Source organism: Mchenga conophoros, linkage group LG22 (assembly GCF_057382185.1).
Source record: "Mchenga conophoros isolate Kocher_MC1m ecotype Shallow Benthic linkage group LG22, M_conophoros_male_GT1.1, whole genome shotgun sequence".
NCBI lineage: Eukaryota > Metazoa > Chordata > Actinopteri > Cichliformes > Cichlidae > Mchenga > Mchenga conophoros.
Genome location: NC_140546.1, coordinates 33,289,641 through 33,433,819, shown reverse-complemented (window position 1 = coordinate 33,433,819; position 144,179 = coordinate 33,289,641). Strand labels below are relative to the sequence as shown.

The window sequence follows — 144,179 nt, the reverse complement described above, 5'->3', positions numbered from 1 at the left end:
GGCAGTTCGAGGGGGAAAGAGAGGAGGGATAGAATAGAATAGAATAGAATAGCCTTTATTGTCATTGTACAGAGTACAACGAAATTGGAGTGCCACTCCCTTGGTGCAAGTTTCAATAATAAATATAAATGTAAAATATAAAAAGTACAAAAAAAAACAAAAAACAATCGTAAGTACTCAAACAATAGTATGTACAATATATACAGGATAGCAGCATTAATATGATGACAGTATGAATAGCAGCATAATATAATGACAGTGACGGTATGGAATAGGTTCAATTGTTTTTGTGCTTATTTACTACAGTGATAGCTCTGGGAAAGAAGCTATCCCTGAATCTGTTTGTCCTGGTTTTATGTGACCTGTACCGTCGGCCTGACGGTAATAGTTCAAACAGTTGGTTGCTGGGGTGAGAGTGGTCCTTGATGATATTGCCAGCTCTGCTGAGGTACCGAGAGTTTGCAGTGACCTCCAGGCTGGGCAGAGAGCAGCCAGTGATCTTCTGGGCTGTGTTGATGACCCTCTGCAGTACTTTCCTGTCTGCAGCTGAGCACCCTGCATACCATGTTGTTATGCCGTACGTTAGGATGCTCTCTATGGTGGCTCTGTAAAATGTCACCAGCAGCCTCTCCTCCAGGTTGTTCCTCCTGAGCACTCTCAGAAAGTGGAGACGCTGCTGGGCCTTTTTAACCACCGCTGTAGTATTTGCAGTCCAGGAGAGGTCATCAGATATCTGCACGCCCAGAAACCTCATGGAGTGTACCCTCTCCACACAGCTCCCGTGAATGTAAAGTGGGGCCGGGTCTGCTCTGCCCTTCCTGAAGTCCAAGATAAGTTCTTTAGTTTTCGTGGTGTTCAGTTGGAGGTTGTTAACTGAACACCACTCAGTCAGTCTGTTGACCTCATCTCTGTAGTCCGACTCATCCCCCCTTGAGATGAGTCCAACCACTGTGGTGTCATCCGCGAACTTTATGATGGTGTTTGAGAGATGGGTAGGGGAGCAGTCGGATGTGTAGAGCGTAAACAGGAGGGGACTCAAAACACATCCTTGTGGAGACCCGGTGCTGAGTGTGATGGTGCTGGACCGGTGGGGGCCGAGTCTGACAGACTGTGGTCTATTTGTCAGGAAGTCCTTGATCCAGAGGCAGATGGGGGTGGAGAGTCCCAGGTGAGACAGTTTCTGGACCAGGATCTCCGGGATGATATGATTGAATGCTGAGCTGAAGTCCAGAAAGAGCATTCTCACATAGCTTCCTCGGTGCTCCAGGTGACTCAGCGCAGTGTGGAGCGCTATGGTGATAGCGTCCTCGGTGGAACGATTTGTCCTGTAGGCAAATTGGTGGGGGTCCAGAGTGGGAGGCAGACCGGCCCTGATGTGCTGACAGACCAGTCTCTCAAAGCACTTCATCACTACAGGCGTAAGTGCAACAGGCCTGTAGTCATTTGGGCTGGCCACAGCTGTCTTCTTGGCGATGGGGATGATGGTGGAGGTTTTGAGGCAGGGCGGGACGGTGTTTGATGACAAGGAAAGGTTGAAGATTTTAGTGAAGACTCCGGTCAGTTCGTCAGCACATGCTCTGAGAACCTTTCCATGTATTCCATCAGGACCTGCCGCCTTCCTGGGATTCACTGACCTTAGAACACACCTCACTTGGTGCTCCCTAAGTGTTAGTGTGCCAGTGCTGGGGGCGGGTGGAAGTGGTGTGGCAGCTGAAGGGCTTGGTCGTCTCAAAGCGGGCGAAGAAACGGTTTAGATCCTCAGCCAGTGAGGCATCAGTCCTAGATGTTGCCTGGTTGGATGAGGTGGGGAGTGGAGGCAAAAGCATAAGCCAATCCAGGAAAAACAGTGGATATACTTGTGATTATAAAAAAAACATATAATTTTTAATTTGTTTGACCCACAGTTTTTGTTCACATCAATCTAAAGCTGAACACAAGAAAATGGTGACACTTTCAAATATACACAAGTTATATGTATATGTTCTGAAACTATTTAAACTTGGCCAGTCTTCCCAGTCTTTAGCGTCCTCTTCTCTCGACCAGTTATATACACCAATACATGTGAGACAAGGACTCCACTAGACCCCTGAATCTCACATATCCTGCTGAAATCCTGAGGCCGAAGCCATAGATGAAAGGGTGGACATGGTCTACAATAATGCTTATGCAGGCATTACATGTCATTGTAACATCCACATGGATGGCAGGACCCAAGGTTTCCCAGCATACATTACTCAAAGCATCACCCTGCCTCTGTCGGATAACCTTCACATGTGTTCCCACAGAACACATATGAACAAGTATGGGTTGTTTAGAAGGACTGCCCTCCTCTGTATAAAAAAAGAACATGGCAGCAGAACTTAGATTTGCAAAGTTGCATCTGAACAAACCACAAGACTTTAGGAATAGTATACTTTAGACAGACAAGACCAAAGTGAAGACATTTGGCGCTTGGTGCATCACCACAAACACCTTATAGCAGTTGTCAAGCATGGTGGTGGAGGGGTGATGATTTAGGCTACGTCCACACTAGCCCGGATAGATTTGAAAACGGCAAAAAAAAAAGAAAAAAGAAAGAAAAAAAAAGATTTGAAAATGGCGTTTTCAGTCGTTTTTGTGCATTGTGCATCCACATTGAAATAGCCCAAAACGCTTACATTCCAGTCCTGCGCATGAGCAAAAGCGAGAGAGAATTAAAGAAATTGAAGAAAAGCTATCTGCAGCATGTACAAACTGATATTAATCTTTTTTAGGGCTGTCAAAATTAAGACCAATCAAAACAACTGCTGTATAATGCACTCTGCTATCTTTGTTTAATTGGTCACATGACTGCATCATTGTTTTAGAAAGTCTGCGTTTTCGAGTGTCCACACTGCGACAGGACAGCTCCATTTTGAAATGTATTCGTTTTCAAAACGCATTAGTGTGGACGTAGCCTTAGGCTTGTTTTGCAGTCACAGGACCTGAGCATCTTGCAGTCACTGAGTCAACCATAAACTAAGTTTGGTCCAAATTGGATGATGCAACAGGACGATCATCCCAAGAAAAGCAGCAAATCTATAACAGAATGTCTCAAATTGAAAAGAATCAACTTTGCAAGGTTGGAGTCATTCAGGCCTCAACCTGAAAGAAAAGCTGCCGTGGGACCTTAAGAGAACTGCAGGCATAAATAAGCCTGCAAACCTCAACAAACTGAAGCAACACTGTAAAAAAGAGTGAACCAAAATTCAACAGTGTGTGAGACTCATAGTCATACAGAAAAGTAATTTCACCAGGAGGTGGTTCAACAAGCATCTGAATCACAGTCTCTGCTGAGTTTTTTGAGAACTTTTTTTCACAAAACTGCAGGTTAGAAGTTGAGTCTAGAGGCTTCCCACCCTACTTGAACCTGAGGACAGGTCCCATGAGCAAGGATATTTAAAAAACACATGTGCGGGGGTGTAATGGGTGTGCAGAGACTTTAACATTATATCTTTTTACTTACAAGTAAATGAGACGATGTCTGTAAATATGATGTAATGTTTTAGGGACAACTCAGTCACTTTAAAACTATATAAAATTTGATTTTTTTCTTGGCTACTGCGTAGTTTACACATTAACTGTTAATGTAAGCATTTTAACACTGACTATGTAGTGTCTGAATCCTAACAGAGACAAAGAGGTATAAGGGAGGATGAAGAGGGAATTTTAAAATAATGAGAAGTCACACCGATGACGGGAGGGGGGACGTGAAGTTCAGGGAGTTTGCTACCGGCCGTGGTGATGTTATAACACCGTCCTGACCTTTATTGTTAAACAAATGCAGGACAAATCAGAATGAATCAAGTTAGCTAACATCCTCCATCTAGCCTCATCTTATTAAGACCAGCTAATAACCTCTGCTTTAGGACAGGAAGGTTCACTTTATAAGCGTGCCAGTGAGAGTTTAATTGTGGGTGACTGGCTGTTTTCAACACGGCCGCGTATTGTTTTTCTTCCCATACGTGCTGAGGAGGCCAGATTTGAACTCTCTCTTCAGTTCTCACGCATGCATCAGTTTACTTCTGCAGATTAAATCCACATTGTGTCAACAGGGTTAGGCCGCATGCTTATACATCCATTTAACCATTAACCACTGGCTGAATAGCAGTGACTCATCCCTGCAGACTCCCTCCATTTACCCCCCTTACCTCTCACCCCAAAGTCACACTAATCATGCTAAACCAAGTCTCGTCAGTTGGATGCCCTGGATTCATGCGCCTCAGATAAATGCATACATTGTGTTTAACGGCTTAACAGGCCCGCTTGCACGCGCACGCACGCCGATGGCTGTGTGTACATTTGATGGAGGCAGAGAGAGAGATGGCAAACAAGAGCAGAGTGAACAAACTGACCTCTATCTCTCTTTGTGCCACTCATGCCTGGTTAGTAATGTGAAAGAATATAAATCAGGTAAAACCAAAGCAGCTCTGTACTGAAAAATACTTTGTTCTGTGTGTAACATACTCGTAATAACAACACCGGCAGCTTTTGCCAAGATCATTAAAAATGCAGCACAAAGTCTGGGGTTGGGATATATCTACTTTTCTGACTCCTATACTCACATTTCTGTTAGTTCTGCTTTTTATATTAGTGTTAATGCAGAGGGAGAGACCCCCTGCTGCATTACTTTACATCAGTGTTAAGATCCCCTATGGGCTTGTAAAAGTGCAAAAGAAAGAGTCTCACCATCTGCACATTAAAGGACAGAGATACAAGATACATTGTAGCCCTTTAGCGATTACAGGGAGAAAATGTACATTTCCATGTTCAGCAGCAGCAGCTCACCGTCTCAAGGCCATCACATATTTAGGCAACGGTTTGTCTGTGACTAAACCCAAAAGGACCACTCGAAGTAAAAGAAAGGAGTCTAATCACCAGCTTTGACTCTTTTCTTGGTCCGGGGCCACATCTGTGGTGGATTTTCTCGCTCACCTCGGTGTCAAAAGAGTGCACGTGTGTGGGAGAGAAAAAATACAGAGGAAGCATTATGCCACGATGACTTAAAATGCCAAAAGCAAACTGAATAAGAAAATAACTCAAATGTAATATCAGAGGCAGATGATGTCTAATAGTGTTAGACAAAGGTCGATTTAATCATTAACAGAAGCATTCACTGGAAAGGGAAAACTTAACAGAGACAGCACTGATATAATTCAAACTAAATCCCCTGAAGGCTTTGCAGGGCTTTCACAGTACGACCCTCCCTGGATGAGATTTTCTAAGAACTGAGTTGCAGGATACGACTGACAGAGAAACTCTGTTCTCTTAATCCGTTTTCAAAAACACGTCACAGTGCTGAAGTTTTCTAAACATTACGAGGAAGCGCAAGAAACACAAATGAATCAACCGGACACAGCAGCATAATGTTCAGCATAATTTGCTATGGTGTCCCTGTCACGCCATTGTTTGTAGGTGCACCGGTTCGACTGTTCTTGAAGATAAATATCTAATCCACCAGTAACATGGCAGCAACCCAGTATATTTAGACATCTAGATGTTGTCAACATGACCTGCTGAACTCCAAAATAAGAGTTTTGGCAAAAACGCTGCCTGCTCTGATGAACCTCAGTTTCTGCTGCGACATTCTGATGGTAGGGTTCGAGTTTGGTGCAAACAGCATGAAGGCATGGATCCATCCTGCCTTGTATCAACGGTTCATGCTGCTGTCGGTATAATGGAGGACCCCTTACCACCAACTGAGCATTGTTTAAACGCCACAGCCTAAATGGTATTGCTGACCATGTCCATCCCAATATGTACCCAACATCAGTGTATCCATCATCTGATGCTGCTTCCAGCAGGATAACGCACCATATCACACAGCTCGAATCATCTCAAGCTGGTTTCTTTAATATGACAATGTGTACTCAAATAGCTTCGTCAGTCTAACGGAGCTGCTTTGGCTGCGGTGAAACAGGAGATGGATCCATGGTGAATCTATGCCATGAAGAATTACGGCAGTTCTGAATGTAAAAGGGGGTTTAACCTGGCACTAGGAAGGTATACCTAAAAAAGTAACATGCGAGTGTATAGTAAAGGAAGTAGGCTTTGGTTGCTTGCTGGTAAAAGGTCCATGTGCTGAGCAAAAGAGGGACTACAGCTGCATTTTTAAAGAATGACGATGCGTGGAACAGGAAGTCTAGGTTTTGATATCTGCTGGCTACATCAGTGTCCCTGGAGACAAATGAGACGACAATCTACTGTAGTTTAGTTACTGGCAGGAGTTAGAATGACCTATTCTTAGCAATTTCTTATCTATCTGAAAATAAAACGACATATATAGTTCACTAGCACAGTCTAAAATAGTTTAGTTTGGCTGAGATGACACTAACTACAGTGCTAGGCGATCCATGTCCACTAGCTTCTATAACACACTGCAAATCCTCATAGAAAATTCATGCTTTTCTATTTTTTCTACAAAAACAAAAAACAAGCGTGTTCCTACACACATGCTTTGAGACACTGACATCCGAGTTTTAGAACATAGACAGTGTATAAAGGATGGACATGTGAAATCAAATCTTGAAGTCATGTGATGAGCATCTCAACCGTCTTAGATTTTTTTAGGCTCCTTGACAGCAAGGAGTGGAAAGGGGTGGATCTAAATGTGGCACCACAATGGTCAATGCACCATTGTGCATTGACACAACATTGCTCTGCCCGTAAGCATGCTCTCTCTGATCTATCATCCCTTTTAACTCTTAATAGGACCAGACAGAGGTGCCACCCCCTACTGGCCATTAGAAGGAACAGAGTTCTAATGCAGATCACCTTCAGATCCAGACGATACCTCCACCTCGTACACTGCCCCCCCCAAACAGTATATAATCAAAGTGGCATCAGGTCATTATATTGATGTGGTCAGTTAGGTAGCAGAGGGGGATGTTAATCAGTTTCAGCTTCTTTGGTGTTGTAGAACTAACAACAGGTTAGCTAGAGGGGCAACAATGAGACATTCCAGAATCAGGAATGGTTTCACAGGTGGAGGCCACTGACATTTTTCCCTGCTCATCTTTTCTGGCTGTTTTTTTTTTAACTAGGTTTGCTTTTGTCTAGGTTCAGTGTCACTACTGGTAGCATAAGGCGATACCTGGAACCTAAAGAGTTTGGACAGGTAGTACAAAACAATCAGGATGGAACATCAGTTTGTGCCATTGCCAGAAGGTTTGCTGAGTCTCCCAGCACAGTCTCAAGAGCATGGAGGAGATTCCAGGAGACAGGCAGTTACTCTGGGAGAGCTGGTCCAGATCTGGGAGGAGATGCCCCAGGACACCATCCTTTGCTGCATTACAATCATGCACTGATCATGTCAGGCATACATGTAAACATGTGGGGCACATACAAAATACTGAGCATCATTCTGTGTTGCTGCAATGAAATTTCAGCAAACTGGACTAATTTTTCACTTTGAGTTACAGGGTAACTTTCAGTTCAGCTCTCTGTAGGTTTTTAATTTCCAGTCCACATCACTACAGATATCCAGAATGATTCTTTTTTCACATTTGATGTATTTCCAAAGTGTTCATTCGTGTACATGATGTGTTACTTTGGGAGCATGTTCCCACCAATGAAATCTACAAAAACTACCTCACAAAGTCAATTTATTAACTTTTCAACTGTAGACTGACGGTTGAGAGCACTGACTCTTTATTCCCTCTTACATCAGTTTTTATTCAGAGTATTCTGGTATAAATGACGCATAATTTGGAGTAAACTATGCAGCACCAAATGTATCCGTAACAGAGACACAACAACACAGGGCAAGTTATTCTTTTGTAGAGCTGCAAAGCAGTAAAGTGGTTTATTATGATGCAGTAATGTGTGTTTGGACAGCTGAATATTAGACATAACATAAAAGGGTAATCTAATCAACACCCTTCATGGCCGCAAACTTCGCTTCATCCCTCAATAACTACCCTGCTCTGAATCAGATGCCGAGTCGATACATCCCATCAGGAAACCGCAGCAATTTGGACCCTACAAAAAAGACTGGGCCTATTCTCCAAAGGCATTAACAGCAGCCGGCCTGTTTTGGAGTGAGACAGCGGCTATTGTCGTGGAACCGCAGTAGAATAGACGGCCGATAATGACAGGGGAAATGGAACCCAGCGCACTAAATGTCACACTCGGTCTCTGGGGGCGTTGCATAGTGCTTAGCCTGTTGGTGGACCTGTTTAGAGCTGAGACAGACTGATAGAGATGGAAAGAGAAAGGGGGGAATAGAGGAGTTGGATGGAAGGATGGGTGGGGGATAAGTGAGCGAGAGACTATGTGCACACATGTGCTCGTCTGTATTGTCTGCCTGTGTTCGAGTGTGCTGTAGCTCCTTCCATCTCCCGAATCTCTACGTGTCTCTAATTCATAGTGACCTCTCCATTGTTAGGGAGCAGATGAGCTGGGTCCAGAGCTACACTGATTGAATGGAGTCCACTGAAGCTGTCTCTCTGTTTTCTACACTATTCCCCTGGCTGTCTCCCTTCATTCTCATCCCAGTTCATTGTTACAGCAGAGGTGCCCGGGTAAAGCGCGCACACACACACACACACACACACTCTCATACAGACATACAGAGCCTAGGGCAAAGAAAGGGGGCCAGAGAGAGGGGTCTTTCTTTATTTCTCTGATCAAAACATTCATCTATCCTATCTGTCCCTCTCCCTCCCTCTATTACACTCCCCTTATTAAATCATTCCCCTCCTATTTCAGCTGAATTTATCCATGAGTATTACCTTACCCCCAGACCAGCACACACAGGCTTGCACACTCAGATCTCAATTTCAAGCAAATTTATGTATATAGGAGCTTTTTTTTCCTCTCTTTGAGATCAATTAGATAGAAGCAGGAATGAGAAGATGTGTTATGAAACAAGGGCTGACCTTGACACATACGCCACAGTCAAATGAGTCACACACACACACACACACACACACACACACACACACACACACACATCTATACAGTAGGTCAGCCCGTGCCGATGTAATGAGACTGAGCAGAAAGTTGGAAGCAGGAGACGATGGGAGGAGACTTTTCAGGAAATGGGTCAGAGAATTAGAATCACACCTCCTCCGTGCCGCTGCAGCTACTTGCCAGCGCTTCTGAAAGTGTTTCTTGCAAATCGAGAAAGTCTCTATTGTCAATGTCTTGGGGAAAGTGGAAATGAGAAGGAAGGATGAAGCAGGAAGCGGTGAGGTTGCTGAGGAAGCACAAACTAGTACTCAGGGGTCTGAGCTGTTGCATTTGAGGAATTCAGTAATCCAATTACCCAGAAGAGCATATACTTCTTTTAGCAGACTGCCTGTAACCCAGGACAGATGTTTGTGGCCAGCCATATGCCCAAAAACACACACACACTGGGACACAGACACACATACCTAACAGAAGACTTCAAAGACGTTTGTTTCCAGTGCCAGATAATAGTACATCCTCCCTACTCTGTTTCGAATGAATAAATTATCTAAGCTGAAACACACAAACACGAGAAATTCGGTTTCAAGACTGTTTTGCTTGGTGTCAGACGAGCCTATTAGTAGCTTTTTTAAGGGGTTAATTGCGCTACTGCTCTACAGGGCATAGAGCAACACTGTGAAAACTGTAAATCTGCTGAGAAAAGAGTGTGGACAGATTAAAGCTACAACGTATATCTGGGTTATTATTTGTTAAATTATAGGAATAAAAAGTAAAGCTTGTGAAAAAAAAATCAAGAGCTACATATTTGTGTGCTTAAAGCACTGTGTGAAAGGCTCAAGGATGAACCACTGTTGTGTCTAGATACAACAGACAACTTTGCAAAGAAATTTAAATTGTTTCTTTAGGCACTTTGTTACTAGTAGCCTGTCTCAAAAGACATAATTACTTCTCATTTCATTAGTTGAGGCTGTGAAAAATGCCAAAGATAACACAGTTTGACAGGCATTAAAAAAAAATCATTTTTGCACCAACAAGGTGATTCCCAAAGAGCCATTAGCTGAAAACTTGGCATATCTCTGTACAGACAGACACATTTATTTGTGTGGAAATTGGCTTGCACAGAATCACCTGACATTTGTGCACATCACATAGAAACAATCACATCAGCATCAGCATAAAAAACACAAGCACAATATGCACTTTTGCTGTCCTTAGGGATGCCACTGTAGATGCAATGTTTAGTTTGTCCATAAACACACAGTGAAACACTATCAGTCATAGACGAGCCTTCCCAGACCACAACATCATTAAAGCAGGATCATCTTGACAGAGAACAGAATAAATGGCATCCTTCAAGAAGCCTAGAGAACTATTCCTGAAGAATACTTAAAGAAATTATAAGAAATACAGCGAGCCCGAAAGTGAGTTCGGGCTGTGTTGAAGAATAAACCTCAATTTTACAAACTGTTTCCATTTATGTTTGCACCTATTTCTAATTTTCCAAGCAAAATGTAAAGAAGTGAGAATTGAACTGAGATTCATCTCTGTCAGAGAGCTGACTGTTAGTAGCTTTCAGTTTTAACTTTAAATGCTGTGCTACTATTAGCTAGCGTTACGGTTAGTTAGCATTATGGTTAGCTAAGCTACAGTTAAATTATTTTAAAAAGTGGCCCAAATTTGGTGGCAGCAGCTACACCTGTTATGCTATTCTTAGTAAGGTGTTAAGTCTCATGTGGCAGTCCTTTTCTAGCAGCCATTTTGATGTGTCGTAGCACGGTAAACATAGGTGTAATTAATCAAATTAATTACTGTCCTGTTACATTTAATGTGCCACAGCCATTCTGGTGAGCCAGCACGCTTGGCCTGGTCTTTCCAAATGGAACAAGGACATAATTAATGTTATTAATTACACTAGTGTTTACCCTGTTATGACATGTCAAAATGGCTGCTGTGACAGTGGTGTGTAGGGATGGGTATCGTTTAGGTTTTATCCGATACCGGTGCCAAACCGGTACTTTTGAAACGGTGCTCAAACCGGTGCTTAAAGAATGGAGAACACAAAATTGGTCCAAAAACCTCTCATGTTCAGCTGTTTTTTTGTAAAAAGATAACAATGTTAGCCTTTTCTGCAGCTAGAGGGCATATATGGTATCACTCTTGGCTGGAAGCAGTGCTTAAACAATGGAAAAAAACACCAACTTTGTCTAAAAACCTCTCATGTTTAACTGTTTTCCACTTTTTCTTTGGTCGTTTTAGCCTTTTTGGCCAGGGTGAAGGGAGTATCTGCCATCAAACCAGAAGACAGCCGCATGTAACTACAACCGTGTTTGCTAGTTCACCTTACATGCATTAATGTAATAACGTGGTTAGCCTACTCAATGTAAATTATACACGAACATTAAGCTACTCACGCAGAGAAGAACGGCTGCTGCTGCCATCATCATCCGTCATTATTTCTGCTACACTGGCAGGGCTAGGGGCCAGGACTCTCCTCTTCGGGTTTTTGGGGGATGTTGCTAACTCCGGGTCCGATAACAGGCAACCCACCCGCAGTAGATGCGCTCGGTGTGAGGTCTTGCAGCAAGCTATCAAATACGGCGCATTTTTCGGCTTTTAAAAAAAACGCTATGCGTCTCCAGGTGTTTCATCGGATTCGAGGTGTTACCTCCTTTGACAGTATCACAGTATCAGCTTAAAGCACTTGTTGCAGGCTGCTGAGTTTGCATATTTTGCTGTGAAGTACAGCCAGACTTTTGACCGCTTCGCCTTGGGCATTTTTAATCTGTAGCTCTGCTCTAAAAGAACGTACGTACCTGGGCCCGCCTACTACTACTCGCAAACGTAAAATGATTGGCTAGAATTCAAAGTGTATGACATCTCAGGGAAAAAAGCACCGAAATAAAGCACCGAAATGTGCGCTGCTTTTCGGTCTGGTTACTACCGTTTATGTCAGAACCGGTGCCGGTACCCATCCCTAGTGGTGTGTTACTGCTACAGATATCTGACAGTCCTGACATGATACTGCTGACAAGTCTCAGTCTTGCCATGTTTACCGTTGGCTAACATTGTTAACAAACTGACAAGACAGATTATGTTTAGCCCTCGGTGCTTCTGAGGCTTTAGTTCACTTATAAATGCAGAGTGCAGTCTAGCTAGCAAAACTCAATACCTAGCCTAGCTTAAATGTAGCTGAAATTTAGCCTGACTTTGGACATAAAATGGTGGCAGAGTGGTAAAACAAACATCTAGAAAACTGTTTGGAATGACAAAAAAAATTCTGTCTACTCACTTCGTCCAAAATATTAAAACTATTAATGGCCTGTAATTTATATTTGCTAGACAACATATTGACTTCTCTTGACAAAAGGATGTGTAACAACTTTTTTTAACGAGTGGGTGCAGGAAGGTCCCTGTGACAGGTCATTTTGCCTTCCTAAAGAGACCATTGTCACAACTGATGCAGCTTAGAGATAACCCTTAGAAAATGATACAACAGCCATTACAATAGCACATAAAGCACTCGTTCCATCCTGTAATCATCATTATATCAGACCTAATCGCCATTATTGACTGTCAGAAATATGAGGTGAACAGGCTGTCATATAAGCATACTGCCAACCTGACCAGATGCTCTATAGGCTGAACCACAGCTGCTCGCTGGGATTATCTCATTTCCCACAAGCACACTAACACACTTCTTGGCCGACACATGCTGCCCTCCACTCAAATCACACACATGCAGAATTAAGAGAGGTGTCCAGTGTGAGTAATCTTGTCACGCGAGACAGATCAGTATATTGCAGACACATCTATCACACCTAAATGAATCACTCCCACAGCATTTCCCTGAGTCATACACACAGTGATAGAGAGCGAGCGAGTGCGAGTTCCCAATGTGCAGGAAAGAAGGGCGTCAATAAAAAAATGTCACTGATTGATCGCTTAAACATATGCTACTGAATTACTAAGGAGAAACATCCAGAGACAAACACACATAATAAAAAACACAGATTCAGAGTCTGTTTATTTTTTAATCCTGGCCCACTCATTACATACAGCCTTATAGCTGCAAGACTTCATTCAGTATGCATCTATCTGCACGCCAGAATTAGCCACCTTATATAAGTGTTACCCTAATTGCAGTTAAACAGTACTGCATTAGAAGCTGGCCTGAGCACACAAGGATAGGATGGGAGTGAAGATCAGGAGGACACTGCACTATTGCTTTTCAATAAGGAAGAGAAATGTAACAGTATAATTCACTTTGAAGAGGTTTTCTCTTGTAATACAGTCCTTGAGAGTCAACAAAAACAACCAATTTATTAACTTGAAATGCCCATCCCAGGCATTTCCTGGTGACTTATCATGTTTTGAAGTGGGACACGACCCAGTGACTCGGGAACGCAGGCTTTCTCATTGGAGGGTAGACGGTGAATGGGGTCACGGGATCCGTCGCAGATGGTGCAACCCCTCCTACGACCAAGCCCCGCACACCCCCGTGACCGACCCCGTCCCCCTCCTCCAATGCTGAAATCACGCTGCGTGCTAAAATGAAACCTTAATGGGAAGCTTCATGGGTTATTGATCGCGAGGGTTGACCATTTTATCATGTAGTTCAGCGGTTCTATTTTTTTCATAAAGGCCTGATTGCTTTTTTCCAGTCAGAGGAAGAAAGGTTTATTCGGCTGTTCACCGTGAAAAAAACGAATTTAAAAGCCGGGACACGTGCACGCAAACACGCACTGTCTACTTTTTCAACATCCTGTTTGTCTTTGACTAAACTCTTTTCTTTATGACTGTGGCTCTTTAGCTTCTAGCTCAAAAATCCCCCCCTCAAAAAAAATAAATCAACGCCTACTTGTGCTCCAAACGTTGCACTGTTGCAGGTGTTTATATACAAAACGGTAGACTTTGATACCAAATGACAAGTTTTATTTTCCCTTGACAGGCAATTTTACTTTTTCTAATTACAAGCCGGAGCCTGGAGGCAGCAAATATTCATTACTTGACAGCTAAAACTCTTATTACCGTGATTAAAAACAGAAGAGTTTTGCACATTGGGAATATATATTTCCATGTTCAATAAATCATCCTGTGGATGCTGAAAATCACGCTGTGACCCCCCTCCAGTAATTTTTGAAATGAGTAACAAATCCAGACGTGTTGGCAACACTATGTAGATAACAACTTTTAGCAGAGACTTTCACCTGAATTAACTCATTCTGGGGACTGAATCTAGGACCTGTAGAGTGTGCCAAAGATGCTCCTATGAGTTTTAATGCTGATTGCTGACAGCCCAATCATCATCCCTTCTTTTCCCCTTGTCGTATTACTCAATCACCCTCCCCCATCCACTCTGCCATCTGCCAGGGTCCGACCAGAATGGGCGTTTGAAGGCTGATATCCACACTGAAGGTCTCAATGATTCGTGTGACGTTGACCACACTCCTCAGCTTACTGTGAACTCTGCAAAACAAGCATAAAATATTCACAGCAAATAGTTAGTATGAAATCTGTTCAACACGAAGAAGTGAAAAACTTAACATGTGGTTTCTCACAAAGAGTACATAAAACACTGTAGTTTCTTAGGTTGTAAAATGTGTTTTCACAGGAATCGTCACAAGCAGTAATATCTCAAGAAATGTGGACAAAGAAAGTGATATATTATTTTCATATGAACACATCATTCACACTCCTGAAGTCTGCATGGAAGCCGCAGAACCCTCTTTGTGATTGATTTTAAATGGCAACAAGCCAGCAACCACTTGCCAACTAGTTGGGGACTTCACATTTGTGGGGTTGCAGACCAGTCTCGCGGCCTGTGTTACTGAGGCATATTTACAGCCCGTTCTCACTCCTGACGCGTAATATACCAATGATTTTTCCGATCTCATAATATAGGAACGTGTTGGATTCCCGGAAGCATAATATACCGACAGTTTGTCACCTAGCATAAAATGTTATGCTTTGGGAGTGAGAACGTGTTGATATTTAATGTTTTATGTAGACCAAGGGATCACCTGTAGGGCTGAAAAATCCATCAAACTGGCAAAAACTGCAGTTCCTCTTATGGCCACTTGAGGCTGGCAACAAAAGAATAATTTGACCCCTGTCATGGCCTGGGTCTGTTGACCCAGAGCTCATGTATTTTTGGTATGTTTTTCAGTATGTTATGTTTTTGGTGGTTTTCTCTCCCTTTGTCCTTTCTCCCTGTGTTCTCCCGGAAGTTTTGGGGTCGCTGAGGGGACAGCGACCCGGAAGTGTTTCCGCATTGGAGGCTGCCCCACCTGCCGCTCATTAGCCTTCACCAGCTGCAGCTGATGGCCTCATGAGCAGCGTCTTATTTAAGAAGGTGGCGGAGCTCCAGTCGGCGCGGGATTATACTCCCGACTCAAGTCGAAACTGAGTCGGGAGTCAGGAACATCGTCATGAGGGGAAATCACGGAGTGGAATCGGGTTTTTGGAGTTGTCACCTTTTTCACTGTTATGGACACGTGCACTGTGTGGGATTCATAGGGGAATCGCCACAGGAGTCACAGTGCCAGAATTGTATATAGTTGTTGTTTCTGTCCGCTCACTACAAATAAATCCACTATCCTTCACTAGAGTCTCGCGTTTGGGCCCTACTTTCTCTACAACTCCACGGTCTGCCATCGCAGCCCGTGACAACCCCGACATATTCCCAGTTTAAAGTGCTTTGTTGCATCACAGCCTGGGATGACACACGGTTCTGGCCTGTAAGGGTAGTTTACAGTCTATGGGTGAACATTTTTCTAACCTATCCATACTGATACAATAGTTAGAGGCAGAGTCGTTATGATTGACAGGTGTCCCAATGTAGGCATCTGTAGCTGCTATCTGTCTGTTAGGTCTTATCTCTATTAAGTGAGACACTGAACTGGATCTCTCATCCGTGTCTGTGGTGTCAGTGCCTTCTGGAGCATGTCTAATGAAAATATCTGGCAAAAAAACACTGCTTGCTAGTTGGTACAGCCTGCCCAAGAAGTTTGGTGGGTAAAAATCAAATATTTTGCTAGATACTACTTAGCACTAATGGCAGATATGCATGTCTGTGTATGCACTCGTATAATTTATGACTGTACCTTGCTAACCTAGTCTTCTACCGTTAGCTGAAAACTTAGCACTCCAAATCTGGTTCCAACAACCAATGCGTCTATCAATGAAAACATTAACTTTGAGGTTTCAAAACAAAAAAGTCCCAAACCAATGAGTAACACCACACTGGCTATTTCCATCTTTTATATAGAGTCTATGATTTTAGCCTACCAGTCAGTGATAATATACAAGTTTTTGCTGTACCAGCTGCATTCACAATAATTCTGATAATGAAACTGAACAATTAGAGAATGACCAGTTACATCACCACACCGTCATCGAGCAGAGACAAACTGTTAGCAAGCTAATGCTTCCTCTGATGCCGTGACAAAAAGCAGAGGTGGGACCAAGTCATTGTTTTGCAAGTCTCAAGTAAGTCTCAAGTCTTTATCCTCAAGTCTCAAGTCAAGTCTCAAGTAATGTCAGGCAAGTCAGAGTCGAGTCTCAAGTCACTGGTGTAAAAGTCCGAGTCAAGTCACAAGTCTGAAACTTTGAATTTCAAGTCCTTTCGAGTCTTTTAAAAAAAAAAAAAAAAAAAAAGCATGTTGCAGTTATGCTAAATGTAAATATTAGACCATGTAATTTTTAAATCTGTGTTTTTCTCAACACATGACAAAATAGTGAACTTAGAAAATATACACAAATTGTGAAATTGCACCTCTTTAAAATGCAGCTCAATTAAACCTAGCTCCAAGAATAATTTTCACCGACAGTTCTGAGATAAGCTGCATGTTATTCTTGGATGCGGTTGTAGGACCGACTTTAAAATCGCATGACAAAAATATCATACACATTAAAAAAAACTGCATCACCAACGTAGCCTGGACAACATTTGCTAGTTAGATAAAGTCAGCTATCTCATCGTAGCATATTTATATGCATATTTATAATCATACGGTTCTTGGAGTGAGTGCACACACTCATGAAGTTTAGTAACTTCAGGTCACTGCAACAAGCCCAGGTACAGTTTACCGACGGATGGGTGCAGGACCTTGAAATGCACCGTGTAAAACGAAAGACCATCGTACGTATCATAAGTTTACCAGTCTCACAAATTGTCGTCATAAATACACATTCATTAACCGTTTATTAATATAACCTTTGAGCTCAACGGTAATTAATTAGTAGTGGAAATAATTTCTGGTAGCATCACAGAAATGTAGCAGTGACAACAATACTGTATGCTGTAATCGTACTGGGCAATTAGTGATACAAAACAACTGTTTTATCCTGTGAATAAAAGTATATGTTTTTGTCAGTGTACCATAATAACAGAGGAGAAACGCAATATTGTGTCAGGACAATTCACTATTTATGCACAATAAACAAAGGAGCATAGCGCGACAATTTCTGTTCAGCGCCAGACTTGCTTGTAACCTATATCACCAATTATGTTATGAAAATGACGTATTAACTACTAAAAAACACTGACCTTCGTGTAAATGCTTGGAGCAGACTAACCTGTGAGCTGGAGTGTTCTGGAACGTTATATTTGATCTTTGAATGGCTGCAATCCAGTCGCCTCTTTGTTACTTCGGAAACATGGCTCGAACAATTTCTCTTCAACGACGTAATCCGATAACAACCGATCTCTTTACCCGTCGGCTTCCCGTGGCTGTCATGCGACCGGCTATTGCAGTTAATAATACAACGGCTTCTTGACATTTTTGTGTTTCTTTTTATCGCTGTATAACTGATTTTAATTGAAAGCCTGCGTGCGCTAGTACCGCTTGACCGCTTGCCACGAGTTCCCAGAATCCTTTGCGGTTCTACCCGTGAATGACGTCACATTTTCAATCTCTATATAATATGCATGTTAAATTTTATATTTGGGGTAAAATATCAAGTCTTTTCAAGTAAACCGGTTCAAGTCCAATTCAAGTCCCAAGTCATTGGTGTAAAAGTCCAAGTCAAGTCACAAGTCTTAGAACATTTTTTCAAGTCAAGTCTAAAGTCATAAAATTAATGACTCGAGTCTGACTCGAGTCCAAGTCATGTGACTCGAGTCCACACCTCTGACAAAAAGCTAGCTATATTGTTTCTGACATGCAGGTTGTAGCAAAAAACCCTTAGCAACTGCTGAGTAGATTATTTTTGCCCTCAAGACACATGAGGATTGTGAACATGAGTGATGACCCAGCATTCCAACTTGTGTAATGAATAAAGGCAAGCCTATACACTCACTTATAGCCAGGCAAGTTAGAAATACCACTTTGTTAGTTTTTGCAAGGAGCCGTTGAGGCATTAATCTTCACGATTATCGACTGTTTTGTATAGAAATTCCAACAAAAGCCTCAGTGGATACTATAATTCTCTGCCTTGATGATTACTTCAACAAAAAAAATGCAAATTACGCCAGAAGTGCTAAAAGTCTTAAACATGCTTGTGAAACCTTTAACAATGCTGGTCTGTGCTCATCGGCAGCTCTTCTACAACAGTGAATTTAGGTGGCTACAGGATTAGTGTTTAATCACAATTATGAACTTTGAGTGGCGTGAAATACCAGGCTAAGTACTACACTGATGCTAACACTGGTCAAAACGGGAGTCGTTTTCAGATATATTTGATTAGTTTAACAACTGCATCACTGAAAAACAGAAAATGGGAATTTCTAGAGAGAAAAAAAAAGAGTCTTTAGTTAAACTCTGGAAGCCTCTCCTCTATGTCAAGAGATCCGTTTCAACCCAGCATTTGACTCGGTTGTCACATGTTTGCAGAAGACTTTCGCAGAGAGCCCACAACATGCGAACCTTTGGATTGTGGACTCTTTCTCTGCGGATCCAGTTTTACAAGACAAAGATCTATGAGAAAACGACAGCCTGCAGCTTATACAAGCTGACCCTGCTTTACTCTGGATACTGGCTGCCAGTCAATATCCCTCTCTGTCAGAACAGGCAATCACTTCTCTTCTTTTTGTTTCCTCACCACCTATTTATGTGAGTCATACTTTTCCATTGTGACTGTCAAAAAAAGGAGCAAATTGACAGCAACTTTGAAAGCTACTCTGTGTATCAGCACATTACACCACAACATGATCCCATTACATGACAGAAGCAAACTCAAGTGTTTTACTGTGGGAAATATTTTTTTGTTATGTTTTTCTTACTTTTGGGAAGGTGGTCTTTAGAAATCTTTGATGTTTTTAACAGACCCTCATTTGATTCACAGGACTATTGTGGTGAACTGGTGTAAATATAAAAACTAAATTGCTGTAAACCAGGGTTTGCATCTAAAACGTAATATGTTTGTCCACAGCAAGCTTTTCCACTGTTTTTATTTCCATCTCACGTCGGCAGATGGGGTTGTCATGGGGTCGGCCAAGTTTTTAATCACAACACCCAAGTGTGGAGCTTTGGGATCTCTGTACTATAAGAACAATATGCAGCGTATGTTTAAAGAGGTGCAATATGATGGCCTCTGATGCTTTTAAGCTTAAGCATGGGCTGCTGAGCTACTTTCATGTAATGGCATGTTTAATATCTATCCTCACCTGGGTGTGTGTTGAGTCTGCTTTCTGTTATGTAGTGGACAAGCACAATGCTTTCTGGGATTACAAAAGGATTACACAAGAAAGTGAGTTTCTTTATTAAATGCTCCCTGCTCTCTCTAAGGGCAGTTCAAACAGAAAGAAACAGCATATAAGGTGTATTAACATTACAAAGACCAATAAAAATGTCATAAAGTCAATAGATTAATAAATAAATAATGTAAAAGTGTCCCTCAAAGGTCTCAGTGAAATCTACAAACAACCTTTGGGTCTTTATCTTCGGCTGTTCATAACTGTATAAATGTATGTTGAACATCCTACTGAAATTTTCTGAAAACCTGGCCTCTGATTTTTAAATAGATTTTTAAATGAGCAGTAGATAGATAGACATATGGATAGTTAGATAGATTACAATGTTAAATAGTGCAGGAATTTATATATTTACAACAGCTATAAAAAATAAAGAAAGTTAAGTTAGCTACAGGGAGGAGGCCCCGGGGCAGACCCAGGACACGCTGGAGAGATTATATCTCTCGGCTGGCCTGGGAACGCCTTGGTATTCCCCCGGATAAGCTGGAGGAGGTGGCTGGGGAGAGGGAGGTCTGGGCCTCTTTGCTTAGGCTGCTGCCCCCGCGACCCGGCCCCGGACAAAGCGGATGAAAATGGATGGATGGATGGATGGATGGATGGAAGTTAGCTACAAACAATGTAGCTAATGTAGCTACGTTAAACAGCTGACTTTTAGGCTGACTTTAAGGCTTGTACCAGTCAGGTTAACATTTGAGAACAGTTTAATACTTAAGTGCTGTTAAAATGAGAGCTTCATTGAACTCTGAAATACCTCTTAAAGTGTTGCTCAGCATTATGAACATTGTTAGCGTTAGCATTAGCAAAGCTGTGCACCTCTCCGTTTGCAGTCGTGCTGTGTGAAATTATGTGTCACCTCAAGCGGGTAAAGACGCCACAATGTTGTTGCAAAGGACTATCTTTTTACGAAATTAATCTTATTATCGATTAATATCAGAGTATCGATTTTTTTGACAACCCTCTTTTGCATGCCTAAATGCTTTGAGTTGTTGCCATGTGATTGGCTGAATAGATGTGCTGGAGAGTAGCGGAGCTGACCGAAGAGCGTGGCTAATAATTATGCTGCAAAAACATAACCTGTATGTATCATGACAGCACAGAACTGCAGTACCAGAGTCCAGTTGCTAAAGGGATAGGTCTGAAGTCCAGACCCATCACCAAATGAAAACCTACTGGCACATTAAGAAAAATACATTAAGCAACTAAGTAGCTAAAATTTGTCTTTTAGCCACAGGATCCACACTTTTTTGTATAATTGGTTATACTTTTCTGCATTAAACCCTCCCTCCTTTCCTTGTGCTAAATTGCAACACTCTGTTTTCCACTTTATTTCGAGAGCACCGTCATGGACGACCCGGGTGAAGGATGCTACTAAACTGTGTCATCAGTATTCAGTCTAAGCGTTTCCCAAAGACAAAACTGACTGTGGTACTGATCAATTTCCCAATAAATATGTGCTCAATCAAAGCGCCGCATATCCATCATACGAGAGACAGTGACACGCTGATGAATGATTTTTAATAAAAAGACCAACACCAGCAGACTTATTCGTCACTCCAAGACTCTCCCCCACCACTCAAAAATCATTTGCACCCAAGTGTAAAGCTCTGCTGCCCCCTTCCATCATCTCCACCCGCCGCTCCACTCCTTCTCTTCTCATATCCTTTCCTCTTGCTTTACTGGTCTCTCCCGAAGCTAAACCCTTATCATAGTAACCATCATCATCCCCTTCACAGACCCCGCCCTCGTTCCCATTTCTATCTTCAGTGGAGAATGTCGATCTGATTATGGCATTTGATCTGCCCCGAACAAACAAGTACAGCAGGAGGTTGTATGCACTTTTGTTTTGTTTTTTTCATCAAGTAAAGTGCTCTTTAAAGAGCAGAATGAATAACATTGGGACATGGTCTGCTTATAGTAAAACATAAGAACCTTACCAGGAAGCATAACCTCGCTAACATCCAAACTCCAGGGACTTGATGATAAGTCTCTAATCCTCTGTTTATGTATGTGGCTTCAATCAGGTCGCAGTGGTGAGAGTGTTTGTTTGTGTGTGATACAATGTGTCTGAATCTGATAGAATTTGAGTCACCCTGCCTGGACATGGGGGAATATTTACGGGGGAGGGGGGGGAATGCACGTGCTCAGAGACAGAAACACAAACAGGTGTTCTGTTCAAAACTTTCTTTGCGTGCAAAATCTGAAGCAGGAAAGGAAAATGTTAAAAAAAAGAAAAAAGTCAAAGACAAACAACAAACAGCTGAAGCTGATTCTGTTATAGTTTGGATTGGGGACAGATTACTGGAATATTAGGATGGGATTAACCGGCCAGGTTAAGCTTTTTGATCGTCAAATAAATATGGCTTAGGAGCCGCAGACGAGCTGATGTCACATGGAATTAATCCATCCATGATTTTGCTATGATTTGGAAACTCTTGGGTAATCCACTCATGAATTTAATATGCTGTCAGCGTGGTGGGGCTGTGTGTTTGTGTGTGGAAGTGACTGGTGTCTGAACATGTGTGCATATGAATCACTTTTAACACAAGTGGCTCTGTGTGGAAAACAAACCCATTTTACAGACTGCATCAGGGGTGGCTGGTTAATGCGGGGGCCGCTGACCTCTTTCATTTATACAGACAAAAACAGGCTACTTAAACATGATCAACATATATTACTTATAGCATGTATAATTATGAAATAAGCCTTGGTTTTCAAATACATTTGTTAAAATAGTTTTTTAATCATATTTACTCTTCCAGCCACGATAACTAGTGATCAGACTGCAAGGACCTCTGGCCTTGAACAACACGCACTGTACCCGGCCCCCATGGTGCCTCCTGCAGGTGTTTGTGCCCAGCCAGCCCGTTCTCACTCCCAACGCATAATATACCGACAGTTTGTCACGTCTCGAGTTGTCCATGGGAAAGCGAAAGGTGACCTTCCGCGTTCTTATGCTACGCGCCAGACTGTGGATGAAACCGAACAGAATGATGCTCCCACGGTAACACACGTTCCAGCCGTGTATTCCAGCCCTAACGCTAGCATTAACGCTAACCTTAACCACCATATTAATCATGTTAGATAGTGTTTTCCAAAGCGATTTAAGTAAAATGAACGTACGTGTGTAGATTCATTAAAAACGGTTCTCATGTTTCCTCATTTTTCCGAACTCGTAATATAGGGACATCTTGGGTGGCCAGAAGCATAATATACCAATGATTTGTCACCTAGGGTAAAACTTTATGCTTTGGGAGTGATAACGTGTTGGCTAAGCAAGGCCCCATGGGCTCTCCCTTAAGCACCCTACCCAGGCCTGGCTCCAGGGTGGAGCCCTAGGCTACGTCCACACTAATGCGTTTTTGTTTGAAAAGGCATCGTTTTTGGCCTCCTGTCCACACTGAGACGGCATTTTCCCCAAAGAAAAACGAGCGTTTTGAAAACGCTCTCGAAAACACATACATTTGAAGACGGTACTTTCGCGTCGCAGTGTGGACAGCGAAAACGGAGACTTTCGGAAACGATGATGCATTTTAGTCATGTGATGCAGTCATGTGACCATGAGAGCATACCGGAGAGCATTATACAGCAGTTGTTTTGTTTGCTCTCAATTCTGACAGCGCATTAAAGATTAATATCAGTCTGTACATGCTCCAGATAGCTTTTTTTTTCCAATTCTTTAATTCTCACTCACTTTTGCAACTTTGTACTTTTGTGTTACTCGCAGCAACAACTCCACCTCATTGTTGGTCCATTTAAAAAACTCGGTGCTTTTCCTCAACATTTTGCCGCGAGGTTTCATCTTCTTGCGTTTCACGCATGCGCAGTACTGGAACGTAAGCATTTTCGGCCGTTTCAATGTGGACGCACAACTCTGTAAAAACGACTGAAAACACTAGTTTTCAAATCTATTTGAGCTAGTGTGGACGTAGCCCTAGTAACCCTATCCCAGGCAGGCTAGACTGTCCCCCTTAGTTTACCTCTCGCAGGGGTCACCTGAATCACTTTTCATCTAATACCTCGCCCAGGACCAATTTGGCAAAAACCTCCAGACAGCATAGCCTAAGTAATATACAACCAATTTAGTCACATTTATACAGCACGTTTCTAGTCTTACTGGCTACCAAAGTACTTTAGAGTACAATAAAGGTAGGCAGATTGATACTATTGCGATAGAATCAATACTTTCTTTCTATGCTTTAAGTATTTGGAAATCAAACATGCACAGGAAAAGCTGAAAGTTGTGTTTTAACTAATCAGTGATGGAAAGTAAAACTCACTGGTCATTAAAATGTGTTCAGAATATTCAGACTGATGCATCATCCCATACATCATGACTGACTGCTCATAAGTATCAACAACTCACCCATTTTATCTACCTCACATCCATGACCAGTTTAGAACCTGAACTAAGCTAATAGCATATCTTTGGGAGGAAGCAGGAGTTTCCAAGAACACCACACAGTCACAGGGAGAACATGAAAACCCCACACAGCGAGGTCCCAGTCGGGGTTCAAACCAGTAACCTTCTTGCTGGGCAGTGACAGCACCACCACCACCCTGCCCAGCTTGCAAGTTTAACCAGTTTGATAGCTAACAGTGAAATGTCACATGGTTGCAAAATCTGGCCCTTCACTTACACAATATATCTATGTTAGAGAAGCAGACGGTTCAAATGAGGGATAAATTCATTTTAAATGTGAAAGGACAGAGCCGTGAGGTTACTGAACAACTCAAAGTACACATGAGCAAGTAAGTGTGTCTGTAGCTCTGTATAATGTAATGTTTATTTTCTGGGCAATTGAAAGGCTAATCCAGCTGTAATTTCAACATTCTGTAAGTGTGACTCAGTTCAGTCTATTTGTTTTTCTGTCTGTTCGTGGATGACAGAGGATATCTGTGAGCGATAGAGAGGTGTGTGTGTGTGTAATAAATAGGAGGGATGCTGATGTGCGTGCCCGCTGGCTGTAAATGATTACGTGTATCTCATTTTTTAATGTTTTCTGTGTATGCGTGAGTGTACATGGGAGGGGTGTGTTTTTGTTTTTCTATATTCACATCTGTGTCAAAGCTCCCCCCCACCAACATACACAGATACCAGCTCCGAGCTCCAAAATCCCCTGAAAGCTTTTGATCCTGCACAAATGTGGAACTCCTCATTCTCTCTCCTTTTTCCTCCCCTCTCTCCCTCTGTTTCTCTCACACACACACTGTCTGCCTCTTTCTCCAAAGCAGCATTAAAACTCACTCGTGTCCACGTCTCTCCTGACTGAGGAAGTGCTCACTGCTTACTGCACCTATATCGCAAAAAAATCATGGACAGATCGCGGCTGGCTAGGGTAAGGTTCTGCAAGATGCCCAAGTGTATTTGTGACAACTGCCTCGTCTAACGCCAGCGTTCCCCCATCTTCAAAAAGAGACCTAAAAGAAACACATGGGAGTGCAGGGGGTGGGAGGAGACCGGCACTTGGCCTATAGTCCCCTCGGAGACTCATCCTTCATCCCGCTACCGCATCCCAACAGTTTCAGTGTGCACCGTGCATGCATTCCTAATAATGATGAAAGTGACTGAGGGCTGACCTAAAAATGTCACTACAGGAAATTGGGGGGGAGGGGGGGGGCAGACAGTTAGTCGAAGCAAAACAGAAACAAAGCAGGTGAATATTAAAGTGTAGTGGGATTGGGGGAGTAGAAGGAAAAATGTAATGGCATTAAAGTTTTTTTCTTTTCCTCCAGCAAATTATCTTCCTTGTGTGCACTTGGGACACAGTCAGGGAGCAAAAAAGCCCCCCCCTCCCACACACACACACACACACACACACGCACCCCTCCTCACGCGCTCATACATATATTACACATTTGCTAGAGCGAATTTTTCTTTTGCTGACTTTACATTTAAATGAGAGAGGGGGATTATCCTAATGTCTGACGCTTAGGGCACAAGTGTGGCATGCACACCCCCTCCGCATGTGCAGAACGGGACGCCGGTTGTTCCTTTTGTTGCCATGGCGACAGACGGCCAATGAAAGCACAGCGGGGTAAATCTTGAGTCAAAACATTTGGCGCGTTTTGAGCAAGGTAAGGAGGGTAAAAGGTTTTAATCTTTTTTGGGGGGTGGGAGGAGGGGGGGTTGTTTCAAGTTTTATTGGCAGTGTGAGCAAGATTGGGGCGGGGAGGGGGTGTACATGCACATCCAGATACTCACAGCCCGGCCCTATCTCCACCTCAGCCCCCCGCCCCCAACCCCCGCCTCTCTCTCACTCCTCACTTCTTTCTCTTCCTTTCTCAGGCAGAGAGATGGAGCAGAAAGTGGCGTGTAATTACATCCTAATCTTTGGCTGGTATCTGCTCTGCTACAGGGGCTGTTAGTACAGAGAGCTGTCAGGGACACACTAACACACAGAAACACACACCTCCAGAGATTGTGTCCAGAAGTCTACACATTAAATCTGTGCTTAAATGGCTGTGTGTGTGAAGTCACCGCTCGACTGATAGAGGAGCGTGTTCTAAGAGACAGATGGGCGGCTGATTTGACTCCAGCATGTATGTATGGATGCATTTGGTTATATAATTGTACTTTTGACATACAGCAACTCTGCCTCAGTTTTATAAAGGAAAAAAACCTGATGTCCTCTACATTTGCGATGTGCACACGCTCATTTTCTAAGTCATCGAATCATCTAAGTCGAGCGAGTGATCTCATAGTCCAAAGTGGTCATTCAGTGAGGCTGTTCGTACGTCTTCCACGCAGACGAGGAAATGCAACCAGTCTCCACACACATCCAGGCCAGCCGGCGCATCATATCGCGCTTCCCCCAAGCCCTGACGATATATATACACGGTTCTACAGCTGAGGGGTCTTGCATTATACATGCAAAGCTAATTTGTTGTGCGCACACATGCAGCACGGAGTCAGTCACAAAAACACACGCATGAAAACATGCACTTAACTCCATTTAAAGTGCACGGAAGTTGTTAAAAGTAGGCCAGGGCTTGCCGAGGCCGGAGAGTGTAAACAAGTCCTGATCAGTTTGGTTCCATTCCAGTGGAAGGACTCTGAATTAAACATAACATACACTAGATCTGTTTATCCAGGGGCCAGGCACAGACCTCGGGCTATGTTCAATCAATCTGGCTGCAGATTAAATCAAAGGGTCGCTCTGCATATACAGTACTGCTGCTTATACTGCCAGGTAAACTACCATGGGGGGGAGTGTATTTTATCTGGGAAGTGCATCAAGATGTCAACATGTGTACATTTGTTAATTGGCATTCTGAAGCGGCATTGACTTTATAATGAATGCAGTGCAAGGCTGAAAGCAGGCTCGAGCACGAAAGCTGGAGCTTTTTTGTTTCCTTTTGCTCGACACATTATTTTATGTTTGAGTAATGCACGCACATTTCTCAGTTGTTTTGTAACTCCTGCTCAGTAAGCAGCTTAACGTGCACTAAAGTGATTCATTAACACGTTCCCCCTCAGGAGTTATCGCGGCGTAATTAAGGCAGGTCGCAGCTTATCTGTTGACCAACAGGTCCATTGTCGCTATCCGGCTTTGTTAAATAAGGATCAGGACCAAAACATATTAAATACAGCTTGCAATCAACTAGTGGTAAGAAAATTGGTTGAAGTACTTGGTATTAAGTAAAGTTAATAGTTTAGTGCTTTGACCGTCAAATCATTTTAAAGATGATTTAAAATGCAGAAACACACAAGTGTGAGCAGCAAAAGAAATCATGCATGGATTGCATATGGCTGCTTCAGTTACAGTGCCCAGGTGCCGTTTGTAATGCGTGAGTGTCATTTGGAATGGAGCCACCGTTAATGACATTAGCATTTGTGCTTTTCTAACTGTGACAGCTCTAAATGGCTTTGCCATGGAAAGACATCTCATGTCAGGAGGCTCAAATGAACTGAATAATTACCGCTACTGAATCAAAAATCACAATTTCAGAGTGCTATTTTAAAGTCGCAGGATTCTAATTAAGCTGCGGCCTGCTCGTTAACGACAGATGCTCTGTGGCCGCACATTTACTCAGCTGTAGGTAATTAACATGAACTGCAGTAGGTGATCAACCAGGCTCGTGGCTAGCAAAGAGCTGTCTCTAATCACCAAAAAACAAAGGAGAGATTACAGTTAACCATTACTTTAGAAGACAGATTCAGTGAACTTAAAATTGATACAAGTAGCTGAGCTGAAGCAGGAAAATATTCGTTGGATACAGGGTTGGGTGATATGGGTGCTTTTCCATTGGCAAATACCCCCCAAAACCGTTATTTTTTTCTTGGTCGCAATGTAACGGCTGTTCAATTTTCATAAAATAATAAACATTTCTAGTAATTACTGCTATAACACAGAGTTTGGAGCACAAACTTCTAGACATTTCAAATTTTTAAGACAAATAAAAGAAATTCTGAAAAAGATACTACCCAGAGTAACAGAAACTAGCATAGGCTAGCCCTTATGTGACAGTAAGTAACTTCAGTTCTGTATCTTTTTAGCTAAACATGTTTACATTAGAAATTTAACATCATTTTATTCCAGCTCTTACAGACTAGCAGCACTGCTGACAGTGTGGTTACTCTCTCAAAACAACAGCAGCTAACACCTAACTTGTCAGCAATCAATAACAAACATCAGTCACAAACTTTCCATTAAATGTTCAGCAAATTCATTTTTTTTAATCAGCCATTTAGTATACCACTCCTCCATTATCTAGTGCTCTGAAGCAGTTTATCTTGCCAGGCTGAAAAGCTAACATTAGCTTAGTAGTAAAGCTTTGAAAAATACCATCAGAAGTTAATAGCAAGTTAGCAAAACATCCAGTTACAAGCTAGCTTGTATAGGCATGTTCTGTAGTTCTGTGAAAGAAAAGTTTTCACAAGATTTTATGAAGCCCTGTGACAACCCATGTTTTACTAGCTGGTAAAAACATCTTCAGGAGCAACAACAAAATAATCTTTTATCAGTTTTTCACACCATTCTGGAGGAATTTTGGCCCAATGTACAACGTAGCTTTAGCGGTCTGTACTTTGACGGGACAGCTTGATGCTTTTCTTCATCAGCCATTTTTACCATAGATTTCCTCATGTGTTTGGAATCACTGCTCTGTTGCATGAAAAAACTTTGACCAAGGTTTAGTTAATGGACAGATGGGCTCATGGACTTAAGAATATTTTGGTGTACAGAGCAGTTCACAGTCAACTTAACGACCCCAAGGTGCTCAGCTCCTGTGGTTGCAAAACAAGCCCAAATCATCACCTCTCTGCTAACGTGCTTGACAGTTAGTATGAGGTAATTGTATGTATTTGATATGCTGTGTTTGGCTTCCTCCTAACATGGTACTGTGCATTATAGCCAAACATCTCCACTGGTCTCATCTCTCCAAAGGACAATGTTCCATAAGTCTTGAGGTAAGTTGTGTTGTAACTTTGAAAACCTTAGCTATGCAACTTTTCTAAGCAAGTTCAGCCTTTTCTTATTTGTAGTGAACTTTAACATTTAGAACTTTAACTGAAGGCTGTAGAGTCTGAGATGTAGGTCTTCCTCTATTTGTAGTTTGCCTAAACATTGCATGGCCTGACCTTGTGTATGAAAACTTTCTCTTTTTTTCAGTATACTTTATTATATATATATATATCAGCTTTCACACTTGGCAGACATGAGCCTCATTAAATCATGCTCATCCTTCACGGCCTTCATGACGTACAAAGTGTAAGTTACCCTTCCCTGGTTTTATCCAATTTGTTCTTCACCACATCTGTGGGTACAATTCAGTGTTATTGCAGTGAAACATATCAGTGACACTGTGACCTCAAGAATGAGTATTAAAACTCATAATAACAGATTAGTTTGCATCCAGCTGTAACCGAGGCCAAATGTATTCTCCATGAGAAAACAGAAGGGAAAAAAATCTCGCAGACACAGACACTTGGAGCAATTTATGCTCACACACACACACACACATTTCCCCTCCAGGCTAAAAAACTCTTGAGGTCAACATGAGGTCACCTGGGCTAGATCATCGACCTCTTGATGAGTGTGCATCCTGAGCCGACCTTGGCTCTGTCCCCACACTGGTTCTGTTTCTCTCTGCTCTACGCTGCCCTGGGCCTAGTCCTATCTGTCTGGAATGGCAATGAGCCCAGCTATTTTCAGCTTTGTTTTGCACTTACAGGCAGACCTATAGACCCTTGCAATTTTTTGTGTGCGTTTGGTTTTTTCCGCAGCGGTGCGGACATTATTCTGCACTAAAAGAGTCAGATACTTCAGATGGCACGAAAGCACCTTTATCTGCTGTAAAGCGGGGTGAGGAAGTCTGAGCTTTAAAAACGGCATCAGTGAGAGAGGAAGAAGAGAGAACGGCAAAGTGCGTTTTTCGCCGTAGGTGCTCCAGCACAAGCGGGGCCAAGTGTTGATTAAACAGACCAGAAATACAGTGGGAATAAGAGGCAGAGCAGATAAGAGCCTTCCAAATACAGCACATACACACACATACATATTGCTTCACACAAGGACAGGAGCGCAGCAGACAATATCTACCTCTAACTGCACTCACAGTGTTTTCATGCCAAGGAATTACAAATTATATCTATTTAACTCTCAGGGCCACAGAGAGTCTTTGTGAAGCCTGGAAAGTTGAAGCTGAATTTAGCGAGGAGTATTCACCACCACCAACTTTATCTCTTCAAGGATTCGCTGTTTCCTTCTCCTACATCCATAAATTCTTTTGACAATTAAGTCAAGAATATACAACTTAAATCAAATCAAATCACTTTTATTGTCACATCACATGTGCAGGCACACTGGCACAGCACATGCGAGTGAAATTCTTGTGTGCGAGCCCCACAAGCAACAGAGATGTGCAAACACAACAACACAAACGAGCAAAATACAAGAATGGCCAACCTGAAACTAATAAATATATGTACAATATATAATAGTGTATGCATTTCTGGATGTGTATACTAAATATTTTCCTACGTGTGTGTGTGTGTATACACATTTTTACAAATTAAATAGTAAAAAAAATAAAAATAAAATAATAATAATAATAATAATAATAATAATAATAATAATAATAAAATATATAAAATATACAGAGTTGAATATGTGCAAAACAAGTGGCATTTATATACAGTATGGAGTGCATAATGTTAAAAAAACTTATAAAGCCAGAGAGAAGAAAAAAGACAATACTGGCTGAATTGTGACTTAAGGTTTTGGCTTTTGTAGCTTTAAAGAGAATTACTTTACATTTGTCTGCTTTTCTGTCGTCACCCGGCTCATATCCATGTCTTCCACTAGGACATGCCAACAAAGACGGCCTGTGTTGTGTTGACAAACTGTCTTTGCCTCTCGTCCATACGCTTTTAACCTATACGATGCGAATGCGTCAGCTCTGATGCCTCGAGCCACATTCCTAGAAATGGCAGCGCATTCCACACAAGCCACCCATGCTCTGTGCGTACCCCGTGCTGCTCTGCGGCCCGCAGAGCAGCACGGGGTACGCATGGGGAACAGCAGAATTTGGCAAGTTTATTTGTTTATTGTTCGAGCCGCTTTAGCCTGTTGCTTGTGAATTGAAGTGACAGCAAAAGCTGCAAAGAAGCGGTTGGGGTGAAACGGGGTGGCGATTTTTCTTTTTTCACATGGCTGACGACGCCTGTGCATGATGTGCAGCGTAACATCGAATCATCTCATGTTGAAGGTAACAAGGTTGGACAATTGCATAAGCAAACCATGCATGGTGGGGTCAGAGAAGTGTTTTCAATGCAGGAGGCGCTCGGGCACTTTACTTTGTGGTCTAGGTCACCCACGTTTCCACAGCCATCACAGCCCGATACTCAGACACAGTCATACTGTGATAGTTGTTATAGGTTCATGTGGAAAACACAGCAAATTAGATTTCAAGTGTAAAAACTTTGGGTATTTGTGGGTGTAGAGTGTGAGAAAATGTGAGCCATTATGTGGCTACTGTAGACAGCTGGATAGTCTGGATTGCTTTTGAGAGGTGAGAAAATGCATTTTCTCTTAAATATCACTTTAAAAGCAGAGAGTTTCAGTATTTAGCCTGTGGACTAAAAATCATATGAAAAGGGGGATTAACAAGACATTCAGTTTTAATCCATTACATTAACTTGCAATTTATTATTAGATTATAGACTGTATATAAAGGATGGTCATTGCCTACTGGTCTGTAAAGTTCTGTTTTGAAGACTCTTTTTTTTTTTTTTTGAAGCTCTGTCTTATTAGCAAACAAGCAAACTTTTTAAACAAGCTTGCCTTTGTAGAATTTACTGGTGTATCAAACAAACACAGATACATTGTAATTAGTGCTAAGTACTCTACTTATAACAAAACAGAAATTCACCCTCTAAAACTGGAGCACTGACTTTTCAAATTAATGGTACAACAATTGCTTCTATTCCAACTACGATGAATATGGGATCAGACATCTAGTTCTGTGACTCATATTAGCTTAGCTAATATCAAACAAGAAAGTTAGTAACCTTGTAGGCAACTAAATGCCATTCATAGTAATTATGCACCTGCTAATGAATAGCTTCAGTCCATAATAAGAGTAAAATGGTTGCATTTTTAACCCTTTAAAACCAGTTGGAGCAGGCACGCTCCGTTTTGCGTAACTATTTTTAAATCCCTGTAGAACTGGAACCACGTAAGCTAGCGCAATAATTATTTTTGCATATGAAACCGGACGAGTTGTACTTACATTTTATGCCATCAGCTTGTCCTAGGTCACGATTTCCTTCCACATATAGCTTTGCAAAAATTGCATAAAAAGCAATTGCAGCAAACACAAAACATAATATTCCAGAAACACGCTTTGCCGATAAGATCAGCTTTTCATAACACTTCAAACGTCAGCGTGAACTATCGCATGTCCGCCATTACCTGCCCAAAACCGGAAGTGGTGTCATTTTCACGAAAAATGTGATTTTTCTTTTACCTTCAGGCCTTATAAGCCTATACTGGTGCTTTTAAAAGTCATGTTTGACTTTATGCTTTTCTGTATAGTTTCTGGGATGCTTAGAACTCAAATTGCACTGCTGGAAATAGTTTATTTTGATGCATAGGCTGGTTTTTTACAAATTTGCATTATAGTATTTGTTTTTCCTGCAGTATATAAAAATTGGTGTATCTCAAAAATAAAACTATGACGACACTCAAAATAAATTTCCTGTTATTGGAAACTATTTTCAGGAACTTCTTTGTATTTGCAGTTTTGAGGGATAAACCTCTTAAATTTCTCTAACTAGAAATATATGTAAAAAACAAAAAACAAAACAAAAATGATTTTACATTTTTTTGTAGTTTATTGCACTTTTTTGCAATTTATGTAGTTACTATGGACTTAATACATACATATCATTAAATTTGGGCTATAATGGTTGTATTGATATATAGCAACTTAAAATGCTCCCACAAATGGCACTACAGCATGTAAAAATATAAAGATATGCTCTGGCGCATCTAGCTCATAGTTTTCTCTCATGGTTCAGTGTCTGTTCACACAGAAAAAACTAAGCAAACACTAAGTGAACCAAAATAGACCACTACAAACCAAGTGAGAACATTTAGTCCACTTCTTAGTGTGCCTGAGGCAGAAAAACAGTTGTCTTCTGACCTGGTACATAATGTGAATACTTTATATTAGTTTTATAGCTAGCTGCAAGTCTGTGCTTACCGTTTATGTACCCTGCACATCAGTCTTACTGTGTTTACACCAAGAAGGAATATGAACCAGTTTCAATGGAATAAACACTGCAGATGTGAAAAAAGTATTATTCAAGACTACATGTTCAGTTCATGGTGCCCTAAGTAGGATTATCATCATGCATCAACAATCTCTGCACAATCTCAAGAGCACGGAGGAGATTCCAGGAAGCAGTTAGTTACTCTAGGAGATTTGGACAGGGCTGTAGAAGGTCCTTAACCCATCAGCAGGACCAGTATCTGCTCCTTTGTGCAAGGAGGAACAGGATGAGCAATGCCAGAGCTAAAAATTTACCTCCATCAGGCCACTGATGTGAATGTCTCTGACCAAACAATGAGACTGACTTAATGAGGGACCCACATCTTCTTCTGGGCCCTGTGCTCACTGTCTGGCACACTGTAAACCCCAACAGTCCACCTGACTTATAAAGTTTGTGGATACAACAATTGAAATGCGTCACAAAGTTGAAACAACTTAAAACTTTTCTGTTCTCTTAACGATTCAAACAGTTATAATTGTACATGGCTTAGAAGTTAAGAGTAAATACTGCTTTTTTAATTATGATTTTTGAGTAAATGTTTTTTTTTCGAGCTCCGCATTTGTACGTCATGACGTCATGACGTTTTCTCTCTAACCTGAACGACGTTGACAGAAAATTCTGTTCAATATGGCTGCCCTTCTCGAGCGACCGGAGAGCACATTTGGAGAAACTTGTAAGTAAAACGGAACCTTCGTTATGTTTATTTTTTCCGTAAAAAAGCAAGTATATTAATATGTTGCAGCCATTAACTTGTTTTTGAATGCGCCGTTGTGTTAAACAGCACAGACCCAGGTAGTGAATTGTTGTTCGCTGTTGTTCGCGCTCTTTTTCAAACCGATGATATCGTCAGTTTTACAGTTTTAACCGATTAAAACACAGTTTTAATAAGAATTGCACATAAAGAAAGTGTCTTAGTGATATTTTAACGACCCATTGCCAACGCAAGAAAGTTGGCGTTTTTACAACAGCAGCCTCATTGTTCGGCCGGGTTTTTTTCTTCTTCTCATTAGCATCATTCAAAAGTGACTTAGCTAGCAGTGGCAACTTCTATCTTAAGCAGCAGCCTGTAAAAGAAGTAGTTTGTAAGTAGAAGTTCTGTGTAATATTACATGTATCTCACTGATGTATTATGTACTATTGCATAACAATGTGTCTTTGCAAAGATTTATCCCGCAGTTTGGCTTGGTTTTTTAAAATAACTGCAGTGTAAATTCATATGTATTCTGTGCTTTTTTTTTTTTGCTTTTTTTTTTCCAACTTAACAGAATTTATACATGGTGAGACAATGTTGATTATATGGTAAAAACTTAAAACTAAAAGAGGGTTACTGTTTACCATGACTAAATGGAATGATGGCCTGTGACTTTGTAACATCTGAAATTCTTACCTATGTTTTGGATTGTTGGATGATCGGCCATAGAATTCAAGACTGCACTCAAAGTAAACAGCAGTAATTGTAAGTTTTTTTTTTACCATGCTAAGTGTTTATTTTGTCATGAAATGTACAGTGTACTTTTGAAATTTTTGAAAGCTGTAATGATGGCTGAGTATATAATTATCACTGACCATAATAAGGTTAATGGTATGATGTACAGTGTTTTTATATATGAGACGATTCATTTTTTAAAAATCATCTCCATTCCTTGTTTTATTCATAGGATGATGGCAGTATCCCAAAAGTTCCTGCTGAGAGTTCACCTCACCACAGATGTTGTTGTGAAGGTTTCTCTAACTAAGCGGCCTGAGTCGGTGGAAGAACTAATCACCATACTCCGTGAGAAGCTCAACCCAAGGCTGGACTTTGAGTTTACCTTACAATACGAAGACTCCGACTTTGATGGGCAACTTACCTGCCTACTGGATATTCAAGAGTTGCCGGAGAAGGGCACACTAAAAGTAGTGAGATCTGAAAGTGATGTCAGTTCTTGTGCAAGTTCTGATACAGACATCCTTCCTCATGTGCCTTTAGCTCAGCGTCTGAAGTGTTGGCCTGACACTTTCCCAGTACCTACCTTTTCTTACGAAGTTGAACATCTCCTTGAGGAGGGAAATAGAGCCTTTGAGATGTCTGGAAAACATCTGAAGTTGACTCGAGCCCAAAAGCACAACATCTTGGAGACCATGGCTTCAGTGATGCACACCTTCAAAGCCTATCCGAGTGATGGAGATGTCGGTTTGGCAGCAGAAGCTCTTGTTACCACTCATCCATGTCTTAAAGAGCCTGGAAGTAGGAATGGAAGTTATGGTTGGAAGACCAGTTTAAAATTCAAGATGGGAAATTATCGCACCAAGCTAGCCAGATCTGGATGTGTGGAGGTGTCTGTCAATGCTGGTAGGAGGAGTGTTAACAACCCTGAAGGAGAGCATCCCCACTCAAACATAAAAAGAGCCAGAAGAGCTGAGGTGAACTACCTCCCAAACTTTCCAAGAGGAGAAGATCAGGTCAGTTTGGAGGATATGAGAGTCCAGATAAAAAATGAGGTTGAGAAGACTGAGCCCAACAAAGTAATGATTGAAAAACTGATGCAGACTACCTTCGCACTTCGTCGCCATGAAATTGTTCAAGACAACCCAATGGTAAAGAACTTCTTAGAGAAATGGCCTGCTCTGCGATTTGACTCTCAGGTATCTGTGCTTTGATTTTTTTTTTCTTCTTCAGTTTAACATGAAACAATGCAAGTTCAGCAGATCTCTTCAGATCCAGATAATAAATAAATAACACATAAATAAATAATGGATAACAAACAAAAATATATTTCAGCTTTGTGATACACTTGTGCTTGTGGTTCGGGTCCAATTTAAAGAAAAAAAAATTCATAGGACATCTATAAAGCAAGGTTAGACAGAAGTTGGGCAATTCCTCTTTAATGATAAGATGTAAATTTGGTCAGTAATTTGGCTTCATGTTGGATGTTTTTGTCCTGTTTTATTTTAGATTTGTGCGGAGTTCCACCGAGTCACAAACATTAACCTGCGGAACCAGTTCTACGCTGAACTTGACAGACACACACCACGACTTATGGCTCTATACAGACAGAAGGCTGCACGGACTGGCAAGATATCAGAGGCTCTGCGAACCATCCTGAATCATTATGATCTTCAGGTGAATATTGATAATGATAAAATTAACACAAATTAAAAGTTTCACTGATAAAAACTCAATTTTTCCTTGCTTTGAACATTTGTGTTTTATACAGATTACAGCTCTGATCTGGTATGTTACTTTAAAATACTGTGTAGGATTTTTGTCAAATGAGTAAGATACAGACTCTTTGTCATAAGAGACAGAAAGGTTGTGTCTTAAAAGAAATGTCTCCAAAATTATGTAGAGTCACATGTCATGCAGTTTCATAAACATGTATTCTCCCCAAAGAATGACACCTGAAAACTTTGTGTTCAATGAACTTTTCTTTTCCCTTTTTAGGAGGCGCCTGATATCAACGTGAAACGCACTGCAGTGCTTCGTGCCCTTCCTGTATACCTGCGGGAGGAGGACCCAGAATTCTTTTAGACATGTAATGTAAGTGTATTTTTGCATCACTTAAATTCTGCCAGTGAGATAAAACACCATGGATTTTTTTAAATACAATTTAATACCCTAGCAGCTACCAAATTGTACAAGCAAAATACCCTCTCTTTAGAAAACCCTCACACACACACACAGGGTCAGGAGCAGGGCACAGGCGTATCACAGCACTTCGGCTACGCTGCAGGTGGCCCCAAAAACAAGGCTGAAGTCAAGATTTAGTTTCTTTTTGAGATAAAGTCATAAAATAAAAAATGACTTCTTTTTTTTCTTTTTTTTTTTTAGAAAAATAACAAACATACTAATTATGTAATGCAAGAAGCTAACGCGTTAATGTACATTTTTCAAAAAAGTAGAGTACCCTAACCCGTTACAAAGTAACCCACTACACTGCTGAATTTTTTGCTAGATTACAGGTCTTGCTTGTCACATTCTCTCAAACCAACCTTACTTATTGATACTGTGTCTATTCCAGGCGGACACATTGGATGAGTCGACCCTCATTGACACTCCAGTTGCCCTTCTCACAGTGGTTACCGACGGCGCTTCCCAGACCAGTCCATTTTACTTCCTCAAGCATGGCCATTGTGGTGGAAGGCGACTTGGTGATGCGTGATATTCCCAGATTTGCAGATGCATTTGCCTTATTGTTTGGTTTGATCTATGCTCTGCATTTAGACTACCCCAGGAAGCTCGTTCACACATTTACCTTTGTCCAAAAAATCTTCATGGGGCTTGTTGACGGCAAACCTCTGAAACCCTGCCTACATGCTCTTAAAAATGATTTGTTGCTGAAAGAGTAGTTCTGGAAGGAATATAAGGCAATGTTTGTTAGGACATGCACTCTGTTACTGAGCACTTTGTTTTAAGCACTTTATTTAAAGCACTTTAAGTTTACTACAGACTTTGGGTGGATTTAACTCCATCAGTTTACCTAACTTTGCTCTGGTTATTTGGAAGATGATCATCTTTATTTGTACCCATTTTATAAAATTGTTTTTCATTTCTTTTTCAAACAAAAGTGATTAGTATTTGACTTTTTATTTTGAATTTATGTATTTTGAGAAAGATGCAATTAGGACTGATGTTGTCCTTTGTGATTTTATAAAAAGACATGTTCTACATTGAATTTATAATGCTCACTTTATGGTGCCAATGTCCATGTTAGTGGTTTTATAAAAACACTAAGTGATGTTTTTACATTTCCATAAAAAATGTTAAATAAACAAAATGTAAAGTAAATGAATTTCTCTAATTTTTTTTACTAGTCTACACTCAAACATTTAAAAATAAATATCTTTTAATTAATAATCATATAATTTGCGTTTAGTTTGTAATATAATTGCATTGTGTTGGATCAAAATAGTAAACTACAAAAAACACAAAAATATTAAAATTAAAGTATATAGTTTTTAAGTAAAGCTCAATTAATAAAATAAAAATATAATTTAAAATTTTTAAGTTAACAATAAATACAAATTTTGAGTACCCCATACTTAGAAAAGATGAGTTTGTGTACTTAAAACTTTTGAGGTAATCAGTTTCCACAAATGTTTTAAGTTCAGTCAACTGATTCGGGTTTACAGTGCACCGTAAAGCCTGACTGGCATTTGTCATAGAATACCAGAATTGGCAGGTCCACCACTGGTGCAGTGTGCTTTTCACAGATGAGAGCAGGTTCATCCTGAGCACGTGTGACAGACATGAAAGGGTCGGGAGAAGCTATGAACAATGCTATGGGTCAATGATGCCTGCACAGACCTCCACAGGCTATGCAATGGCCCCCTGCCATCAGTGTTGGGGAGTAACGGAATACATGTACCGCCGTTACGTATTTAAAATACAAAATATGAGTAACTGTATTCCGTTACAGTTACAGTTTAAAAAGGTGGTATTCAGAATACAGTTACTTTGTTGAAATAAATGGATTACACTGCGGTACTTTCCTGTTTCATTTTGTCGCGGGTCAGGACTGTTTGGTTTTGTTTGACAGCTACGTTCTGTTGTTCCAGGCGGCAGCGTTACAGTTGCCATGGTTACAGGGCGACGCTCTCTCTCTCTGTGTTTCCTGGGTGAGAGAGCGCCTTTTCGTTGTTGTTGTTGTTGTTGTGCTAAGCTAACAGGCAGAATGCTACAAGCATAGCTCTAAAGAATGTAGCATCATGGGCAGTGTAGTCCGTGCTGCAGGGAGAATGGACTGCCATACACGTTATGGGTCTGTGAGCGCGAGGAGGGAGAAAAAGGGGAGTGGAAAGGTACGAGTTGTCATCGAGCAAAAACGGGAGCTGGAAGCATGTAAATATAATAATAACCACTGCAGCCAAGAAGAGTGCCTGACGAGCCCAGTTGTAAGTAAGCTATTAAGACTCGACTGTACACCGTGTTCGTGTTTTCCTCCGAAAACAATAAGTTCCGTTGGAGCAGCCTTTCAACGCCTCTCTCTGTATCTCGCAAGAAAAGTTGACCCACACAACAAAGTAAAGCTATTTTTCGGCTACAAGCCGACAGGGACCCCGCCGTATTAGTCAGAGGTCCCTTTACTACAGTTCGGAGTCGCGGACCTTCAGTAATAGTAATAAATCACAGCAATAGTACATTCACGTTGTTGTAAAAAGCATGATAATTAAGTAATCCAAAGTATTCAGAATACGTTACTGTCATTGAGTAACGTAACGGAATACGTTACAGAATACATTTTGGGGCATGTATTCTGTATTCTGTAATGGAATACATTTTAAAAGTAACCTTCCCAACACTGCCTGCCATTAGGTATCCTTGGACCATTGTCAAACCTACGCTGGTGTAGTGGGTCCTGGGTTCCTCCAGTTGCACACTGTCTTACCTCATGTATTGAGGCGATGTTGAACTTGCCACATGAGGCTGACATTGCCGGGCCTCATGCAGGCAGTTCCTGGAGGATAAAGGAACTGATATCATTGACTGGCCCCCATGCTTGCCTGATACAAATCCAACAGGTCACCTCTGGGATATTGTTTTATCATTTAGTCCATGCAGGTTCCACCTTACACGGTCCAGGATCTCAGTAATGCATTGGTCCAGATCCGGGAGGAAACCCTTCAGGGGCATGCACTGATGTTGCCAGGTGTGTATACAAGCAAACCACTGAGTACCAGTTTAAGTTGCTGCAGTGAAAATTTGGCAAAACAGACTAGCCGGTCACATCATTAATTCACTTTGATTTTCAGGATGTCTTTGAATTCAGCCCTCTGTAGATCAATCATTTTTATTTCCATCAAATCGCATCCATTTGTTCCTAACACATCACTCAGTCCACATCGGGGGGGGGGGGGGGGGGGGGGGTCCCATTTCACTGCAGGGCAACCTGCTTGTGACAAATAAAGCTTTGATTGATTGATTGATTGATTGATTGATTGATTGATTGATTGATTGATTGATCAGCACAGATATCCAGCAGGACTTTTTCCCATTAAGATTTGATGTGTTTTCAAAGTGTTCCTTTAATTTTTCTGAGCGGTGTACAACGCCATATTCAAGTTATAAGCGAGCTGAAATTAAACATCCCTTGTTAAGAAACAGTGTAATTTCACAATACTCTGGTTGTGTCAGTTTTGGTGTTAGTGAGGCTGCTTGGCGCATTTGAACCAACCTCCAGCGCTGAATAATACAGATAGAGAAGCAGATTACAAACTATCCAAACATGGAAAACGCAAACCAGAGACTGTCTCTTAATCCCAGCAACACATTGAGATGGAAAACAGTGGATAACGGCGCAGAGACAAATAAAAGCTTAATCTAATAAGTCTGACTCGCTTAGGCCACCACACACAGTACACTGCTGCTATACAAACAGGCTGAGGTAATCATGTCTGTGCGTGTGTGTGTGTGTGTCATGGCCTGAGAGGCCGTGCAGCACCAAAGCTGCCCTCACCATCTGGCCTTGGCAAAATGAACACAGTGTTCCTCCACAGTCTCTCTCGCTCTTTCTCTCTCTACCTCGATCGTTCGCTGGGGGATTTGATACTCATCCACCCAGAGAGATTAAGCGTTTCCATATTCCAGTCATATTCCCCAGGTTGTTTTGCTTTCTAAAAACAGTGTTTGTGTGCCAACATGCTTGGTGGATGGATGGGTGGGTGGGTTAGTAGCCAGGCAGAGAGAGAAAGGGAGGCCGGGAAATGACATGAAAAAAACATGTCAAATCTGGGTTTAGCGCCAAAACCACACGAAGGTGAAAAAGTAGGCAGACTGAAGGTCATGCTGGTATAATGAGTGTAAAGGTGCATAAATATAGCAAGTGTACACATCCTGAACTCCGTGGGATACCCGCAGGGACCCTTAGAGGTGTTGAGAGGGTGTCTTTTCATGTGTGTGTCTTGTGCCTCAGTGTCTAAGGTTAGATTCACAGTTCACAAGTTCAGGGACTTCCAACACTGCGGAATAAATGTGACGCCACACATCTTTGTGTCCCCAAAGCGGCGAGGACCTTCCATCAACCTACACCCGTTCTCCATTCTGCGACCCTTAATCCAAGTCAACACTTCTAAAAGAAAAAAAAACATCATTTCAGGATAACAATTTCCACATTAGGGGATTTTCTCATCTCTGTATCCTTGTGAGGACATTTGAAACACACACACGAAACCACAAATCATTTGACAGGAGTGTAAATCCACAGCTCCCTAAGAGGCTTTACCAGGAAAGATCACACTTTCATATACTCCTCTGTTCCCCTCCCTTCTTTTTCCTAAATACTTGTTTGTTGTTGAATTCAGAGAAGACAAACGAGACATTGATCACTCTTACTGAACTGAGGATGTGTGAAGATTTCTGCACAGTGAACCAGTTTTTTTAAACAGCACTTAAAAACAGAAAAGGACACAGACTGATAATAAACAGCGCACTCTGCTCTGCGGTCTCCCGTGACAACCGGGGTTAGCGTTCGCTCACATACTCCCTCATGCGCTAAATAATTCAGGGAGGACAACAAGACTCACCCCATCTCAGGTCTGAACCTCCTGCTGTGGTTCAGCCCTCACACACACACACACACACACACGCACACACACTAAAGTGTATTCACGCTTTCCAGCAAAGGAGAGCAAACCCATCCAAGGACACGTAATGCTACTAAATATTCTATTGTCTGGAATGGGATGTTTTCCTTTATTCAAAAGAAAAAGAGTGCTCATTACTGAAAAGTGTAATGGTGATGAAAACCAGATTGGGAGGCATAAGGGAGAAGACATAATTACATCAAAGGGCTCCAAAGCAGAAATCCAACGTTCGACACAAACACAGCGAACAACAGCAGAGTTCAGTCCTGCAGTGTTTTTGTTCTGACACCCTTTAAAGCTGTATATTTATCATGAATCTTCAACAGCAAATTATTTATTCAGTCGCAGAGTGGCTTTCTGTGTTTTTTGGACACCTATTGTCGAGACTGATGGAAGGATTTTTTTCTTAATTAGAAATTATTTACTTTCGCCCATTTCCTGTATCCAGGAGGGACTCGAAGGCAAATGCAGGAATATTTTGAGAATGCTGCCAGGAATACTGCAGGGCTAGTGTGCTGTAATCTAAAACTTTAAGACAGAAAAAAATTCAATGTAAACTAAGAGATCTTCAACCACTTACTGTATGGGCAGTCATACTATCATGTCTTTAAGTCCGACATCATTAACTGTTTCCGGGTCCAAACTCTGCTTTTGGTCCCAAAGTCAAACAAACGCTGTGGCATCACTGCGACTTACAAAATGTCTAAATTCTTTCATCTGTAATAAAATGATCAGTGTGGCGATATGAGGTGTAACAATTAAGTTTAACATCCAGGCATCCATTAAAACAGAATTTATGAAGTTTAGCGGAGTTAGGAGTTAGCAGGGAGTTTGGTAGTTTCCATCTAAAGATTATATACCATGTTCTGACTCAGGGATTTCTGAAAAATGAAAACGTACAGCTCTGCTATCACTTCCGTCATAAATGATGACAGAAAACTAAACAATAGTGACATTTGTAGGGTTACTGAAGTTACATCATCACTTAACAACATAGCTGGACTGGCCATCGGGCATACCGGGCATTTGCCCGGTGGGCCGCTGCCGATTTTTTGTTTTTATAGGCCGATCGATTTTTTTTTTTTTTTTTGGAAGGGTATAAATAATGAAAGGTGTTGGATTGGCCAATTGGTCATGATCGACTCTGGGCTAGACCAATTACAGCCGAGGAGGTCGGATGCACCCTCCCCCTTGTTTAGCAATCCTATAACCAGGGGTGCCCAATCCCGGTCCTCGAGAGCTACCGTCCTGCAGCTTTTAGATGCATCCTTGTTCCCACACACCCGAATCAAATGAATGGCTTGTTATCAGGCCTTTGCCAAACACGATGGCATGCTGAAGAGGTAATCAAACCATTTGATTCAGCTGTGTTGGATTAGGGATGCATCTAAAAGCTGCATGATAGTAGCTCTCGAGGACTGGGATTGGGCAGCCCTGTTATAGACGAACTAAAGAAAATGGAGAACAAAAAAAAGGAAAGGAGGTGCAGAAAAAATTAGGGCCAAAAAGAAACAAGCCCTTCAGGCAGACGCTGCCAAATGTGTAAAAATAACTGAATTGTTTGGTAAATGGTAAATGGCCTGTATTTATATAGCGCTTTACTAGTCCCTAAGGACCCCAAAGCGCTTTTACATATCCAGTCATCCACCCATTCACGCACACATTCATACACTGGTGATGGCAAGCTACATTGTAGCCACAGCCACCCTGGGGCGCACTGACAGAGGCGAGGCTGCCGGACACTGGCGCCACCGGGCCCTCTGACCACCACCAGTAGGCAACGGGTGAAGTGTCTTGCCCAAGGACACAACGACCGAGACTGTCCAAGCCGGGGCTCGAACCGGCAACCTTCCGATTACAAGGCGACCGCCCAACTCTTGAGCCACTACCGCCCATGTTTGGCGGTAGTTATGGCATAGCTTCCACAGATTTAGCAACATCAGCAAGTGGTGGAGGCCAGCAGGTGGATAAGGGAAAGGGGAGGCAAGAGGAGGAGAGACCCGAGGCGGCCGCCGGTCATAGTGGCAGAGGAACTGAACTTCAGGTAAGAAGTTATGACCTGCTGTCTATCTGTGTCAGATATAAACCAAGTTTAGTTGTAGTTTGTTTTCGTTGTGCTGACTTTTTACAGTCGCTTAGAATAACTGGTACTGCGTACTAGCTAGCATGACAGAGTTTATATACTGCTGGGCGGGTGCTATGAAGTTACTGATAGTAAATTTTATTTTATGCTTAAGGTTAGTTTCTCAAACTCCTCAAAATCTTAACAAATTGTGCCAATCCTTACATGTTGCACCAGGCTGATTTATCATCAAAAGTGGAGAAGTCTGTGACAGAGGAGACAGAAGAGCAGCAGAGAGAGAAATAAAAGAGCAGGAGATGGAGAGATGACTTTATGTCATCCATGAGGGATGCATTTGACATATGTTTCACATATTATAGCCCAACAAGTTACTTATAGCAATTTAAATACGAGCAATCAGTTTTTGGCAAATACCGGAAATCAGTTTTTGGCAGACAATCACTTTTTGGCACAACACCGGCTAGTGCAGTTAATAATACAACAGCTTGTTGCCATTTTTTGTGTTTCTTTTTATCGTTGTGTAACTGAGTTCAATTGAAAGCCTGCATGCGCTAGTACCGCTTGCCACAAGTTCCCAGAATCCTTTGCGGTTTTATCCCTGAATGACGTCACATTTTTGGTGGGCCGGTCTCTAGTCAAAATGCCCGGGCCGATTTTTTTTGTCCCAGTCCAGCCCTGCTTAACAACCGGATTGTCTACCAGAGAAATGGTCTGTGCTAACGCTTTAAAATAAAGCTGCATTACAAAAACAAAATTGAAACTTTTCTTTACGCTTATACACCCAATCGCCTTTGGGTGTATAAGCGTATAGTATAGTATGTAATACTCTCATTTTATTCCCCTCAGCTTGACTGGCCTGATAAATTGCTTTTCGGGAAGACCCAGTTCATTTTTATCAAGTATTCTTTTTTTCTTCTTTTTTTAAACCTAGATTTAGCTAGCATTAATTAGCAAACATAGCATGCTAACATACCAAACTAAACTAGCAAATATGGTAACTATTATCTGCTCACCTTGTTATTATAGATGTATCATCATAGACTGTATATTATACACAGTCAAAACAGTGTCACTATTAGTTTCTGAATGTCATTTTGAGTCTGTGCAACACTTTGCCAATTTTCTGTGAGTATCTTCTTACGAAAGAAGTGTTTTATGTCTATATGTACCCTATCTCCTCCTTAAAAGGTTGGACAATGTGAATTTCACTCATCAAAACTGAAGAACAAACTTCTATTTTGGTAAATTAAAAAAAACATCTACAGTTGTCATTATGGTGGAAATTAGCTTTAGTGATGGCACGCATGCTAATGCTAATTCCCTTGAAGTTGAGCATTTTAACATGGAGGTCCACAGGTACACTTTTAAACACAGATTTTAATGACCACTGAAGGAGTCACTTACTATGTAGCCATGCCATTAGAAATATATGCTAGCATTTCACTTGAGGGACATTGTTTTCAGTATTTTGTAATATGTTTTGTTAACTTAATAATGTTCATTTCTCCCACCAAGATATTAATGAATCACTAAATCACTAAAGACCTTCCACTACGCTTTTGTTCTATGAAATTATATAATAAATATATCTAAAGAGCAGAATGTCTAATTTTTCAAAGCTATGTTAGCATGATGTGAAACAGCAGTTGTTAAAATAGTGAAACAGTGCTAAAAGTAATTACTTAATACTTGAAAGGAGCCAAAAGAAAATTGAAAGACTAAATCGGCTGAAACATGTCAAAATGTACCTCAGAACTGAAGGGAACTACATATTCAAGTTATAATCATCTGAATCGTCTGTGAATTATTTACCTGTTTCTTTGGTGCATTTTCGATAAAGGAAATATTAAATGTCAGTAATTCCTTTGTGTCAAAAGGAAGTGTTGCTGACATGTTTAATACATATTCAAATATTCTAAAAGAACTGTGATGAAAAAATGCAATTATTTATTGTTCCCTAAATTAAAGACATAGATGGACAGAAAACCAACTTACTTATGTATGCAATGTTTTCTTGATGATACCTCAAAAGCTCTTTTTTTTCTACTGAGTTACTTTTTATTATTGTCCAACCAGTGCTCTTCATATTGTAGGAGCATTTGATAATAAATTGGCCCCCAGGAGAGGAAATAACCACTTGAACGTTGCCATTCTGTGCAAGTTTAAATTAGCTGGCACGAGATGTAAGAAACTCTGTATAAACTAAGGCTAATTAACAGCAGTGGAATCCAGCAGACCTGGAGAACCAGATCACATCTCTGAGTTCACCAAAGTCCTTCCAGGTCCTTTGAGCAACTGCTGTGAACAGCTTTTACACACAGCTGCGTCTCTCACTGTGTGTCTTTAAACTTGCTTGAAACAATCAGCTGACTTAAAAGTGGCGAGTGAGTGCACTGCGTCTGTAGTTCAGCCAGACTGCAAACTTTTAACTTTTATTTATCTTAGCATCAACCCTACAATGGGATCCATAACTCCCAGTGCTTTCTGTACACAGTTGGCTGGTCCAAGTAATCTCACTTGTAGCTCCACATGTCTCTCACTCACACACACACAACCACAGACACACACAGTTTTACACCCATGCTGCAATATCTCAGCCCACACCAGATGACCAACTGTTTGGCCGCCTCTTGTTGGCCAGCCTGTGGTTCAGAGATCACAACACGGCCTGCGGACATTAAAATGAATCACCCTTCGCTACAGTCACGTGCAAGCACACACAATATACCCCACACACGCACACACACACATCACATTTGTCAGGATGAAGTCACTCTGTGTTGGCTGGAGAGGGAGAGATAAAGGGAAAAATCTTGAGCAGCTGAAGAAAAAGAAAAGAAAAATGGGAAGTAGATGATGAAAAGAGTTAAGGTTGAGTCTGGGTCCTGCGCTGACCTCAAACACATTTTTTCATCTCTCAGTAATGGTCTGCTGTGAAGGACCTTTCAGGCAGACGGTGTTTCTGACTGAAGATTTTGTTCATTTTGATAATCCTTAAAATATTTTTTTTTACACTTTTCATTACCAGAACATTACATTTCCTATTTTCTTTCTTACATTGACTAAAAACACACACATGCACAAACTGTAAATACTAGAAACCTCTCTCATGAACTGATTCAAGACAGACGTTTCATTAAATGTGCATCAATTTTTCTTTCATGGGTCACAGGTGCCAGAAGACTTGAGCCTTCAGTTTGCCTACTGGCTGCGCAGGGCTTTAGCCGAGCAGCCAATCAAAGCGAACGTGAGGCACTTCTTTGGAAGAATGAAATAACATGCAGCGAACCTGAAACCCAACAGGATCCTTGTTTCATCTCAGCTTGGAAACGTTTAAAACAGTGACTTGAAAGGCAGTTGCACAAAGTTAAATATTAGCACAGTCTTACTGTTACTGCGCAGACTTGAAGTGTAAATATGGATTTCTAATTTGATTACCAAGCAAACTGGAAGTCTGAACTTGTTTTCTGTGCTTCTTGGAAGTGTGTGAGTCTGTTCAACAAAACTAAAGAATTTCTGAGCTGTCTGTGTTTTAAAACTGAATGGAACAGAGACATTAAACGCATGAAAGCATTAAATAAAGAAAAAAAAAGATACTGCAGCAGGTCTTTTATTATAGACCATGTTGCAGAAAAGCCATCTGAACACATGGTTTAGAGGTATAATTTCTGCTACTGCAACTGTGGGCTAATAATATCAGAAATATCTTAACTTCAAATGTCATTACAGTTCATGTCTCTTCCTCTGGTTAAATTGTAATAACTTTGGCAATACACTGACTAGGAATGTGCATAATTAATCCACTAGACAATTAAATGTTGCCGTCCTCGCTAGCTGGCACCAGAAGACGACCGCAGACTGCAACTGGTGGAAAGTGGGGCAGGTGACAGCTTGGAAAAGTAGCACAATTTGGATTTTTCTTTTTAAATCACAAAAACAGGCAAGAGCACTGTGGGAGCACATTTAGCAAAGGCAAGTGGAAGTAACCCTGTATAAAGAAGATCAAAAATGTTATCCATATTAGGAGTGTTTGAATAATATAAGTAGTGGTTCAAATATTTTTTTTAACCACAAATATCTGGGTGGAGTTTTCCAATAAATTACACTCAGTTTTAACAGTTTTCCTCAATATCTTTTCCCTTTTTAAGCAACTAGTATACTAACAGACAGGAAGAGCTCTTCCCCTTACTTTTCATCTAGTGCTTTCATCTGGGACTTTTAGATATACTTTGGGTTTTGATAATTAATTAACTCAATATAGAATGTATATTAAAGATGGAAGCACTATTTGTCTGTAAAACATGAAGCCACTGCTTAAGTACCTTCATCCTCTATACCCCAACAGAATTCTGTTAGAATGTTTCAGATTCCCGAGAATTCCAAAAAAAGGTGAAAATCTGATGAACATTTGAAACACCTAAATATATATATATATAAAAAAAAAATACAAATAAATAAAAACTGATGTAAAGTATATCAGTTATAAGCTTTTTTTAAAAATTTAAAGATCACAAGTTGTGCTTTTAAGTCACGTATGATTATTTAAGATCTGTATATTTGAACGTTTCATCGGCTTTCCTCCATTATGTCTTTCTCCTACTACTTTTATTCATCTGCCTCCTCTTACCACTGCTCTCTCCTTCCTCATCTCAACCACATCCTCCAAATACTGATTTCCATCAAATTAGACAATCGACTTTCTCGCCTCCGGACAGTTGGCCATAGCTGGCTATATCAACAAAAGCTGGTTAGAAGCTAATGTTGTTAACTCACATCATGTGAGAATGCAAACAAACATTTTATTACTCTCTAAGTTTATTCACTAAGTGCCCGAGTCGCTGAAAGTGTTGGATCCACTTTGAAGAAAGTTTCACTAATGCTGGCTAACAGCAGCTAACAGCAGCATTCACTGATAGAAGAATTTTGGTTATTCTCAGTATCGCTGTCATCGGACAGAAGTGGGTAACCAACTCATTCACTCATGTCGGACGCTCCACATCTGGCATTATGAGGTATACAGTTACCTGATAGCCTGCACTCACTGGCCAGAGTTTAAGGTGACCCCAGGTTAAAACATAAAATACTGCAAAACATTTTATTGTCACATCCGTTTTTACTCCTGATAAATTGTGAAATGCCATCATTATTCAAATATATTAAAATATCATGTGTATAAAAACATTTTTATACACAAACACTACTAAAAACACAGCAGTCGGCTGCAGCTGAGGTATGGGCTACAGAGAGTTAAACCTGCAGTCCAGCAACAAATGATCCCTCTGTTTATTTGCAATTGATCTTTTTTTACAAACTATAGATGGTATAAAAGGTGAGGATAGCTTCTGGGCCTCAAAAGAAAACCCAGTTGGTAGGTTACTTAAAACTTCACTTTGTTTAATGGCCAGCAGGGGGCGACTCCTCTAGTTGTAAAAAGACTTCTTGCTGTATAAAAATTTATAGAAAAACACCCGTGGCTTCCTTTCTCTGTGACCTCAATTAAACCTTTCCTGATGACACTTCGACTCATAATGAACACAATATGAAATTTGTTGTCTTTGTTTTATGTTGTTTTATGTTATGGCAGAAAAAACAATGATTTAGGCTATGCTCACTAGATAATGTGCTTTTAATGACAAGCTGTTAATCCTTGGTTTCACAGGGTATGCTTTATTGGCATGGCCCTGTAGTGTCCTTGGATTTTCCTCCTCTTCGACATGTCAATGGCTGTGAACAAAGAGAAACTTGTAAATAACTCATGCAAGAATAAAGTTACGTTGAAACCAAGCACACCATTGTTTTTCTTGTGACATTACCAATAAGTTTGATGTGTCACATGGCCCTCTTCCTATTGAAAAAATAAAAGTTGTATCCAAGATGGCCGACTTCTAAATGGTCACCATGGTCACCACCCATCCTGAGGAGTTTGCCCCCTCACATCATGTGGAAACTAATGTGCCACAAACAGGACTTTAATATCACCAACCATTCCCATTTTATTACGGTGTATCCATATAAATGGCCCACCCTGTACTTCCATTTTTTAATATACATTCTGAAGCTAACACCACATCCTAAGCAAGCAAACGTGCCAATCATTATTTGCTAAACATTAACACGAGCATATTCACCGAGCGCATGTTAGCAAGCCGATGTTAGCTTTTAGCTCAAAGAACTGCTTTGTTTAAATACAGCCTTGCTTGTCTTTCCACTATAATTATGCGTTCTTCAAGCAGCAGATCAAACAGAAACTTGAGCACGAGCTGCAGTACGATTGTTTTTGATGCTCTTCTTACCCACAGTGGTGAAAAGAAAAGAGACCGTTTTAGAGGGATCTCACAATGTAGTTTAAGTGCAGGTTGTTTAAGACACTGTCCTTAGACGGAAAGTGGCTCAAGAAACCTTTGCAGACAAAGCAGTGTATTTTAGACATCAGTGACATCATCCCAACTTTGTTTTCGACAGAAAAATTCATCTTGTTTCAATGATTCTGTCGCTGCTGTGTGCTTGTGGCTGCTAAAGAACATACTTTGTCAAATAACACCAGTGGGATGCCACTGAGTGGGAAAAAAAGAAAGAAAGAAAAACAATGTGTTTTACCAATAAAAATCACACAAAGATGTTACTCGTTTAAATCGAAGCAGCAAATCTGAGACTTCATGAGATGTCAGTTTTTTGCAGTGGATAACAGAGCAGAGGAGACAGACGGACGACTGTCAAAAAGGCAGAAGGCGAGCGCACAAACTTTCACACAAAAGTCCGAGGACTAGCAGTGAAGTTAAATTGGGGCTGATTGTATTCTCGGCGTAGACTTGTCTTTGTCCCTAAGCTCTGTCTAAATATTGAAGCAGATCGTGGTGAAAGGAGCCGGCTATCCTGAGGATTCAACCCAATCTGCATATTCATCACAATTAATTAGGATTCCTCTCTCTCTCTGCCATCATTTTTTATCTTTCCTGCTTTATTTCTCGAGAGGCATCTACAAGACAATGGTGGGGCGGTGATCGGAATCAGTTATTAGGGGGTGCGCAGGCGGGCGCACGCACACACACCCCCTTGCTTCCACATCTTAGGTTTGAGAGTGATTCTGTCTGCATCAGATATGATGATGAGTGTGTTATTGCACATTTCTCTGTTGATACAAACTTCCAGTGCTTTCTCTCACTTTGTCTTTTCCCTCCTTTTGTTTGGGCCGACTGTGCATCGCGCCTCCGCCAAAGTGACGGAGAGCAGTTATTGTCTGGCAAGACATACGAACGAACTGCTGCTCAACAGCCTTCTCGCAAGGCTAACTCCTTTAATTGCTCAAAGAAGAAGAGGCGAGAGATGAAGCCTTAGGGTGAGAAAGTGGTGAAAGTTTTAGACAATCTGTCTGCCTCGTGTGCTCAAGGCACTATAAGTAGCATGTTCAAGTCAGTATTTATGCACATTCGAGGCTCTGTTGACTTGGACTGGAAGTCAACTGGAAGTTGTATAAGATAAGTTTTAATGTTTGCACACATAATAGACACAGAACAAGCAAATGGATGTAAATGACTCGACAGTTAAGAGCAGTACTTGGCGACACTGGGAAGAACAAGCAACCTTCTAACAGGAAAAGAGAGGGGCAGCCATTCGTCTTTACTAGTTGTACGCCTGTGGTGTGATAGGACAGTGAAGAGAAAGAGAAAAATATAGTTATTAGCAACGAAGAAGCAGGTGGCAAACAGAATTGAATATAGTTATGAAAAGAAATACCCTGTCTGGATAACTGGGTAAGTGTGGCTGGTTTGAAAACCATGCTAGGACCCAAATAATCTAAATTACTAAAAGGCATCTAAAGATATCTTTTACATAATCAGTTACCTTCATTGGTTCAGAAGATGGCCTGACTGCAGTTTATCCAAACTTTAATTCAAACCCTCTTAAAAAGATTTAGCATTTTGTGTGTGGAGAAGCACCATGCCTCATGTGAATACAGTGCAAAGTCCTGTTAGTCACACCAAAGTAAAACATAACATAGCAACGTTATTAGTTATTATTAATCTCTGGCTCTCTTCCACAGCGTGTCTTCATCCTGTCTTCCTCTCCTCACCACCAACCGATCACGTCAGATGACCGCCTCTCCATAAGGCTGGTTCTGCTGGAGGTTACTTCCTGTTAAAAGGGAGTTTTTCCTTCCCACTGCTGCCAAAGCGTTGGGGTTTTCTGTTTTCTTTGTATTATCGTATGGTCTTTACCTTACAATTTAAAGCACCTTGAGACAACTGTAATTTGGTGCTATATAAATAAAACTAAGTTGAACTGAACTGAACGTCCTCATAGTGTAACTTGGAAAAATTTGTGTCTTCCCGGTGACTGAATTTGATTTTTTTCTTTGGTCACCAATTGCACATTCACCAATTACATTAGGAGCAGTACAACATTCCTGGAAAAAGAAAGCTGACATTTATACGCATGGTACTTATCCATACACAAGTTTGCTAAACACTGGAGGCAAACATTTATGACAAACAACTTCAATTCCTCAAAGTTGTAGCAAGATGTAAGTGATAGCTCCCGATTGTATTTTCCTATTTTTTGAAAACCTTTTTTTTGACTTGACATCATAAATCTCAGAATGACTGTCTCTTAAACAGGGATGCACCGCTGCAGAACAGGAGTCTGCTTTGCAATACAACATGATCAGGCTGATACTTACACCTTTTTCAGGCTATCCCAAACACCATTTTAAGCCATCCAGCAGCAAGTATCCAAATCTTTAAGGCAGAAACACAGCCACTACTGCAAAGCCACTGGGAAGCAGAAAACCAGGCAGTCACACTCATGGACTTGGCTGCGTGCTGTAATCCTGATATTTACAGGCATCTACAAAAGAGAATTCTTGGTTGTTTTTCTTTTAAAGACATTGTTATCTCCTATTTTTCTGTTGGTGATAACTTTGCCATGTGGCCGCCTGGGGTGCTGAAAGTGTTGAAAGAAAATAAGAGGGAGAAAAAAACAAAAACGGAGGGAGTGTGAGACAGATGATAGAAGTCGTCCATTAAGTGAGTGGAGCAGTCCTGGTGTGAATATTGCATTTCCGCATTTACCACAATTACAGGCCTGTTCACTGTTTCACTTCCTGCCGAGGGCAAAAATGGAAGAGAGGAGACACTCCTGTGGGACGATGAGAATATCACCCGCCCAGCCGGGGATGTGAGATACGGACACGCGCGCGCATCTTACTCAAGTTTAACGCCACTGCTGTCACGTCTTCGGTGTCTCTGTGGTTAAAGCGATCCTAATCTGCCTGCTGCGGGAGCTAAAAGACGCTTAGTCTGCTGTTGTGTCTAAGGCTCTGCGATTTAAGTGAAATAAAATTTGCTGTGGAGACTGAGACGCTGCGCTACTCGTCAGTCAAGTCGCGCTATTTTGACTGACAGAGTGAAACGATGTCGCTCTACGAGCTTTCCGAAGACTTTCAGGCTCCGAATTGGCCTCATTTGTGTCTGTCCATCTTTAACACTTGAGCAGATTTCTTCTGCTGCTGTGAAGGACAGTCTAGCAACGCTGACTCCCACGCAGGCATCGCATGCAAACAGACATGCAAGCACACATAATCAACCTTTCCACTGGCGCTGAAAAAAACAGGAGTGTCGGAGACACGGTCACGCAAGATCCAAATAATAGGCTGCACCACAGGAGACGGTTGGAGGCCGAAGGTCAATCAGATGACAACTCTGAGCTGCGATGGGCCAAACAAAACAAGCCCTCTGCTGTTCTTAATCTCACCTAATGACGTCTCTGTGGGCTGACAGCTCTAATCCCGACCTCACTTGTATCCCCTACTTTTGCTCTGCTGCCTGACAGAATGAATATTTCGTCCCATTAGTTCTCTCTAAGAGCATCATTGTTTCTCACATCTGTTTCACAGCCATGTTTATTTCTCATTTCCACTGCTGACGTGAAGTATGACTTCAATTCCAAAAAATACCAAAACACAAAGGCTCTGTGATGTTGCCTTCACTTTAAGGTTTCTTGCCTTGGTTTCATGCTCACAATCAGTCCAAATTCAATTCTGGAGAGACGGCTTTTCATACTCCAAGAATTTGTACTAAACGATGTAATCATCTTTTCTTTATTATCTCTGACCTTTCTGTTGCAGCTCACTTTTATCACTCTTACCTTCCTGTCACTGAAATCTTTTGATGACTTTAAAAAAATGATCTAAAAACTTGGTAAATGTGGAATCTGCTTAATATGTGCTTAAAAGTTAATATCAAACCAAAGCAGCCAAGCAGCCATCATTCATGTTATTACCCAGTTTTTTTTTTTTGGTGGGGGGGGGGGGGGGGGGGGGGGGAAGCTGTGACACATCGAAAGGTCCTGTGTAATAAAAGATCTGCTGATATTGAGATGAGATATGTCGGGGACTGTCTGATTCAGCTCAGCGGCTGATTGATTGATCGGTCATGCTGTACATTCACGACGCAGAAATTAATCAAGAGCAGCGCACTGGCAAAACGCAAAGGACAGACAGCGTGATTGGTCCATTTAGACTGGGCATGTGCGCCATTAATTTATGCCACATGCACAAGATTAGTTAATAGCCCCCGATAAAACAGGGACTATTTTACGGCCGTATTAGTCATCCACTAAAAGACATTGCATGAAATGAGGCGGGCAAACAAGAAATGCGGAAAATAAATTGTTATTAAGTGTGTTTGTTTTCGTCTATATGGTTCAATAAGACGAAGTCTGTCTCCTATCGGTTTGTGATTGAATGAGATCAAGTTGGCAATGGTCACAACTGTTTGGGGACAGGTTGCCTTCCATCAGACGACCTCTGCAATTGTCTAAAATTAACATGTTGAATAAACGCAGAGAAAGAGTACCGTCTCATGGATTTTGCCAGTGTTGGTGTATCAGATTAACTGACAACTGCTTCTGTGCCAGAAACTGCTGTTAATCAAATGGCCACTTGATGCTGTCTCCAAAAGTGGCCTAATCCTCCCCAAAACCTACATTACGCTACAGTCACACTAGAAAAAATGTTGGTTGGAGACCATTATTGTGATATTAGTGGATCAATTCGCAATAAATTTGTTGCCTTTCAGATGGTTGCTTTGAAGATGTCGTCCAGATATGCAGTTACTTGCAGCCAGTTGGCGTCTATGGTTTGTGATTGAATGGGATAAAGCTGTTTGGAGACATGTTGCCTCCCACCAAGCGACCTGTGCAATCACCTTGCAATCGAATGTGGTCACCCAGAAGCTGAAGGTGCTGCTCACTACAACTACTTGCAACTGAAAAAATTCAAACCAATCATCAACCAGGAATTCCCTCTAAACACCAGGAGATCCCATCCTTTTTTTCATTACTGAGCTGTAAGACATGAAGCATGAAGACACACCAATCAAATTTAACTGCTTCAACTTGAACATTTCCATTTTAGAATTGAATAGAATAGAATAGTGTTTTATTGTCACTGTTACAAGAACAATGAAAGGCAGTTTGGTATTTGGTATTTTCAGGTTTAAAGGGTGGGCTGACCCACAAGAAGCATACCCAGCTTTTTGACAATTTTTTGTACAAAATGTTGCATTCAGTACGATTAACTCATCTTAATTCACCAGGAAAGTCATTACTGAAGTCAAAGCAACTGCTTTCTACAGCCAGAGGGTGCAACCCGATTATTCATCTTTGATGAACATAAAGCAATAATTCTGTGTAAAAATGCCACTGATACATATTACATATATACATATACACATACACATATACATACATACACATACACATACACACACATACACATACACATATATATATACATATATATATATATATATATATATATATATACTAGGGGTGCAACGATACACAAAATTCACGGTTCGGTTCGGTTCGATACTTTGGTGTCACGGTTCGATATTTTTTCGATACAAAAAAATGTTCATGCATTTTTAATTTGTCATTTATTAAAATTATAAATATATATTTTAACTCAAAAGTACAGTTTTTAAATTTAACTCTAACCCTTGTGCGTGTTTTTTATTTTGACAGCGAATGCATATACATATATATACACACACACATATATATTAGGGGTGCAACGATATTCGTATCGATATTGAACCGTTCGATACAGTGCTTTCGGTTCGGTACGCATATGTATCGAACAATACAACATTTGTAATTTATTTTATCAACTTTCCTTCTGACGATGCTGTCTGTGTGGAGCGCTCAGTGAATCTGCGTTCGACTACTCCGCCTAGGCTGCACTGTCGAGTGCAGATCCACTGAGCGCTCCACACAGACAGCATAGTCAGAAGGAAGAGCGCAGGGCAAGCTAGCGAGACAGAAGTTAAGCTCTCCTTGCAACATGGCAAATTGAACCTCCCCCAACCTCATTCAGATGTGGCGTTTGGAATTATTTTGGTTTTCATGTGACGTATGACCCTGAAGGTAAGCGCGTCATGGACTAAAGTAAAACAGTATGTTGGATGTGCCACACAATGCTCAATTACATGGGTGGGGGCTAGTGTGTTAGCGCAGTTAGCTCGTTAACGTGTTGGCGGTCTAGCCCCATGCACGGGGCTATCACGGGTAGCTCGTTAATGGAGATTTGCTGTGTTGTGGCGTTAAGGTCATTTTAACGAGGTTAACCTGAAAGCACTAGTGGGAACACAACGAATATGACTGCACATTTACGCCGACATCATCCTAGTGCAAAGACAAAAACAACAAGCATGCATGCTACAAACTTTACCCGAGTCATTTAGACAGCCGTTAGCACATGATTCTCCTTATGGGGACCTGATATGTTTAATATGCTGCTGAGAATATAGCCCAGAAGAAGCGGATAGTATAGCTTTTATTTTGGAAAGAGCCATTTCTCTGTAATAAACTCTCTTTTCCAAAGATAAGTGATTCCTCAATCAGATACAGGGCTCGCAAAATCGCTAGCCCGACGTCCTGGGGCTAGCGATTTTTCCAGTCGGGCTACCAAAATCTATCTCTGCCCTGCCCGTCCGGCTATTGTAGGAAGGAAAAATATATGTCAATGCTTTTGCATTCTTTCGGAAATGTAGCTGGGTAATTATGTCATTGGCATCGGTGAGCCACTGTCAATATGTGACATATTGAAATCGCGTTTGAATTTGCGCTTGTTTTTTTGCTTTCACTTTGCAATCGCGTGAACTGCGTATAGAGAGCGACAGTACTGATTGGTGAGTGATGATAATTTGTGCACCAATTCCTCTGACATCGTCTTATCAATCGTTAGCTTACTATGCAAACATGACAAGTGAAATCTCCCGCAGCTTAAACATGTGAGACGTTGATCGCGGAGAGAATCGCTGAGCTTATGTGAGTGCCTGTGTAAAAGCAGCAGGATATATATTTTAGTTCTGCTGAGCCAAATAAGACAGGTCAGGGTGAAGAACTGACAGCCAAAGAAAAGCTTACCGCAAAACGGAAAAGTTATGACAAATCAGACTATAAGGCAAAAAGAAAGTGCAGCTTTATGGTTTCATGGCCAAAATAATTTCTGTGGCTACGATATGATGAGCTAAATAACCAGGGGTGCACATAAGTAGTCCGCAGGTGCACATTCGCTGTCAAAATAAAAAACACGCACAGGGGTTAGGGTTAAATTTAAAAACTGTACTTTTGAGTTAAAATATATATTTATAATTTTAATAAATGGCAAATTAAAAAGGCATGAACATTTTATTTTGTATCGAAAAAATATCGAACCGTGACACCAAAGGATCGAACCGAACTCGTATCGATATTGAACCGTTCGATACAGTGCTTTCGGTTCGGTACGCATATGTATCGAACAATACAAATCTTTTTATTTATTTTATCAACTTTTCTTCTGACGATGCTGTCTGTGTTGAGAGCTCAGTGGATCTGCGTTCGACTACTCCGCCTAGGCTGCACTGTCGAGTGCAGATCCACTGAGCGCAGTGCAAGCTAGCAAGACAGAAGCTACGCTCGTTGCAAGATGGCAAATTGAACCTCCCCCAACCTCATTCAGATCCGGCCTTTGGAACTATTTTGGTCTTCATGTGAAGTATGACCCTGAAGGTAAGCGCGTCATGGACAAAAGTAAAACAGTATGTTGGATGTGCCACGCAATGCTCAATTACATGGGTGGGAACTAGTGCGTTAGCGCAGTTTGCTCGTTAACGCGTTGACGCCGTCCAGCCCCTCACATGGGGCGATACGCGGTAGCTCATTAACGGAGATTTGCCGTGTTGTGGCGTTAACGTCATTTCAGATTAACGCTGACAGCACTAGTGGGAACAAAATTTACGCCGACATCACCCTAGTGCAAAGACAAGTGGAAGCAGACAAAAACAACAAGCACGCATGCTACAAACTTTACCTGAGTCATTTAGACAGCCGTTAGCACATGATTTTCCTTATGGGGACCTGATATGTTTAATATGCTGCTGAGAGTATACCCCAGAAGAAGAGTATAGTACATCTTTTATTTTGGAAAGAGCCATTTCTCTGTAATAAACTCTCTTTTCCAAATATACCCAAATAATTGACCATTAAGGAAAATGCTCATGTTATAAAATAAATGTATACCAATTAAATATATTTCATTAGACGAGATTCCTTTATATGTAACATTTTACAGTGTAACACATTCACCTAAATTAGTTTTTTTGTAAGTGTTTCTTAGAACAAAGGCAGGTTAAAGGCATTTCAAAGCCTCTTTAAAGATGCTAAGATTTCCACTGAGAGTGGCCAGAGGCATTAAAAATGAGTACATCAGAAGATCAGCTCAGGTTGAGCAGATGGAGACAAAGACATTGGACACAGTGGACAAAGGATGTTAAATATGGAGCTGCCAGGAAGAAGGGAAATACTAAGACCACAGAGAAGACTCATGGATGTTGTGAAGGAGGACATGCAGAGGACTGGTGTGACAGAGGAGGATGTTAGGGATAAGGTGAGGTGGAAACAGATGATCCACTGTGGTGACCCTAAAGGGGGCTGCAGAAAGAAGAAGAATACCTACACACTAATCATTTGTCATCGTCAAACTGTGCTCAGTTTTGACTGCTATCTCAGTGTTTTCTCACTCTGAGACTGACCATGTAGTCTGACTTATTGCTCCTTAATCAACTAACAAATGAGTCACCAAGAATATCCATAATTTAGACACAGCGTCTGCATCAGATTGCAAAGGCTGCTTTGACCAGATGCATTTGCATTATTAGTGACTGCAATCAGAAATCTTGGGAGAAACATTGTTAAAACGTTGCATTTGCTGCATTTACAGCTGCAGCATAACCATCACCTCTAATAGTTTTGTTATAGGGTAAATTAGGATCTAGTTAACCCAGTTTTTCCAATACTGCAACTGTACTGGAGAAGCCTCTGACTGGACAGCCAGTCGAAGCTGCTTAACAGCCACAAGTGAAGGACTTTACATTTTGCATTTCATGTAATTACCAGTCAGGTCTAAAAGCAGAAGACAGAGTCTTAATCGCTCATTGACAACAACATAGGCCGGATGTGGCAACTTCTGAGTAGTTCTTACTGTAAGATGTTTTAAGTTTGACATGACCAAAGCTCAAACCACACGCTGCAACTGGGAGCAACTAAAGCTGCTTGTGCTGCCGTGTCGTAGCCTGAGCCCGACCCGAGGGTGGAAGCAATAAATTACTCTCAAACTGAGGCTTTTTTTATGGACGAGAACTTTGTAATTTTGCTTCGAGGCATGTCATGAGCAAAGCATTTTTCTCTGCTACATTTTAAATTGCTTGCAGGTTCTTCATTCACGTCATTAACTGGACAGCTGCGATTATAATCAAATAATTGGTCCCGCAACAGTTTTTTTTGGTTGTTTATTTGGTTTATTTTGTCGACTTCAGCTCCTTGAACTTCTGCCTCTCTTGTCCTTGTTGCACAAAGAATTTCCTTTTCTTTTTCTCCAAATGCAATCTTTTCAGAAAGTCAGACACCCATATTTTGAGCTGAACAATTCTGAGTGCCTTTTGAAGGTTGTTGGGGTGTAGAGTCAATAATACAAAATTGTAGGTCTAATGTGCCAAAGAGGATGAAAAGCAATTTTTATTCATTGATTTTATTCATCAGAGTCTGATTACAAGTCTTTGGGAACATTACTGCCTTTGTGAAACAAGTCATATGAAGCATCTTGTGGTTCCAGGGTAAATTAAATTAAGTGATGTCGCTTGGGTCAGTGTCATGTTGGAGCAAAAGACTACACACACAGACACACACACACACCAAAAACCCCCTCCTGTCATAATTCGGTACATTATTATAAACAGGAAAATGCATAGACTTCTGTCAAATAGCTGCGCCGTCACTGCCTGCATGGGTGCCTGCTGTCTCAACCCCTCCACCGCCCCATCATCCACCAGCAGGCACAGGGAGGATAGTTTCCTTTCAAATGTAGCAAATTTATGGGAAAATATGGACTCTGCTGATGTAATAAATGAATCATTTAGAACGAGAAGTGTCTGACTGAAGCACAGATATTTTTTAAAAAGTTACGTTAGCCTTCTGGCAACGATCTGCCGGACACAGGCGCCACCGGGCCCTCTGACCACCACCAGTAGGCAAACATGGGGTTAGTATCTTGCCCAAGGATATTTGGCATGCAGCCAGGATGCAGCCTGGGATCGAACCACCGACTGTCTGATTAGTGGCTGACCTGCTCTGCCACCTGAGCTACAGCCACCCCAGATTTATCGCAGATTTTAACACCAATCCAATACTAAGAATTGTACTGAAGTATTGACCCCATTGTGCTAGTACCGATCCAATACCAATACCAACTTTGGCATCCATACTATCGACATTTGGATTGATCATCCCACCTTTACTAGCTAGCTAACAAGTTGCATTCATAAGCTGTATGAGTGCAAAGCACAGATAAACATCAGCATATTGGCTAATTAGGACTAAGTAGGGGACTAATATATAACACACAGCAAGCCATTATTTTATTTCAATTATGCATCAACATTGATCCCAGACCTAAGAGACACTGACTAGAACACCCCCAGGACACATGTCAATTAACAAGGTAACTTCCCCCCACTAGTGGGCTGCAAATATGCTTTTTAACACTGTAAAGTTGGACACAGTGTTTTTGCAACTTTAGTGTTTCAGTGTTGTCTGACTATTTTCCCCTCCAGTGGGTGTGGTTTCCAGAGCATAGATGAGATTTCCACTGTCTATTACAGTAAATCCAATGTCCAATCCACAAACACATGCTAGTAAGTTCTGCCGTTGCACATTGGCAACCTCAACCAAACACACCTGAGCCTTTCCCTCAGCTCTCTCAGGTATATCTGAGGATATTTTAAATATTCACTTCTTCTGTTACATTCAGAGGTCAATAGATTCACTTCTCCAGGAATGGGGAATTTTGGAACTGCTGCCAGCACACCAAATAACACTTCTGGATGGCTCCAGCTTCCCGGTGAGCTTCCAGTAAAAGAAACTGGTGGTACCAGCCGCTTTCCAGTTCACACATGCACACAGTCACAGAGTGTCAAACCACAACACACTCACATTGCCAGGAAGGGGTCAAATTAATGGCTGACTTTGCAGCTCTTGGGCAGACACTCAGACACACATATGCACAGGCAAACGCACACACTTGTACTTGCTCGCGTGCACACGCACACACATACACAACCACACAAAATAATTCCATTTCTCCCCCTTTCACCGCCCTTCCGCTCAGTGCCACTCTGCTTTTTTTCCTTGTTCTCTCTCTAATTTGCATAATGTACTCGCTCCTTCTGAAGCTCAGGGTACACACACACACACACACACACACACACACACACACACACACACAGATGGCACCACTGGCTTCAGACACAGTGCAGAGTGGGGAATGTGAGGGGAACGAAGGGACGAGGAGGAGAATGTTCTGGTAAAATAAACACACACACACGCAATAATACCATAATTATCCTGGGCACTGGCCTTGGCACTAACCTGGGGAAAACCCTGATGTGCCAACTCACTGCACCCAGTGACCTATCTCAGCCAGCTGGAGAGGAACACACTGGCATGCATACGTAGACGTATACATACAGCATGCACGGGCCCATTCATGCAAAAACATTCATGCATACACAAAGTACACAAAGCCAGCAGTGCAGACAGGCTAAGTAAACTCATCATCATCTCTTCTGTTCTGTTTAATCACTCTTGCCTTTTCATTTGTGCATTTAATTATTCGATTTACTTATTTTGGTTTTCGGAGGGGGTCAGATCACGTCTGTTTTGTTGGACTAAGTTATCCTTGTAAAGCTCTGGGCCTGATTATCCTGTGATGAGTCACCCAGGGGTGGGTCAGAGGGAGAGAGAGAGAGAGGGAGGTGAATTCAGTGCACAAGAACCCAACAACCAGGCCACTAGTTACATAGCTATAAACAGAGGGAGAGCGCGCACAGAGAAATGGGCCTTGAAAGGCATCAATCCCTAGCTCAGGCATGGGAGAGCTCAAGTAGAATGAGGACAAATCACACCACACACACACACACACACACAGACAGACAGCCATCATTTAACCTGCTTCCTTTTCTTCTTGTTTATCAAAGCTGTGCAAGATGGGCTCTCTGGCTACCGAGAGCCACCGTTCCCGACGCGATTCTCACCAAGCGGTACATGTCGGGTCACATCATTTACTTGCTAATGTAGTCAGTAATCACAGAAAGAGAGAGAGAGGGAGGAAAATAACAAAAACAACAGGCTGTCGAGGACAGATCTGCAGCCGGCAGGCTTTGTTGATGCCACAAGAGCTGCGGTCGTTTCGGATAAAGTTGCATAACATCTCCCTCATACGGGAAAGAGGAGGGGGGGGGGTGACATTTAGAAATGGCCAGATAGATGGGGGGTGACAAACACATGTTGACACACAAAAAGCCATGCAAGCTTTCCCACTTTTCACTCAAGTTGCTCTAATAAGTTAATTTTCAGGAAAGTTGAGGCATTTATGATAAAAAAAACAAACTAATACTTATATAGCCTACACTTTAGCAAAGAGTTTCGAACTTGAGTGGGTTTTCTTGTACACTTCCTACACATGTATACCGTATATATGCACAAACATATGCAAACACCCACAAGATTGTGGAACAATTGCATTCAAGTTTCTCTTATTTGACTTGATAGACTCGCAGCACTCACAAATTTCTGTGCCTCGCTGTCACTCTTCAAGACTTTTTTACTTGAGGGGGGTTCTTCTGTTTTACTCAAATATAATTTCCTGCAGGAGCACTCACATTTCTGGTCAAGTTATATCCTGCCAAAGTAATATTTGCTCTGTTTGAGCAGAATATTTCAGAAGGCCATCCACTTATGCGCATGAACACACATTCACACACACACACACACACACAAGCGCACATATCTGCTGAGCCTGATTCAACAGGACTGGTCGGTGTTCTCACAGCGCTAACTGTCGCCACAGTGAGAGGTCAAACAGAAACAGTAGCACAACTTATATAAGTCACAATAACAGGCGCAGGGGGGAAAGAGGGTGAGGGGAGCCTGGGTGTGTAAATGTGTGTGCGAGCAGAGAGAGGAACAGCTGATTTTATGCTAGCTTCTCTGCAACTTCTTCAGTAACCCAGGGAAGCTGTCATTTTTCACACCAAGACTCATATTGCTTCTTTCATAAGTGACAGTTACATCATATTTTATCTTCAGAAATTTAGTAGCTAACAAAAGCATGGAACAGAACATTAATAATGAGATTTTTAAAACAGAAGTGCATATTGGAAATGCTAGCGGCACTAGAAGCTAGATAGCTAGATAGCTAGCTTGACAGCTAGTTAGCTTGCTTATCCGGTTGTTCAGTCTGACGTCACTAGCCGTGTCTGGACCTAAACTCCGCTGCAGGTCCATATATCAAACGATCACTATGGCATTACTGAGAGTTGAAAAACTGTCTAAAGTCTTTCATCTTTAATAAAATGATCAGCGTTCTGCTCTACCAGGTGTAACAATTGAGTTTAGCATCCAGGCATTCATGAAAACGGAATTTATGACATTTAACGGAGTTAGAAGTTAGCAGGGAGTTAGCTCGCTAGCTTCTATCTAAATACAATATAGCATGTCCTGACTGCGGGGTTTTGGAAACAAATTAAAACGTACAGCTCTGTTATCACTTCCAGCATAAATGAAGACAGAAAACTAAAAAGCAGTGACGTTTGTAGGGTTACTGAAGTTGGGCTAGCTGGTATATGATGATGTGCTACGTGACCGCTAGCAACACAGCTATGTTAGCATAATATAAACAAGCTAACTTTTTTTCCCACTCGATAAAAGTTAACGTGAGTGTTCTCGGTGATCAGGAACAAATGTAATCGCATGGCAGGATGCTGTAAAAGGACCAAACTTCAGCCAGGAGAACAACTGAGATAATCCATCCATAATACGAGGTTAGTCATTCATATACTGCTGCATGGGCTGGGTTGTAGTTACATCCTAAGGTTTTAAAAACTGAGCTTAAATAAATGATTAGCGGTAATAAAAGCCGAGGGAGGTCAACAGTGATCACTGACTGTTTTAGGAGCTTTTTGAGATCAAATAGAAGAAAATACATAACATTAAACATGTTAACAACACAAAAGCCATATTAAACGCAGGCTACTTTAGGCCCGGAAGTAGGATTCGTTGCGTCATCACTGAACAACCGGATTAGCATTAATCTGTAATTCACCATGATATTAAATGAGTGCTAATTATGGTTAGCTAAAGCAAGCTTAAAGAATATACCTATAGAAAGCAAATAATGTTTATTTCAGCTATACAGACAGTTATTTTAATGGTTCAGTCACACTAAAGAAAAGATAGACGCCAATTTTGCAACTACAAAAAATCATTAATGTCCACTAACAATACTGATTTTTTTCTGCATTCAGTAACCAATTGCAAGTCCCCCAGCAGTTGAGCAGTCAACACCCTCAACCTCTGGACAACCACTTTTGCAAAATGATTGCACGGGTCATCTGTTGGGTTGCAACCTGTCTCCAAATAATTGCAGTGCAACTCAGACTGAGTGCAATCACTTTCAGACAGTCAAATTTGTAAAATGGCTTACCAACACATTGGAATTAATCTGAGTCAGTCTGTCCATGAATTAGTTAAATTGCTATTGTGGAGCAATTACGTCACCTTTATGAGGATTTTCAGTTTAAGATCTATAAGGTAATATCTGGACGTAGTTACTGTGAATTTCTGTGTGCGCAGATGGCAACAGATTTGAAATTTACACCAGTTTATTGCAATTAATCACTATTACATGTAAATGCTAACTTTACCACATTCCATCACAAACGTAAAGACTTATTCTGTCTTATTGCTTTTTTCTCGACATCTTAAAAGTTGCTTTAAAGACAGCGAGTAGTCGCAGCTCTGGACGCCGTCTTTTAAGTAACCACTTCAAGGGCAACAAAATTGTAAGACCAATGGACATGGTTGTTGGTCATCCAATGGTCTCCAAACACAGTTTTCCCTGCTGTGACTGTAGCATAATGTAGGTTTCCACTTTTGGAGACAGCATCAAGTGGCCATTTGATTAACTGCAGGTCCCAGTCTTTCTGCAATGGCCTCATTTGTCAGGCTCTGAAGTCGTTCCTTGGCTTCCACTTCCACTTCCACAAAGTTAATCAGTTAATCTAGCATGCTAACACTGGCAAATTCCACTAAACGTTACTCTTTGTCCACGATTATTCAGCACCTACTCCATCACGGCCTGCTCCCGAACATTTATTTGGGAAAGACATGAAAAGGAGCATTAGCGTTAGCGGTCTATATGCTTTCTTGGTTCCGCCAACAGCGACCATAAAAGCATACAGAGCTTTCATGGTTGCTGTTGTTGTTCCAAAATCACCAAAGTCAAACATGCTATAAATCTCTTCTGGGTTTTTTTTTTGGTGATTGCAGTTTGGCTCAAACACAAACACAAGTCTAAACAAACAGCAAAGACTTAAATACTTTTAATTTCTGTCCCGCTTTAATGCCAGATTTTCACTCGTGTGTTACCCAGAGAAAAACTGCCATGTCACCAGACTGGCTGAGCTGTTCGCCTAAAAGGCAAACAAAAGATTATATACTCCATTACAAAAAAGTCATGAGACTGTAGAGGATGCAGCATCTAGTATAGTGAGGGTGAGGATAGGATACAAGTTCGTACTGACTAGGACAATGAATGTGTAGACTTCAAGAGTGATTCAGTGCGACAGTTTAAAGGGGAGGGTGGAGAGGACAGAAGGACAGCAGAGGGGTAGAAACGCAGAGGTATGCAGGAGAAAGGAAAGAGCAAGAGATTTTCTATAAGCTTAAGATAAAGAGGTCATGCTGCTCGTTTCTGGGTCAGCTCACATTAAACAGGCAGCAGCACGGAGCTACCGTGGTCCTCGGCCCCGTGGAGGCGCAGCGGTGCGGACGTGCTTCCACCGACTGTGACCGCACATTAGGCACTCACTTTGAGCTGTACAGGCACCGCTCAAGGCGTCAACACATAAAGCTGCCCTTTCTTCTAATCCGCAGCATATAGAGGCGCACACACAGAAGTACATCCAAGAGCCTGGCAGCTAGTGGTGGAGTTTGTGTGTGCCGACTGGCATTAATGTTAACCTAAACTCTGATCAGTGACAGTCCCTGGAACGCTGCTGAAGGCATAAACACTGGAAGGTAATGGACACACACAAACACACATGCAGGACATGGTATGGAATACATATGAGACTGAAATGATGTGCAGTTACTGAGCTGTCAGCAGGGCACACGAAGCTTATTTTTATGTCACATTCCTACGGTTGTTTATGCTAGGACTGATCTGGGAAGCGTGATGGAACTCAGGCTTTTAGACTCCAGTGGTAAAAATTTAGCCCAGCTTCGGCTGATCCTCGGCAGATGACAGTCACACAGGAAAGAACAGCACGTCCCTGCCAAATCGCACCATTTAGCTAGCTGCTAGTGGTTTAAAGGAGTATTTCAGCAAGCAGATGGTATTAAAGTAAGACACCTCAGAGATGGATTTCAGAAAGAATGCTCAAAATCAAAGACAGAGAAACAGAAGTGTTGCACTTTTTAGTCAGCGTGGGCCAATCTCCACTGCTCAGTCCTACAGTTCGCTTCTCTTTTGTTTAGCTATCCTTCACTGGAAAAATAAATCTTTTCCTTAATCACTGAACATGTTGCTAGTCATGTAAAATCACAGGCAATAGAAAATATACTGCAGCCTATGACACTTTTCCCACTAAATGCACATAATTCATAGGGCAGGAATGGTCGAATGCAAAGCAAGGTCAAAGTTCAACAATCCCTGTGGCCCATAAACTGGTGAATCATCAGTAAGGTCTGCAACCTGTTGCTTTTTAAGTACAAAGAAAGGGTATAAGGACATAATGCAAAAAGAAAATCAATGCTACACTCAGACTAGGGGAAACAGTGGTTAGAGGCCGTAGCACAACCAAAATTACTGCAACCGTGTGCAGTGAACTTGCAATCTTGCCTTTGAAATATTTGCTTCAAAGATGGGGATCACGGCTGTGACCAATCACAGTCATTCGGCGTCTTCAGATGGCTTTGTTGCGTCAATCTGCAATAAAACAGGACCGTCAGTCTGCAGCTGAATAGCGTCTGGTTGGCAATTATATGCAATGTTTGTGATAACACAGCGATGAACTGTGATAAATCATCAAAAATTGCAAATCTAAATAAACATAAATTCACATGAACTCAGTCTATAGATCTGAAACTAAAATTCCTCCACAACAGCAACATAGTTGCCACAGGACACTGATTTACCTACATCAGGTGACCCGTGCAATTAAAAGTGGTTGTCCACACTAGTTGTAATCAGCCTCTACGAGCGGAAAAAATTTCAATGCAACCACCCAGTCGCAAAGCAGTTGCTGTCCTATTTTTACTCCAGTGTGGCTGAGCCATTGTGCAGCCCATTGCTGCTTCCGCCATTGCAAACTGCCACCTGCATTGTGCAGAAAAGCAAACTGAAAGTGACAGTCTGCATTCAAATAAAAGTAGTGACGCCACCAGCAAAGACATTTATAGCCTAGCTCTTCATATAAATCAAATTTTGCTCCACAAAAGTGAATTTCTAATGACTTGTTCACTTTGAGCAGTCTAAGCGTTAAAAGCAACGAGACTTGTTGCCTTGTTCTGCGATTTGTTCTTCATGACACATGCAGTGGGAACAAGTCTGCATCCCTACGACCCGGCTCATTAGAGTTGGATTTGTGCAAAAATGATCTACAGCCTCACCTCCACAGCCACAGAACATATATTACAAGGATGAAAACACGAGTAACACTTTATAGTAACTGTTAGTTTATTCAATCATCCAGAGACAGCAACAATGTTACAATAACCAACCAGCTGTTTAACTCAAATACTACTACCACTTATTAACAGCCATTATAAAGTGCTGCGACGTGTTTCACTGAGCTGTGCATCAAACTCATTGGTCTGAATGAACTTCCTGTCATAAAGCTGGATCTGTCAACATGTGAGCTCATTAAGGCCAAGAATACACCCACGACACCTTTAGGACCTTCGAAATAGCACTTCAACCTAACAAGACAAAGGTCCTCTCCTTCCACTCGCTGCATTCATGATCTTCACCAGCGACGGCGTTGGCTCAGTTGTTATGGAGATGGAGCTGCTGAAGCTCAAGCTCAGCAGCTACCGAACAAGGGTAAGGGTTAAGTTTGAGTTCCCTGGAAACAGATTGCAACGCAGACCTGGAGTCGGATGTTTTCTCAAACTTCTATTTCCACGGCTTTCATGCCGAGCTGTTGTTTTGGAGACTTCTCCTTCTGTCGGCTTGTCAGACCTTGAATTGGGCTGAGGTAAGTTCGCAGCACCTCCCCACGATGCGGGTTAATGCGGGTGAGTTTTTTACATTCAGGCTCTGTTTACTGCTAATTTCACATGGTTAAACCAAAGATTTTAAAAGGCACAACTAACCTTTTGTCGCCTCCTGAATGTCGTCTATTCATTTTGGGGCTAAATGTGTCACATGTCTGAGTGATAACTACAGCAAAACTGGCCACTTTCACCTAAATTCATCAACTAAGCTCTAGCTAAAGAGCCAAAACAGGAATTTGGGGGTGTTGAGAGGGGTGGGAAGGAGGAATATTTTTTCAAGGGCAAATAATGGACCCGACTGAACTGAACTGAAAGCAGCCATTAAATAAAAGAAAGACAAGAAAGAGCAGGAGAAAGAGGCAAATATCTTTCCAATTATCAGCTCTGGAGCATTTTCTTAAGAGAGAGCTGAAAGGACAGGTTATTAAGCTTTAATGCATCACAGCATAGGAACCATTCAAGGCCTTCTCCCTCATTAGACCTACCACCAGCCTCACAGTGTGTGTGTGCGCGTGTACGGCCTCACACTACACTAAACACTAAACACAGAGTAATGAGAGCGTGAGTGCGGGCTAGTCCGCTTACAGACGGAATAATTGCAGATTTAGCCAACATGGGCATTTTCATTCCCTTGTATAGATGGGATTAGCACACGTACAGCAAACAGGAGTTACATTTTCCTAATAAAACCATTCAGCGGGATCGAGAACACTGTTGGACCCACACCCAAGCGCTATATACAAAATGTATGACAGAGAGAGAAGAAAAAAAACCAAAAATTTGATCAGATTTTCCTGGATGTAACATTCTTTTAATGAAAAAAAGAGAGAGGTAATACTTATAGAAACACTGGCACCGCTCCTCGCGGGATGTGGCTCTGATCTCTAACTTTCATTTCTCGCCTTTGTGTTTTTTTTCCTCTCCCAGGCAAACAAACAACATGATGAAATTTCTGCGGATGATATATTGCCCCGGTTGATGTCAGTGTATTAGAAGTGTGGTGTGGGGTTGATTCCGCAAACAAAGCCAGAATTGATTCTCCTTATTGAAATCCACCACGTAATATCTGAGGGGATCCATCTGGACCGCAAAGCTCTCTCGCCCTCTATAAATAAAAGCAGACTGAAGAGGGGAGAGTGGAGGAGAGGGGGGCAAAGGAAGGAAAACGGGAGCCTCACCCTGGAAAAGGGGGGCTCCCGATCGACGTTGGAGAAGACGGAGGAGGAGGAACTTAAACAATTTGGCCTGCTCGGTAGAGCTGAGACTTCGGCGCTGCCAGACGGCACCATATGAAGGCATTAGCGAGACAAAACACCGCCTAACACCCAGTCCAACTTCCTAGGATCAATGAAGAGGCATTGGCTGCGGTGCCTCTGCTCAGTCAGCCACTAACTCTCCTTCTGTCCATCCAGTGATTATCACCATGTGTGCACACTGTGGCCCCGGAGTTTGATGAGGATGATTTTCCCGTAGATGGGATGATTAATGTGGCTGCTCTAAGATGCTGAGTGAGATTGATGCTGCCCACTATCCCCTGCATGCCTAATCTTTCATCCTTACAGTAAATATGACACAATGTCCATATGCACGTGGAAACGGCCTGATTACAAACAGCTTGCGAAGCCCTCGTCCCGTTTAATGATTACATCCAAAGGCACTCTGAGTCAAACGGCCGTTTCCCATAATGAAATTAGCTGGTCGCACTATCTGCCCGCCTCTGAGCGCGAGGCAAGGAGTTTCCGTGAGGGTCACCCCAGCTAAGTAATCCTAGTTAAGCAACTCGAATGCAAATGAGATGTAAATCAAGCTAAAACGGAACACTGGTTAATTTGGCCTCCTGACATTGCAAACAGTCGCAGGGGGATCCGATGCAAATTGCATGCAAATGACAACTGACGGTCTTTGTCTCCATTGGCTCAAGGGTATGAGCCTACGAGCTCAGGTTCGTGTCTGGTTTTGTCTATGCAAATATTTAATGTATCCAAGTGGAACTAAAGAAAGTAAATACCCACTGGAGAGAGGGCTGGAGAGGTGGACGGGGTTCACAACAGGTCACGAGGCTGTCATCGCAAGAGCTGAGGCATTATACACCCACACCGCACGGCCCCGGCGCAGGAGAGGAAAAATCCAAAACCTCAGACCAGAGAGCGCGAGTGAGCCAGACGTTACATTCCGACCGCTCCGCGTTTACCAAAAGCCAGGACCCAGCTGTGTGTGATCCAGCCAACTCCTACATCATCTGGAGCCTTGCCTTATATATTCACTGCTGAGATCAAGCCCTACAGTACAAAGCCCCACATATAATTTTGGCAATCCTACCAGGCCTGTTTTAAGACCTAACAGAGAGCGTATCTAAATCCAAAGCCCCCTGGGAAGAGGTCAAATCTTTGCGGAGACGAGCCCCTAAAGACCAACGGGCTGAGCAGAATGACTTTCCTGGTCCATGTACCGACCCCCAGTATGGATTCTCTCACACAAGAAATTGATTTTCCCTGCAATCTTCTATCAACCATCAATATCAACCATCAAAAGAGGTGGAAATCAACTAGTGGCAGCTTCTGTTTGTGTCTCTTTTCATCTATTAAAGAAAAGCCATAAAGTAAGAGAAATGGCCGTCTCCTTGCCTCTCTCTTTTCTCCATACATCACAGTGTGTCTCAGCTGGTTGTGCACAGCACACACCCAGCCTCTTCAGGCTTCAGTGCTCTCTCGCCTCTCATTTACTCTGAACGGGGCAAATTCATGTGTTGCCCCACTGAACCAACGATTTGTGGCTTCGCTTTTGCATGCGCTGAAAAGTTAAGACAGGTTCAGCGTTTCAAGCGCCAGCCAAGAAAAACACGTTTATTAAAATGCTCCAGTGCTGCCATAAGCCAATGAAATCATATCATGAACAGAGAGGGCGAGGTGGTTGCTAGGGCAGCCTGTCGGTTCACATCAAAACTAAGGAGAAGCTCATCACAGTGGTTGAATTATTGCACCATGTGTATGAAGCTGCCTTGGCTCATGCAAACTGCTAATCAAACTTCTGCTTCGGCAACTGTCAAAACAGGACTAGAAACCAGTTAGCGACCACCCGGCAACCACCCATCGCAAGGGGAAAATGCAGTCAACGTAAAATCGACTGCTAAAACCCAAGTCATGCAGACCTAGGGCCTGTTCTTCGTACGTCGCTTACTACATCCAAGATCAAATGACACATCCAAGACCAAACCATCGCGCTAACCGTGAGCTCGCTAATCCGGTTCCCCGAACACACCTGCTGTTGACGATTAGTACAGCTGGACGCAGGAATGTGACATCACTGGGTGTCGTAAAAGGGGCTACGCATCGATAGTAGAAACATTGATCGGCAACCCGCTGATTGGTCGGCGAAAATGTCGAAGGGGCGTGCTCGGTATTTTCCGGCAGCAGAGCAAGAACTCATGAGTGAGGGATTTCAGGAGTTTCAGAGTTTAATTAAAACGCAAGAGAACACTGCAAAGGCTGCAAAAGCAAGGAGAGAGGGCTGGCAGAAAGTTGCTGACAAATCAAACTCGTAGGTAATTTAATAATAATAATAATAATGGATTGGATTTATATAGCGCTTTCCAAGGCACCCAAAGCGCTTTACGATACCACTATTCATTCACTCCCACATTCACACACTGGTGGAGGCAGCTACAGTTGTAGCCAGGCTGCCATATCGCGCCATCGGCCCCTCTGGCCAACACCAGTAGGCGGTAGGGTAGATCTATCATATGACACTATATTGTCCAATATCATATGGCATTATATTATATTATAATATGTTATATTATATCCCCTTTCACATTAGAGCCACAACAGGACCCACAAGAACATGGGAACAAGTAAAAGTGGAATACAGGAGTATTCTACAGAATGGTAATATTTATCTCTTAGATTGCTTTGCGTCTCTTGGCAAGGCAAGGCAAGTTTATTTGTATAGCACAATTCAACAACAAGGTGATTCAAAGTGCTTTACAGAGACATTAGAAACAAGAACAAATAAAAAGCATGATTTAAAATTGAATAAAACAAGCAAATAAACTAACTAATTAACAAACAAACAAACAACAGTATATAAAATCAAAACAGATAAAATCAGAACAGTAGATAAAATCAGTAGTTAAATGTAAGTTTTGAAATTTAAGCTTAAAGTGTGGATTTGGTGCTTTATTCAAATGCAGCTGAGAACAGGTGAGTCTTCAACCTGGATTTAAATAAACTGAGTGTTTCAGCTGATCTGAGGCTTTCTGGGAGTTTGTTCCAGATATAAGGAGCATAAAAGCTGAATGCAGCTTCTCCGTGTCTGGTTCTGACTCTGGGAACTGATAAAAGACCGGATCCAGATGACCTGAGGGATCTGGATGGTTCATACTGGGTCAGGAGGTCATTGATGTATTTTGGTCCTAAACCATTCAGAGCTTTATAGGCCAGCATCAGAACTTTAAAGTCTATCCTCTGACGGACAGGCAAGGTAATACTGGCCTGTAATATTCTGTTAGTTTGTTCATAACAGCAACCAAGAAAAGGGCAGAGGAAAAAAAGACAGGTGGTGGTCCTGCACCCCCTCGTCAACAAGTTGGTTAAGTAAATAATACCCTCACGGGAATATCGATATCTCTCTATGAGCACACTGTCGCGCTGAGCTAAAGGATCCTGTCTATCCCGCAATATACGCTGAATTCTGAGGACTCTCCTTATCAATCTTGCACCTTCCGCAATGGGTTGGTCGCGTATACGGACAGGACATGGCTGCGACAGGCTTCCCAAATCCACCTTCGCTTTTATAGCCGTGGTCTCTCATCTTGATTACACGAAGTAATTTACAATTACTACTCTGAAATATGAATTACATCTGTAATAATCACATACATGTAATAGAATGTTAATAGTTCATTTCCCTTTTTTAGGAAATGACCTGTATGTATCTGTGTGACATCAATAAAAGGATCAAGTGCTGCATTATCTTTAGTTACATTGATGTTATTTATTTATGGTGAAACAGTGGTAAAATATCGCTGTTGCTTTCGTATAAATGAAGCGGACATACCTGCGTGGCCGCGATCTAATCCTGTTTACATAAAGTAAACCTGCTCCCGAGCAGGTTTACGCTTACGGCTCTGTTGCTATGACAGCAAGTCCCGGATGAGCTTCGGGGAACCGAACGATCAAAGATCACGCGAAATCGTCAACAATCTAATCCAGCTAACTTACTTAGCGAGGTACGAAGAACAGGCCCCTAGAGAGCAGTCAGTAAGTCCTTGCAACCACCAGATTCTTAGGTAGAAAGTTTAATCTCCAACTGGATGGCAACTGGTTGCTGGAGGTTGCTTATTGTCACTAGGTGAAAGTGGTCACAAAGATCCTTGCAACTATTTTGGTCACTCGGTGATCGCAGCAGTTGCCCTTGTTTGCATGGAAGACACCGACTTGTCTTGTGACTTGCAGACGAGTTCCAAAGTGGTTCAAGGTTCAAGGTTCTTTATTTGTCACATGCATAGTTATACAAGTATAACACACAGTGAAATGTAGCCTGACACGCTCCTCGACATGTGCAAAAATTGGGGGGGGGGGGGGGGGGGGGGTGTAGAGGAAGAACATTATATATATATATATATATATATATATATACATACATACATATAGTATATACACTGGGTGAATGTGCAGTAGTAGCAGCAAGCAGGTGAATTCTGTACATTAATATGAATAGACATCTGACGAAACTGGTAGCGAAACTGTGAAGATGTTGAAACACACAAACAGAGACCATACTCCCTAAATGCTACATGTCTTTTGAAATGTAAGCACTGAGGCATTACTTTAACAGTTAAGGTAAATATTTCCCATTTAAGGCTTGAGTTACAGTTTTTTTACGTTTCAGTAGTGCTTGCTAGTTAGTTGGGGAGTGATTGCAGCTTCCAATTTGGATTCGGGAGACAGACACTGTGGGACTGCGGGCAGCACGGTTAGCACTGTTGCCACACAGCAGGAAGGTCCTGAGTTCAATTCCACCATCAGGCCGGGGTCTTTCTGTGTGGAGTTTGCATGTTCTCCCCGTGTTTGCGTGGGTTCCCTCCGGGTACTCCGGCTTCCTCCCACTGTCCAAAGACATGCAACTTGTGGGGATAGGTTAATTGGATAATCCAAATTGCCACTAGGTGTGAATGTGCGAGTGAAAGTGAGTGCAAATGGTTGTCTGTCTCTGTGTGTTGGCCCTGCGACAGACTGGCGACCTGTCCAGGGTGTACCCCGCCTCTCGCCCTATGACAGCTGGGATAGGCTCCAGCGCCCCCCGCGACCCTGAAAAGGATAAGCAGAAGCAAATGGATGGATGGATGGAGACAGACACTATCTCTACTTTTAAGATTAGGCTTAAAACTTTCCTTTTTGCTAAAGCATATAGTTAGGGCTGGACCAGGTGACCCTGAATCCTCCCTTAGTGGTGCTGCAATAGACGTAGGCTGCCGGGGATTCCCATGATGCATTGAGTTTTTCCTTTCCAGTCACCTTTCTCACTCACTATGTGTTAATAGACCTCTCTGCATTGAATCATATCTGTTATTAATCTCTGTCTCTCTTTCACAGCATGTCTTTTATCCTGTCTTTCTTCTCTCACCCCAACCGGTCGCAGCAGATGGCCCCGCCCCTCCCTGAGCCTGGTTCTGCCGGAGGTTTCTTCCTGTTAAAAGGGAGTTTTTCCTTCCCACTGTCGCCAAAGTGCTTGCTCATAGGGGGTCATTTGATTGTTGGGTTTTTCTCTGTATCTATGAAGCGCCTTGAGGCGACTTTTGTTGTGATTTGGCGCTATATAAATAAAATTGAATTGAATTGAATTGCAGACAAGTCAGCACATTTCATGCAAACTACAGGCAACGAACAACAAAAAAAAAAAATCATCGTTACTAACCTCGATCATATCAAAATTAATAAACAATAAACCCCAAAATCACAGAATTTTAGAAATTATTTGAAATCACAAAACAGACTGGCGCCTATAGGGTTGGGCGATATGTACAAATTTTCTTACCGACAATCGCCAGTCCAATAACCGCGATGTGCGATATATTCGCGCATGTGCAGACTTTTTGATGGGCGGAGCAATGTAATCATGCACGGACTGATCTGCGCGTTTACAACACAGAAGTCCAAACATTGACGAACTAAATTTGGGCTGTCAGCGTTAACGCGGTCTTCACAATTAACAATTAAATTTCTAATGACTAACGCGATTAACAATTAACCCATCTGGAGCGCAAAATGAACAAACTTTGGACAAACTACCCAAAATGCGTTGACAGACATTTCAGGGATTTTGACTCAGTCTGCACTCCAAATGGGTTAATTGTTAATCACATTAGTCATTAGTCAGTTAACGCTGACAGCAATTAAAATTGCTCACAGATCAAAGAGGGTGCTGTTAAAACAGCGCTATTATGTTTTCCTGTGGATTGCTTCTATTAGCTCCATCACTATTAGCAAACTTACTCATGGGCAAATGAATAAATCACCAATGGGCTCAGCCTATCGTCAATAGTCAATATATTCGTCCAATTGCCCAACCCTACTGGCGCCCCTGTCACATTTGAGCTCCAGTCCATAATAATCCAATATATGGCTTTTTACTAGTGCTCACATATTCCAAATATAATAGAAACCAAAGAAGCTGCTCGTAATTATATATTTTTGGGGGTGTTTAAAATGGTATTAAAGATCTCACAATCGTGGTTGTTGAATCTAGTCATTAAAAGTTATTGGGTTTACCGAACATTGTGGGTGTTCACGATTTCCAAATGAGACAGTCATATACAGCACTCATTTCAAACGCACATAAACTCTGCTGAGAAAAGGTAAACAAGCCATGCATTTCTGTCTGTCTCTGACTCAACCCGTTAGTTCAGATTTAAATTAAGTTTCAAGTCACGCTGATTTTTTTTCTTTTTAGTAAACTTAGTGAACTACACCTCCGAACTTGAGCTGTCATTTATTGGTTGACTCGTGCAGTGTCGCCCTCCATGTGGCAGGAGAATTTTGGGACAGAGAGTGTGTCACTTAAAACACATTAAAATACATGGATGTGAAAATGTTCCATAGCCCATTTATTCCCATTACTCATGAAATGAACGAATCATTTGGTTCATATGGTCTAAATTACTCTTAGAGCAGAGGTCTCAAACATAAGGCCCGGGGACCAGAATCGGCCCAGCGAAGTCTCCAATACAGCCTAATGGGAAAATATGAAGGACGACACAAATTTAACTGTGTTTTCATATATTTCAGATATTTTTCATATATTGAATACATGTCTTTTTTTAAAATGAAGATTTCTGATTTATTAAACCTGTAATTAAATTTCTGTACACTGAGAAACTGAAGTTTTGCTGGTACAAACCATGTGTGTAACCTGGCATTGTGAAAAGAGTTTGACATCTCTGCTTGAGAGGGTTGAAATAAGAGGATGAAATGGTTTGATAAGAAGGAAAATATGTAACTGAACAGTCTCTTTTTGGTTCTTTGGGTGTGTGGGGGTTTCCATATGTGGACTGTTTAAACAACAGCTTGTGTCTTCATACATTTTTAACTCTTTTCGCCATAAAGACGGCAGTCACTGCTGCATCTGTAGGGTAGAGGTGAACATTTTATTTTGTCAAGAAACATTTTGAGGAAAGGGACATTTGAGTCCAGCTGATTAATACCCAAACACCTTGACGTTGTCGACCTCTGAAGGAACTGAGAGCCAAAGGAGTGCAAATCATGTTATTATGGAGTAAAAACACAGTGACTCAACTAGAGATGGACCGATCCGATATTACGTATCGGTATCGGTCCGATACTGACCTAAATTACTGGATCGGATATCGGAGAAAAATAAAAAATGTAATCCGATCCATTAAATATCACGAAAGCACCTCACAAAACTTGCAACACGCCGTAACTCACCTCAGAACGTTAGCAGTCGGAGCAGTATGCATCACGTGATAGAGCAGCTGTGGCATGCGGGACCTGTCGGTGGTCTGGATAGCATGTGGAGCTTCGCTAGCAACCTGGCATTTCATCTCCGACAAAGTTATCCCCGAGAGAAGTAAAGCAAGTGTGTAAGTCCATCTCTGAATGTTTGTAAAGCATTCCCACGTTAAGCTTAACAAGCGACTGCCTCTCGCTCTCTGGCTGCTACTTCAATCGTGAAACTGCTTAAATGATCAGCTGATCGGCTTTTCTGTCGCGAGTCCGTGTCTCTTGTTTGTTTTTGGCCCACTTTGCACCAGAAAGAGGAAACCAGCGGCTGAACAACAGCAGCACGTTTAAGCTTGATAAGCTGTTGTTAGAATTTATTTAATATTACTTTCTACACCAGGATCTTTTTTTATGTAGCTGACGCTGGTAACTGTGCAGGGGCGGATCTAGCAAAGTTTAGCCAGGGGGGCCGATAGGGCATGAACAGGGAAAAGGGGGCACAAAGACATACTTTTCTTTCTTATTCTCATTTAAAATGTCTAGCTTTTAATAAATAATTATCTGACACCCAAAGTTTTAATTTGATGTAAAATGAATAGAAGTCAATTACTGTATATAGTGACTATTAAGTCTAATATATACCCTAGTAAGCTATAGTACTTTTTACTTTGGGAAGGTACCATCTGTGCAGTCTGCAATTTTGTTGAAGAAAGATGTTGAATCTATTTAATATTTCTTGAAAAATAATTGATTTCTGTGCATTTTTTTTCACACTGCATCAAATTAAGGTTGATTACGTCGATTAAGCATCATGAGGTGGCGCGTGAGGGGTGGTTCCTTATTTTTTATTTATTTCTTTTTGTTGTTGCTGGGAGTTGGAACCCTATTAGTTAGGTTGCTTAATATTTACGCTAAGTACTCTTTAAAATACCAGAATAGGGAGGATGGTGTAGGTTTAAGTTTATTAGATTGATCAGTATTGCTGAACTATGAAATATTTTTTTTGTATACAGGTATAACAGAATAGCTTTAGTGTAGTTGTTGTTTTAAACTTGAGTATGAACTTGCAGACTTGCAAAATGCAGCAAGATATTTTAAAAAACAGTTTTGTTGATTAAAAAACACTATATCGGATTCATATCGGTATCGGCAGATATCCAAATTTATGATATCGGTATCGGTATCGGACATAAAAAAGTGGTATCGTGCCATCTCTAGACTCAACATCTCCTGACCTCTGGACGAACTCCACCAGCAGCTGAGCTTATAAACCCACTAACAGAGTTTAGCGTGCTGCCCTTTCAGTCACTCTTTACATGAATGAAACTGTGCTGGACTGTGACAACAAGTGTGTGCAGAGAAAACAGGAAGAAGGTAAACAGCCAATTCTGCCTCGGGCTGGTCCACCTGCACTGATCAGGCTTTGACGCGTGTATGCACTGTTTAAACTGCACTTACTTCTTTGTGAGATAACAAAGATGGATAAAGGTGTGCCTGCGAGTGCTTTTTGCATGTGCTGCTGCATCGCTGCCGCCCACTGATCTCTCTGTCCGCGCCTAGAGGCCCTCTGAGGCCACGTGCGTAGCAAAACAAGCGCACCTGTGTCTTCGGTCTACGCCACGCAACCCGAGCTTACGGGTGATGAATCAAACTACTCCCGTCCTGCTTTCTCACTATTCATTTCATTCATAAACCCAAAAATACTGCACAAGTCGTCGATTGGCTGGGGCGGCGCTACGCAAAAAGACGCCGTACTCTCCCCCGCCAATGAGAGACGAATAGTACGCTCGCTCCATCTCTCTCCTGGTTTTCATGCTCCCTCTTTAACCCTCTCTTATTTTTCACTCTCTCTCTCTCTCAGCCTCAGTGCATTACAGCAGTCAAAACAACCGCCTGGCTGAAGAGAGCATAGCGCAGAAACAAGTGCTGCATTTTCAGGGGGTAAAGGGAAGGAACAGCTGGGCAAGCCTACCAACCTGCAGCGTCACATGCCTCGAGTCACTCCTAAAACCCCCTTCCCTGAGGGAGTGAGCCTTAAGTGATGATGACTTAGTCCTATGTCACACTTTAAGCCAAGCCATCTGTGTGTTTTGTCCAGTGCTTCAAAACCTTCAAAGCCACCACACATCATGTACTTGCAGCCAACAAGGAAAAGCACTTAAAAAAAATAAATAAAAGAAACCTCACAGAATGATTGATCGCCCGATTGACAGTTGTATCGACTGAACTTTAAGTGAGCCCTCTTGAGATGGGAAGGTGGTTGACGTCGGACCTAATTCAATATGACCCAATTCAATATTCACTTTCCCCCCCTTCCTCCGATGTGCAAATCTTAAGCGACACAGAGAAGAGCAAAAAAAAAGAAGAAGAAACAACAACAAGAGAAGCACACATGAATCAATAATAGCAGTGATCCAGTGACTTCATGAACTCGGTGTGAGTGTGCCACTGTTTGTGGGGAACTGGGTTGACAGGGTTCATGAGGGGTTTTTAAGGTACCACACTGCCATCTATAGTCAGGCTCGAAGGCTGTAGGCACCTGACGGATTACATCATCATGTCGAGGGCGATGATGTGTTTTTCTAAGATGCTGTGGCTCAGACAAAGAGAAGTAGGGACGGGAAAAGAAGAACAAAAGTTTACAAGGTGCGGGTGCTTCTGTATAAATAAAGAGGAACATCAGAGGCACTTCTTTTTTTAAACTGAGCTTTAGAAGATTTTAGATCACTTTTTTTTTTTTTTTTAAAGAACCCTGATTTAATCAGCGATCATCTGACAATAACACCCACATCTACCAATGTGCCACAGAGGATTTCAGCTGTGGAGCAATGTTTCAGTCTCACTAACATGTTCTCCTTCCTCCAACCATGAAAGTCGGGCAAATACATTCAATGTAATTACCAGTCTCTCCTTTCATATCCAGTAAGCGGCCTAAGGATATGGTAATCTGATCAGCAGAGTCAATGATGTCAGTCAAACCTGCATTTTAACCCCGCTCTCCTGGCTCCTCTGAAGCCGCTAATGCCTCCAAAACTGATTCAGATTACATGTCTGATAAGTAGCCTGGGGCGATCTTGGCGACTTCACTTGAATGAGATGACAAACTGTCACATCGTCATGTCAGCAGGCGCCTGGTCCTTGCACAAGTGGGCACGGGGAATAAATATAGCTCCGACAGCTCAGGGAGGTGATGTTTGCGGCTGAAACAAAACAGAGCACGTGGGTGTTCAGTTTGACACAGAGCCTGTTCCTGCTGATTTTTTCCGTAAAGGATGACTAAAACTTTCCTTCCGCTATTTAGATTTAACGTGACCAGCAAGGCGCCACGTTATATCATCGCAACCCCGTTCCCACTTCAATTTATACAAGCCGCTTCTCAGATGGGCAACACTTTATGGCACAGTTTGAAAACAACACAAGCTTGTGAAAATGTAATTGAAGGATTCTGTGGGATCTCAGTGCCTCCTAGTGGCAGAGAGATCCCACTAGTGCACTGCACTGGGGGTTACACGGCAATTAGGATGGTTAAAGAAAACTGAAGCTTTGTTACTGCTATTAAACAGCATGAACACTAAACAGAAGCACAGAACATGACTGTTGTTGTGTAGCAGGTAACGTCAAGCTGCTTCATCCTGGTGCGTAGTTTGGGATCTTAAAAGCACACACTGGGACTGTACCAAAGCAAAACAGCTGATCTCCCCACACTGTGGAAACATTTAGAAGTGCTCAACTGCATGGATTTAAAAGAAAATACACTGCTGAAAGAAATGACAGAAAGATGGATTCTCCCCACCCGTCCATGTCTGTCACATGTGGTCAGGGTGAACCTGCTCTCACCTGTGACAAGCACAGAGCGCCAGTGGTGGACCTGCTAATTCTTGTATTCTATGGCAAATGCCAATTCTGTGCTGGGCAGTGAGCACAAGCCCCATTAGAGAGTCCTCAGGCCCCCCTCATGAGGTCATTTTGCACCTCTGGCAGTGCTCGACCTGTTCCTCCTTACTCAAAGGAGCAGATACAAGGCCTGCTGATGGGTTAAGGACCATCTACGACCCTGTCCAGCTCTCCTGGAATCTCCTCCATGCTCTTGAGACTGTGCTGGGAGACACAGCAAAGCTTCTGGCAGTGGTGCATACTGATATGCCATCCTGGAGGATTTGTATTACCTGTCCAACGTGTGTAGGGTCCAAGTATTACCTCATGCCAGAGGTGGGACCAAGTCATTGTTTTGCAAGTCTCAAGTAAGTCTCAAGTCTTTATCCTCAAGTCTCAAGTCAAGTCTCAAGTAATGTCAGGCAAGTCAGAGTCGAGTCTCAAGTCACTGGTGTAAAAGTCCGAGTCAAGTCACAAGTCTGAAACTTTGAATTTCAAGTCCTTTCGAGTCTTTAAAAAAAAAACGAAAAAAATAATGTTGCAGTTATGCTAAATGTAAATATTAGACCATGTAATTTTAAAATCTGTGTTTTTCTCAACACATACAAAATAGTGAACTTAGAAAATATACACAAATTGTGAAATTGCACCTCTTTAAAATGCAGCTCAATTAAACCTAGCTCCAAGAATAATTTTCACCGACAGTTCTGAGATAAGCTGCATGTTATTCTTGGATGCGGTTGTAGGACCGGCTTTAAAATCGCATGACAAAAATATCATACACATTAAAAAAAACTGTATCACCAACGTAGCCTGGACAACATTTGCTAGTTAGATGAAGTCAGCTATCTCATTGTAGCATATTTATATGCATATTTATAATCATACGGTTCTTGGAGTGAGTGCATACACTCATGAAGTTTAGTAACTTCAGGTCACTGCAACAAGCCCAGGTACAGTTTACCGACGGATGGGTGCAGGACCTTGAAATGCACCGTGTAGAACGAAAGACCATCGTACGTATCATAAGTTTACCAGTCTCACAAATTGTCGTCATAAATACACATTCGTTAACCGTTTATTAATAGGACCTTTGAGCTCAATGGTAATTAATTAGCAGTGGAAATAATTTCTGGTAGCATCACAGAAATGTAGCAGTGACAATAATACTGTATGCTGTAATCGTACTGGGCAATTAGTGATACAAAAAACCTGTTTTATCCTGTGAATAAAAGTATATGTTTTTGTCAATGTACCATAATAACAGAAGCGAAACGCAATATTGTGTCAGGACAATTCACTATTTATGCACAATAAATAAAGGAGCATAGCGCGACAATTTCTGTTCAGCGCCAGACTTGCTTGTAACCTATATCACCAATTATGTTAAGAAAAATGACGCATTAACTACTAAAAAACACTGACCTTCGTGTAAATGCTTGGAGCAGACTAACCTGTGAGCTGGAGTGTTCTGGGACGTTATATTTGGTCTTTGAATGGCTGTGATCCAGACCATCCGTCGCGTCTTTGTTACTTCGGAAACATGGCTCGAACAATTTCTCTTCAACGACGTAATCCGATAACAACCGATCTCTTTACCCGTCGGCTTCCCGTGGCTGTCATGCGACCGGCTATTGCAGTTAATAATACAACAGCTTCTTGACATTTTTGTGTTTCTTTTTATCGCTGTTTAACTGATTTTAATTGAAAGCCTGCGTGCGCTAGTACCGCTTGCCACGAGTTCCCAGAATCCTTTGCGGTTCTACCCCTGAATGACGTCACATTTTCAATCTCTATATAATATGCGTGTTAAATTTTATATTTGGGGTAAAATATCAAGTCTTTTCAAGTAAACCGGTTCAAGTCCAATTCAAGTCCCAAGTCATTGGTGTAAAAGTCCAAGTCAAGTCACAAGTCTTAGAACATTTTTTCAAGTCAAGTCTAAAGTCATAAAATTAATGACTCGAGTCTGACTCGAGTCCAAGTCATGTGACTCGAGTCCACACCTCTGCCTCATGCTACCCGTAGCGACACCGACCCAAGCTAAGTGCAAAACTAGTGAAAATACAGTGAGAACAGATGACGTGGGGAATAATGTCAGTGGCCTTGACCTGTGAATCCTGTATTTGCAGTGTCTCATTGTTGCCCTTGTAATGCACCTGTTGTTAATTTCATTAACACCAAAGCAGCTGAAACTGATTAACACCCCCCTCTGCTACCTAACTGACCACATCAATATAAAGTTTCAACTCTGTAGAACTTCCCACACGTCACAACCTTGAGCCAAAAGCACATTTTTAGAACATTTTTCTCCATGACCAACTTTGAACATCGCTAACGTGGATATATCAGTTTCAAAAGCAAAGCTCTCCCAGTTGATTGTCTGTAGTGCAGAGTAACAGAAACAAGCCTTGGGGCCTTGGATCTTTTTTCTGCTTTCTGATAATTCACAGAGGAAAACTTGAAAAAGTGCTTTTTGTGTAAACTTTAAAGGATTGTATCAGCATGTGGGAGAGCTGGCTCATCAAAACAAGATCCATCTTCTGAAAGCTTACCCTTTTACCTTTTAATACCCAGCACACTTAAAATTATTGTTAAAATAATTTTCCAATATAGTGAAAATTTAACAACCACAAATTTGAAGCCTTCAGTGTTTAATAAGCTTTACTTAAGCACACTTTCTTATATTGTTTTTAAGTAGTCGGGGACAGCTCTCCAGGCTTCTTGAAGGACAGTCAAAGCTCTTCTTTGGGTGTTGCCTCTTGTTGATGATCCCATATTGTTTCAATAATGCTGAGGTCCTGGCTGTGGGGAGGCCAGTCCATGTCTGATCAGGTACAATTGTGGTTTGTTTGTGTCTTTTCCACTCGAGGCATGTTTTTAGTGCACGCAACGCAAACCAAATGCTTCCCCGATGACACTGAATGCTGGATCACAATCCAACAGTAGTTGGACAAGATCTCAAACACCGCTGTCTGAGATGCAAGCCAAACTATAACCGAGCCTCCACTGTTTTACCTCTCTCCTGACAGTCCGTACAAATTGATTTGAAACAAATATTTCAAAATTGTTTTTCATTTCATTCGAACTGTTGCCACCCATTTTCAGTCTTGTAATTTGTAATGTGTTCTGCAATTTGCCATATCTCAGTCTTTTCTCTTCCCTTTCTTAAGAAGGGAACAGTAGATTGAATCAACTGAAGGGCCAGATCCATCTCCCAGGTCCTGTGTCAAGTTGTTTTTGACCTAGTAAATCTTTGGGAATCAGCTTGTTGGCACAAAAATACTATTTTATGCCATTGGCTCATTAAATAGGAACTAATTGTGAACGTTTTTTTTTTTGTTTTTTTTTTACAAGATGCTTGTAACAAAGTGCCAAATGATACAATTTCAAACTGGTCCTTTGCTAAGTTGTCCGTTATGTGGAGACAACACCAGCTCATCTCTTGAGTTGGCGCTTATTTTTCCTCCCCCACACACACACTTTAATGATTCATAGGTCAGTGTTACATGATCTAATTGATTTAAGGCTTACAATACCACTTAAATCAACTAGTCTGAAAACATTTAACAGGCATTAGAGCAGGAGCGTCCAACTCCAGGCCTCAAGTGCTGGTGTCCTGCAGGTTATAGATGTGTCCTTGATCCACACAGCTGATTTAAATGGCTAAATTTCCTTCTCAACATGTCTTGAAGTTCTCCAGAGGCCTGATAATGAACTAATCATTTGATTCAGGTGTGTTGACCCAGGGTGAGATCTAAAACTTGCAGGACACCGGCCCTTGAGGCCTGGAGTTGGACACCCCTGCATTAGAGGATCCAATGTTCATTTAAAGCTCTTTTTAATCTCAGTAGCTTTGCACGATTCAGACCTGTGTGTCTTCTACTTATACTGGCTGCCTGTATTAAAACTGTCTTCTTCTGACCCTTATAAACAGAAACTCTGGACAGCAGTTGTGATCCACTCTCAGTGACATCATAGAGAGCCACGAGTTGGAAAAACTCTTAAACTTTAACATTCAGTGCTGTCTGAATATAAGGAAAAGCATAATGAGAGTAATTTAACGTGGACTCACTGAAAAGCAAAATGTAATTTAAAAATAAGAGAAAACAGAATAGACTTGGGAATTAATAAGTAAATGAGCTCAAATTTATTCAAGTTTTGATACAATATTTAACAGAAATGACCCTCAGCAGAGGTCTTCTGGCTACAAAGCAGCATTAGGGGGACAGAATCAGTGGTAAAAAGAGGCTCTCAAGTGAGAATGAATCTAACTGAACACAAAACTGATGCGAATACGTGAACAACAGTAAAAATAACATGAGGGGAAAAACCTGAAGCTTTAGATTTGATCTTAGTGTCGAATTGTTAAAAACACAGAAAACAGTTTTTCCTTTCACAGCCTCCCGACTCTGCCAAGCAAACATAACACACATTGTGAAGAGACTAGCCCACTCTGTGGATTACAGAACACCAGATCTGAGTGCCAACAGTGGTTAGCCGTTCAATGCCTCGTAAATACAGCAGTTGAGCCACTCGAGCCGGGCGCTGTCCTAGTTTGATACTGACAACAAATGACAAGAATTCTGGTGAGCATTCATGAGAGATGCTCAAGTGAGCATGAAAAGGGTTTAGTGTTACAGTCCTTTCATCAGCAGAAGCCCTTTCATTCTCCAAGAACGATGACAAAACAGTTCACCCGAATGCAACATGTTTGTTTTTAGTGGCGCCGAACACAACCTCGCTGAAGTGTGCGCCGTGAAAAAGGCACAATTTAAAATGTTCCGTAAACAAGAACGGGCTTTAAATGGTAGAGCCTCTCCTCTGTGCTTTTAGTGGTTCAGCGTGTCATCATCAGACAATCCTGCTCCTCTTAACAGCTAAGAGAGCGCAAACAGGCCGCAGCGGTACCTGAGAAAGTGACCTGCTGAAATGTCTGCCATCATAATTAGTGTCATTTTAAACTGGCGATCAATATTAAAGCAAAGCTCTCGTACACGTCAAACTCTGGACAACATTGTAAATACCAGAGCCCGACAGATATCAGCCGATATCAGCATTTCTAATGGCGCATTAAAGTTGAAAAGTGGAAAGAAGACATGGCTGTAGAGCATATTTTGAGTGTTGATGTTGCAAACTTTTAGTTCAGAGATCACTCCTCTGTGACTTCTCAGTAAGCAACACCTGTTTGTTACACCACAGACAACAAGCAGCTGATCTGAGCACCTCCAGTTAGAGTGCTTTTAAACTACATGAGCCAAATCTTATGGAAATGTGGTTATGCTAAATATTGCTGCTTATGTGTCGGATTTTTAAATTGCCGGATATCAGTTTAGGTCTTAGTCATCCTACATCAGTGGGGCCCTGGTAAATACTGTGTATGAATCAGCCTTTAACTTATGAAATTGCACCAGGTGTAAAAGCTACTGGAACCCTGAGAAAAGCCAACACGGGCTTATAGCACACTGTGCTATGAGGCGTTCAGTTTAAGTAGCACAGAGTAATGCACTGTTCCAACACATCAGTAAACCTTAACAGTCATTGGTCATAGCCTAACCAATCAACATTCACCTGTTACTTTGTTATGTCATCACAAACGGCTTCATAGCCTAAATCTTTATTCCGTCACGCTGAGCCGCAAACTCAGTCTTAAAATGCACATCGAGACGATTCAAATGACCTCGATGCAATACGATAAATCTGAGGGCAATGAGAGCACGTGCTTGGACCGATAAATCCTCCTGACTTAAGGTATCTGAAACGAAAAACCTGGATGGGAGAATGCCAAATAATGGACAGGTTTGCTTTAAACGCATCACTGCAAGATGATACAAGACCAGCTGTAACTAATAAGACACAAATCTGCATTAGTATCTCCAACAAGTCGAGTGAATCAGTAATAAAGCACAACAATGTTCATCAAACAGTTGTGTACGAATGCCATCTGCAGCTGTTTGTCATCACAGAGCTCCAAAACAAGCAGCAAGAGTCTAATGAATGACTTTGGACAGACTTCTAAACCTTTGGTGTACGTCACCTCTCCAGACCAGTTCACAGTGTCCCTGTAACTGACAAAGCTCTGGGTTCAAATCAGTCCTTTTTGTTGACACTGAAATACTGACATTGTGGAGAAGAGCTGTCAAAAAGGCCTCAAAACAGAAACATGCCTCAGAACGCGTGTCAGCTCGTCCAAAAGAGAAGAAAAGAGGCCTGGATGGCAATGGAATTACATGGAAGGCTCCTTCACTAGTTTGGCTCCTTCAACTAGTTTATTGGATCCTGTTCATATCCCATTTACATGGAAATTCCATTAATTCCTTCACATCTGTTCAGAGAAGCGGAATATCCTGAGGCAACTGGTCCAAGTCGACAGAGGAGAAGAGGTCAGTGATGCCCTCCCCGTCAGCCACGCTCACAACGCAGCCCTCCTCATTGTGAGAGAAGGCCACAGGGGGACTGAGAGCAACAAAACTGCACTCAGAGGGGGGCTGGGGGGAGGTGAGAGTGGAGGGCATAGGAGAGCGCTGCTGTGTCGGCTCAGGCTGAAGCTTGGAGAGATTATCAATTCCACAACTGCTGTTAGCGTTTTCTGGAATGACACGGGAGTGTGAATGAGGAGACACCGGTGAGGAAGAAAGTGATCAAATCACCCAAAAATCTCAAAACAGAGTTGGAGCTGGGCATAGTACTGTTCAAGGCTCCTGTGACAGCAACGCGGTTACGGTGATACGTCGTTTCCTTGTCCTCTGTGGCACCAGAGCGACAGGATGCTCAAACACAAGACTCACCTCTGGAAGACTGAGCGAAGGCCGCGAAGGGCAAATCGAGCATGGAGTCGCTGTCATTTAAATGACTTCCACTGCCCTCGTCAGCAGCTGAATAACCTGTAGCTTCGATGGGGAGGGGCTCATCGGAGCACATGAACACATCAATGGGTCCCTGAGTGCTGCTGAGGTGGATCTGCAGGCTCTGAGCATTGAGAAAGCAGACACGTGGATTTATGATTAACGACTCAAAAACAGCAGCAGTTCCACTAGAGAACAGAAATGACTAATAATCTTACACCTTGTCCGACTGACATGTACCTCGTCTGGGTGTGGCACTACGAGTTGAGTCTCTGTGGGGGCTTTGATCACGATCACAGTCTGATCTTTCAGAGCGGGAATCCTATAGATATCCTTGTAAGTCAAATAGGCGTATGTGAGCCACAAAGTCAAGGAAGACAATAAAAACAACAGACTGGTGTTTGTGTGCCGCTGGAGCTTAGAGTTCAGCGGACTCCAAAACTCATGCACGTGTCGCACCAGCAGTGTGGTTTCACCTACATCGTGTCAGCTTTTCAAATCATAACTGTACGACTGCAGGACACCGCATGCTCACACTGCAACAGTTTCTTTATCACAAGGTAGACCTGTTTTCTTTACACCAATATGAGCCACAATTCATAAAACAAACACCAAAAAAACAAAAACAAACAAACACTATTGACCCATTAGGAAGGTGTTTTTCCCCCTGCCACAGGAGAGGCAGATTTATCCCACTTTTAGCCAAGCCGGCAATTAAATACAATACATTTGTGATAATACATCAATCAAATGTGATCAAGTGGCAAAATTCACACATTTGTTGCCAACTACAAACATCAAAACTCACATTAACTACTGGCTAAAATGTCACTGATGTAAAACAGGCATTCCCAACAAATATGACAGAGCTGCTGCAGGTGGGATTTAACTACAAAATGACCGGCACGCTCTTTAACGCAGGCACAGTGCAATCAGTCCGTCTGCGGTTATGAATTGGATGGCAGTTATTTTCAAACCTGCAGTTGGTCTGAGCCATTCCACGATTGCTGGGAGACAAACTGCCCTCCCACCAGGCAACCAACCACCCTGTAATTGAAAGCGGGCGTTGTGGACCAGCTGGTTGCTGCAACTACTTGGAATCGGCCATCAAATTTGATTTGAAAAGATAAATAAAAAATTCAACACAATCACCAGACAACCACTGCTTTTTATTAACCACAAGGCAGGTGCGTTCTGAAACATTAGTGATAATTAATTCCAGGTATTGTTTGCTCTTTGAAAGCTAGTATTTTTCCTTGATTGGAACAAATAAACTTTTCCTCCTTTATGCCAACAGCACACACACCACTACAGTAAAGACTGTCTCTGGTCAGCCATTATTAAATGTTGACAGTTTACAAAGAAAGAAATGTACCTCTAGTGCAGGCATGGGCGAACTACGGCCCGGGGGCCACGTGCGGCCCGTTGAACGTTTTGATCCGGCCCGCCAAACTTGAAAAAAATTTAATAAATTAACCTTGTTAATGTTTTATTTCCCCTGCAATTCTGATGTTTCCTCACTAGATGGTGCACTCTAGATATATTGGCTTTGTTGAGGTGAAGCGGCGTAGGCCTATTACTCCACGTTTGCACTTTACCCTGTGACCTACCACCCCTCTATGAAGATGAGCGGTCCCAAGAAAAGGAAAGTGGACAGAGAATGTCGAGTGTTCAAAAAGGAGTGGACAACTAAATATTTTTTCACTGAACACCGATCATCTGCTGTTTGCCTGATATGCCAAGAAACTGTGGCGGTTTTTAAAGAGTATAATATTAGCCGTCACTTTGCCACAAAGCACGCAAATTATGCTAGCAAGCTCTCAACAAAAGAACGGGAATCTGCTGCTGAGAAGTTGGCAGCTAATTTGAAGGCTCAGCAAAGTTTTTTTCACCGTCAAACTGCCATTCAAGAGTCAAGTACCAAGGCCAGTTTTATAAGATAAGATAAGATAAGATAAGATAACCTTTATTAGTCCCACACGTGGGAAATTTGTTTTGTCACAGCAGGAAGTGGACAGTGCAATGGACAGTGTTTATGCTTTCATTCAAAATAGCAAAGGCCAGCAAACCACTGTCAGAGGGCGAGTTTTTAAAAGAATGTATGGTAGAGACAGCAGGTATTTTGTGCCCGGAGACCAAAGACAAATTTGAGAAAATCAGTTTATCACGGCGGACAGTGACTCGCCGTGTAGAACTAATAGATGAAGATATCACCAGCATATTAAACAAAAAGGCGAAGTCATTCACTTTTTATTCTTTAGCACTGGATGAAAGCAACGATGTCAAAGACACTACTCAGCTCCTCATTTTTATCCGAGGAATCAACGAAACCTTTGAAATAACGGAGGAGTTTTTGACAATGGAGTCTCTGAAAGGACAAACACGGGGAGAGGACTTGTTTGAACGAGTGTCTGCTGCCATCGAAAACATGAAGCTTCCCTGGAGTAAGCTTGTTAACGTCACCACAGATGGATCTCCAAATTTAACGGGAAAAAACGTTGGCCTGCTGAGGAGAATCCAGAATAAAGTGAAAGATGAAAACTCTGACCAGGATGTGATTTTCCTCCACTGCATCATCCACCAGGAATCTCTATGTAAATCGGTGTTACAGCTGAATCATGTTGTGAATCCTGTGGTGAAACTTGTCAACTTCATACGCGCACGGGGACTTCAGCACCGTCAGTTCATTGCGTTCCTGGAGGAAACTGATGCGGATCACCAGGACCTGCTTTATCACTCCCGTGTCCGCTGGTTGAGTTTGGGCAAAGTGTTTCAACGAGTGTGGGAGCTCAAAGAGGAGATTGGCGTGTTTTTGGAGCGGCAGGGGAAGACTGATGAATTTCCTGAGCTGAGCAAAAAGAGCTGGATGTGTGACTTCGCGTTTGCTACAGACGTATTTTCACACTTGAATGAGCTCAACGTGAAACTGCAGGGGAAGGAGCAGTTTGTGCATGACATGCACACAAACGTGAAAGCCTTCAAATCCAAGCTGGCTTTATTCTCCAGGCAGATTTTGAACAAGTCATTCACTCATTTTCCTACACTAGCCACGCTGAAAGAGGCCGGAGCAAAAGTAAAGAAATACAGTGAGTCACTGGATGCACTGCACGGAGAATTCTGCCGTCGGTTTTTGGATTTCGATAAAATTGACAAGTCACTTCAATTGGTGGCCTTTCCTCTGTCACAAGACCCCGAAACAGCTCCAGAGGAGCTTCAGCTCGAACTCATCGACCTTCAGTCTGACCCTGCCTTAAAAGAGAAGTTCAGCTCTCTGAAACTAAATGACTTCTATGCTTCACTCAATGATGCCGCGTTTCCAAATCTAAGGCGAAGAGCGCAGATGATGTTGGCTTTGTTCGGCTCTACCTTCGTGTGTGAACAGACATTCAGCGTCATGAACATCAACAAAGCCAGCCACAGATCCAAGTTAACAGACCTACACCTCAGATCAATCCTGAGAATCGCCACAACAAAACTAACTCCAGACTTTGATGCGCTGGCTAAAAAAGGAGACCAACAACACTGCTCCCATTAAAATGTGTGTCTCTCCGTGATACGCACGTTGTTAAAATGAACAGTGCGCGCAGATCAACTATAACGCTTCACAGACTGACTTGCTGCAACTGTTTCGTCCTTGCACTGGTCGTTGTTGACTTTTGGCACCGGGGAAACAAATTGAATAAAAGGAACAGGACAAGTACATCTGCATCTCCTACCGTTTTTTGGGGGAAAAAAGAGTTAGGAGGAGAGTGATGTGATATCCTGAAGGATAACAGAACTTTCAGTGCTTTAAAATAAAATATTCATTTATTTGATTTTCAGTGTTTAAAGGCTCATTTCGAAGTCAGAGATTTTATTGTAATGCTTTTCTTCATTTTCATTGGAAATTAAAGCACATGTTTTCTCCATATCCCAAGATGTGTATTTTTCCCCCAATGAGGTGATGTTTTCAAAGCATGCCATCTATCTACTCCTGTTCCGGCCCCTTTGTCAAATGTTAGAACTCAATGTGGCCCACGAATCAAAAAGTTTGCCCACCCCTGCTCTAGTGCCACCTGCATGTCTCATGAAGTCAATGCAGTTTGAAAGGCAGACATACTGAGACTTTGAGAACAACTCAGGGCTCCTGGTGCTGTTACTTTAACGGCAAACACTAATATTTTTATCCTAGCAGTTTTACCCATTAAACCTGCCTTCAGAGTATTTCCTGGGTGACAATAAAGAGTGAAATGAAGCTGAACAGACAAAGGATATCTGTGACTGTGGCAGTCATCACACAGCTCATGAATCTGCTCCGTACAGCTTTGGATCAGCTCGTCCAGCTTCCTCTCCTCCTCGCCAAGAGCCTTTAGCACAGGCTGATAGTCTTCATTCAGTTGTCCGCCCCTGTGCACAAGCATTCAAAAACACCCAGGTCAACAGCGAAACAAGCAACACTCAAGTTATCCAATGTGTCTGAGCATTAGGAGCAGAAAAAAAGCCCCCTTGCCCTACTAAATACAGTGGCTTGCAAAAGTATTCGATTACACACAGGTGCACTCTATTTAGTCATTAGCACTCATCAGGCAATGTCTATGGGCAACTTACTGCACTCAGACCAAAGGGGGCTGAATAATTACACACACCCCACTTTTCAGTTATTTATTTGTAAAACATGTTTGGAATCATGAATGATTTTCGTTCCACTTCTCACGTGTGCACCACTTTGTTTTGGTCTTTCACGTGGAATTCCAATAAAATTGATTCATGTTTGTGGCTGTAATGTGACAAAATGTGGGAAAGTTCTAGGGGGCCGAATACTTTTGCAAGCCACTGTATACATTTATGCATAAAATGGGTCTATGTTTGTTACTTACTGGCCCAGTTTATACTTACCACCACTGGATGTGGTTTTTAGACTTCTTTTTGATGAGCTGGATCCCTTCAAGGACGTTTGTGATATCATAGATGCGCCTCTTAGAGGCGCCAAGTTCCCGACACACTACATTTAAATCCAAAACCCCATCGGCAGAGCACCTCAGGAGCTCTGCAAACTTCCGGGTCAAGAGACCCAGTGACGTATCGAAGCGTGACCTCTCCCGCTTGCACATTAGGGAACCGAGACCTGGAGGATAAACGGACAGGTGGAGACTGAGATGTTTTCTTGCTGGTAATGGCTGCACCATAGGAGTATCTCTTAACCCCCCTTTTCCTTGACTACCTACTCAGATCAACTCGGCACGGTTTGCCGTGATTTTCAGGATTTTCCATTAGGTTATAGTATCTGGCTAGGTTATAGTTGCCCTGGAGGCAACAGCTACAGCAGGAATAAGGTTGGCTGGTGCTTGTGTATGTGTGATGGTCTGTCAGAACTTTCTCTCAACAAGATAGTTTTACATGCATGTAGCTGAGATTACAGTTAAGGCTGAGTTCAAAGATGGGCAGCGTCTGACTGCCTAGTTAGTGAGTAAGGCTGCCATTCATGACCCAAAAACTTCAAAATGTTAATCCTTGTGATAATCATCAAGTCCCCCAAACTGGATCTGTCACTGACTCATTCAAGGATGAAGATGACGCCAATTTTGAGTTTGAGTTTTTTTACCAGCACAGTTCTGCATTCTAAATCCGTAGGCTTTAAGATGAATCTGGTGACCCTTTGCATCTATAGCAGCTTCTACTGTTCTGGGAAGACTTGCTACAAGATTGAGTGTGTGTGAGACTTTTTGCCCTGCTGATCCAGCAGAGCACTTATGAGGTCAAATGCTGATGTTGGAATTAGAAAGTCTGACTTGCTGTTGCAGTCCTAGAGTCCAGTGAATACGTTACACCACTCTGTCTGATGCAATCTGGAACTACTGTCCATCATGTGTCGTCCTTTTTATCTACCTCGGGAATTTGCATCGGTCATTGTAAGTGCCGTTTATATTCCACCACAAGCGGACACGGTCACCGCCTTATGCGAGCTGCATGAGGCACTCACACAGCACCAGACACAACACCGGGACGCTGCGCTTATTGTGACGGGGGACTTTAATAGCGCCAACCTCAAACGCGCAGCGCCGAACTTTTATCAACACATCACCTGCCCCACCAGGGGTGAAAGGACACTGGACCACTGCTACACTACGGTCAAGGACGGCTACAAGGCACAATCCCGCCCCCCGTTTGGCAAATCTGATCACGCCGCCATCTTCCTCATGCCAAAATACAAACAAAGGCTGAAACAGGAAGTTCCGGTTCAGAGGAAGGTCGCGCGCTGGACGGATCAATCGGTGGCCGCGTTACAGGACGCACTCGATGACGCAGACTGGGGCATGTTCAGAAACAGCTCCGACGATGACGTCAACGTGTTTACGGAAGCGGTTGTGGGATTCATCGGGAAACTAGCGGATGATACCGTGGAGACAAAGACTATCACAACGTTTCCCAACCAGAAGTCGTGGGTGGATAAAACCATCCGCGACGCTCTGAGATCCCGCACCGCTGCCTACAACACGGGACTCATGACGGGGGACATGGACCCGTACAAAGCCGCGTCATATAACGTGCGGAGGGCGGTGAAAGAGGCGAAGCAGCGCTACGGGAGGAAACTAGAGTCACAACTCCAACAGAGTGACTCTAGGAGCCTGTGGCGGGGACTAAGGACAATAACGGACTATAAAGCACCAACAACCGGTATGACGAACGCGGCCGTGACTCTGGCAGACGAGCTGAACACTTTCTATGCTCGCTTCGAGGCTGCAGCTAAGGTCTCCAACAATGCTAGTGTTAGCGGCGCTAACGGCTGCAGACAGGAAGATACTGCCAGCACCGGAAACGTGCTCGTCATCTCCGAGCATGAAGTAAGGAGAGCCTTCAAGAGAGTGAACACCAGGAAAGCAGCAGGACCAGACGGCATCCCAGGTCGTATCCTAAGAGACTGCGCATACCAGCTAGCTCCTGTGTTCACTGAGATATTCAACATCTCTTTATCTCAGTCGGTGATCCCCACATGCTTCAAAGAGTCCATCATTGTTCCTGTCCCGAAGAAACCCCACCCTGCTTCTCTCAATGACTATCGCCCTGTAGCCCTCACCTCAGTAGTGATGAAGTGCTTTGAACGCCTGGTCAGAGACTTCATCATTTCTTCACTACCAGACACACTGGACCCACTACAGTTCGCTTACCGTCCAAATCGTTCCACAGACGATGCCATCTCTCATCTCCTCCACACATCACTCACTCACTTGGACACTAGAAGGGGGAATTATGTTAAAATGCTCTTCATAGACTACAGCTCTGCATTTAACACCATAATTCCCTCCACACTCACCACCAAGCTGGAGCATCTGGGACTCAGCTCATCTATGTGTCAGTGGATCTCCAACTTCCTAACTGGCAGACCACAGGCAGTAAGGATGGGCGGACATGTCTCAGCCTCCACCACTCTCAGCACTGGAGCCCCCCAGGGGTGTGTTCTGAGCCCCCTGCTGTACTCTTTGTACACATATGACTGTGTGGCCACTACCAGCTCCACCACCATCATCAAGTTTGCTGACGACACCGTCGTGGTGGGCCTGATCTCTGATAACAACGAGACGGCCTACCTGAAGGAGATTAGGAATCTGGAGAACTGGTGCCAGAGGAACAACCTCCTTCTAAACGTCAGTAAGACAAAGGAGCTGATAGTGGACTTCAGCACTAAGCAGGAGAGGAACTACCAGACCCCCGTCATCAACGAGTGCCCAGTGGAGAGAGTGGACAGCTTCAAATACCTCGGAGGTTCACATCACGCAGGACCTGTCATGGTCCTGTCACATCAACACCGTGGTGAAAAAGGCCCGACAGCGTCTCTACCACCTCAGACGCTTGAGAGACTTCCAACTGCCCTCCAAGGTGCTCAGGAACTTTTACTCGTGCACCATAGAGAGCATCCTGGCGGGAAACATCTTAACCTGGTTCGGGAACAGCACCATGCAGGACAGACGAGCTCTACAGAGGGTTGTGCGGTCAGCTGAGCGCACCATCCGCTCCGAGCTCCCTGACCTGCACTCAATCTACAGCAGGCGGTGCTGGACCAAGGCCAGGAAGATCGTGAAGGACCTCAGCCATCCCAACAACAGACTGTTCTCTCTGTTGAGGTCAGGAAAGCGATTCCGCTCCCTGAAGACCAACACAGAGAGACTGAGGAGGAGCTTCTTCCCGCAGGCGATACGGTCTCTCAATCACACCACCACACAGTACTGACCCACACATATGGTTCTTACACACACACTGGACTTTCTGGACATTGTTTTTGCACACATTGTTTTTTTGCACAACACTGGTCACTATCTTCTTCATTTCCGGTTAATACTTGTACAGCTGCTGTTATTGTGTATATATTTATTTAGATTTAGATTTCTTCATACATTCTTATATAGTTCTATATTGTGTATTGTGTATTTTGTTGTACAGTTATTTTATTTTCAACTTTAATTTATATATTTTATCTTATTCTTCCCAGTTAAATTTACCCTTCATTCTAATTTGTGTTGTACAGTTATTTCATTTTTAACCTTAATTTATATTTTATTCCTTCCTAGTTAAATTTACCCTTTTTAATTTTTCATATTTATTTCCTGTCTTATTCATAGCCTTTTCCTTTTTTGTTCTCTTTAGGTCACGAGCAGTTGTCCAAGCATTTCACTACATATCGTACTGTGTATGACTGTGTACGTGACAAATAAAATTTGAATTTGAATTTGAATTTTGAATTTGAAGCCTCATATCACCAACCACAGGAGAACCACAAAGCTCCTGATGCACACTTTTTGTCCTGATGTTAATGCCAGAGGACCTTTGAAACTCTGCAGTTACTTAGTCAGCCTAGCTTGGCAATGACTTTTTCACATTGTGTACTTTAGCACTCTGTCATCCTGCTCTGCAAGAGTGCATGCTCTGACACTTCAAGGCTGAGTTACTAAATACTTCTGCTTGCAATAAAACCACTTACAGCTGATCTTGGAATATTTAGGAGAGGACCAAGTTCATGAACAGACTTTCTGCAACAGTGCAGTCCTATTATAGTACTAAGCTCTTGAGAATAACCCAGTCTTTCACAAATGTTTGCAAAGGCAGACTGCATGATTGGATGGATTTTGCTGCTGGATTTTATACACCTGTGACTGAGGGATTAAATCAACACCTCAACTGAGCGATTAAGCCGTGTGGCCCAGTTAGTCCATTTTTTGAAGGAGAAGCATATCAAAGCATTTGACACCATTAACTTATTAATTTAAGTTTTTGCTACACACGCCATTGGAACAAAATATCACCCATTAACTATGCTCTCCTGTAAACTGTAAAGCTGCGTCCGAGAGGTTTTATCCATTTCTTCCTTGGAATGGGCATGTTTTTCCATCTGATAATCCAGAGCACAAGTTATTACATCACACAGCCTTACTGGTTTCTCCTGTGTTTGTTAGATGGACCTCTGGCAGCACTGCCTCCATCCTGGAGGTCTGGGGCGGGTCACCGTCTTCCAGCTCCAGCTTTATTCCTTTGCCTGAAAATATTTAAGACAACTTGTTAGAAGTTACTGCTTGATATTGCAATATCATGCAACTTGGGATGTGTTTTCCCCTAATTTGTCACAGGGCTTCAATTTTTGCAGTAATATAAACTTGTCACTAGCCCACTGCCTTTACTTGAGAACCATGTAATTGTAAGATGTGAGCACGTCTCTGCATAAACTAGTAAACCAGTGTTGCCTTCACGGACTAATTGCTTTAGTTATTTCAAGCTGTCACTTATTACTTCGCAACTGGGGCAGAAGCTAGCTTCCCTCATCAGTGTGTGTGTAAGCTAACAGTAGGAACACTCCCCTTCCCCCTCCCATGCTGAGCATGCGACAGTTGTTTTGCAGCAATGATAAACAGCACCCCGCTACCGGGCTCCTTACCAATGTTTCCTCACACAAACTCGACGGCTGAAGTGTGCAGTCAGATTACACGGCACCCGAAGTCCGACATTTACACAAGTCCCCGACCATGCGCGAAGGTAAAACAAGCGTAAATCTACCGGATATACGCAAAAGGTCACAGTCCACCCTTCTAAATAAAATCATACTCACATATTAAAACATGACATCGTTATGAAAATGGCTTTAAACCTAAAGTATGAAGTGGTCCATTACAGCTAGTGAATCTTATATTAACTATTAATGCAAACTGTTTAAATTCTGTATTGTGTCGTGTTTTTTAACCAGTTTGAAGAAAATTAGAAAAATAAATAAATAATAATAAAAACAGCAGAAACTAAACAAAAAACATTACATTTTACACCAAATCTTAGCATCTACAGTTATTTTTTACTACTGTTGATCATTTTAGACGTTATACTCTGATTTTTATACAGCAAGGACACCTATGCAACTTTAAAACTAAATACTTTTTCGGACAAGCCTTTATTCTGAAAAGGTACTTCCTGGCTAACCAGCACGCGTTTGACCGATAATAACCTTAACTGATAAACCACCAAGTATTTAAGTCTCACCGCTTGCGTAAAATAGTCTCCGTTATATAGACATGCCCACATCAGCTGTCAAACCGCACTTCGTTTCTGAATTATAAACGGCCGTAACAAATATAAGCCTTCGGGCCTTTTCGAGCTTCACTTTCCTCTGGTCTCTGGGGTTTGGTGCTGCCTGCCTCCAAGAACTCCACTTTCACAGCGATTCCCACACAAAGGGCCCCGACCTATTAGGGTCCACACAGCCTCTGTACACTCCTGTTAGGCTCTCCGAGAACAAGAAACCAGCTTTTCTTCTACCATCAAGCAGAAACAGTCACCCTTATCATGATTTCTACTGAGCATCCTGACGGGGTTTTAAAATGTTTTAAATTCAAGATGGAAACAATTTTCCTGGTATTAAACCAGATTTTCACGAGACAGGATATCGGCTATGCACGCTAGTGGTGGGCGGATCGATCCAAATATCGACTGTATCGATACCAAGTCGGCATCGGATCGATACTAGCCTGGTGAGATGGATTCTTTACTTTAAGTTTTGCTCTTGTTTGCAGTGCTGTGCTTTCGGCAAAGATGAAACAGCCAGGTCGCCGGACTCGCTCCTGTGTCAGCGCAGAGCAGGCGCACTTTGCTTCCCCTCCCCCCTCTTGTGTTTAGGCGTTGTGCTGTCACGTGACGAGATTTAGACGCTTTGGTTGTTAAGTTGTTTACATATTTTCACCAGTTATATTATAGTTTCTCAACAGTACTTGTTTTAACTTGTTTACTGGTTCTCCTGCCTTTTTTGAAGAAAAATCTTTAAATAAAACCCCCCCAAAAAACCTTGATAACCAAACCACCACGGCTGCATTTTCATGCTTCGCAGCATCTTTTATTCTCACAATAATCACACGGCTGCTGTAACAGTACATTCAACGGCTGCAGCTCTCCACATCACCAACAACACAAGAAGAGTACATTTTTAATCTGGCGAGGCATGACTGTAGATGAGTCCATCTCACATGCAGCGGCATCCCCATCGCCCGCCTGAGGCCGGGGGGGCCATCCGGCCGAACCTACTCCCCAGTCCGCTGAGCAGGCGAGGGAATCGGCCCGGACGGGGAAGTGTCCACTCTGGCGGTCGCCCGCGCATCCAGCGGCGCCGGTGACGAGGTGGTTCCTGGGGCCGCCCGCACCTCCAGCTGCAGCCCCGTAGCTGGTCCGGTGGCCACCCACATTGGCATGTGAGGGGTTTTTTTTTAATCCAGGTTTGCTTTTACTTCATTGGAAGTGTGGTTGGGACTATTGTCACCATAAAAATACCATGCCTCCTCCTCTCTACACACTGATGACAATTTGATTTACAACTCCATACTCGCTGAGATATGACAGGTTTTTCGCTAATAGCGCTTTGCGAATCACCTTGTTGGTGCAAAAATACCAACAATTATACTTTATTCATGTATTATTATTGTATGTATTTTTGTGTGGTCTACCTTACAATATAAAGCACCTCCAGGCGACTGTTGTTGTGATTTGGAGCTATATAAAAATGTTACCTTTGGCAATTTTTGTAGGTTTGATGAAGGGAATGGGAACAAATGATATATTTTTATGACAGGCTGCAAATAACAAATTGCATAAAGGTACAATTTAAAATTGGTTCTTTACTCAGATGTCAGTTGTGTAGGCAGAACACTGAGTTAGGTGTCTTTTTTATGCTTGAATGAGTCATAAATCAGTGTTAAGCAGCTTAACAAAAGAGCGAGAGAGAAAATACATTCCTCTATAAAACGGTCAGGTACAAGGACTGGACTGAAAATGGGTGAAGAAGAAGCCAATGTACAAAAATAAACTACTGGTCAGAACTACATTTAAAAAAACAAAACAACCTACAAGTCTGTCTCTTTGGAAGGAAAATGTACTGAAACGAGTGGTGGCTCAAGACATTTACACAATATTGTAGATAAAAACTTTACAGCAAAAAATGGCACAATATGCTTGTGTCAAGATTACAACTGTATTATTCAAACATGTCTAATAATGAAGGACTTAAAAAAAGTGGATAACATAATCACAAAACCATCGCTGGAATTAAAAGGACAGAAAACCTGAAATGTGCACACGTTCAAATACACAAAAAACAGCTTCCCAGTGTCCTACATTCAAATTTGTCCCGTTACCATAGTGCAGCCATAGAATGAATGCGCTGCTTAAACTGCTGCCCACTGACAAAGCTATCACAGAACAGGTTGCATCTTAGAGTTTAAACCTTCCAACACATCATCCCTGAACTTTAAACTTTACACAAACAGCCAACAACTTTCAGTCATCATCATCACCAAACTTGATCTTCTTCCCCTGGAAGGCCAGGATTTGTCCTTGCTGCTCCTTCCTTCTCTTACTGGCCTCCCAGGATGGATGCAGTGCCTGCTGTGGTGCCCGATGTGAGAAGACACCTCCACCCCTGTGATCTTTTTGTCTCAGAACATCGCCTCTGCCTTGTCCCCTTCCTCTGCTAGCGGTAGCAAAGCCCTTATCCTCAGACTCGGGGTGTTTGCCATCGGGGTAGGGCTTGCTGTACTTAGACCCTGAACTTTTCTCCGGCTTCTGGAACTTGGGCTGTTTATTGAAATCTTTATCGTGTTTCCTAAATTTATCTCCACCTTTCCCTCTGCTAGCACCTCTACCCCCAGCTGCCTTGGTCCCAGCCAGAGAAGGACAGAAGAGAGACTCCAGCTTGGTCGTTTTTGATTTCAGCCTAGATTCAAGCTCATCGAGTTGATTCTCGAGCTTGTCCGAAGACACGTTCTCAGCAGAGTCCTTTCCTGCCTCAGCTCTCTTATCCGCCGCCATCTTCTCCATACTTTCGTCTTTTGGCTTTTTCTTTTTCTTCTTGAATTTGCTCACTTTTCCTACAAAGAAGCCGTCATCATCATCGCTCTCCTCCGACTGCGATGACTGCTTGTGGAACCGTTCCTCCGTGCTGTCATCAAAGTACTCTTTCTCTTCATCACCGAATGACTCTAAATCGCTCTCTTCCTCAGCTGGCTCAGCCTGGATAATGGGTTTCTCTTTTTTAACTGGAGGTTTATTTTTCACAATCTCCTTTATGTCACTAGTTTTTCCTGGTGCTGCTCTAACACTCTTAGGCTCCGTCTTTTTTTGTGCGTGAACATCAGAAGTTCCACCTTTCTCCATTTCTTCTCCGACTTCGGCAACAGCTCCATCTTCACTCTCTTTAAGACGTTCCTCCTCGCTGTTTTCCCTAAGCTCCTCTTTTCCCTCCTTTTTCTCTTGTAACTGCAGAGTCACCTTTCCTTCCACTGCCTTCCCTTGATTTTGCACTTTGTCCTTTCCTCCTCGCTTCCCGCTCTTCGTCCGCTCCTCTTTGAAGGCTTTTACAGCTGCTTTGATGTTCTCAATCTTCCTGCTGAATTGAGGGTGGGTGGCGATGCGAGCGATGGCCCGGTCAGATATGGTAGACTTGGGGTTCTTGCAAACCTGCTCAAAGCTGAGATTCTTCTGTAAGGCGGTCTTGGTCACCTGTAGATAAGTTGAAAAAAATATTTCAAAATGAAAAGATAAAGAATGAAATGGCTTGGAAGTCGTTGCAGAAATGATTTGCTGATAGGACAACAAGCCCACCTGATCGGGTACGAGGTTCTTCATGTCGTGGATCTCTTCCAGAAGTCTGGCGGCTCTCCTCTGATTCCTCTCCATCTCGGTCTCGTTCCCCTTCTTCTTCTTCAGCGCGCCAATCTGACGTGTCAGCTTCCTTATGATCAATGCCCTGACCCTCTTCACCTCCTTCCTCATCTTCACCACCTCGTTGTTGAGGTTCAGCACATCTGCCTCCTTTTTCTCCTCATCATGATCAGGTAAGGGATTCTTTTCCTGCTCCTTTTTTTCCTCATCTTCTTCCCTCTCACTTCCTTCTTCTTCCTCTTCTGTTTCTTCTTCATCTGTCTCTCCCTCCATCTCCTTCTCTTCGTCCTCAGCAGACGGCACCATTTTCTCCATTTTGTGCAGCATCATCTGTTGAAAAATAAATCCATATACTGCAATAAGAGCAAGAAGTGCAGCACTAGCAATGGTGCAAAAGAAAAAAGTCACGTGAGGGCGAAATGATCTTTTTTTACTCCCATATTAAGTAACCAGAATGCGAACGGTCATAAAAAATTCAAAGTGCAGTTCATTGATATTTGAGGTTATTTAATATAGAAAAAAAATGTAATCATAAATATACATCAATTAGATTATTACATCCTCCAACAAACAGATGCATTCTCATAAACTTAGAATTAATGTATTAAAACCACAAAGGACCGGCTGCCTATTTGTGGAAGTCACCATGTTGTCTTGTCATGTTGAATACAGTGGCTGAGCTAAACCCTTGTCTTTTAAATTAGTGTCTGCACCTTCAGATGATATGAAACATCATTCCTATGTTTTATCATGTGAGAAGGAGTCGCCATTCACACACACATTCACACACTGGTGGAGGCAGCTACAGTTGTAGCCACAGCTGCCCTGGGGCAGACTGACAGAAGCGAGGCTGCCATCGGCCCTTCTGGCCAACACCAGTAGGCGGTAGGTGAAGTGTCTTGCCCAAGGACACAACGACCGAGACTGTCCGAGCCGGGGCTCGAACCGGCAACCTTCCGATTAACTCCCAGCCACGATCGCCCCGCAATCGTGGCTCAGATGCAGTTTTTATGTCCAAGTAACCACTGAAAGTACCGTAAGATTTTAGCTCATACATCAAAACAACTTTCCTCTGTGGCAGAGTGGCATGACGTCCCCCAAAGAAGGAGTTTGTTTCTGAAGTCCACCCCACACCAGAAATAAATAACATTAAATTAAATACACCGCATACTGCTTTACCGAAATTATCTCTTTTATGGAGCTTTTATCTAAACACAGATTGGAAACAACTTTTCTTACTACCGTTCTTCCGAGAAATCCAAAAAAATGTGCTTAAATACCCGGCGGACCCTTCCAAAACAAACGTGGTTGAACACGCATGGACGCGTTTCACCACAAAAGAATAGCAATAAATAGCTCGCTCTACTTAAAACACGATTAAACCTGGCAACAAATCCAAAAGAGCATCGCTGCAAAGTTTTACCGCGACACTTACCGTTCAAAAAGGACAATTAAGAGCGAAAACTGAGCAAATCGCTTGGGCTAGCTGGGAGCGGCCATGTTTCGCACGCCTCCGACAGCGGCGTGACGTCAGACGTCAGCGAGTCAACGCCGCCGTGTCGTGAAAAGGGGAGGGCCTTCCGCGGACTGTTTTTATTTATTTCTTTGTTTCATGTGCATAAAACAACAACAATGGTGGATAATTGAAGAAGTGTGAATATTAGGATGAGCGAATGACGTGTCCAGTCATAGTTACCAGGCCGATATCACAAGTGAATCAACAGGGGGATGATGAAGCGGCGCAATGCGGACTGCAGCAAACTCCGACGGCCGTTAAAACGGAACCGAATCACCGAGGGTATATATAGCAGGTACAAAAAGGGGGCCGGGGGGACGTTATTGTATAACAATGGCGCCTAGTTGCATATGTCAAGACAAGGCGGCCAGTCTCTGCTCATGTTCATATTGAAGCGTATTGACGCTTTGTTCTCGAGCTGAATGAACATGCCCGCTTATTGTCATAATTATAGGCCTAGTATGGCATCGTTTACACGGCTAGGCAGTTAAATTCAAATTCGGGTTAAATGTAAAAGAATAATGCAAATTGCGTTCAGCGGTCAATCCGCTTGACAAAAAAAATCCCAAACAAAAACTAAACAAAACCGTGAAGTCGTGGGGGGGGAATCCTGCTCGTGCTCGAGATGACAGCAGCAATGTCAGAGGCGCTCGTTTTGAAGTGGAACGGGTTCTTCTCACCTGTGCTTTGTCTGCCATACACCGGGGGCTAAATTTAAACACGTCAGTGGAAACCGTTAGCAGCAAACAAAACGAGTCCCCGGACCGGAAAAGCCACACACGATTCAAGCACGGCTCGCAATTTCAAAATAGCATGGCCTTTCCTATAGACTGATAGATGGCAGGCCAGAACAGCTGTGCAGCAAGCTAGCATGTCCAGACATGAAACTCTGTACATACTGTTTTGCCCCCAAAGGTGTTTGGATGGATTGTTCTGATCTTTTATTGATGGGAATAACTGTATGCGTCCGCGCTCTGTGCTTCACTGTTTTTTAGTGGTATTATTATGTTAATTTTTTCTCTGAAATTAAATATTTTTAGCTTTTATAGTGTGAAAGACAAATAAGCTCCATTTGTGTACAACTTTCCCACCTCTTTCATCAATTAAATTAATATAAGCATAAACGGAAGCTTTATGCTTTAAGTTTTTGTGGTCTTCTGCAGTAGACCTGAAAGTCACATGCTCACTCAAAAATGCAGTTTAGTGTTATTTGAGCTTCTGTTCTGTTCACACAAAATGCTGTGCAGCCCCATCATAAACTGAGAAGCCTGGTCAGCCTTGCTACAATGTTAGACACCCCAGGGACCAGGTGATCCTCAGATAATGAGCAAGCACTTGGTGATGATGGGGAGGAAGAACTCCCTCTTAAGACAAAGAGACCTTTGACAGAGCCAGGCTCAGGAAGGGGCAGCCACTAGGAACACTAACCCCCAAAATTGGCTGGGGACACTGTGGGAGAGAGAGACGAATGTCTGTGCCATGCAATAGTTTGGTATAAAACACGGAGTGCAGAGGAGAAGCATTCAGCCCCAGGAGCTTATAGCAGTATACCTAAGGGATAAGGATGGTTCAGGGAGCTTTTAGGACAACCGGATAACAAACTACCGAAGTCGAGCCCAGAAGTAACAAATGCACATACCAGTTTTTCAGCAGGAGGCAGGATTATTCCTACTTTTGCCTTCAATCCTAGAGCTAGCACTGCAGGTCGCACTGAAAACGTGGTTCCTATAAACATATTAGACTGTTGCATAAACCTGAGGCCCACATGACTGTCATTAAACTGTATCTAAATCCACAATAAGCCATCTTTAGTGGTTCTGCTTTATCTCCTTTTTTCATCTGTCCATTCACCTTCCTTTTCCCCCTGTGTTTTCCTCTGTCTCTTCTCCACAGCACGTTCCTGTACCTGAAGTTCCTGGTAGTGTGGGTGTTGGTCCTGCTGGCTGACTTTGTGCTCGAGTTCCGCTTTGAGTATCTGTGGCCTTTTTGGCTTTTCATTCGAAGTGTCTACGACTCCTTCAGATATCAGGGGCTGGTAAGAGCTTAGTTGTAATGACCCTGAACACACCGCTCCTTCCACTCAGTATAAATGCACGTTGGAAGATGAAACATCTAATATCTCCATCCTTTTCTCTCCCATGCGTTTTTAGGCATTCTCCGTCTTCTTTGTGTGTGTTGCGTTTACATCAGACATCATATGCCTTCTCTTCATCCCCGTCCAATGGCTGTTTTTTGCTGCCAGCACCTACGTATGGGTCCAGTATGTCTGGCACACAGGTTAGTCCAAGTTGGGGTTTTTTTCTTGCTATGTTTTTCCCTTCTGGCAGCCAAATGGCCACTTTCACCTCAAATACTCAGTGCGTAAGAAATTCAAAGCTGCCAAGTTTCTTCTCTGCTAACTTGATGTTTTTTTCCCCACGTCTCCTCCTTTCATGCAGAGAGAGGAGTCTGTCTACCCACTGTATCGCTGTGGATCCTGTTTGTGTACATCGAAGCTGCCATACGATTCAAAGATCTGAAGAACTTTCACGTAGACCTGTGTCGACCCTTTGCTGCTCACTGGTGAACATCAGTTTGTGATTTTTGCAACAATTTTCAATGTTCAGTAGTAAGAAATAAAACCATGACTTCCTTAATTTTTCTAATAATTGTACAAAGCACCGATTGTTTCCCCCCTACCTCCCAGTATCGGCTATCCAGTGGTGACTCTAGGCTTCGGCTTTAAGAGCTACGTTAGCTACAAGATGCGACTGAGGAAACAGAAGGAAGTGCAAAAGGAGAATGAGTTCTACATGCAGCTCCTACAGCAGGCGTTACCTCCAGAGCAGCAGATGCTGCAGAGACAAGAGCGGGAGGCAGAAGAGGGTAAGTCACAAAAACACATTAAAGGGGTTCTGTAATATTTTTCAACCATTTCTTTCATCTATATTCTGGTACTATTGTATGTTCTCATATTAAATAAGTGTTTCAAATAATAAAATGTGTATATATGGACGTAATCCCTGCTAGTCAGAAACTCGGGTTTCAGACAGGATGGAGAGCCATTCATTTCTTTCTTTATCCAAACAGTTTAACCACAGATAGTTTGCCACTGTGTCATGGGGCTAATGAAAAATGTGATCGCTAATTATTATTGAAGCTTTCACTTGAAGGCGTGCTTTCACCAATGCAGTTTAGAAAAAGTCTGCACACTGTTGTCTTCTATCACTTAGCTTTACTTAAGAACTAAGACCTCTAGATATGAGGCCATCTGGACTAACAAGTGTCTAATATACCATCAGAAGTATTGCGTGCCAGTCACATTGTGGTGATTAATGGCACGTCAGTCAGCATTTTCCCAAAGCTGGACGCACCGGCAGGCATCAGCATTAACTGTCCAGTTGTCATGAACAGCTCATTAAGTTGCAGCTGATTATAACACATACTTGTACAGGATGTCAGTTCAGGCTTCAGACACTGATTTCAATCTTTAGCAGAAGATGGCATTGACGCTTGTCATCGTGCTGCTTCTTGTTTTGTCCAGTGAATAATTCCAAATGTAGAAAGTGAGGCGTCGAGTACAGCACAGATCTCATACAGAGCGTTGAACCCAGTTTATTTTCCTTTTTTTCCCTTTAAAGCTACAAATGACAGAAACACTTCCCATGTAAGCAATGTAAGCTGAAAGAGTGAAGTCACTGTCATTTTACATCATTGGCCACAAACAGCTCACTTTGATCTTAAGCAGGCTGGATCAGACCAGTGAAACTGTGGTCAAAAAGTGGATAGTGGAAAAACAGCAACGTTTTTTAATCATTTAATTGTTTATGTTTTACTTAATTACTTTGGTGTAGTTTAAATGCCAATGACGGGGAGGGACGTTTGTTCTGGCTGATTCTGGCCCCCAGACCACATGTTTGACACCTCTGGCGTTATAAGCTGACTGTTCGTGTTAAGAATTTGTATAAAAACAGCTTGGAAAAAAAAAAACTAAAGAATTTTTAAAAAGAGAATAAAGAAACAAGCAAATGTTCTGACTTTAACACTGCTACAAATGTTGAGCTGTTCATAAGCTCACATAGACGTAATCAGCCATCGCTGTATATGAACAAGGCTGGTATCCTGCTTGTGGATATGTTACCTTTTGGGCTTGAAGTGGGAAATAAACAAATGCAGTAACAGTTGCAGTTATTGATGTTAAAGGGGATGAAAGAGTTATAAGAAGAGAGTACTGTTTGGCTAACCCTATATATGTTTCACACTCCTTCTAAAGGCCTGTTGGTCAAGCTTTAACATCAGAGTTGGGTCATGGTCGGGGTAAGGATTTGGCATTCGGATGTGATAGTTGAAGCTGGTTGATCACATTCCTAGACTAGGTGATACAAGCAGACCTCAACTCGTCATGGGATGGGACGTACAGCATCATTTCACTACATGGTGTTATGTAAACTAGATGACTCAGTGCACACCTGTTTAACTTAACCTTTCAGTTTTCATCAGAAAATGCTGATGTGGCTACTAGTCATCGCTTTCTTAGAAATTCACAAGTTGGTAGTTTATGTTTTGAAATGATCTGTTACGCTTCAGATGCTCTGCTTTGCTTTCAAACCGCATACAAACCGAGATGCAGAACTAGACCCAGCTTTTTTTTTCTGCGGCTCGGCCCAGATTTTTAGAGTTCGTTTGACAGCGCATACACCTGCTGAGACAAACTGAACAAAACAGGAAATGCACCAGATTTGGTCCCCCCCCTAAACAGGTTAGGTCTGAAATCACTCTTTTCTGTTAATACAAAACAGGAAACCCAGCTGCTGCCACAAGGCTGTTTTTTATACACACACACATATATATATTTATTTTATTTTAGGGGTGCAACGATACACAAAATTCACGGTTCGGTTCGATACTTTGGTGTCACGGTTCGATATTTTTTCGATACAAAAAAAAATGTTCATGCCTTTTTAATTTGTCATTTATTAAAATTATAAATATATATTTTAACACAAAAGTACAGTTTTTAAATTTAACCCTAACCCTTGTGCGTGTTGTTTTTTAGCTCGTCATATTGCAGCCACAGAAATTCTTTTGTCCATGAAACCATAAAGCTGCACTTTCTTTTTGCCTTATAGTCTGATTTGTCATAACTTCTCCGTTTTGTGGTAAGCTTTTCTTTGGCTGTCACTTCTTCACCCTGACCTGTCTTATTTGGCTCAGCAGAACTAAAATATATATCTGTCTGTGAAGGTTCTCAATCATCCAGGTCATCGTAGTGAAATATATATCCTGCCGCACTCACATAAGCTCAGCGATTCTCTGCGCGATCAACCTCTCACATGTTTAAGCTGCGGGAGATTTCACTTGTCATGTTTGCATAGTAAGCTAACAATTAATAAGACGATGTCAGAGGAATTGGTGCACAAATTATCATCACTCACAGATCAGTGCTGTCGCTCTCTATACACAGTTCGCGCGATTGCAAAGTGAAAGCAAAAAACAAGCGCAAATTCAAACAGGATTTCAATATGTCACATATTGACAGTGGCTCACCGATGCCAATGACATAATTACCCAGCTACATTTCTGAAAGAATGCAAAAGCATTGACATATATTTTTCCTTCCTACAATAGCCCGACAGGCAGGGCAGAGATAGCCCCGGGACGTCGGGCTAGCGATATTGCGAGCCCTGTATCTGATTGAGGAATCACTCATCTTTGGAAAAGAGAGTTTATTACAGAGAAATGTCTCTTTCCAAAATAAAAGCTATACTATACGCTTCTTCTGGGCTATATTCTCAGCAGCATATTAAACATATCAGGTCTCCATAAGGAGAATCCTGTGCTAACAGCTGTCTAAATGACTCGGCTAAAGTTTGTAGCATGCATGCTTGTTGTTTTTGTCTTTGCACTAGGATGATGTCGGTGTAAATGTGCAGTCATATTCGTTGTGTTCCCACTAGTGCTTTCAGGTTAATCTCGTTGAAATAACCTTAACGCCGCAACACGGCAAATCTCCATTAACGAGCTACCCTATACAGAGGGGCTAGACGGCCAACACGTTAAAGAGCTAACTGCGCTAACACACTAGCTCCCACCCATGTAATTGAGCATTGCATGGCACATCCAACATACTGTTTTACTTTAGTCCATGACTCACTTACCTTCAGGGTCATACGTCACATGAAAACCAAAATAATTCCAAACGCCAGATCTGAATGAGGGTGGGGAGGTCCACTTCTGTCTTGCTAGCTTGCCCTGCGCTCTTCCTTCTGACCATCCTGTCTGTGTTGAGTGCTCAGTGGATCTGCGTTCGACTACTCCGCCTAGGCTGCACTCTCGAGCCTAGGCGGAGTAGTCAAATGCAGATTCACTGAGCGCTCAACACAGACAGCATCGTCAGAAGGAAAGTTGATAAAATAAATTACAAATTTTGTATTGTTCTTTTTTTTTCTCCCCTTTGGTTTTCTTTCTTTCTCTCCCCCTCTTTCTTTCATTCTTTCCCCCTGTCCTATCCCACAGTCATGTCTGTCCCGTTTGCAACTGAAAATAAAATAAATTCATAATTATAATAAAGGTCAATCAAATGGACCAATATGATGATCCACTTAAAATAAATCCTCTTGGCATCTTTCTTGGCCTCAAGACAACAATTCTGATGGCTATAGATCCAAACGGGACACAAAAAAAAAAAAAAATTTGAAAAAATTGAAAAAAAAAAAAATTGAAAAAAATTGTATTGTTCGATACATATGCGTACCGAACCGAAAGCACTGTATCGAACGGTTCAATATCGATACGAATATCGTTGCACCCCTAATAAATAAATAAATAAATATATATATATATATATATATATATATATATATCAGGGATTGCCAAGGTCATCACTCATTCTCTGTTTATGACCAAATATGAATCCAGTTTGCATTAGTATTTGCTTCAATTCATCTACTGTGTTTTTCTGTGTGTTCTAATGCTGTATTCAATTGCTTTCATCCAGCTGCCTTAGCTAAAGGAATCTCAGAGGTAGAGCCCACAGTGGTGTCCCAAAACGGAGCACCTCCTGGAAAGAAAAGCACTTCAGTACCGTTACCTGAGCTGGAGTACCGGGAAAAAGGGAAGGACACTTCTGCAAAAGAGGGCAAAAAACAGAACACAGTTGGAATCAATAACAACAGTATTATACACGCACTGGACTCCAAACTACAGGAGACGGAATATATTGAGAACTACGTTGGGGCAAAAAGACTGAACAACGACCTGGCAGGCGACAACACGCACGCCGACACCAACACGCACACTTCTTCTAAAGAGGAAATTGGGGGGATGGGGAAGAACTACAAAAATGCCAGCGGAGGAGGCGGAGGCAGCAACTCGTCACCTCGGAATCACAGTTCTGCCAACGGCAGCGTGCCGCCAGGTTCCTCAGCTAATAAGAATGAGAAGAAGCAGAAGGGAGCAGGGAAGGGGCAGAAGGATCCGGTGGAGAACTGCATCCCCAATAACCAGCTGGGAAAGCCAGATGCTCTAGTGCGGTAAGACACCCCCGTTATCATTTTCCGACATCCATTTTTTTACTTGGATACTTTGAGGGACACTCACTACTTGCCACGTTTCCTTTTGTCTATCTCTGCTGGATAGCCAGCTTAGTCATATTTCAACACTGAAGCTGCTAAAACAACACTAGCATTATGTACTATATTAGAACAACTCTACACTGAAACTGATTCTTTTAGGAAATGTGTTTGCTAATATTGCCGTGTCCCTTCCCAAAGACTGGAGCAGGATGTGAAGCGTCTGAAGGCAGATCTTCAGGCCAACAGGCAGCTGGAGTCGGAGCTGCGGAGTCAGCTTTCCTCTCTGAGCAGCCAGGATCGTAGCCTGCGCTCCGAACTGAGCCAGCTGCGCCAGGACAACGAGCTGCTACAGAACAAGTGAGTGCATGTACACTTAATTGTCAGGACCACTACAGTCAAAAGAAAAGATCAGTATTTCCAACTGAAGTGATTCATATTTGACTGTATTACTCTGTTTTCGGACCTCCCCAATCTTCCATATGCATATATGGAAAGCCAGAAGAGGCAGCAGCAAGCCGCTAGCACAGAACAAAGCAGGAAAGACAACAGATATAATATTGATTATCTAAGAATGTCAAACTCATTTTAAACTGTGAGCAACAGCCCGATTTGAGCGGGGCAGACCAGTGAAACACCCCTCTCTATCAACATAAAGATATTTAACGGTACACCTAATCCCTGCAATAGCTTGGTATTAGAAAAAGAAATGCAAGTGAAAGAAATATTCTGCCACAACTTTTTTTATTTCTTACACATAAATGATAAGAAATACAGAAATTGTTCTGGTAGCTTATTATAAAACAGAAAGTTGTTTTATTTTTTCTTCTTATTTTTATTGCTTCGAACCTGTTGTTAAAAACAAAACAAAACACAAACAAACAGAAATTTCTATATCGGTTAAAAAAAACAGGATGTCTGTTGTTATTGTCATTGTTATTATTATTGTTATCATTGTTTATTTGTTACTTTGATGTAAATACAATAGGCTGTGGAGGAGGTCTTTATCTTTAGGAAAAGCTGTAAAATGTAAAATACAGTTTGAAGTTCAAAACTTATGCCCTCCTTAATATTTTGGAAACATGTCTAGTGGGCCGGTTGGGAGTCGTTGCCAGGCCCAATTTTGGCCCCTAGATCTTATGTTTGACACCCATAATGAAAGATATAACATGAAAGGAGAAGCTGGGGTGGAGGTGGTTTGTAAAGTGGTTTGCAGATAAGATATTTTGGGGAAGGCAGTTTGGGTTAGTGATATAACCTCAAGGATAATTGTATATTAAGGAAATCTGTCCTAATGATATTTACAATGATATAGAAAAACACATTTTATTCTTGATCACAGCTTGCACGCTGTTGCATTTATTTATTAGTGCAAGAAAAAGTATGGGGAATTTCCATCCTTCTATTCCAAGGAGTTACTGTCATTGATGATGCACTAATCTGATCTAATCTTAAGTGTGAATCTATTGCCACAAGGTGCCAGTAGCAGCATTAAAATTCATTAGTAGTATAGCGCATTATATATAGCATAGTGACACAGCATCAGATAAATGTAAACACAAAAGTAGCCTTGTAGTGTTTTCACTGGAGTTGAGCTGATCTGCCTGGACTGCGGCTGGATTTTTGTAGCCTGCCTGCTAACACTGTGTGATTTGCATTTTTTTTGTTTTTGTCTGGTTTTTTTTCTTCACAGTTTTTCAGATTCAAGTTTCTAAAGTTGTGTTCCACTGAAGAGAGGCAGATTAGTGCCATTTGTTCCCATAATGCGACTGTAGGAGTGTAGATTTGTCTTTAGGACCTCAGTGTACATTTATTTTAAACTTCATGGCCCAAGATCAGAGCAGTGAACATGCATCATTTTGCACTAATGTTCAAGTTTGGTTCATCTGTTCAGCTCGTTTCCAGTTCTATATTTTTATTCATAGGAACTGTAGAGAAATTTGCATGAGTCACAGTTTAAAATAATCCCCGTTTATCTTCTACTGGGCATTGGTGCAGCTCTTTAGTTCATCCACTGTTTAAAACGAGCTGTTTGAGCTTCTCCCTGTTTAAGGCCACACTCCTTTTAAACCAACAGAAACTGAGTACTTTAAGTTATTGGTGCTGGAGGTGGTTGTGCAAGCCACAGAGTCATGGAATGTATTTTCACAAGTGCTTTTTGCATTTTGGCTTCGTGTGTCGTTCATCTGAGATTGTATTTACCTCAAATTTAAGACCTGCCAAGGACCAGGTGATTTTTTTTTTTTAATGTGGTAATATGTACAACTTTATAATTCTAAATAAGGTGTACTTTCATTTTTTAACATTACCATATAATACTTTTCAGAACGGACTGCCCCGTGCATGAGGCTGCACGGTGCTAATGCGTTAACGAGCTAACGTGTTGACGGCGTGCAGCCCCACGCACAGGTGATCTGCGTTAACTCGCTAACGGAGGCTATGTCCACACTAGCCCGGATAGATTTGAAAACGCTCTGCGTCCACACGAGCATTTTCAGTCGTTTCACAGAGTTGTGTGTCCACATTGAAACGGGCGAAAACGCTTACGTTCCAGTTCTGTGCATGTGTGAAAGGCAAGATGCTTCGACCTGCCTCATTTCTGTCTGTCGTTTATTTACTTTCCGGCTCGTTGAAACATCACCGCAAAATGTCGATGAAAAGCGCCAAGTTTTTTAAATGGACTAATAATGAGGTGGAGTTGTTGCTGCGAGTAACACAAAAGTACAAAGTTGCAAAAGCGAGTGAGAATTAAAGAATTTGAAGAAAAGCTATCTGGAGCATGTACAAACTGATATTAATCTTTAATGCGCTGTCAAAATTGAGAGCAAACAAAACAATTGCTGTGTAATGCCCTCCGCTATCTTTGTTTAATTGGTCACATGACTGCATCACATGACTAAAATGTGTCATCGTTTTAGAAAGTCTCCTTTTCGCTGTCCACACTGCCATGAAAGCACTGTTTTCAAATGTGAGCGTTTTCGAAACGCTGCGTTTTCCATCAGCGAAAACAGCATCTCACTGTGGACGGGAGGCCAAAACGGAGAGAAAACGATGCGAAAACGCATTAGTGTGGACTTAGCCGGAGATTTGCCGCGTTAATGCGGTTATGGCGTTAACGTCATTTTAACAATATTAACGCTGACAGCACTAATTTATATAGCACAAAGTCACAACAAAAGTCGCCTTAAGGGTCTTATATTGTAAGGTAAAGACACCAAAGTAATACAGAGAAAATTCCAGCAATCTGACGACCACCTATGAACAAGCACTTGGAGACAGTGGGAAGGAAAAACTAAATTTTTAACTGGAAGAAGCCGCTGGCAGAACCAGGCTCAGGGATGGGAAGCGAGGGAGACCGGACCTAATAGAGATCAATAATAATAATAATGAATGATTAAATGTAGCGTGGTTTAAAAATACATAGAGAGTGAAAAGAGGTTAATGAAGAGGAAACGTGGATCAAAGGAAGCCTTCAGGAGCCTGGGCCTATAACATCTAAATAAATACACCAAATATTCTCAATGATTTCATTGTTGACTATTTTTTCCTGTGTCCTCCAGGCTCCACAGTGCTGTCCAGGCCAAGCAAAAGGATAAGCAGACCATCTCCCAGCTGGAAAAGAGACTAAAGGCTGAGCAAGAGGCTCGGGCTCTGGTTGAGAAACAGCTGGCTGAGGAAAGGAAGAGGAAGAAGATGGAAGAGGCCACTGCCGCCAGAGCTGTAGCTCTTGCAGCTGCAACCAGGTACAAGCCCTCACTATTTTTGTCTTTTGACTCTTAGCTGTTTTGTTTTGGGGCATTTTCAGCTCCTAAAAAGTTTTTCTTTTCCTCCTCTGCCCAACAGAGTGGAGTCGACCGATTCGCTCCGCGGTCGTATCAGAGAGCTGGAGACAGAGTGTAAGAAGCTCAGCATGGATATGAAACTCGCAGAGGAGCAGATTAGAGACCTGGAGGGCAAATGTCAGGTGAGCCTGAGAAGCAGAGTCTTTCCTTTATTATAACTGCGCCTTGTTCTTGTCAGTGTTTGCATACCAGGTTTAAATTGATTGGAAAGTACATTATTTAATTGCTCCGAATATAAATGCAGTTAACGGGCTGCTGCAGGACTCCAGCATATTTTTCCCCTGTTCTAAATGCTTAGTGTAAGTAACTGTTATTTTATAGCATAATAATGTTGTCTCACTTTCCTTTTCTGTTTCTCTCACTCCTGCCTCACAAAGGAGCTGCGCAAGTATAAAGAGAACGAGAAGGACACCGAGGTGTTGATGTCAGCGCTGTCCGCCATGCAGGAGAAGACCCAACACCTGGAGAACAGCCTCAGCGCCGAGACCAGGATCAAACTGGACCTCTTCTCTGCACTGGGGGATGCCAAGAGGCAGCTGGAGATAGCACAAGGTAAACTGCTGCTGTAGGAATCCAGTCATTTGCTCCTGAATTTCTAGTTCTCCCTTTGATTGAAGCACTTGCCTGCTCACAAGAACTGTGTCATCTGTAATAGAGAGGATGAAATTCTAACACAATGACTAAAGGGCTCTTGAAGAGGATATTAGAAATGAGGAAATATTTTTATGAGACGTGTCTTTTCAGCAGTTGAGATGCTCTTTCTGCTGCTGAAACTGCAGTGCTAGGGGCGCAGCAATTCTAAACTTGTTCCATAATCTTTTGTAACCTAATGGCTCGACAAACCTCCGTCTGTCTCTGGGAGCAAAATTGATAAACGACAGCCGCTACAGCAACACCATAAATCCCCAGCTACACGAGTGTAAGGAAGCGTTTGAGGTCTTGCTTTCAGCATCACAGCATGGCTTTTTTCCTAGTTTTATCTAGTGATTACTTCTTACTTCAGTGATTGCAGTGAGGATCATGTCTTCGCTTTGTTTCATTTGTGTAAACACAGAAGCAGCAAAGCAACGAATTTCAATTACATTTTGCCTCAAGGCACTTTATGTTTTAAGGTAAATACTCTAAAATAATAATGATGAAATTCCCAACAATTGGACAACCCCCTTATCAGCAAACACTTAGAGACAGAAGGAAGGAAAAACTCCCTTTTAACAGGAAGAGAAGCAGACTAAGAAGGTGAATCGACTGGTTAGCTGGGCCTTTCTGTGTCGAGTTTGCATATTCTCCCAAATTCAAAATGCTGGTTTAATTGGTGACACTACATTTGCCATAGCTGTGACTGTGTCTGTCTATATTTGTGTGTTTGGATGGGTCCATCTCAGACACAGGCCCCACCCACCTGTTATTAAAACTTCCTGTTTTCAAGCACAACTAATCTGAAGACGTCTCATAGAGAGTGGGAAGAAAGCTAAAACATGCCATACCAAGACTGGTTTAAAATGAATAAGATGAATGCTAATTATTTTAAACTATGAGGGTCAAGTGTGTCAATACTTTTTTTTTTAAACAGTAATTGATCATGTTGATGGTGTTTTTATTGAACACAATGCTGTAATTCATTACACCTCACGTGAGAGTGTGGTTGTCAAGTGCTGACTTAATCTCAGTAAACTGCAGTTAGATTTTAATGAAAGAAGGCAAAGCCCAGGTGAAACTAATCACCTTTAAAATATGTTATTAATTCCACCTGTGCTTGACACCATATCTTCTTCTTCCTACTAGCTTTTATATTCTTTGACTTGGTGAATTACGGCATTTTTAGCTAGCTATTACGGCCCTTGGTTGCATAGTGTGGGACTAGCTACTCTCCTTATGGTGGCTGTGGTTTCCAGATTTGAATGACATTACTACAGGCTAAAAGCAGGTCTTCAGCAATGTTACTGAAAAACAGTAGATAAGTTAGGAAGCCACTGAAAAATTACCCTGAAATCATGTTGCAAACTGCATGAAAGCCATGGACTGTTAATATTTTTGTTGCCCCTCATGTTTAAAACCAAAACCAACACACAAAAAAATTGTACAGTGTGTCTTTGTTTTGACTCCCCCCCCCCCCCCCCCCTCACCCCCCAGGGTTCTTCCTGGTAAAATGTAGTTCTTCCTTCCCATTGTCACCAAATGCTCACTCATAGGGGGGTCATTTGATTGTTGAAGTTTTGTCTGTATTATTGTAGGATATTTACCTTACAATATAAAGCACCTTGAGGCGACTGTTGTGCTTTTCTTGGAATATAAGTAAAACTGAATTAAAAAGAAGGTGGCTTTAATATAACTGGGAAACTGGTCTTGTGAAACATCACTGCCTACCTAATAATGAGATGAGAACAGGAAGATGAGAGAAATTCATCTAAACTCATGATTTGTTCTTTTATTTTATTGTAGTTTAGTTTTTTTCTTTTGGTCACGTTTATAAAGTTGATCCCGTCCCTTTAATATTTCGGGCTGTATTAGCCCAGAAGGAAGTCAGAAATGAGGCTTTGCTATGAGAGCACACCTAAGGCTGTTTGATGTTCGGTCTGTCCGCCCCTCTGCTGTTTGTAATACTGTGAAATGAACATTGTGTTTTTCCCACTCATCTCATCCCATCCAGGTCAGATCCACCAGAGGGAGCAGGAGATTGCAGAGCTGAAGCAGAAGATAGCAGAGGTGATGGCAGTGATGCCCAGCCTGTCCTACTCGTCAGATGGCAGCAACCTGAGCCCCGTGACCCCGCACTACTCCTCCAAGTTCATGGACAATAGTCCCTCCTCCCTGGACCCCAACGCCTCAGTTTACCAGCCCCTTAAAAAGTGACTCTGACATCCACGTTTGTCAGACGGGACTTTTCCTTTATTTTGATCTCAGTTCTGGTTTCGGGTTATTTTACATTATTTTCAAGCTTACAAAGCCCCGGAAAGTTTTTGCACTTTCAACACGCACACACAGACACACACAGCCCCTCCATACATCTGGGTATTCGCTCTGGGTGTTTTTTATTTGGGTTTTTTGTCCTATTTATTTTAGGGGGGGGTTGAATTTTGCTTGTTTGTTCATTTTGGGTTGTTTTTAGTTTTGAGGGTGTGTTGTTTTTTTTGGATTTAGCCATCAGACAGCGCGATCTGTTTGAAGGTTGGAGAAAGGAACAAACATTGTTTGGCCAAATGTACTGAAGAGCCATCATGCATCGCTTCGTGTCAGTCTTCTTTTAGTGTAAAGCATGAACCTCCCTCACAGGCATATATTTCTTTCTCTCTCTCTCTTTGTCGTCTGGATTAAACTGACAGACAGGCTTTTAGTTTAAGAAGAATTAGCTTCTTTTTTTTCTTTCCATGATGGTTTGTAGATGACAGAAGGCATACTTTCAGTGCAGATGTGAATTCGAAGCTCACCTGTAAAGTAAAGCCCTGTGAGAGATACATGAATGTAATACTGTTCATGTTTTGATATCAGCATTAACATAAATCAGTGATTGTTTGTTTCGGGTTTTTTGTAATATTTCAGTTCAGTCACGCCGATGTACATTTCTTCTGATTTAGTGATACTGAACAGATGATCATTTGCTGTGTTTCTCGGATACACTTTTAGTCTCTCAATGCTGGAATAGCGGTTTCTCCAGGATTATCAGTAAGTGGATGAAGCAGATGTAGACTACTACTCCTTGATTGGACGTGGCACTGCCGAAAAAAAGAAAAATGTTCCATCAACATTCAGTTGTTTGCTGCAGACACCTCTCTTCTTCTTCTCCCTTCTGGACCAAATTAGAACCGGTTAAGGCCATATCATTCGCTGGATTTAATGATGTCGAGGTAACCACCCCGCCCCTCCCGTTACCTTTATTTGGGGATCTCACAGTGCCTTGCAGTTTCTCTTTTTCAAAAAAAATGCAGAAAATACATACTTTGCAATCCTGGGATTTAAAAGCTTCAAACCTGTTTTCTCTCTCTTTATCCTGTTCATCCACTCACACGCGTTCATCAGTATTCAAAAGCTAAACCGATTACGTGTCATATCGCAGCTAATTGACCAGCTGCGAATTTAAAGGGAAAGCCTAACTCTGGTACATGGTACGCATTGTTTCACGGTGACACAGTCTTGGTATGCCAAACACCAAACCAAACTGATTGTCTTGCCCTCTTGCCGGCATTTTGTTGTTTACAGCGATGTACATTGACTTATCGAGGAATGTTTTCTTTCTTTCGTTTGGGTTCTTAAGTGCCAAGTGTTGCCATTCTGTTTCCATCCATACTTTGATTGATGTAGCTAGCATAATGTTTGCAGGAAAAAAAAAAAAAGAGTGCTGTTATGTTTTTGTTTTGTTTTGTTTTTCGGTTTTGTTTTGTTTTTTTGTCAGTAGAACATATTCGGATAGTGTTGTGTTTACAAAAGGTTCTGGGCCGATCATGATGAAGCAGCAGAAGCAGATGGTCAGTCGGACTGCTCGTGTTATTCGCACATTTATTTATTTGTGACAGCCTTTTTTTTTTTCCCTTCTTTTTTAAATTGAGTGACACTTCTTTGATATTTCCCATCACGATCAGTTGGTTTCCAGTGTTTTCTAACCAGGAAGGATTGTGTGAATGTGTCGTGTTGGGAAGAGGTTACCCCTGAACCATTTGACCATGTTGTGATGTCATGTTGCCTACCTGGGGGGGAAAAAAAAAAAAGAAAGAAAAAAAAAAAAAGTATTGTTTGTGGATCGCTCTGGCGTTGTGAATTCAGTTCTCAAGTTGCTTTTACAAGTTTGTGTAGAAGGAAGAGAAGGTTTTAAAAAGTGCTTTGTTTTATCTTTTTATTGGTCCACCATGTTTTTGTTTTCTTTACTCAAAGTGATGGTGGCTGTGTCACACTTTTCACTTTGGTCATCACTATTAAAGAAAGTCTTGCTGGTGGCAACGCAAAGCTGTTGAGTCTGTGTACGTGTCATGTTCTGTGTGTGGACTTTCACAGGCCTTTTACATAAAACTTATCACAACATGGGGACAGTGTGATCTGCAGAATTTGCAGAGTAAACAAGAAAACGTACCAGTCAATATTCTCAAGGAAAATATCGAAACTTGTGAGACTTGTAATTTGTATGTGCTGTTTTCTATTCACACTCATTTAAAGCAGTAGCTTGAGCTTGCTGACACCTCCCAAACCTTTAATCTGGGTTTATTTGTTTTGTTCATGTTGTTATGTCTGAACTTAGACAAAAAACACATGCCCTATAATTCAATGGTGATTTCAGGTGCTATTTGTAAATGCCTACTCTGTTTTTTTTTTTTTTGGTTTGTTTGTTTTTGTCTCCCCCCCCCCCCCCTCCCATGTAACCTGATATAAGCTTCATTCACTCATAAGGTAGACCAGGGGGGTCAAACATAAGGCCCAGAATTAGGCAAAGACTCCAATTCAGCCCTGCTGCACAGCTTTGGAAAATGCGAAGGAGGTTATTCATGGTACTCCAAAGTAATTAGGTAATTTTTTTTTAATTAATGATGGAAATGTTCCTTTTCTCCACCATCTACTACATAGATTTGTTTTGAGTTTTGTTTTTTTTAATAAATGGAAATAATAATCGTCCAAAGACATGCAGCTTGTGGGGATAGGTTAATTGATTAATCCAAATTGTCACTAGGTGTGAATGTGAGTGTGAATGGTTGTCTGTCCCTGTGTGTTAGCCCTGCGACAGACTGGCGACCTGTCCAGGGTGTACCCCGCCTTTCGCCCTATGACAGCTGGGATAGGCTCCAGCACCCCCCGCGACCCTGAAAAGGATAAGCGGAAGCGAATGGATGGATGGATGGAAATAATAATGGATACAAAGGAAATACGCTCTGTATCCATTGCACACAATAAAATGTATACAATCAATTTATAAGTGCATATATATTTTTAAGAGTTGTGCTGAGAGATTTCATTACTAGAGCAACATTTCTTTATCCTGCAGAGAAAACAGACGATGTTAAGGTTACACTTCTTATGGTGGCCCTGAGAGGCCAAACGGACTGCAACTTAAGAAAACACCAGCAATAAGCAAAACGCTGAAAAAGCACACAAAACACAGCGGAAATAGGAACAACGAAAACAGAAATAGGAAAGAAAAAAAACCCAGAAACAACTACTTCTTATCATCATCTTAAGATATGTCAAGAATGAAATCTGTAATTGCTTCAGTTTTAGTGAATGAAATTCTAGAGATTTACTTGTCTGTTATTTAGCACTGATTAGCAGACATGCCTGTCTATTGTGCCTGTATAGTTTATAAATGCATTTTGCTAACCAAGTTGTTATACGGGCAGTCTGCCAATTCTGGGTTTATACTGTAAGAGCATTCTTTAAAATTGTGTCCTGAAAGCTATAGTTGAGGTTCTGATTTGGTCATATTTATGTGGCTCTTCCATATGAATCGTCTCTTCTTTTTTAAATTATTTATTTAGCATCCTTTCAGATACCACGTAATGTCCCATGTAACTCAAATGCAGCACCACTCCTCTGTAGTAAAGTCAGTGTTGTGCAAAAAATGATTGCTCGTATTTAAATTTCTATATATAAGTTTTTGTGTCTATAATATGTGAAACCTGTGAAATGATATCAAGTCATCTTGAGCCACAATCAACATTCCTGTAACAAGGTAGAAGCCGGACTTATCCAGTTTAAAAAAAATACCTCGTTGACATTAAAAATATCTTTTGGCCTAAGAGGACAGCAGAAATTGCAACAAATATAACAATAGTTGTGCAAACATATTTTAAGTGCACAAAAGGGACCGGATTGGTTATAATGTAAGTACAATAACACAGAGTTATGAAGATACTTGAAAAACAGGTAATTTTAATTTTATATATAACCCCCTTTGTAGGAAAAATATTACATATAAGAAACACACGGAAAGTTTTTGGCAGGCGATGACTTTTTGACACAACACCGGGATTTCTGAGTGCACTGGAAGGCACCACAGGTCCATCCTCTCTCCCCATCAGCAGTCCGGTCAACATTTCTCCTGGAACACTTCGGGGAACTTCACCGACTCTCTGCACTTCAACACACCGACATGGATGCCCTCAAGTCTGCTGGAAGAGCTATTATCCGGAGCCCAAGTATGGCGAAACAGTCGTGGACTGCCAGCAAACACAGAAGTAAGAAATACTCGTTAAATTAGCTAAAGGAAAATAAAAAAAAAAACATAAAAAATAAAAGGTAATACCTTCTTTTTTTTTTACCGTTAGCAACAAATTTAAAATTCCGCCTAGCCGCAGTTTACTTTGCCTGTACCCAATTTACCTTTTTTTTCTGTGACAAATAGTGATTAATTAAGACATTTATAGGTTAACTTGACCAAACTTTGGTTTCTGTTTCACAAACGACGTATTGTGCTGTCGGCTGTCACAGCGGGTGGTAAAGACGGAGTTTGACATCTCTTTTTTTTCTTTAGCTTGAGCAGTTACGTCTCTTTTAGTTTGTCAAAGGAGGGTAAAGGTAAATAGTTTCTCCCGCTTAGTGTTTCTGTTCTGGGGAAACATACAGCGGTTTCTTCCTGCGGAGGATGAGTAACTGTTTGCAATGCGGTTTATCATGGTGCAGGAATTCAAGTTATTTTAAAATGAACCACAACAACAAAACTAATTAGAAGTTTTATTTCTAATTTGTGCCATTTCTCGTGGATTATTCACGTGTTTCAAGACTGATTTTTGTGTGTTTCTCACGGTCTTTTACTCAGGTGGGAATTACACCAACTACTTCTTTTGCTTTGTGTTTCGCTAACTAAAAAGGTATTTTTGGATTTCTTGATAATCCCACCTCCCTCTTTCCGCCAACCCTGCCAGAGGAAGTTCAGAGGTCATCGTCAGCACGAGATCTTATTATATTTATATTTCCCCCATTGTATGTTGCTGAAGAGCACTTTGCCAGGGCAGGAGCAGTCACATGCAGCAGCATTAACATAAAGCTCCTTTAAGAAGGAATTGGCACCCATTGTAGGACTCAAGGGCCACTTTGTAAGCTAAATCTCACTTGATCCTGCCTGTGAAGTTGTGGGGTGGGGGGAATGACCGTGTGGCTTCCAAAGCATGAAAAGTCCACAGCCTGTAACCAAGAGGACAAGCCAGGAATGCTGCGGGGCAAGTCTGTGCACTGCCCCTGTTGGCTTCAAGTCATACTGCTGCTCTTTTGTTTTCCTTTTTTCTTTTTAAATTCCAGAAAGGCTACTGTCACATCTGCAGAGACATTAGAGAGTGACAGGGTGGATAACATAAACACACTGCATTGTTGTGTGTAACCTTAGTTGCTCACCAGGGAAAAGGCAACGCCGCAGAAATTAGAGATGGACACTTCCATATTATGCCTGCACATTACTGCGTTAATGGATGAGGCTGAGATGTTAATCTTACATCTTCCCAGCTGTCAGTGGAGAGGTGATATCTGGCTGTATTACATCTGGCAGACACTTTCCACAGTGCGAGTTTCTTCTGCCTGAGTTGTTTGTATGTCTGTGGCAGCCGTTCCGACTGGAAGTGGGCTATTCTGATTGTTCGTGGAATTAATGGCTTCCTGTAAATGTGGCTACTGACCCACTTGTCGTAGAAGTAGAGTATTGAAGTTTGGTCATAGATTACCTGGCTGCAGGGCACGCATTCTTCACCAGCACTGACCCATATCATTCATGCTGGATTTTTAGGTCTGACGTTGCCTTCATCAGAATCGTCCTACATTTCCATGTACTCGGGGTAGGGATTACTTTGGGTCAGGTGAATGCAGTACAGGGCTCGAGCACCTGAGGACCCAGGCATCATTTCCATTAATGAGACTGTATTACAAACTGTACATAAAAAGATGGTCATAGTTACTGTGACTTCACCAGTTGGTTTTAGGATACTGGTAGTTCAGCTGCTGCCGTGATGTTTTTTTGTTTTTTTTTTATTATTATTCTATAGGCTAAAAGGGTGTCAATAGAGGAATTGATTAACTCAGCATGCATTGCGTTTTCGCTGTTGATTTTTGTTTTTAGGTACTCTATTATATTTGTTAACCTGTCATATGTCAATCACCAGTAACCTTCTCTGTCATTGGTACTCGCTTGCCTTTAGTACAGGGTGTATCAAAAAGAATGATCAGATTTCAGAGTGCCGATTGAAAGGCATGCTGTTAGAAAGAGCGGATTCGTGAGTTTCCCATGGATGCCAGTAGGTAGAGTAACAACAGCAGTGGCTGCAGTGACTCCAGACAGCTTGACTATCATCTGGACATGTGCCATGCATCCGGGGGACGCACCTTAAGTGCTTGCCGAACATTGTAAGTGTCGTATGTAAAACTTTATATTCAGCCATGTATTTTAAAATTTTAGGTTTCTGTGACCATTACTTTAAAAAAAAAAAAAAGCTTTTTGTAATCTGATGATTCATTTAGATGAACCGTGTATAGAAAAGTTGTGATCCACCTATGTCACGTCACTTGTATGCCTCTTTGCATGTTCTGTTTTCTCACCATAAGTTTGTGTTGGGAGAAATACATTCATCTTATCTAGCTAAGACTTCATCTTCTCTGTTCTTTTGCCCTGGCTTAGACGGCCTATGCCAACAGTGTTAAGGGGACCCCCAAAGTTTATTTGTTTGTGTTGAAGACCCCTTTTTCCAGGATCCTCTCCAACAGGTGCCACTCTTTAGCTCTGACTAGTTTTCTCTGCAGCTGTATTTCTGTGGTTGCTCTAAACTGGCTGTAATGGACTTTTTGATGAATAAATATGACTTGTATTAAAATCATCCGGAACGCCATGAGGCTGAAGTTGGAGATTCAGCATGTGGCATTTGATGTGAATGCAACGGCGCTGATCAGTTGTGCTGCATTTCTTTTAGCGGTGATGCTTGCATTTAAAAATCCATGGCTCCTTTTTCCTTTACAATGTTACTGTCTGTCTTCCATGAAATCCCAAACTTCTATGGCAGGTTCTGCACCACATTTATGTAATTATTTAAATTTTATTATATTTTATTCTACTATGATATATTTAATGGCTAAACTTTACCCGTTAGCTGTTTAACTGTTATGTTGTTATCATTAAGGTAGTGGCTAGCGGCTATGGCTAGTAATAAAACAGTAACATTAATGCTAGAGCTGCACAGCCAGCGTCATCAGTCCTGCCTGTGACTAATGTTACTAGACTGTGTTATTTTAACAGGATAAACAATTTAATGGTCTGTAAAAAGAGTTGGGTTTCTCTTAAAGTCTCAAAATGAAGCTGAAAAAAGTCTGTCATCAACTAGATGGAAAACAGTAGCAACCTACTGTACCACTCTATTTGACCTGCAACGAACATATGGGAACGTCAGTAGAAGCACAACACTACAGCCTGAAAGTAATGTTGTTGTTTTGTTGTTGTTGTTTTTTTAAGCTACCTGACAATCTTAAAATATTTGTCATACACATTTACCTAAAAGTAATGATACTGTATTATTTTGCAATAGTTAGACAATTTAAAAATGCTCTCTTCGATGATGTTTTTTGTATTATACTACTTTTTTAATGTAAAATTTTAATTAAAAAAATATGTCTCATCAATTTATCACAGTTTTCCCCATTTATTTCAAAATGGTATTGCATATTTTCCCATGTATGAATTTTCGTGATGACAGTCTGCCAACCTGACCACTGCAGAACTGTGTTTGAGATATAAGCAACAATGGATGTTGAGCCAGTCAAACACTTCTGTTTGAAGTGACATCTTCTTGGGACAGTATCTCACCTGAATGCAGTTTTTCAGAATCTTGTTTAAAGTCAGGTTTAACATATGACAGCTTTACAGGCAGTAGCTGACTTATAATTTTTTATTTTATTTTATTCATGTTCCACTTGACTGAAGTGGACAGAACCCGATTGGTCCATTTTGTCGAAAAAAGTTTAACGAACCACAGAGAAGGTTGATAGCCACCGCTGTGATGCCTGTTACCTCTCATAGAGGGTTTAGGTTTTGTTGAGCAAAGCTAATGCAAAGAAAGCCTTGCTATGTGGCTAAGTCTGCTTCATACACTCAACAGGCAACCCTGTTTGTTAATGTGAGCGTAGCCCACCAATCAGAAGGTTGTCCTTCACTGTGAGTTTATACACAAGAACCACTTCTACTCCACAGCACCCTCAGGATTGAAACTCTCTGTATAATATAAGTACTTAAATTAAAAGAATTATGTCGCACTTTTCATAGGTAAAAATCATAAAAAGTTTCACAATAAAACACAAATGTGTACAACCTATCATAACAGTGGAAAGCAAATATGTATTTATATATGTTATCATAATCCTGCTTGTGACCACTTAGCTGCTGTATGAAGAGCAGACTGCTGCTGTTGTATACAGGAAGCGTCTCCTTCTGATTTTACAATGTGATCCTCTCAAAATAAAATCAAATGAACATGCTTCTCCATAGCTGCCCTATTATGGGAGAAACAGTGTGTGACTATTTGAGCCCAAACTGGTTTAGGAACTGGCCAATGTAACAGACAGGAAGCTGAACAAACTCATTAGGAGGGGTGTGTCCTCAATGTGTTGTAGTGGGCTCCCCCCCCCCCCCCCCCCCTTTAACCATGAAGAAGCATTGCTTTTCTGAAAGCGATGAGAATGCAGTAGGACTAAAAATTTATCTCACCTTATTTTGTCTAGGTTTAAAGACCTTGCTTGGCACATCAGGTCTTTCACTGATAAACATTTCAGATGCATTCTGCCCCTAATTTACTCGACTTTGCATCTGCAGAGACTTCCAAATTGACACACTCTCACTAATGTGTTTACGTTTTCCCCACATTATTAGAATCCCAAACATAAACTCTGGTGAATTTGGGACTCTGTGCATAATAATTTGAGAGGCGTGCAGGCGTAGATCAGTGAAGGAGGGAGGAAAGTGAAAAGGCAGCAGAGGCTGAGAAAAAGATAATTTGGCACTGGAGGAGTCCAGAGTTGTAGGACCACAGTTGGTGGTTTCCCCAGTGATCCAGTGTTTGTTGTAGACACACAAATCAGCCAGGATGCAAATTGCCTGTCAGTTGGACCTTTCTGGATCAGCACCATTGTTGTCACAGTTTGCAACTAAGAGTTATTTTGCACTCTGACAAATTAAATGGCTACTCATCCATCAGTGTTGGATGTAATGGATATCTATAGAGCTGAAAACTGAGGCTTTGTCTTCCAATTTTTTCTCCTCTTTTTCTTATCTTTCTCACATTATACCAAGACACTTCCCCCAATACTACAGTGAGAAACCAGTAAGTGATTATTTGCCACATACGGGTGTGATGTTAGTAGCAGGTCACCTGGTTTTTCTTGTTCTCAGTTGACTCGTGCACACAGCTGTTTCCTTTGACGTATAACGGTTGCTGACCTTTTATCGTCAAAGCCTTCTGCATTCTTGGGCTGATTGGTGCCTGGTACAGTCTCTGCTGCTGGTGAAACAAACTGAAAACCAGAACAGGTTCTTTATTACAAGCTCAATATTAGCTCTCCAACACTGTCAGTGGAAAACATGCACTGAAACCTGCGTCAGTGAACCACTAAAAGGATCCATTTCTTCTTTGTGTAAATTAAATGTTTTGATGTCTAAAATGGAAAACATTAATATCTGCAGTTACTAGCATTACATTTGTTACGTTTTCCACTCACTATAATTTATTACTTAATGTAACACATTTATAGGAGGCAGTCGTGGATACTGAGAAAGGATTTTCTCAGTAATCAGTGTGTTGTAGACTTTTTGACCTGGTTACATTTCAACATAGGTTTCAAAGACTCTCTGATTCCACTTCTCTCATAAAATGAGCGAAACATGAAATGTTTACCAAAAGAGAAGCTGAACTTATTTGTTATGAAAATTAAATTTGTTTTCAGCTATTTCCAGGTGGCCTATTATGCTTTTGTATATTATTGTTTTCTGACAGTGATGGACGCTCATGTTAAATAGGGTCAGCGTTTGTACAAGCTCAGTTTTTCTTTCTACACTTAGCTCTGTGTGACGTAAAAGATTGGGAGCGTTCTTCATATGATCAGCTGCTTTACACATAGATTGAATAGGCCTCCTCTTGGCCACTCTTATAACAACCAATTGCGTCAGGAACGTTACAGAGTAGGCATGCTGAAAAGTAATAATAATCAATTTTTATTTGAAAGCGCCTTTCAAACTTTCACTTAACAATAGAATAAAATACATTAAAGAACAATGAATACGAAGAAAAATAAGAAAACAAAAGCACAAGGTAAAATAAATAAATAAACAAACAGTGTCTTCTGTCTGCTCTTGGAACGTCCTCTAGCCTGTGTTCCAGCTGTTTTGAGGCCTCAGAGGTGATGATTAAGTGATATTTTGACAGCGTGCCCTGACAGCTTTAGTTGCTTACACAAATCGACTTGACTTGATGGTGTTTGCTGGTATTGATGACTGAGGCTACCTGCCTCTGCCTTCAGCACCTTGGTATTGCTATCCCCCAGAGCCTTTGGGCAGCTGCTGAGAAGATGTTCCAAAGAGCCTCTTCCAGAGCAAAGGGTGCAGGAGGGTGTCTCACTCTTTCACCAAACTTCATACACTGCCTGCACCAGGAACAGGACCCACTTTAAGTCTGCATGCATGATGTTTCCCCAGGTGATCCTGTACTGCAGGATACCTCCCATCTTGTTCATGCTCCTCGTTGCCAGAGCCCCAGTGTTCTGCCAATTTCCTCTTCCTCTACACCTGCTAGGATGTCTTCCTAGAGTCTGTGGTGTTCCTCCTTGAGTTTTGCTTTGTTGACGTGGGTCTGAAGTGGGAACTAGTTAACCCAAATTCACTCTACTTATCACCATGGTGCCCACCAGTGCCTTTTGTCTCAGGCGTGATTCTGCTTTCCCAACTTTGGATCTCTTGGCACTGTTAACATAAACTCCAGCTAATGATGCTCTGCAGTCCCTGTACTTAAACGCTTTGTTTGATTATTTTGTAGCCGATATTGTTACTATAAATAACGGCCTGATGATAACGATGATGATGATATCTGACGCTTTCACACGTGCTTTGGCTGTGTTAATATGAACACCTGTTTTTATAACAGTGTACATGTGACGGAAAATCACATTGAGTTTCCTTCTAAGACTTTAAGATCTTAAGATCTCTTGGTCCAGTTTGTGTAGTCTGCATTCAAAATGTATGTGTGTGAATATGTACCAGCATGACTGTGTGGTATGTACTACATCCCAGAGGAGGGAAAGGTTAGGAGGGTGAAATTCTAGGTAATAATGGTGGATTGAGTTTTTTCCCCCTTCCTTCACCCCCCCCCCCCCCTTTTTTTTTTTTTTTTTTTTTTTCTCTGATGAAAGTGCAAACAGTATTACAGGTTCAGGGTCGGCCAGCGCCACACAAAACCTGATAAGAAATCACACAGAGGTAGAAGCTGTTCCTTCAGTAGTTACACTTTAAACAGTCTTTTTCAGGGAAATTTTAAAAATGGAGACAGTAATGCACTTTGAGAACGACACATGATTCATGCTGTTGGAGAGATCGCTGATGTTACCACGCTTTCCTCTTATCACAGCGTGTCACAGTGCATGTACAACTTGCTCCAAACTCTTCATGTTTTTTATTGTCGAGCCCTATAAGCTATTTGGAAGATGAAATATTTACTTTACGCCTCAGCACCTCTGACCTAGATACCCTGTTTTGCCTTTCCTCTTCAGCGAGGGAGCACATGAAGTGGGCCAACTCTAAGTTCAACACAGACTGTTTACATTTCTTCTGATTTGTGTTTTTCTCAAAGTCTTTGAATGTTGCACGAGCCTTATTTATTTTGGAACATGAACCCTGGGAAAAAGCAGATAAATATTTGATGTTTGCAACGCTTGATGTTTGACAAGAACGTCGTTACAGTTGATCAGAGTATCGGCCGCTCCCGCTCTTCTCCGCAGAGCTCCCAGAGAACTGGACAGACACGCGGGAGACAATCTTAGAGGGCATGACCTTTAATCTTCGACATCTTGGCATGACACTGGTGGACCAACCCAAAGGAGAGGAGCTGTCAGCAGCTGCTGTAAAGAGGATTGTTGCCACGGTCAGAGATCGCTCATTCACAGTTTACTTTATCTCCACTTTTGACTGCTCTGCTTTGATTTCCTGCCAAAATCAACAACAGCAGTGTAAGAAAAACAATCCAGTGGCTTTTAAGACTACCACTTTAATTATTATCATTATTTTTTTCTTAAAATTGTTAAGCTCTCTTAAATTTCACAAACATACTGACATTAAGGCTTTCATCATGTCCTCACCACCGTCTGCATGTTTATAAACTCTGGATCAAATTTAGTTTAAAGCTGCTCTCTGTATCTTACTGTGCCTGTTTCCATACATCCTCGCACTAAATCCTGATAAATAGTAAATGTAGGGTTTTTTGAAAGTGTCTGGTGATTAATAATGTACAATGTTGTCTCTAGCGTACCACCGGAAATAGACATTGTAGAAGAGCTGAGTAGTATGTAAGCAGTGTGCGGACGTTTTGCATTTCGGTCATAAAACAATCATCAGTTTCCGCTGCGTTATTTTCCCCATGACAGGCTAAAGCCAGTGGGAAGAAACCTCAGAAGGTCACTCTTAAGGTTTCTCCTCAGGGAATTGTCCTACATGACAGCTCAACAAATAAACTCCTGGAAAACGTGTCCATATACAGGTATGTGTAGAATGACTGGTTTTGTAATTTTATTTCATCACTTAAGTAATTTGAAATAGATTCTCCTTGGTGGGTGTCATTGAAACCAAAAAGTCACATATGAAAGTCTCAGACGGGTTCCAGTGTCGGTACCGTGACCTAAAGGTCCAGTATAGGGGTGTGTACTAGGAGGCTGAGGGGTTGCCAGTGTTTACTCATTTTTAAAAAAATCAACATTGTATTAATCTTTGACAAAAACATACTAACACGGCAGGTCAATCCGTCTTCAACTGTTTTTTTTTTTTTTCTTTAGTCTTTCTGTGTAAATCTCATTCTTGCTTCTGGAAAGTTTGAGCGTATTTGTGCTGTCAAAAAAAAAAGCGTTGGATCTCTGTACGCTGTTTGTCTAACCTGTTGTCTCTGGTCTGCAGGATATCCTACTGCACGGTGGATAAACTACACGATAAAGTCTTTGCTTATATCGCACAAAACACCCTGAATGGAACCCTGGAGTGCAACGCCTACCTCTGCTCAAAGAGGAAAGTGGTGAGTTTAGAGCACGTACACTACCAGTCATCTGAAATGGTTTTCCAACAGTCTTGAAGGATTTGCCAGAGATGCTGAGCACTTGTTGGCCCCTTTGCCATCACTCTGCGCTCCATCTCATCCCAAACCATCTCAACTGGGTTTAGGTCAGGTGACCGTGGAGGCCATCTGGTGCAGCACTCCATCACTCTCCTTCTTGGTTAAATAGACCTTACTCAGCCTGGAGGTGTGTTTGGGGTCATTGTCCTGTTGAAAGATAAGTGGTGGTCCAACTCAGCGCAAACTGGATGGGATGGCATGGATGCTGTGGTAGCCATGCTGCTTCAGTGTGCCTTCAATTTTGAATAAATCCCACAACACTGTCAGCAGCAAAGCACCCCCACACCATCACACCTCCTCCTCCATGTTTCATGGTGGGAACCTTTCATGTAGAGATCATCCATTCACCTTTTCTGCTTTGCACAAAGACACTGCAGGTGGAACCAAAGATCTCAAATTTGGACTCATCAGACAAAAGCACAGATTTCCACTGGTCTAATGTCCACTCCTTGTGTTTCTTGGACCAAACAAATCTCCTCTGCTTGTTGCTTTTCCTTAGTCGTGGTTTCTTAGTAGCTATTTGAACACAAAGGCCTGATTTGTGCAGTCTTCTCTGAGCAGTTGATGTAGAGATGTGTCTGCTGCTGGATCTTTGTGTGGCATTTATCTGGGCCCTAATCTGAGTGGCTGTTAACTTGTGATTTCTGAGGCTGGTGACTCAGATAAATTTATTCTGGGCTGGGCGGTCATCATGTGAACTAGTTTCATTGTCGTGCTTGGTTGATGATTTTTGCGACTGCACACATTGAAAGTTTTAGCAATATTCCAGGCTGACTGACCTTCAGTGCTTAAAGTAATGATGGACTTTCACTTCTCTAGCTGATTGGTTCCCAACCCCATAAAGAAGGCAAGAAATTCCACAAATGAACCCTGACATGGCACACCTGTGAGGTGAAAACCATTTCAGGTGACTACATCATGAAGGCCAAATGTTTGCACCGTCAACAAAGCGAAGGGTGGCTGCTTCGAGGACTCTAAAATAAAAGACATGTTTAAAGTTATTTATATATTTTTTTTCTTTGCTACATGATACCATATATGTGGCTTCATATATTTGATGTCTTCAGTTTGCATCTAAAATGGAGAAAGTAGTAAAAATTAAGAAAAAACATTAAATGAGAAGGTGTGTCCAAACTTTTTAACTTTTCAGTTTAAATTCAAAGTTTCTCAATAACTCAAATATTTAGCATATCTTCCTCTGTGGCTGTGGGGGATCATTACCTTCCTGATGATGTAATGACCCACATTCAGCCGTCATTCGTCCTGTAACTGGCTCTCTCGAGTGTCTTGCTGTCACCATAGCTCTTCCTCTTCATCCCGAAGAGGAAATCCTAGAAGTTAAGCTCCTGTCGTCTTCCTGTCTTTTCCTTGGTGTTGAAAACAGAAGGGCACTTTTCCTCTCATCTTACTTGCTTCCTCACTCCACTCTTTTTTTTTCTCCCAGGATAACATGAGAATACTCTGCTTCCTTAATATGTGCTCCTCTATCTACCAGTGGGGTTCTGAAGAGATTTGGGATGACCTCTCTGTGTCCTCTACTCAATGAGAGGAGTGCTTCAAGACTCATAGTTCAAAATAATACCTTTTTTAAAAAAATGACATGACAATGACATAAAGTTGGAAAAAAACTGCTGGTCTTAAACTAAAAAAGATAATAATAAAGAGAAGTATATGAGGACCACTTTAAAAAACCAACTAAAGCAGGGAAATTAAAGTGAAAGCGAGCTTATGAGGTTAATAATGTGCTGAACAAAGACACATTTTTGTAGTTTTTCCTCTATACATTGTTTGATTTTTAAAAGAAATAATCAAAATATGATTGAAGTAAAGTGTGATTGAAGTGCAGACTGTCACCTTTTCAGGGGTTTAATAAAAGTTTCCATTAACGGCTCAGCAGTTGCAGCCATTTTTATTCAGTCCCCCATTTCCAGAGGCTTAAAAGTAATTGGACAGTTGATTGTCATGCAGTTAAACCCCTTGAATTTAAGCTGAAAGTCTGCAATTCAATCAAATAATAATTAATTATTTGACTTAAAGCCCCAAAGTGACCTTTTTTCTTTTATGTGACAGTGACGACGGACTGTGGACAGAGATCAAGAGCTATCCTTTTTTGTACTCACATCTTTCAGTCATATAAATATAAAGCATTACTGTTGAATGGCAACATTTTATAACCATTTTTACAGCTGTCCATGTTATAAATATAACTTTGTTACCTGAGATAAAGCATTTAGTGTTGTAAACTACATGTTCTATCTTGATGGTCATGCAAAGTTTTCTTGGACGGTCAACAGCAGTCAGAGAAGCAGACTTCTTTAAGTTAGTGCTCTGTTTTTCATCCTCTGTTTGTGTCTTTTTCTCCTGTCCTCCAGGCTCAGGCTGTGGCGCTAACAGTAGCCCAGGCCTTCACAGTAGCTTTCGAGCTCTGGCAGGTGTCCAAAGAAGGTAGGCATCGCACACTTCTCCATTCAAGTCCTGGAAATGACACGCGTATAGGCACCGTCTGTGGAGGGGTTGTTTTTATCAAGAGACTGTCTGTGTTTGTCCTTGTTTCACCAAATATGTTGATATGTGCTGTAAACAGGTCCTGACCTGCTTGTGTTGTTTCCTCTTATCTGATTTTTAGAGAAAGGGAAGAGAGCAAAGTCTGGGTCCGCTGGAGAGGCTAGCAGCAGTTCTCATTCAGAGAGATCGAACAGCTTTGGGAGTTTGAAAGGGACAGGTAAAAAAAAAAACAAGATGCAAAGCATAAAGGAGCTGTAGCCACATGAGGTCATTTGTGTTATGTAGTCATTCACAAATGGTGTCAAAAACCAAAAAAGGAACTTGGCAAAGTTGTTTTCTTTATCTTTTTTGGTTGCAAAATGAAAGCATAAAATTTCATCTAGTAATTTATAGAAATGGGACGATACCACTTTTTTATGTCCGATACCGATATCATAAATTTGGATATGTGCCGATACCGATATGAATCCGATATAGTGTTTTTTAATCAATAAAACAGTTTTTTTAATATCTTGCTGCATTTTGTATAAGTTCATACTCAAGTTTAAATAAACAACAACACTAAAGTAGAGCTGGGCGATATGAGATTTTTTCATATCACGATATGTTTTTTTCATTTCAGGCGATAACGATATCTATCACGATATAAGCCAAATAACTATATTTGTAAGATTTAAATGTGCCGTTGCTCACAAGTAAAATGTGAAATAATCAGCAGCTTGTTTTTATTTAAATATTTATTTCCCATAATAAGTTCAACAGGGTAGATGTACTTAAGGAACATGAGACTTTTTCAGATAAATAAAGGCAAATATTGCAAACTACACAAAAGGCAGCCGCTAAAGCGTTTAAGTTTCAAAATAGAACAAACGAAACAGACTAAATTGTCAATTCCACTTAGAAACAAAATATTAATTCTAAAAATAAATCTTAGTTTGTTTTACAGAAGAACAGACAAAACTGACTAACTTTTGTCAATATCAAATAAACTGAGAACTAAAAGGAAATTCTCAATCTCTCCTTGTTGTATAGCTGAGCTTTTCAAACAGTGTTAACAGTTACTTTAGTCTGACAAAAGCCGAATGACGAATTAGCGCTTCCAGTCAGAGACTGAGGCTACGTCCACACGTACACGGGTATTTTTGAAAACGGAGATTTTCCGTTTTCGTTTTAAAAAATAATCCCGTCCACACATAAAGGCAGAAATGAAGGAAAACGCTGCTATGAACATGCCAAAGCAGCAGGTGGCGCTAGATTCCTAACTGTGCAGAAATGTTGGCCAATCAGAAGTCTAGAAGCCTCGGTGGGAAAAAGTAAACAAAGCTGGGGCATAGAAGCAGAACCGAGTCGTATGTGTGGAGGGACAGTAACTGTGTGTATATGTAAGCATTTAAACACTGCAGAGAGTAGAATTAACAGTAACAGTATTGTAGAAATTCATTTCACCGAAACAATAACGTGGCGCACAGTGTGACGCATGCACCAGTTTATTGTATTTCCAGACTTGCTTTCGGCACAATTTACAGTGCACGCTACTCTGTTTTTTGTCAGACTTGAAATAGCCGAAATACCTTCACACTACGGAACTTCTTTGGCTCTTCCGTTCGACAATCTCTCTGGCATTGGAACCATCATCTGTTTTCTCTTCGGTCACGCTCGGTTGATTTTTCTAGTCGGCACACTCATTTCCTCCATTACCCGCTGGCTGCTTCCCAAACAAACACACGTGCGGCTTGGCACTTGTGCTGTACGTAACAAGTCACGCGACGTGACGCTGCGGCTGTGATTGGTTCGGCTCTGCGCTACTTGATTTGGATTGGCTGACCTTTTTTTTTTTTTAAGAGGACAAGAGCGGCGAGGTCTATCGCGATAGCTTAATTTCTCTATCGAGTAAAAGTTATATTGCGATACATATCGTTATCGTTCTATCGCCCAGCTCTACACTAAAGCTATTCTGTTATACCTGTATGTGTAAAAAAAAAAAAAAAAAAAAAAAAAAAAAAAAAAAAAAAAAATACACTGCACCCAAAATATTTCATAGTTCAGTAATACTGATCAATCTAATAAACTTAAACCTGCTCCATCCTCCCTATTCTGGTATTTTAAAGAGTACTTAGCAGAAATCTTAAGCAACCTAACTAATAGGGTTGCAAACTCCCAGCAAAAAAAAAAAATAGGGAACCACCCCCCAAACCTCCACCTCATGATGCTTAATCGACGTAATCAACTTTAATTTGATGCAGTGTGAAAAAAAAAAAAAATGCACAGAAAGAAATTATTTTTGAAAAATAATTAAATAGATTCAACATCTTCCTTCAACAGAACTGCAGACTGCACAGATGGTATCTTCCCAAAGGAAAAAGTAATATAGCTTACTAGGGTATATTAGACTTAACAGTTATTATATACAGTAATGGACTTTGGGTGTAAGATTCAGATAATTATTGATTAAAAGCTAGACATTTTAAATGAGAATAAGAAAGAAAAGTATGTCTTTGTGCCCCCTCTTCCCTGTTCATGCCCTATCGGCCCCCCTGGCTAAACTTTGCTAGATCCTCCCCTGGACAGTTACCAGCCGTCAGCTGCATAGAAAAAGATCCTGGTGTACAAAGTAATATTAAATAAATTCTAACAACAGCTTATCAAGCTTAAACGTGCTGCTGTTGTTCAGCCGCTGGTTTCCTCTTTCTGGCGCGAAGTGGGCAATAAACAAACAAGAGAGACGGAGTCGTGACAGAAAAGCCGATCAGCTGATCATTAAGCAGTTTCATGATTGAAGTAGCAGCAAGAAGAGGCAGTCGCTCCAGGTATTGGTTGTTAAGCTTAACGCGGGAATGCTTTACAAACATTCAGAGATGAACTTACACACTTGCTTTACTTATCTCTGGGATAACCTTCTCAGAGATGAAATGCTGGTTTGGTAGCAGGCTTCAAATACACACAGCTGCTCTATCACACTGCTCCGACATGCTACGGTTATGAGCCGAGTTACGCCGTGTCGCAAGTTTTGTGAGGTGCTTTTTTTATATTTAATGGATCGGATTACATTTTTTTTTTTTTTTATTTCTCTCCGATATCCGATCCAGTAATTTACGTCAGTATCGGACCGATACGGATACGTAATATCGGATCGGTCCATCTCCAGTAATTTATATTTATTATATTTATTACTGATGCTCATGTGGAAAACAGACTTCAGGCAGTATTAAAACTTTAGACCCTCCTACTGTTCGTACACAGAGGTCTGAGGGATCCACTATTTTCTGAAGCTTGATTGGTCAGTAGGTGATTTCATACTTGTTGATCTCTAATGTGAGAGCAGGGTAGGTTTGCAGCATAAGTTACCATAGCGATGTCCAGGTAACCCAGTTTCCTAGATAAGACAAAATTCTGCTTTGTAGCACAGGCCTCTGGTCGTTTTTTATAATCTCACTGACATGTGGTGCTCATCATTTTATCCAGTTTGTAAAATTCTTAAATTTCCCCACAGAATTTCATTGTGGGTGTTAAAGAAACACCCTCTATGCTCACAACAAACTTTACGAGGGGCTTTGGCCCCGTGTTTGTACTTTCAGGCAGCACATACAGGTGATTGGTCCAGTTTGTGAGCACAAGCCATGTTGTGTGGCTTAAAGTTTTCAGCTTTAGTTCTACGTACTGTTCACAGAACGTGATCAGCTGGGAAATAAACCTCCATGGCACATCTGCCTTTTTTGTTTTTCACAGTAGAGGGTATGTGGTGCTTCAGGCTTTTATTCGTCAGCCCTTACTGGTTAAAATAATTATTTTACGCCTGTAGTCCCATGGTCAAAGAGTTATATTCCCGCAGACACACAGGCTTAATAGACGTCTGGCCTCTCTGTTCCTGTGAGAATGTAATCCTTGCTTTTGAAACTGGAGGTTTGTGACGTTGGCATTTAGCCTTTCACAGATATTACATGGCTCAATGCAGCACAGTTTGTGAAACAATTTATTGTAACCAATTTCAACTAAAATCTAACTAACTGTGAAACCAATTTATTCATGGCTATAGACATAAAAGGACATGGAAAACCTTTGCATGCTTTAACATTATATTGCCACAGAGATGCAGAAACAGACATGGCACGATGGTCTGCCCCATCATCATTTTTAACTGCTCCCTCTTGTCACTTCATCCTGGTGTGGAGGCTGCACTGTGTCTTGCTCTGATCTGTTATTATAACACCAATCAGTTGTCATTCCATCTCTTTTCTATTAGATGTGGCTACAGATATGTTGTTGGATTTGGAGAAGAGTGTGAATGTGGCAGTGGAGACCAATGGAAACATCGGAGAGGATCAGCTGGATAACCACAGACAGACCTCCGAGTCCAACAACAATCCTGCCTGGGTGAGTCCGTCCTCTCGCTTTGTCTGTGTTGACTGTGAATCTCTTACAAATGACCCTTTCTTTCATACTCCGATGTTGACCATCCTCAGTTTGAGAGTTGGATTTTTCCCGACTCAGTTTGGATCTCCAGCTTTTGGAAAGATTTGCTTTAAATTTCCCCTGTTTGTGCCAGCACCACACACATATTACATGCTTTTCCCTGAGTTAATGTTAAGGACTGATTGCTTTTCTTGCAGAAAATAGAAGATGGTTTGGATGAAGCCTTCTCCAGGTGAGATATTTGATTCTAAAGTCTTAAAATAATCTGAAATTAATCCTAGGTGATTTTCTTTGATCCCTGTTCCCAATAAAACATCCCCAAAACACAAAATCTGCCTCTACCTCTGTACTGTAGTTCCTACTTGTACTGCTTGGCTCTATGTCGCCACTTACTGGTGATTTCAGTGTACTGCAGACCGCAAACCCTCCGTTCTCTGACAATATAAAAATATAAATGAAGGGATAATCTCAGTAGAGGTTTGACAGTTGGTGAGAAATGATTTCATAGCTGAACTTTAAATTGTCCTCAATCTGCTGTGTGTTTGTGTCTCCAGCTGTGCTCTGGATAGCTATGGTTCATTTCCAGGTAAAGTTGAGCAATTGTTATCACAAGCCTTACATAGAGTGGTAGTCCCAGTTACTAACCTGACATCAGTCCATTTCATTCAATCACCTCCAAACCTGAAAACCCAGATTACAGGTCAGAGACGCGAGTCACTCGGGGTAACACAACCTCCTCCGTCTTTTATTTCCTGTCAGATGCCTTTGTTGTCGATGGATTTTGTGTTTGATTCGATGTATTGAATTTCAGTCAAAATGAAAAATGTTATTATCTCAACCCATTTCATCATCACCACAAACATGACTGTGTCTGTCTGATAACCCTCCTCTGTGATGTGTAGTGTGTGTTTTGGCTGAAGCGGTGGGGATGGTGCGACTCCACTCCACACAGCGGGGCTTTTGTCCAGCAGTTCCCGTGTCTGAAAGTGGAGCAGTGGGTCACTTGAACTCATTTACGGATCAACACCGTTTATCCCGCAGCTCAAATGAAGTGAATGTGAAGTAATCCCACTGACCTCTACCCAGACTCTGCAGACATTGTTATCCCAGAGAGAAAGGGATGTTTCAGACATATCAGAGCAGACTGAGGGTGTAGTTACATAAACGAGTCTGAGAGGCTGAGCTGCAGTGAATTAAAATCAGCAGAAAACTGAATGCTGGGAGTCGAAACAGCTCTGCTTGCTATTAAGCCCTGAGGGTCGAGAGGATAAGAGTAGGAAACAGAATGACGGCTAGTTTTTACTGTTTACATGAGCTGCTGATGCCTTCTTGGTTCTTCTATTTTATTTCACTTCATTCTGATGGAGGTTGAAGAGAATTTCCTTCTTTTTCTGCCTCAATATGGAAATATCAGTTTACTTTTAATCCCAGCTCTGTTCAATCTAATTCCAGTTTCCAGGCAGAGGTTTTGTTTTTGCTTGGTTGAGACCATATTCAGCGCAACTCTGTCAACAATCAGGGCTGTGTTGAACTCATTGGTCCCATTTTAAAGAGACCAAAAGCAGTGATGAATTGAGCTGTTTCCAAATGTTTTAGTGGATTTGTTCAGGATTATTTTGTCTTTTGTAACCAAAAGCTGCTGTTTTTTAATTTTTTTTTTTTTAAAAAGCTCTTTATTTGAGTATTAAGAAACAGACCTGTACATTACTGGTTTTGGTCTTTTCATGGGATTGGTTCACACCAAAATAGAAGAATTTCTGCTTGCTTGCATTCTTTTAAAGGGGAGCTGTTGTTGACGGTTGACGGTTGTTTCTCTTTCCCTCAGACTGGCAGTGTCACGTACTAACCCCCAGGTCCTGGACATTGGGGTGACCCCCCAAGATTGGCTCATTGAACCAGACTGGGATGGCACCAATGGAAACACTCCCAACACTGTCAGCCCATTTGAGGATGACTTCTTGGGCTTCTGACCAGAGTCAACGACTAAGAGGGGGAGGGGTGGTGGTGTCTTCCTATGAATTAACCAGATATCAGTGTGTATTTAAGATGAGTTTACTGTACATCTGCAAGGGAATGAAGGGTTGTGAGCTCAGAGATGAAGTTTGCCCTCTCCACCTTGTTGTACTCTTCACATGAGCAGTTCTTCCTCTTTCTTTGTGGAAACAGCACAGGCCGCTGCCCCTGTGCACCAAAGCAATAACAGCCTTTAATGTTACCCCATCTCCTCCCATATTACACTGCACAGCGTTACTACTAACTTATGTTCTTCTGTCAGCACTTGTTCTCCTTTGTTTACTTTGTTTTCTTGTTTCTCTTGTTTCTCCCTAATCAGTGTTTTTTTTTGTATGTGTTTAGTTCTAATTTATAGTTGAATAATTATTTTTTATGAATAAAGTAAGTATTTATTCTGACTAATATACAGACAGTAACACCGGGCCTTAATAACAGCAGGACAATCAGCTATTCTCTAAGTGAAATCTGCTTTGGTTGCAAAAAATTACAGTTGTTTAATGTTTATAATCTTGTTGCACTTGTATTTATATGAAATCTCCCAGCGACTCATTTACAACACGCTGTAAGCTTTGCTGTTTCAGTGCAGCAGTGTAACAGTGCTGAATGTAGCCCAGGTATGTTCACAGTCTATTGTGGCCATTTCATTTTGCTGGAAATATTCCAGTGTTGTATAGAAATAAAATGTAATCATGAATATATCATTTTTATAGCAGTGTTTTGGTCTGTATTCATCTAAGTTTAAGATTACACTAGTTAGAATCATCAGAAGAAATGGAAGACATATAATATTGATATAGATATCTTTATTTAGTTATTTCTTTTGAAAGATTTCCACATTGAACATTTCCATATTGTTATTGCTGCACTTCACAGGTTAGACTCTTTATTTTTCTCATGCTGGTTCAGCTCCTCAGCTTAGACACCTTTGGATAGTCCTTTCCCCTTTTTAAGCCCACTGTCTTTCCATTGGCTACTCATCATAAACAAGAGGTTTGAAGAGAAGGTGGGTGGGGCTTCTGTGGTCAAATGCAGACATGGTCATATAAGGAATATCTGCTCTCATTTGAGGAGCTGTCTGAACCTTTTTGTGTTGACTGTCACGTCTATTTGATCCATAGCAAGGTTATTATCGTTAACGAAAACTAGAAGTGAAAAAACATTTTCGTTAACGGAAATAAAAATAAAAACAAAAAAAGGAAAACTAACTAAAACTGTAATGAGTGTTCACAAAACTAACTAAAATTAACTGAATTTATAGCAAAAATGTGTTTAGTTTTCGTTGATGTGTGCGTGTCGTACAATAGTCAAGGGTGAAAATGAAGTTTAGTTTCCAGATTTTTTTTCTGGCTGTCTCATTATGCCAGCAGGTGGCCAGTACGTTAGTCGAGTCGTCTGTGTTGCTGCTCCGTCCACGCGCAGAATCATGTCAGGAAAAGTCGGGAGAAAGCGCCTGAGTCCAATTTGGGATTACTTTGAATATGACTGTGTTTTGGATAAAGCAAGTGTCTTGTAGTGGAAAGAGACAAATTATGAGGGACATTTCTAAAGGGAAAAAATCCCACAAACCTTAACGCGCAGTTGAAAAGCTCACATAAGAAGGCTAACCTAGCTTACCTTGAGAAGGGAGCACACTCAACCCTCATTCACAGAAAACAGAAGCTAACCCCAGGCAAGGCAAGCGTGATGCATCCCGGGACAACAGGACGGGGATATCTACATAACTGTGTGAGTCAATTGCCTTAAAAAAGTTTATCAATTCACTTGAACCAAAATTACGAACACCCGGTGCTGCAAGAGTTAAGTCTCATTTGGGCCAAGATATACATTTTATAGTTGCCTGGTGTCAATGACTTGTGTCAAGCCAGCCTCCAATTCGAGACTTGCAGTCAAGCCAGCCTCCAGTTTGTTTTATGTTCCCTGTGTATTCAAAGTATTAAGGGAATGGATGTGGAAACCGGATTTCAAAATAAAAGCCAACTTCGAGTGAATTAACAGGTATGTTAAGAACATAATAACATATAATTTAGGCTTTTTTTTTTTTTTTACAAACTCTAATGTTAGATCTATATGACACAGCCTTGTACCCTAATTGTGCCCTGTCACTATCAAGGCCATCTTATTTTGGATTTCAAAGTAAAAGCCCTGTGAATCTTCATTTTTGAACTACTCTTTCAATGACTTAATAATGCTCTTAAAAGCAAAAGTCGTATTTCCAAATACTATTTGAACTTTATATCAACACTTTCCAACCACAGTCTTTTTACAGTGATACCATATCAATATCAAGTCAGTCTGATTTTGCCTTTCATAGTAATGGCTCTTTGAAATTGTCCATAATTGACTTAATCTTCTAACGATTCAAAATGCTCTAAAATGAAAAATTCTTGTTTCCACAGGGTAATTCCACCTTAGATCAACAGTATACAGCCCCACAGTGATACCATATCAATATCAAGTCATTCTGATTATGCCTTCCAAAATAAAAGCCTTTTTAAATTGTCCATAATTGACCTAACTTTCAGTGATTTCAAAATGTTTTAAAATGGAAATTTCCTGTTTCCACAGGGTAATTCCACTCCAGATCAACAGTATACAACCTCACGATGTTACCATATCAATATCAAGACATTCTGATATTGCTTTAAAAAATAAAAGCATTTTCAAACTGCCCATATCTGAGTTGCTCCTGGAACAATTTCAAAATGCTCTAAAATGGCACATTCCTGTTTACACAGGGTAATTCCACTTTAGATCAACAGTATACAGCCCCACAGTGATACCATATCAATATCAAGTCATTCTGATTTTGCTCTCAAAAATAAAAGCCTTTTTAAATTGTCCATAATTGACCTAACTTTCAGTGATTTCAAAATGCTCTAAAATGGCACATTCCTGTTTCCACAGGGTAATTCCACCTTAGATCAACAGTATATAGCCCCACAGTGATACCATATCAATATCAAGTCATTCTGATTATGCCTTCCAAAATAAAAGCCTTTCAAATTGAGCATATATACGACCTACTTTTTTAACGATTTCAAAATGTTCTTAAAAAGAATTTTGCTGTTTCCACAGGATAATTTCACTTTAGGTCAACAGTATACAACCTCACGATGTTACCATATCAATATCAAGTCATTCTGATTATGCCTTCCAAAATAAAAGACTTTTCAAATTGCCAAGATACGACCTACTCTTTTAAAGATTTCAAAATGCTCTAAAAGTGAAAATTGCTGTTTCCACAGGATAATTTCACATTAGGTCAACAGTATACAACCTCACGATGTT

General features: G+C 41.6%; 6 protein-coding genes across 9 annotated transcripts; 4 read left to right on the top strand and 2 right to left on the bottom strand.

Moving 5' to 3' along the window:
- The first annotated feature begins 33,692 nt into the window (after positions 1-33,692).
- LOC146549768 (uncharacterized) lies at positions 33,693-75,697 on the top strand. 2 transcript variants are annotated; one of them, XM_085261886.1, is made up of 4 exons: positions 33,693-36,023; positions 36,334-36,501; positions 36,823-36,918; positions 75,513-75,697. In XM_085261886.1, exons 1-3 carry the CDS (start codon positions 34,899-34,901, stop codon positions 36,907-36,909), a joined length of 1,380 nt encoding a protein of 459 aa, XP_085118012.1. In that variant the 5' UTR covers positions 33,693-34,898; the 3' UTR covers positions 36,910-36,918; positions 75,513-75,697. The 2 variants fall into 2 exon arrangements, with proteins under 2 accessions (XP_085118012.1, XP_085118011.1); XM_085261885.1 differs by lacking the exon at positions 75,513-75,697 and having other exon boundaries at positions 36,823-38,082.
- Positions 75,698-85,879: 10,182 nt separating this feature from the next.
- On the bottom strand, positions 85,880-99,674 carry e2f3 (E2F transcription factor 3). 2 transcript variants are annotated; one of them, XM_085261889.1, is made up of 7 exons: positions 99,577-99,674; positions 98,001-98,102; positions 93,473-93,701; positions 92,852-92,983; positions 88,838-88,952; positions 88,541-88,721; positions 85,880-88,341 (listed from the first exon to the last, which is right to left on the bottom strand). In XM_085261889.1, the coding sequence occupies exons 2-7, from the start codon at positions 98,047-98,049 to the stop codon at positions 88,082-88,084; spliced, it is 966 nt and encodes a 321-aa protein (XP_085118015.1). In that variant the 5' UTR covers positions 98,050-98,102; positions 99,577-99,674; the 3' UTR covers positions 85,880-88,081. The 2 variants fall into 2 exon arrangements, with proteins under 2 accessions (XP_085118015.1, XP_085118014.1); XM_085261888.1 differs by lacking the exon at positions 99,577-99,674 and adding an exon at positions 98,499-98,652.
- Positions 90,929-92,308, top strand: LOC146549767 (general transcription factor II-I repeat domain-containing protein 2A-like). The gene has a single exon (XM_085261887.1). It carries the CDS (start codon positions 90,957-90,959, stop codon positions 92,130-92,132), a length of 1,176 nt encoding a protein of 391 aa, XP_085118013.1. The 5' UTR covers positions 90,929-90,956; the 3' UTR covers positions 92,133-92,308.
- A 238-nt stretch (positions 99,675-99,912) lies between the features above and the next one.
- On the bottom strand, positions 99,913-105,063 carry srfbp1 (serum response factor binding protein 1). Of its 2 annotated transcripts, none has more exons than XM_085261651.1 (3): positions 104,951-105,063; positions 102,695-103,084; positions 99,913-102,592 (listed from the first exon to the last, which is right to left on the bottom strand). In XM_085261651.1, the coding sequence occupies exons 1-3, from the start codon at positions 104,966-104,968 to the stop codon at positions 101,372-101,374; spliced, it is 1,629 nt and encodes a 542-aa protein (XP_085117777.1). In that variant the 5' UTR covers positions 104,969-105,063; the 3' UTR covers positions 99,913-101,371. The 2 variants fall into 2 exon arrangements, with proteins under 2 accessions (XP_085117777.1, XP_085117778.1); XM_085261652.1 differs by lacking the exon at positions 104,951-105,063 and adding an exon at positions 104,190-104,324.
- Positions 104,301-120,605, top strand: maco1a (macoilin 1a). Its single transcript, XM_085261650.1, has 11 exons — positions 104,301-104,565; positions 106,164-106,305; positions 106,421-106,547; positions 106,709-106,832; positions 106,957-107,135; positions 111,247-111,781; positions 112,022-112,180; positions 115,381-115,563; positions 115,664-115,784; positions 116,040-116,214; positions 118,310-120,605. The coding sequence occupies exons 1-11, from the start codon at positions 104,483-104,485 to the stop codon at positions 118,510-118,512; spliced, it is 2,031 nt and encodes a 676-aa protein (XP_085117776.1). The 5' UTR covers positions 104,301-104,482; the 3' UTR covers positions 118,513-120,605.
- A 1,995-nt stretch (positions 120,606-122,600) lies between these two features.
- On the top strand, positions 122,601-141,590 carry ldlrap1a (low density lipoprotein receptor adaptor protein 1a). The gene is made up of 9 exons (XM_085262525.1): positions 122,601-122,813; positions 130,585-130,727; positions 131,227-131,339; positions 131,750-131,864; positions 134,336-134,408; positions 134,590-134,685; positions 138,709-138,839; positions 139,076-139,110; positions 140,704-141,590. The coding sequence occupies exons 1-9, from the start codon at positions 122,729-122,731 to the stop codon at positions 140,846-140,848; spliced, it is 936 nt and encodes a 311-aa protein (XP_085118651.1). The 5' UTR covers positions 122,601-122,728; the 3' UTR covers positions 140,849-141,590.
- Positions 141,591-144,179: the final 2,589 nt, after the last annotated feature.

What these genes read in the sequence shown, in the direction of transcription:
- LOC146549768 (XM_085261886.1), top strand. Translation starts at nt 34,899, where the DNA reads ATGTACAGTGTACTTTTGAAATTTTTGAAAGCTGTAATGATGGCTGAG. An exon ending in CTCTGCGATTTGACTCTCAG is followed by an intron (nt 36,024 to 36,333) that starts GTATCTGTGCTT and finishes GTTTTATTTTAG; the next exon opens with ATTTGTGCGGAGTTCCACCG. An exon ending in TGAATCATTATGATCTTCAG is followed by an intron (nt 36,502 to 36,822) that starts GTGAATATTGAT and finishes TTCCCTTTTTAG; the next exon opens with GAGGCGCCTGATATCAACGT.
- LOC146549767 (XM_085261887.1), top strand. Translation starts at nt 90,957, where the DNA reads ATGGAGTCTCTGAAAGGACAAACACGGGGAGAGGACTTGTTTGAACGA.
- e2f3 (XM_085261889.1), bottom strand. Translation starts at nt 98,049, where the DNA reads ATGGAGGCAGTGCTGCCAGAGGTCCATCTAACAAACACAGGAGAAACC. An exon ending in TAGTGCCACACCCAGACGAG is followed by an intron (nt 88,722 to 88,837) that starts GTACATGTCAGT and finishes CTCAATGCTCAG; the next exon opens with AGCCTGCAGATCCACCTCAG. An exon ending in CTTCGCTCAGTCTTCCAGAG is followed by an intron (nt 88,342 to 88,540) that starts GTGAGTCTTGTG and finishes GTGTCATTCCAG; the next exon opens with AAAACGCTAACAGCAGTTGT.
- maco1a (XM_085261650.1), top strand. Translation starts at nt 104,483, where the DNA reads ATGATGAAGCGGCGCAATGCGGACTGCAGCAAACTCCGACGGCCGTTA. An exon ending in CCAGTATGTCTGGCACACAG is followed by an intron (nt 106,548 to 106,708) that starts GTTAGTCCAAGT and finishes CCTTTCATGCAG; the next exon opens with AGAGAGGAGTCTGTCTACCC. An exon ending in AGAGCGGGAGGCAGAAGAGG is followed by an intron (nt 107,136 to 111,246) that starts GTAAGTCACAAA and finishes GCTTTCATCCAG; the next exon opens with CTGCCTTAGCTAAAGGAATC.
- srfbp1 (XM_085261651.1), bottom strand. An exon ending in AGAACCTCGTACCCGATCAG is followed by an intron (nt 102,593 to 102,694) that starts GTGGGCTTGTTG and finishes ACTTATCTACAG; the next exon opens with GTGACCAAGACCGCCTTACA.
- ldlrap1a (XM_085262525.1), top strand. Translation starts at nt 122,729, where the DNA reads ATGGATGCCCTCAAGTCTGCTGGAAGAGCTATTATCCGGAGCCCAAGT. An exon ending in TAAAGAGGATTGTTGCCACG is followed by an intron (nt 130,728 to 131,226) that starts GTCAGAGATCGC and finishes TCCCCATGACAG; the next exon opens with GCTAAAGCCAGTGGGAAGAA. An exon ending in TCTGCTCAAAGAGGAAAGTG is followed by an intron (nt 131,865 to 134,335) that starts GTGAGTTTAGAG and finishes CCTGTCCTCCAG; the next exon opens with GCTCAGGCTGTGGCGCTAAC.